The sequence below is a fragment of the Manacus candei genome, unplaced genomic scaffold, assembly GCF_025592945.1.
Source record: "Manacus candei isolate 608988 ecotype Guabito, Panama unplaced genomic scaffold, ASM2559294v1 h1tg000031l, whole genome shotgun sequence".
Classification (NCBI taxonomy): Eukaryota; Metazoa; Chordata; class Aves; order Passeriformes; family Pipridae; genus Manacus; species Manacus candei.
Window position 1 is genome coordinate 1,507,513 of NW_026138079.1, and position 121,896 is coordinate 1,629,408.

Consider the following 121,896-nt stretch of genomic DNA (forward strand, 5'->3'; position numbering starts at 1 on the left):
CTTGGTGGAATTGCTCTTCCCAGGGTGGAAGTTCCCTTCCCCACCACAGGGCAATAATTAATTGGGATTGAAACCCTGGAAATGTCACACCCTTGGGCTGCTCAACCTCTGGGCACGGATATTGCCCCCAGGATCAACTCCCATCCATGAGGAGAACCAAAAATAACCAGCAAGCCCAGCCTGGGGAACCTGGGCCACATCTACAACAGTGACTTTAAAATTCCCTCCACGGAAATAGTTGCCAGAAACAAAAAAATGCATTTTTTCCTGAAATTTTATCCCAGAGAAGTGGATGATTCCGAAAGAAAAAGGCAATCCACAGCATTGTGCAGGTCATGGAATTATTCTGGATAAAAAGTACCAATGGAATATTTCAGCTGCTTTTCCTTGGAAGAAATTGGTCTCACTTGGAAATGGTTGTCTAAGACATACTTGGAACCTAAAAAACTCCTAAACTAATTAAAACCCTAAGCCATGCTTGGGTCCAATTTGGTTCTAATTAAGTTCTAATTTCCCACTGGCAACACCAGCTTTTGCCTTTTTATGGAATCATAAAACCACGGGACGTGTTTGGGTGGGGAGGGATTTGAAGGATCATCTCCTTCCACCCCCTGCCACGGGCAGGGACACCTTCCACTATCCCAGGTGGCTCCAACCCGGCCTTGGATGCTTCCAGGGATGGAATTTCTTCCTAATATCCCACCTAACCCTGCCCTCCTTCAGCTCAGGGCTGTTTTCCAGTAGGTGAAGCTGCTGAGTCCGTGATATTCCCTCCGTGTGTCCCCTCCTTGACCTCACAGCGATTCCAAGGAGCTTCTGCCTCCCCAGGCACCACAGACCTGTCAGCTTCACCAGCATTCCTGATTATTCAGAGAATCACAGAATCCCAGAATCAGCTGGGTTGGAAGTGACCTCTGAGATCATCCAGTCCAACCCTTGATCCAACCCCGCTGTGGTTCCCAGCCCATGGCACTGATGCCACATCCAGTCTGTCCTTAAACACCTCCAGGGATGGAGAATCCACCCCTTCCCTGGGCAGCCCATTCCAATGGCTGAGCACCCTCTCTGCAAAGAAATTCTTTCTAATATCCAGCCTAAACCTCCCCTGGCACAGCTGCAGGCCCAGCCCTCTTGTCTTGCTGATGGTTGCCTGGGAAAAGAGACCAACCCCCCCCGGCTCCCCCCTCCTGTCAGGGAGTTGCAGAGAGTGAGGAGGTCTCCCCTGAGCCTCCTCTTCTCCAGGCTGAGCCCCCCCAGCTCCCTCAGCCTCTCCTCACAGCACTTGTGCTCCAGTCCCTTCCCCAGCCTCGTTGCTCTCCTCTGGCCCTGCTCCAGCCCCTCCATGTCCTTCCTGAGCTGAGGGCCCAGAACTGGACACAGCACTCCAGGGGTGGCCTCACCAGTGCTGAGTCCAGGCCAGGAATCACTTCCTTGGACCTGTTGGCCACCCTGTTCCTGAGCCAGGCCAGGATCCATTGGCCCTCTTGTCCCCCTGGGCACACTCTGGCTCCTGTTCAGCTCCCTGTCCATCCCCACTCCCAGCTCCCTTCCTGCCTGGCTGCTCTCCAGCCCCTCTGGCCCAGCCTGGAGCTGCCGGGGGTTGTTGTGGCCAAAGGGCAGGACCCGGCCCTTGGCCTGGTTGAACCTCATCCCATTGGAATCAGCCCAACCCTCCAACCTATCCAGGTCCCTCTGCAGAGCCCTCCTGCCTTCCAGCTGATCAACACTCCCCCCAGCTTGGTGTCATCTGCAAATTTGCTGATGATGGACTCAATCCCCTCCTCTAAATCATCAATAAAGATATTAAACAGAATCATCAATAAAGATATTAAACACAATCATCAATAAAGATATTAAACAGAATATGAGGACAGGAGCACCCTCCTGTCTCACAGGCCTCTTAACACCCAGTTTACAGCCTGAGGGGTCAGGGGTGCTCTGGGCAGAGGGTGTAAATGGTCCATTGACAACAGTTTCTGGGCAATGGCATGGAAGGCTCTGGAACACACAGTTTTGGGTTACACCCATCCAGTGGTGAACTGGTCCCAGCTGTTCTAACCAGGACAGCCTCCCCAGTCCCCGCTCCCGTCGTCCCTTCGGATCCTCAGGAACGCTTCTCCTCGGGGATCTGCGCCGCCGGCCGCTCCGGGGCCAGCCGGTTCTCCAGGACGCAGCACAGCTTGTAGCTCTCCAGCACCTTGGCCTGGAGGAGCTCCCTGTCCTTCCTGCTCCACAGGTCCGAGGCGATGTAGGTGTCGAAGGGGTCGGGGGTGCCGGCGGGGCCGCGCGAGCGCAGGTTGGTCACCAGCACCCCCACGGTGAAGAAGCCGAAGAGCCCCAGCATGAGCAGCACGTAGAGGATCTCCAGGCTGCTGCCTACAGCCCTCACCGGGGCGGGGGCAGAGCTGTTGCCCCGCTCCAGGTAGTCCTGGAGCAGCTTGGAGAGGAGCAGCTCCAGGGCCGTGGCGTTGGACGGCACCAGCATCGCGTCCTCCTGCCGCCCTGCCCTCTTCTTCGTCAGCGGGGGTTTGTCTGGAAAAGGGTGAAAATCAGGGAGATCACAGGGAGAAACCCACCCAGGGGGAGAGATGAGCAAGTCAGGAACAGAGTGCACGGGGAGATCCCAAAAGAGCAGAGCCCGAGCTGAGAAACCAACATTTCCCCCAAGCTGGGCTTTGCTTTACATTCCAGAGGGTGTTATTACATTACATACATCATGTATTACATATAATACATTATATATAATGTATTATATGTAATTATATATAATACATTATATATAATGTATTATATACATCACAGAGGGTGTTATTACATTACATACATTATATACATTATGTATTACATATAATACATTATACATAGTATATTATATACATCACAGAGGGTGTTATCACATTACATACGTTATATACATCATGTATTACATATAATACATTATATATAATGTATTATGTGTAATTATATATAATACATTATATATAATGTATTATATACACCACAGAGGGTGTTATTACATTACATACATTATATACATCATGTATTACATATAATACAGTATACATAGTATATTATATACATCCCAGAGGGTGTTATTACATTACATATGTTATATACATTATATATTACATATAATACATTATACAGAGTGTATTATATACATCCCAGAGGGTGTTATTACATTACATACGTTATATACATCATGTATTACATGTAATACATTATACATAGTGTATTATATACATCCCAGAGGGTGTTATTATATTACATATGTTATATACATTATGTATTACATGTAATACATTCTATGTAACTCAGTTAGTCAGAGGAATCCTGTCAGCATTGCATTCCCAGATCCTCAGCAGCCAGGGCACAGAAAATCATGGAATCATGGACTGGTTTGGGTTGGAAGAGACCTCAAAGATCATCCCATTCCCACCCCCTGCCATGGGCAGGGACACCTTCCACCAGCCCAGGGTGCTCCAAGCCCTGTTCAACCTGGCCTTGGACACTTCCAGGGATCCAGGGGCAGCCACAGCTTCTCTGGGAATTCTATCCCAGCCCCTCACCACCCTCACAGGGAAGAATTCCTTCCTAGTATCCCATCTATCCCTGCCCTCTGGCACTGGGAACCCATTCCCTGTTTCCTGTCCCTCCATCCCTTGTCCCCAGTCCCTCTCCAGCTCTCCTGGAGCCCCTTTAGGCCCTGGAAGAGCTCTCAGATCTCCCTGGAGCCTTCTCCTCTCCAGGTGAGCACCCCCAGCTCTCCCAGCCTGGCTCCAGAGCAGAGGAATTCCATGGATAAAGCCCCATTCTCCTCCCCACAGAGCCCTGGGGGACACCAGTGGCACCAGCCCAGGTGACATCAACCTGCTCCCCTTGGCCCCTGGGTGACTGAAGAGTTAAAATCCATCCCCATTTCCCAGCTGTTTGCAGATCCCTTGGAAGGGAAATGAAGGGAAGGAGGAGTTTCAACCTTTCTCTGAGGTTCCTCCTCCCGAGATGCTGCAAAATATAGACCTGCTGACAAATCACTGCAAGAACTTCAAAACGAGGGAGAATTTCCCTGGATTCTCAATATTTTCTCATCCTAAAGACAGGCAATGTTTTCTCATAGCAATTGTCAACAGCAGGGGATAATTACCAAATAATTATACAATTATTTGATATCAATTATTAATAATTATACAATTATTTTATATCAATTATCAATAATTATCAGAGGCACTTGAGGTGCTGATGAATTGGTATTTTGAGGCTGGATGTCCTCACCCAGCTTACTGTATAACCTGGGAGGTTTCTGGGTTGTGAGGTATTCCCTAACCCAGGGTTCTCCTGGGAGCTGGTGGGAGCTGAGGGGTCTCCACCTCCATTTCCACATCAGGTGGCAAAAACAGGAGAGGGATGCCCAGGAAACCTCCTCCCAAAACCTCAAGGAGCCCAAAGCCTTCAGCTGTGCAGCTCCAGTGTGGAATCCACACTGGGACTGGTTTGGAGTGGGACTGCCCAGGGCTGGGAAGAGCCAGAGGTGTCAGGGAGCTGCTCCATGATGAGTTCCCATCTCACTGTCCCAAAAGCTCAGGTTTGGGGCCAGAACCAGAGGGGCTTTGTGCTCCTCACTCCTCTCCCCAGACAGCTGCTGAGGGGCTGTAAATTGGGATTGTGCCCAGCCTAAAATCAGCATCCTGGTTTAGCCAGGTTGCATCCTGCTGAGCCAGGTCCTCACCTGGGGTGGTGGCTCCCATCCCATTTCATCCCACCCCATCCCATTTCATCCCACCTCATCCCACCCCATCCCACCTGATCCCACTTAATCCCACTTGATCCCACCCCATCCCACCCCATCCCACCTGATCCCACCCCATCCCACAGGAGGTTTTTGGGGGGTCACCCCTCCTCCCTCTCTTGGGAGGGACGATCCCTGAGCAGTGACTGCCCCTGTCCAGAATGACCCGGGGCAAAACTGAACAGTCCAGCAGCTCTTCCCGAGGGATTCAGTGGGAATTCCCTGCAGTTGGCAGCAACCAGGGCCACATGAATTGCTGTTTATCCACCTGTTACAGTCAAGGCAGGTGCCAGATCTATACCATAAATCCTGGAATCGCAGGAGGTTTGGGTTGGAAAGGATTTGAAGGATCGTCCCATCCCACCCCCTGCCATGGGCAGGGACACCTTCCACCAGCCCAGGTTGCTCCAAGTTCCATCCAACCTGGCCTTGGGATCCAACTTCTAGGGATCCAGGGGCAGCCACAGCTTCTCTGGGAATTCTATCCCATCCCCTCCCCACCCTCCCAGGGAAGGATTTTTCCCCAATATCCCATCTAACCCTGCCCTCCTTCAGCTCAAGGCCCTTTTTCAGTCAGTGAAGGTGAATCCACGATATCCCTTCATGGCCAGGTTGGACGGGGCTTGGAGCAACCTGGGACAGTGGAAGGTGTCCCTGCCCATGGCAGGGGGTTGGAATGGGGTGATCTTTAAGGTCCCTTCTCCCAGACCAGTCTGGGATTCTCTAATTCCATGGGCTGCTCCAAATCTCTTCCACACCCAGATCCTCACAGCTCCGGAGTGTTGGAGCTGTCAAAAGCAAGTCCAGGAGACACTTCCCGTGTGCTGCAGGATCTGAGCCCAGCTGGGGCAAAAAAGAGGCCAGTCTGGACCTCTGGAAAGCCCCTGGTGCCTGTCCAGGTGCTGAGGCCGTGGGGAATATCTCAAGAGAGCCGTAAATTGCCAATTTGAGTCCAAATGCAGCTGCAGAGCTTTGGCACCAAATGTAACCTCTGTGTGCAGTTCACATGTCAGAAATGCCTCAGTCCTGGCTGCTTCCCAACCCAGGCAGAGCAGGATGGGCCTGGCTGCCCAAAAAGCTGCTCCCTGAGCCTGGAGGCTGCTCCCACTGGAGCTGGAACGGGACAGGGCTTGGAGCAACCTGGGCTAGTGGAAGGTGTCCCTGCCCGTGGCAGGGGGTGGAGCTGGATGGGCTTTAAAGTCCTTCCAAGCCAACCCTTCCAGCTATAATTCCATGATCCTGATTCTTTGGCTGTATTTCTCTTCCCTTTGGAGGTGGAACTGTGCTATTTCTCCTGTAACAGGGGTGGGTGTTAAATGACAGATCCTCGTCCTCTGGACACAATTCCCTCAGCTCTCCCAAATCAAAGGACAATTATTCTAATTGCTGCTGAGCAGACATCTCCAACACTTTCTCTCTCCCTCCCATTGCTGCCAAAAACATCAGGAACCCAGCACCAGAAAGTGAGGGGGACAAGAGGAACACTCACCTTTGGAAAACACAGCTCCCTAGAAACTTCTCATGCTCCGATGACCCACAAAAAGCCTGAGCCACGCTCGGAGCAAAAGCCAGCCCAGCACATCCCCTATTCCCGAAATTTTCTGCCAGCAACAAGCTTCTCCACCACCATAAAGGATCCACTGACCTCCCTGGCTGGTTTCCCTGCCCGTTCCTGCAGGGATGAGTAGGTCAGACAACGTTCTGGAGGATTGCACAAGACAGACCCATTTCCTCTGGGAAATTTTGCAACAGTGCAGCATCCAGGACGCTGCTCCTGTCTGGGATGGGCCAGCAGCACATCCCAGGAGGAAGCAGTGCCATATGGACACAGAGCTGGAGTTCTACACCGAGTGGAAGCACCTCCTGCAGCCCCACCTGTCTCTGGAAAATCCGTAATCTCTCCCTGCCTGTCCCAGGGTCATCCATGGCCTGGGCAACACTTCAGATCCTTGTGTGGCCTTAAAAAGAAGCATTTAAGCAGGGGGGGGGGCACTTAATTCTCCTCCAAAACGTCAGCTTTGTCTGATCACAAAACATGAAAGCAGTTCTCTGACACGCTGGGCAGGGATCACATTATTTTGAAGAAGAATCCCAGAATCCCAGAATGTGCTGAGCTGGGAAGGATCCCTGAGGATCATCAAGTCCAGCTCTTAACTCTGCACAGGACCATCCCCAAGAAAGCTCAGAAACTCTCCCAAAAAAACACCCACCCGAGTTTATCCCCGTGGATGCAGCTGCCTCGGGTTCACATCCAGCCCGAAGGAGCAGGAGAGCCCTGGCACTGCTGGAGCAGCAAACAAACCCTGGCAGGCAGAGCCCTGGCTCCCTCTTTTCCATCAGTTTTCCGGCAGCTCCCGGGCTCCTGGAGCTTCCCAGTTCTCCCCCACCCCCTGCTCCCGTTCCCGGGGTCGGCACAGACCTGGTGAGTGCGGGGCTCCGGCGATTCCCGGCGAGGAGGAGCAGGGAGATGCCAGCCTGGAAACCCTCCCGGGGCTGGCTCGTGGCTCCTGCAGGGCCAGTAGCCCGGCTGTCACTGTGCCCCGGCTGTCACTGTGCCCGGGGTGTCTCTGTGCCCAGGGTGTCACTGTGCCCCGGCTGTCACTGTGCCCGGGGTGTCTCTGTGCCCGGCTGTCTCTGTGCCCGGCTGTCTCTGTGCCCGGCTGTCACTGTGCCCGGGGTGTCTCTGTGCCCGGCTGTCTCTGTGCCCGGCTGTCACTGTGCCCGGCTGTCTCTGTGCCCGGGGTGTCTCTGTGCCCAGGGTGTCTCTGTGCCCGGGGTGTCACTGTGCCCGGGGTGTCTCTGTGCCCGGCTGTCTCTGTGCCCGGCTGTCTCTGTGCCCGGGGTGTCTCTGTGCCCGGGGTGTCTCTGTGCCCGGCTGTCACTGTGCCCGGCTGTCTCTGTGCCCGGCTGTCTCTGTGCCCGGCTGTCTCTGTGCCCAGGGTGTCTCTGTGCCCGGCTGTCACTGTGCCCGGCTGTCACTGTGCCCGGCTGTCACTGTGCCCCGGCTCCCGGCTCGGTGCGAAAGGTAAGAGGCAAACAGGGAAACACCTGGAAATCCCTGGGATGGGGCAGGGCAGGAGCGTCACCTCCCGTGTCCGGCTGCAGGGGGAGGTGCTGGGGGGGCACAGGGTGGCACAGGGGGGGCCACGGGCTCTGCCAGGCAGGGGAGTTACCACAGAATCACAGAATATCCTGAGCTGGAAGGACTCCTGAGGATCATCCAGTCCAAGCCCTGCCCTGCCCAGGACACCCCAACACTCCCCCCTGTCCCTCAGAGCGTTGTCCAAACCCTCCTGGAGCTCTGGCAGCCTTGGGGCCGTGCCCACTGCCCTGGGGAGCCTGGGCAGTGCCCACCACCCTGTGGGGGAAGAACCTTGTCCTGAGATCCACCCTGAGCCTGCCCTGTCCCAGCTCCAGCCCTTCCCTGGCTCCTGTCCCTGCTCCCAGAGGTCGGAGCTGCCCCTCGGGAGGAGCTGCAGCCCCCAGTGAACCTCCCCTCAGTCCCAGGGACATTTTGGGATGTTGGGATGTCTCCAGTGCTGCCGTCCTTGCTCCCTGACACATCTCCCCTCCCGTCCTTGCTCCCTGACACACACAAACCCCCCGTGCCCTGCCTGGCTTTGGGTCTGCACAGGGGATGAACCTGTGCAGGAGGCCTTTCTAGAAACAGAAATTGTGGGTTTTAGAATCAGAAATAGCATTTTTTTAGAAACAGAAATAGTGCCAGCGAAGTCCCCTGGGAACAGCAGGTCCATCTTCCCAGGATATTGCACATTTGGGCACAGCCCCAAGGCTGCCAGAGCTCCAGGAGGGTTTGGACAACGCTCTGAGGGACAGGGGGGAGTGTTGGGGTGTCCTGGGCAGGGCAGGGCTTGGACTGGGTGATCCCTGGGGGTCCCTCCCAGCTCAGGATATTCTGTGATTCCCTGATTTCGGGGTGCAAGGAGGAAGGAGGAGCCATTCCCGGGGCTGCCCTCAAACCCAACACAACCCCCTCACTGACTGCCCTTCCTTAGAGCAAATTCAGTTTTCTGGAAGCATCTGGGTGACTTCTGTTTGACTTTGGTGGGACCTGAGAGCTCCTGTGACAGGGACATTGTTGTTTTATATAATATTTATGTAACTATGACTCCAGGCACGAGTTTTCTTTGCCCTCATGGATCTGTCAGCAGCCAAAGATTTCCTTTCCTTCCATTCCAATACAACCTGGAGAGTGATGGGATCCCTCAGAAAGCCAAGGCAGCTTTTCTCAGGAAGGTGATAAAGGACATTTCCCAGCACAGGAGCTTGAAGATCTCTTGGAACCACATTCCTGGAAGCCTTTTGGTTTTAAATTGGGCCTTGCTGTTGTTTTGAGGAAAGAAACACTGAAATAAGGACGGGGGTTAGAAAACATACTTTGCTTTTTCAGTGAATTGTTGCTCTTCCTTGGAAAAGCTGCTGCTGTGGCCCTTGAAAGGAAACAGATGAAGTTTGGCAAGTCCAGATCTTTGTCTCTGGCACTTTTCCATGTTAATCCTTCCAAATTAGGGGGAAACATCAAAGCAAACCCTCCCTGGCTGAGTTTTTTGGGCTCCTGAGGGGGTTTTCCAAGTCATCCTACAAAGGATGGGCTCTCAGGAGAACCCCAGCACAGGACTGGGATTATCCAGGTGATTTTAAAAAGGATGGGCTTCCAGGAGAACCTCAATACAGGATTGGGATTATCCAAGTGATTTTACAAAGGATGGGCTTCCAGGAGAACCTCAATACAGGATTGGGATTATCCAAGTGATTTTACAAAGGATGGGCCCTCTGGAAAACCCCAGCACAGGATTGGGATTATCCAAGTCATCCTACAAAGGATGGGCTTCCAGGAGAACCCCAGCACAGGACTGGCATTATCCAAGAAATCCTATAAAGAATGGGCTCTCAGGAGAACCCCAGCACAGGATTGGGATTATCCAGGTGATTTTTACAGAGGATGGGCTCTCAGGAGAACCCCAGGTCAGCAAATCTGGCCAAAAGGGGACATTTATTCACTTCCTGATATCCCAGGTCCTGAAAACAAGGCTTTGGACAACCTGGTCCTCCCCATTTGTGCAATATTTGCTGTTATCCAACTGCAAAATAAAGGTGCCCTTGGCTGCAGCAGCAGCAGGAATTCCCCAGGGAAGGGAAGCAGTGAAGTCAGCTGTGGGGATTTACACTGAAATGCAACTTAGATTGAAAAAAATCCCCACAAAGTTAAATTAAAAATGTGCAGAGTTTGGGAGAGGTGGAGGATGGAGGTACTTCCTACCCACAGAACGAGGTTAAATTAAATTCCCTTCATGCAGAGGAGTTCAGGGATGACAGGACAGGGAAGGAGAGAAAGGAAGAAAGAAAGGAAGAAGGAAATAGAGAAAGAAGGAAAGAGGGGAGGAAGGAAGAAAGGAGGGAGAGAGGGAAGGGAGGAAGAAAGGAAGGAGAGAAAGAAAAAGAAAGAGAGAAAGTAAGAAAGAAAGGAAGAAAAAAGGAAGAAAGAAAGAAGGAAGGAAGGAAAAAGGAAGGAAGGAAGGAAAGAGAGAAAGAAAGAAAGAGAGAAAGAGAGAAAGAAAAAAGAAAGAAAGAAAAAGGAAGGAAGGAAGAAAGGAGGGAGGGAAGAAGGAAGGAAAGAGAGAATGAAAGGAAGAATGAGAGAAAGGAAGAAAGAAGGAAGAAAAGAATGAAAGAAGAAAAGAAGGAAAGAAGGAAGAAAAGAGAGAAGGAGAGAGAGAAAGAAAGAAAGGAAGAAAGAAAGAAAGGAAAAAAGAAAAAAGAAAGAAAGAAAGAAAAGAAAGAAAGAAAGAAAAGAAAGAAAGAAAGAAAAGAAAGAAAGAAAAGAAAGAAAGAAAGAAAAGAAAGAAAAAAAAAGAAAGAAAGAAAGAAAAGAAAGAAAGAAAGAAAAGAAAGAAAGAAAGAAAAGAAAGAAAGAAAAGAAAGAAAGAAAGAAAAGAAAGAAAAAAAAAGAAAGAATGAAAGAAAGAATGAAAATTGCTGGGTAAGGACAGGAGAGGAGGAACCTCCATTGACAAGCAGTGACCCCAAAATCACACCCAGCTGGGAGCAGAGCCAGAGCAGGGGGAAGGGAAAGTTTGTACCCTGAGAAGCAAAAATTACAACCACCTTTGTGTGATGGAACTGAGGCAGTGCCAGCTCTGTGCCCGTGCTCTGCCCACACAGCCACAGCTTCCTGGGCTGCCCAGCACGGAAGCACCAGCCCTGAGTGGGTTTTTTAATCTCTTTTCCTCTCCTTCAGAAGTTGCTGGTTTATGGGGTGAGCCCAGATAAGGTGGTGGTTTTTTTTTTTCCAGCAGCAGCCACGTGGATCTTCCTGCTGCTCTGGTTTTCCCCCTGGAGCAGAGACCAGAGGGGAGCAGCAGGAGGAGATTCCACCCTGCAGGAACCTCTGGGAGCTTCTGTGCCCGTGGTGCAGGGATCCCCTGTGGGGTGAGGGGGTCAGGAGTGCCCTGGATTTGCAGTTGTGCCCCTGCAGCCCTCGCAGGAGAACTTGGATTTGCTCCATCACAAGCATCTCATCCCTCCTTCCCTCAGTTTTCAGGGGTTTAACCATGTCAGTGGGAGTGAATTCATCCCAAGTTTGGTGTGAGCAAGGTCAGGCCTCAAGCATGGCCTCGAGGCAGGGCCAGAACTTTTGTGGGTGCTCCCAGAGCAGCAGCAGAGGAGCCAGGCCGTGGAATCACAGAATCAGGGAATGCTTTGGGTTGGAAGGGACCTCAAAGATCCTCCAGCCCCATCCCCTGCCGTGAAGGTCAGGTTGGACAGGGCTTGGAGCAACCTGGGATAATGGAAGGTGTCCCTGCCCACGGCAGGGGGTGGCACTGGATGGGCTTTGAGGTCCCTCCCAACCCATTCCATGACTCCACATTCATTCCTTGGCTGGCACACAGAGTTTCTGTTTCTTCTCTGGTCCCAGCCAAGCAGAAGGAACTGAAATCCTGCAGCTCAGGATCAGAAGACACGGAGAAGTCAGCCCAGGAGGGGTTTTCCTCCGCCTGGAGCCAGTGCTTTCTGTCACCTCCCTCTGCTTTAACACAGGAGAAAAAGCCAAAAGGATTTGAGATACTCAGGGTCTGAGATGCCTGGAGCACGTGGGATCCAGTGCTCCCACCATCCCATCCAACTGGGAACAAGCCAGACCGACCCAAGCAGGGAAAAATGTTCCTGAGCTGCCTCCCAGGATGAGAACCAGGAGGGAAAACACCTCGAGGGTGTGATGGAGCCTCTGGCACCCCTGCTGAGGGTGACAGAGCACTGGGATGGGCTGCCCAAAGGGGTTGTGGAGATCCCCAAAACCTGCCAGGACACAGTCCTGGGAACCTGCTTTAGGAGAAGCTTGGCCTGGGTGATCCCCAGATCCAACCCCGACCATCCTGATCCCGAAGAAAAGGCACCACCTGTGCTGTGTTTCCTCTGGGAAACCTCGACCAGCTCCTACAGCCAGTCACTGCTGGTTGAATCCAGCTCACCCAACATCCTGAGTGAGGGAAAACTGGTCACAAACCAGTGTCAAACTGGGCAGAAACCAGTGTCAAACTGGGCAGCCACGGCCACCACTGGCACTCCTGGCACAGCCCCACCCGTGCTGATGGTTCCTCAAGTCTTGCTGGAATTAGACCCCCAGGGAGCAGGAACACTCTGAAGCAATCCAGGCATTTTTCTGGGTGTTGTTTTTCACAAAGGAAGCCCAAAAGCAGAGGTGGAATAGAGGCAGAATAGTCTGGGTTAGAAATCTTTGCTCCTTTAGGATCGTGGGCTGAAGATGCCTTGGAAAGGAGAAAATTGGGGCCACAGATTTTCCTGGCCTGGAGCTGGGTTTGGATCCACCCTGGGCAGCACCTCTGCCCATCCCTGCCCCAGCTGAGCACTGTCCAACACCCCTGACACCCACTTTGTCCTCCAGGCTGGAGGAGAAACGCTGCAGATGTTCCACTGGTGGACCAGAAACCCCAGTTTCACCCAAAAAATCACCAGTTCTCCTCCATTTCCAATAAAATCAGCTCTGGTTTCAGACCTACCTGCAGTTGGTGTCCCAAGGTCCCTGCAGGGGGTTCAGAGCTGGCCTTGGTGGGACCAGCCTGGGAGTGCAGACCAGGCTTAACCAGCCTTGCCTTGGGCTGAGGTGGGGCAGGTTCAGTTAGTCAGAGCTTAAATCCTGCCCTCTGACAGCACCAGGGAGAGGAGGAGAGGAGAGAAACAAAGCTCAGTACAGGTCCAGGGCCGGGCTGGGGGGTTTGAGGAAGTCCTTCCCCTCCATATCTCCACCAGCATCGCGTGTTCAGCAGAACCTCACGGAGCCCCAGGACCACTGGGGTGGGAAAAGACCTCCAGGATCATCACCCAGCCCAACCTGTGAGGGAGAGTTGGCTTCCTTGTCTCCTGCTGACCCCAAAATCCTCTCACAGACCCAAAAATCCTCTCACGGAGCACGGGGTGACACAATCAGAGGTGACAGTGATAACAGTGGGTTGATTTTGAGGTTCTCATCTGCCTTCAGTGCCTGCTGGGTGGCAGATAAAGAGCCTCCCAGCAGGGCCAGGGGCTGGAGCTCCACCTAATGCTGCTGCTGGAAGGGAACCTCCAGGAGATGACTGGGGGGGACTCACAGCCCAAGGGTTGGTTTGGGATGGAGGTGGGAGGCCAAGGAATTCCTTGGGAAAGGGGTGAATTCGTCAGCTGGGGGGTCCCCTGGGGAGGAGGCAAAGCTGGGGATGGGCAGAAGGAGCCCCAGTGGAGCCCAAGGAGTTTGCACCAGTCCACTGAAAAGAAATGCCTGGATCATGGAATCATGGAATGGGTTGGGTTGGAAGGGATCTGAAAGATCATCCAGTGCCACCCCCTGGGACACCTCCCACCAGCCCAGGGTGCTCCAAGCCCCGTCCAGCCTGGCCTGGGACACTTGCAGGGATCCAGGGGCAGCCACAGCTTCTCTGGGAATTCTATCTCAGCCTCTCCCCACCCTCCCAGGGAAGAATTCCTTCCCAGTATCCCATCTAACCCCTCCCTTAAACAATTCCCTGTGTCCTGTCCCTCCATCCCTTGTCCCCAGTCCCTCTCCAGCTCTCCTGGAGCCCCTTCAGGCCCTGGAAGGGGCTCTGAGGTGTCCCCCAGAGCCTTGGTGATTCCCAGTATCCATAACACCAGTCTCAAAGCCCAGTCCCTCCCTCCCCTATTGTCATATTTTTGGGTGCAGGCAGGAAGGAAAGGAAGGGAGATGGATTTCCCAGGATTTCCAGGCTGTGCCAGCTCTGCAGGAAGCTCAGGAGAAGGAGAAGGAGCTCTCTGGGGTCCCCAAAGCCAGCTGAGAGCTGAGGTGGTGACAGGCCCACCTGCACCATCCCATGGCTTCCTGGGAGCCAGGAAACCTTTTCCTTCCACCCCATCGTCCAGGGAGGGAGAACCTTCCTGGGCAACCACCCCTGGGGAGGGAACTGCTGCCCAAGCAAAGCTCTGCCCTGCTCCCCCCACCTGGGACAGTTCCAGCTGGGAGACATCCTGGAAAATGGAATGGGGAGTGCACTGGAGAGGGATTTTGGAGGGATAGGAGGAGGGGGAATGGCCTGAAGGAGCTGAAGGAGGGCAGGGTGAGGTGGGATGTTGGGAAGGAATCCTGGGCTGTGAGGGGGTGGGGAGGGGCTGGCACGGGATGATTGATCCTTGTGGGTCCCTCCCAGCTCGGGATATTCCCTGATCCCGTGGTTCTGGCTGTGCCAGGGGGGTGTTTTCTCCCCACACCACATATTTGCATTTCTTCAGGCCTTTCTTTCCCTCCTCAGCAAACGAGTCCTCCCAGTTCTTTTGAATTCCCTCCCACTCCGAACAATGGGCTGGATGAGGAGTGAAACTCTCCCTTCCTTCAGTCAGGCTGCCTCACATTCCTCTTGCTTTCCATCAGGGATTCTGGCCAAACTCATCCTTCCCCTTCTCCCCCAGTCACCAGGAAAGGCTGGGAAAGGAAAGGCTGGTTCTCAGGCAGGGCTGGAAAAGCACCTGGATCAGGAGTTCTGCGACTCAGTCACAACACAACGTTTGTGAAAGGGTTGGGACTTCATTACTGAGGTGTTTCAATTTTCCTATTTTTCCCTACTTTTAAAAATTCCCAAAGTTCTGCTGAACAACAAACGGCCTCAGCAAACTGGGCTGCAGGGAAATGAAAGCTGAAAATGAGGTTTCAGATGCACACAAAGACACTCTGGGAGAGCCAGACTTCCTGTGGGAGAGCAGTTTTTCCAAGGAAATCCCAGATTGCTACAAAACCCGTGGGATTTCACAGAATCACGGAATCATGGAGGTTTTAATTTTAATTAATTTTAATTTTAAGCCTCCTTTGTTGAATGTGAATTCAACCCTTGCACCAGATATAGAATATTATTGCTCTTGTTTGGAAAGTTCAGTTTCCAAGCACCACCCATTAATCCAAGTGCATTAATGCCACGGGTTCACCCTCCAAAGAGTTTCCAGCAGATCTCACCAGGAGGATGTTTTTTTTACCCAACCAGTCACAAAGCCCTGCTTGGCATCACCCTTTAACCTAAATTTAAAATAAATAAGTGGGATTCTTGCCCATTTAGGGTTTGAACCACCTGAGACCCTCCCAGGAGTGCTGGTGCCTGTTTGGAATTCTCCTCCACTCAGCCCTGTCCCAGCCAAGCTGAGCTTTGCCATCTTTAGTTCTTTATCAACCTTCACAAAATGCAATAATGCTGCTGATGGCAAATTAATTAAACACGTTGACAGCCACGATTTAATTGCTGGGGATGAAGGAACCTCTTGGAAAGAGTCAAAGGGAGGAGTGGACCCTGAAGTGAAGCTTTCCAGGGCAAAGCAGCAGCGTGAAAACTGGTTTTGTTTGCTCTGTTTGCATCTTGTTGCTACATCTCAAGGTCAAGTTTAACCCCTGATGGTCCCACAGAGCAGAAAAATGGGATTTTTTTCCTTTGAAGCTCAGCCAAAATGTCATGAACATGATTTTATCAATAGAATCATGGAATGGTTTGGGTGGGAAGGGACCTTAAAGCCCATCCAGTGCCACCCCTTCCATGGGCAGGGACACCTTCCACCAGCCCAGGGTGCTCCAGGTTTATCCAACCTGGCCTTGCAGAGGTGTCCATGACTTGGGTGCTGCTCCTCACACCAGTGAGTAAACCAGGGCAGCAAAGTTGCTTAAAATTATCAAGAGACAAAACTGAAACAACCAGGAATTCCACCCTTGCCTTGTTTTAATTAAAGCTCCATCCAAACCCTCGGGGGGGATCGGGGTCTCCTTTGGCCTCGGGAATCAGGATCACAGAACGGGGTTTGGGGTTGGGTTTGGGGGTTTGTTTTCTCCTTAAACTGAGATCAGTGTTCAATCACCTGGCAAATGTGGATTTTACAGAATCCCAGAGTCATCAAGGCTGGGAGAGACCTTCTGGATCGTCCAGTCATAGAAGCACCACCAGGATCACCCCCAGTCCACGTCCCCAAGGGCCACATCCAGACACCTCTGGGACACTCCCAGACACAGGGACTCCACCACCTCCCTGGGACACTTATTCCAGGGCTCAGGAGGGCCCAGCAGCCCCCAGCACTGAGGAGGAACCAAAGCAAACTGCACTCAGGGCACAGGCAGGGCAAATAACGGGAGTGGTTTTTTTCCCCAGTCCAAAAGGAGGAAGAGGGACGAGGCTCCCTCCCCAACTCCACCCAGAGCAAACCCCACACAAAAGGCCTCTGTTGTGTCTTCACAGGCAAAAAAATCCCCTGGGTTCCACTTGGATTGATAACCTGCCAGAAAGTGGGGGTGAAAGAATGTAAATGAAAGGTTGGTTTGGAGAACGAGGGCTCCAAGAGTGTCTGTCACCGTTTGTGGGGCTGCACATTCCCAGGAACTCTGGGGAACAGCCCAGCAAGGACATGGAGCTGCTGGAGAGAGGCCAGAGCAGGAACCAAGAGGATCCCAGGGCTGGAGCAGCTCTGCTGGGAGGAAAGGCTGGGAGAGCTGGGATTGTTCAGCCTGGAGAGGAGAAGCTTTGGGGTGACCTGATTGTGGCCTTGCAGGGCCTGAAGGAGCTCCAGGAAAGATGGAGAGAGACTATTTCCAAGGGCTGGAGGGACAGGACAAGGGGGAATGGCTTCAAACTGCCAGAGGGCAGGAATGGCTTCAAACTGCCAGAGGGCAGGGATAGATGGGATATTGGGAAGGAATTCCTGGCTGGGAGGGTGGGGAGGCCCTGGCCCAGGTTGCCCAGAGAATCTGTGGCTGCCCCTGGATCCCTGGAAGTGTCCCAGGCCAGGTTGGATGGGGCTTGGAGCAACCTGGGCTGGTGGGAGGTGTCCCTGCCCATGGCAGGGGGTGGTACTGGGTGGGCTTTAAGCTCCCTTCCAACCCAAACATTCCATGATTCCATGAAATATCCAACCTTTCCTCCCCACAGACCAGGGCAAGGAATGAACTCATCCCTCCCTTCTCCCAGGTAACAAGTGACAGGATGAGAGGAAATGGCCTCAAGTTGCTCCAGGGGAGGTTTAGATTGGATATTAAAGGAAATTCTTCACAGAAAGGGTTGTAAAGGCTTGGAATGGGCTGTCCAGGGAAGTGGTGGAGTCCTCATCCCTGGAATTGTCCAAAAAACGTGGATATGGCAGTTATGGACACACTGACCATGGTGGTGCTGGGCTGACAGTTGGCCTTGATGACCTTCAAGGCCTTTTCCAACCTTAGTGATTCCGTGATTCCCATAACTTCCTTCCGTTCCCAGAGGTTCCCAAAATGCATCTGGCACTTGATCTCCCTGCCCTTGGCTCCCTCACAGACCTGACCCACTGTCAGAGCCATTTTGGGGCTCCTTCCATCCACAGCCCAGTTCCCATGTCCAAGGTGGTTGACAGGGAAACAAGGTCTGGGGGCTCCTGGGCAGATCCCAGGTGAGGGCTGGGGGGAGGGAAGGACTCATCAAACACTGGGATTAATCAAACACTGGGATTAATCAAACACTGGGATTAATCAAACACTGGGATTAACTGTCCTCCAAAGCCCACACTGGGGCTTGTCCTATGCAACCATCAGGCTCCAAGAAGCCTCTGCCTCCAGCCACAGGCTGAGCAGAGACACTCAGAGGTGGGAGAAGGCTCTGGAAAGGCCAGGAAGAAATCCCTGAGTGTGAGAAGGGCATCCTAAAACAGCCCCGAGCCAGGGCTGAGCTCCCGGCTCGGGAAGTCCAAGGGAGCTCTCAGAGCTCTTTCCCGGAACACTTCACGAATTAAATCCTCCTGGAAATCGATATTTTATACCCCAGGGCAGCCAGGGATCGATCTGGGTTCCGGGAATTGTCCTTCCTGCAGGCTGGACTCAGGGGGTGGTGAGCGGGAAGGGGGCTGGCGCGGGCGGCCGGCGCTGGCACCGCTCCTCTCCTTGGCACCAAAGGCCATCCTCTGTCCTGCTGAGTCACCCAGAGCTGCTCCAGCGCTGGAGATGCTCCTTTATCCAAGGATAACTCCCTGTACCCAAGAGCTGTCCCCTCCTGCCCAGGGGGAGGGGGAAGCAGAAGGGGCCGTTTCGCTCCCGTCACTCAACTCGCCACTGACACGAGTTTCAGCTGCTTCGGCTGATGCTGCAAAATCCCAGCTGGGATAGGGCAGGGATAGATGGGATATTGGGAAGGAATTCCTGGCTGGGAGGGTGGGGAGGCCCTGGCCCAGGTTGCCCAGAGAAGCTGTGGCTGCCCCTGGATCCCTGGGAGTGTCCAAGGCCAGGTTGGACGGGGCTTGGAGCAACCTGGGCTGGTGGAAGGTGTCCCTGCCCATGGCAGGGGGTGGGATGAGCTGATCCTTCAGGACCCTTTCAGCCCAAACCATTCTAGGATTCCATGATTCATTCTATCATTCTATGATCAAAATAGTTTCCAGTGTTCCCAAATTATTCCTAATTCCAAGTGAAGGTTGGATGATGGATCTGAGTGGGATGTTACACGGGGGTGGAATTTCTCAGGTGTCACAGAATCCCAGGATGGTTTGGGTTGGAAGGGACCTTAAATCCCATCCAGTGCCACCCCTGCCATGGGCAGGGACACCTTCCACTATTCCAGGTTGCTCCAAGTTTATCCAACCTGGCCTTGGACACTTCCAGGGATCCAGGGGCAACCTCTGCCAGGGTCTCACCACCCTCCCAGCCAGGAATTCCTTCCCAATATCCCATCTAACCCTGCCCTCTGGCAGTGGGAGCCATTCCCCCTTGTCCTGTCCCTCCATCCGTTGTTCAACATCCCTCTCCAGTGATGCTCAACTGAAATGAAAGGTATGGAAGTGTTCTGCTTTCCTGCTCTCTGATCCATCTATCCAACCCAAATTTCCCCTCTGTCAGTTTGAAGCCATTCCCCTTGTCCTGTCCCTCCAGCCCTTGGAAATAGTCTCTCTCCATCTTTCCTGGAGCTCCTTCAGGCCCTGCAAGGCCACAATCAGGTCACCCCAAAGCTTCTCCTCTCCAGGCTGAGCAATCCCAGCTCTCCCAGCCTGTCTCCACAGGGAAGCTGCTCCAGCCCCTGCTGATTTTCCCCTGCCCAGCCCCTCCCTGGAAGGCTCTGGAACCCCCTGGATGCTGCCAAGGATGGGAAGTTCCTGCTGCCGCCTCTCCCACGGCCCAGTTTGCCAGAGGGATTTCCAGAGCCAAGGGAAATTCCACCTGCTTTTTAATCCCACCCTTTCCAGCTGCCAAACCCCCCTCCTGGTTTAAACCATCCTCCTCAGCCAGGACCTGCAGGAACACCCAGGAATCCTGCCCTGCCTTCTTCAGGAGCTGCTTTACAGCTGGAATCAAAGCTGGAATCAAAGTTTCCATTCCCTAATGGAAAGGAGGCAGCTCCCAGAGCTGAAGGGACCTGGAAAAGTTCCTGGTTACTCAGCAAATTGCTTCGGGGCTTTTGTTGAGTGATTTAGGAATCTCATTTTCGTGGTTTAGCACTGTCAAAGTGAATAAACCCAAAGTGAATAATCCCAGGCTTTGCTGGGATTTGCTGGGATTTACAGTCTGAAAGATTCCCTCAGAGTGCTCAAAAATCCTAAAAGTGGAAAACAAGAGGAGGAAAAAGCTGCTTTTTGCCAAGCTGTGTATTTTCCCAACTCGAATAACATCGGTAAGTGGATCACTAATTTAATCACCACGAGGCTCAATCCTGCCCAGTTCAGCTCCAATCCTGGAAAAAGTCCCTCTCCTTCCTTTTTGCAACCCCTTTTAGGCTCTGGAAGGGGCTCTAAGGTCTCCCTGGAGCTTTCCCTTCTCCAGGGTGAACACTGTAGCCAGTTCTCTTCACAATAAATCAAATTAAGGCATCATTTGGGATGATTTTATCCATAAATTAATACACCCTGGGAATTAGCATCACTTTATCCAGAGGCTGCAGGGAGCTGAGCCCCTGAACTTCCCCTTTTCCAGCTGGAACCAGCCAGTTTTCCCTCGGTGTGGCCCAGGGGGCTCCTTTAAAATAAGAAGAATTAAGAAGAAAACAGAGTTTGCAAAGGCATGATCAGAAAACCACGGAATGGTTTGGGTTGGAAGGGACCTGAGGGATCTTTTCCACCCCTGGGTGGGAGCCTGAGCTGGAGGTTTGAGTTGTGAGGCTCCAGTTTGTTGGTAGTTGGATATTTAGCTCCACCTATGGGCACCTCTGGAAATCCTTGGAATTAAAGCATTTAGTAAAAGTTTGGAGGCTCTAATTCCAGAATGGAGGTTGGAGGAGACCTTCAGGATCAGCCATAGAAGCACCACCAGGATCACCCCCAATCCATGTCCCCAAGGGCCACATCCAGACACAACCCGGGGTGCTCGGGGAGTTTTGGGACTTCCAAAATATGGACAAAAAGATGATTCCAGGAAGTGTCTGCCCAGAGGGGTTGAGGACTCCCCATCCCTGGAAGTGCCCAAGGCCAGGTTGGAGCAACCTGGGCTGGTGGAAGGTGTCCCTGCCCATGGCAGGGGGTGGCACAGGATGAGCTTTGAGGTCCCTCCCAACCCAAACCACTCTGGGATTCTGAGTATGAGGAGATCACACAGAAAAAAACAAATTAGATGCAACCTCATCTTTCTGATCACTTCCTTCTCTCTGTTGGTTTGTGTCTTTCTGGAACAGGACTTGGACTGTCAGTTCTCTGAATCCCAGAATTACCAGGGTTTCTTTTTTAGCCAGTTCATGAATTAAAAATTAAAAAAAGTTTAAAAAAAGCTTTTAAAAGGTGTAATTTTTGGCAAAAAGCACGTTGGGCAAGGCAGGATAAAAGCAAAGAGGACGGGTTTGTCTCCCCCAAGATGTTATTTGGAGTTGGCAGAGCAGGGATTGTGCCCAGGGGAAAATCCAGGTTGGAAGTGTTCCAGTGGTTTGGCTGGAACTGTTCCAAAGGTTGGAGAAGGAGCTGCTGGAGTCTTTCCCCTCCCCACCCTGGACAAGCCTGGGATGCACAGGGAGAACAATTCCACGATTTCCAAAGGCAAAGAGACTCCACTTGTTGCTGCTCTGGAAAATAAAACTCGGGTTAGAACCCACAACTTCAGGCTCAGGACCTACAGGCAAAGCCAGTTAAACACGGATTTCCAGACTCCAGGAGCTCAGAAATCATGGAATCCCAGACTGGTTTGGGTTGGGAGGGACCTCAAAGCCCATCCAGAGACACCCTTTCCATGGGCAGGGACACCTTCCACCAGCCCAGGGTGCTCCAAGTGTCACTTGGACACTTCCAGGGATGGGGAATCCACCATTTTTTTGGGCAAATCCCCGGAATTATTAATTTTCTATCTATAAAATACACCTTATGGCTGCACAGGGATTATTATAAAGCACTATGAGGTCGATCCCTTTATTCAGAAGCAGCTCCAGGCACAGAAGGAGCAATTTTTAACCCGGAATATTCTGCATTTTATTCATCAGCAGATTCTCACCCTTCCACTGAGATCATGGGAAGCAAAAGGCTGGAAAGCTTTTCCAGGAATAGATTTATTTGGTTATTAAGGATGTTACCTGGCAATAGATCCTCCTCCCCCCCCTCCCCTTTGCAAATTAAGTTGCTTGGAAGCCTAAAAATCCCGATTTTTGGTGTGATTTTTGTGCAGAAACACCAGGACAACTTACAAGAAAGACAACAAAATATTTTAATTTAAATATGCCCCGTGCTATACAACTGTAGAAAATACCAACCAAGCATTCAGTTGAACATTAAAAAGAAAAAGGACCAGGAAAAGCCAAGGAGACACAACCAGGGACACGCTGTCACCATTCCAAGATTTCCAGGCTTTCCCAGTGGCCACTTTCTGGGCGTAGGAAATGGTTAAAAATCACGGATTTTGGTGGTTTTCAGTTGAAAAGCAGCACTGTTGGTTTTTTTAGGGAACAGAAGAGCAGCTCCCTGTGATGGAGAAGTCGTGTTTGGATTTGCCATGGGTGAGAAAGGACAGGAATTCTTCCATTTTCAACTGGATGAGACACTTGAGTTCAGCAGGAACTGGAGAAACGTGGGAAAAATAAATCTTGGAAAGGTTTAAAGGCAGTTGTGGCAAACCTGCTTGATTTCTTTCTTTTGGGGGCTGGCAGCCAGGACATGGCCCCAGCTGGGTCTTGTACCCCCAAAATAACCTGATTTTTCCTCTGTGTCCATCCAAGAGCTCCAGCAGGACATGGAATTAGCTCTTTTTAACACCAAGGATCGGGGTTTTTTCCAGTTTCCAGGGAACAGTGATCAAAACCAGAGCAGAAAATTCCACATATTCCTGTTCTCCAGTCACTGGTTTCCATTTCACTTGGCAACACCAGTCCTTGTTTCCCAGCTTGGGATGGCTCCACTCCACATCTTCGGTTTTAAAACAGGTATTATTGAAAAAAAACAAGGGTGTTTAAGTCAATATTTGCTTCAAACTCCTTCTCAGACCAACTGTGGCAAAAGCAGAGCAAGAGAGAACCACACCTGGATTCCTAAAAACTTTCCAACAGACTTCCTAAGACCCATAAATGACATTTTCCACAAAAATCAGTTCCTATCTCTTCCCAAAAAATACCTGTTTCAAGGTGAGGATCTCCAGTTTTAAAAAAACAAGTAATAAAATACATTTCTCTCTCACCTTTTTGGGGTTTTTTTTGCCTTGGAATTGGGATTAATTATCAGGACTGTCTGGAACATATAAAACCCCTAAAGCTTCTCCCACACGTTCCCATGATTTAAATGTGCATTACTTGGCATTAAAGCATTTCACACCAGCTCAGTCTGGAGGCAAAGCTAAGAAAGTTTGGGAGTTCTGGATGTACAAAGCCAGTAGAAAAAGATCCAAGTGTGCAGCCTGTAGTAGGAATGGACAAGGCAAAGGCACCATCTCTCCTCCCTGTAATTTTACAATCACCATTCAACCTTTTCTCACAAAAAAACGCAGATTCAAGTCCCTCCATCACTGAAAAAATTCTGAATATGCACCATTAGCCTTATTTATACCCTTAAAAGTCCTTTTTTCCCCCCCTCCCCAAGTCAAAGCTACCAAACAAATGTCATTGAAGATATAAATTACCAGAACTTAAATAATTTAAAATCCATTCATTTCAGCAAGTCTCCCGTTGCACCTTTTTTTTTCCCCATTGTTTTTTGCCAGATAAAACCCCACTGGAGGCATTTCAAAGGTGAACATTTTTAAAAGCACAGGTCCCCACAGCACCTAAATCAGGGGGGGCTGAAGGGATTTTGTGCCTGCTGGAAAAGCAATGCCAATAAAAACCAATATAAATATATGTATTTACACATCTAGAGGGAAATCTGGGATAATAAATACCTTAAACCTCCCCGATTTCCAGCTCGTGAGAAACTCTAGAAAATAACTCAAAAGTTACTTTAGAAGACCAAGAATACACATGCACAAAATGCAGGATGAGAAAAAGTACTTTTTTTTTTGAGTTTTAAGGACTTTAATCCTTAAAACCTCCTCTGTTATCCCGAGGTTTTTCCATCCAACCGGAGGATTTAAGAGTCAGGCAAGGAAAAGCTCCTTCACCCTCCCAAAATAAACCCTATTTTTGTCTTGGTTTGTCTCCAAATATCATCTTCTCCCAGCCATTTCGGGAATACACCCAGGGATCAACTTGCAGCCTCAAAAAAAATCGGGATGAAGCTTCCTTTATTTTTTCTCTTAGACGGGGAATTTCTCGAGCGCTGCCGCCAAACCCGACGGGGTTGTTTTTTTTTTCCCCCTGGGAAGTTTCCTACTGGGAAAAAAACCCAAAAACCAAACCCAGCAGCAGCAGCAGTAGCTCAGCTGAGATGGGCAGGGGTGTAATCGGGTCTCCTGGTCTGGATGATTTTGGGTTTGGGCTTTTTGGGCTCCTCGTCGCCGCCGTCGCTCTCCCGGTCGCTCTCGCACACGTGCACGACCACGCTGGGGGTGGTGGCGGTGGCCGCGTGCAGCTCGTACTTGTCACCTGCAGGACAACAACAAAAAAAACCACCCCATGAATGGGATTAAAAAGCCTCCATTCTGCATAAAAAAAATTTAATCTGGGAGGTTTTTTTAAGGTGTAAAGATAAAATTGCACGAGGTTGATGAACGAGGCCGATGAGACGTCGAGCGTCCCGAAGGGTTTTAGTGAGCGCTGAGTTCAACGCTGGGTTTGTCTTAATGTAAAGAATTGCTTTAAAGCAGATTTACATTAAATGGCCAAGTGTCAGGTCCACAAGGCCAAGTGCTGGGTCCTGCCCTTTGGCCACAACAACCTCATGCAGCTCCAGGCTGGGCCAGAGGGGCTGGAGAGCAGCCAGGCAGGAAGGGAGCTGGGAGTGGGGATGGACAGGGAGCTGAACAGGAGCCAGAGTGTGCCCAGGGGGACAAGAGGGCCAATGGATCCTGGCCTGGATCAGGAACAGGGTGGCCAACAGGGCCAGGGAAGTGATTCTGCCCCTGGACTCAGTACTGGTGAGGCCACCCCTGGAGTGCTGTGTCCAGTTCTGGGCCCTCAGCTCAGGAAGGACATGGAGGGGCTGGAGCAGGGCCAGAGGAGAGCAACGAGGCTGGGGAAGGGACTGGAGCACAAGTGCTGTGAGGAGAGGCTGAGGGAGCTGGGGGGGCTCAGCCTGGAGAAGAGGAGGCTCAGGGGAGACCTCCTCACTCTCTGCAACTCCCTGACAGGAGGGGGGAGCCAGGGGGGGGTTGGTCTCTTTTCCCAGGCAACCATCAGCAAGACAAGAGGGCTGGGTCTGCAGCTGTGCCAGGGGAGGGTTAGGTTGGAGATTAGAAGGAATTTCTTTGCAGAGAGGGTGCTCAGCCATTGGAATGGGCTGCCCAGGGAAGGGGTGGATTCTCCATCCCTGGAGGTGTTTAAGGACAGACTGGATGTGGCATCAGTGCCATGGGCTGGGAACCACAGCGGGGTTGGATCAAGGGTTGGACTGGATGATGAGGGAGGTCCCTTCCAACCCAGCTGATTCTGTGATAAAAATTTAGTTTGGGAGGTTTTTAAGGTGTAAAAATAAAAGTGCACGAGGCTGATGAGACGTCGACCGTCCCGAAGGGTTTTAGTGAGTGCAGGGTTCAAAGAGTGCATTATTATGTGAAAAAAGACATGTTTTTAATAATCTTAAACTGTTGCTGTTAATAGAATTTAGTTGATGAAGGAAAAATGCCAACTTTTACAGATTTCTTGGAGGAACACTGCCATGGCAATTGAAAAATACATGGAAAAATACATGTGCCTGCTGGAAAAGCAGTGCCAATAAAAACAAATATAAATATATGTATTTACACATCTAGAGGGAAATCTGGGATAAGAAATACTTTAAATTTCCCCAGTTTTCAGAAGCTCGTGAGAAACTCTAGAAAATAACTCCAAGTTACTTCAGAAGACCAAGGATACACAAGCACAAAATGCAGGAGGAGAAAAAGCACAATTTTTTTAAGGACTTTAATCCTTCAAACCTTCTCTGTTATCCCGAGGTTTTCCATCCAACAGGAGGATTTAAGAGGCAGGCAAGGAAATTTTATAATGAATTTTTCTCTCTGTTTAGGGCTAGGAAAGCTTACCAGAACACTGGTGTTATCAGAGAGACAAAAAGACTTTCCAAACTGGACAAAACTGAAAAGTGCTGGTAGAAAAATGCTTCAGGTTACATGAAGTAAAAGTGGTTTTGCTACTGGGAAGGAAAGGGAGTGAAAAAAGAAATAAACCCACAAAAAGGGCCAACTTTTAGTGCCTTAAATATTTATTTTAAGAGCTAGAGGTTTCTTTCTGGCATTCCTAAAAATTCCAAGGAAAGCTTGGAGTAAAGAAACAGCAGCTCTGAACTTTCATACCAACAGCAGCTGTTGGTATGAAATAATATTATTTATAATATTGGTATGAAATAATATTATTTATAATTATTTATGATTAAATAATAATATTTATAATATTATAAATAATATATAATGAATATATAGATATAATGAATATAATAATATTTATAATATTATTAAATATATAATGAATATATATATATATTTAATGAATATATATTATATATTCATTCAACATGTTCCATCCAAACCAGCTTTGCTTCCAAAACCAGCTTCATGAAAATGAAAATCTTTGATTAAAAATAAATATGCAACTTAATTTAAAACTATTTATTTCAGCAGCAGGATTTAAAGTCCTACAGGAGGGACCCAAAATTCTGCCCTGCCCTTTTCTCCCCTGAACACAACAATGAGTGTTCCCTAAACTGAGGAATAAAAATCCTCCAGGAAAATCAAATCAGGCTCAAGTTTTGTTCCCTTTAATCCTGTCACTAAACGTGGTCATTTTTCTCTCCCCTAAAATTAATAATAAATCAGAGTTAGATTGGGGGGAAATATTAATTTGCAGCAATTTTCAGTGAGAAGTCTGAGGGAGAAAATGAAATGGGGTCGTTAATCACTGAAAAAAAAAAGGAATGGCAGGAAATTTTTCCTCTTAATTTCAAAGGAATATTAGGTTTTCTCCCACACTTAGCAGTGGTTTCCTCCTCCTAGTATTCCACAGAGGAATTTAAGCCCAGCTCTGAGCTGGGTCAGTCTTAGTCCTGAGCCAGGACTTTCCCATCCCTCTAAAAGGTGTGGAAATGCCCAAATTTCCCCTTCATTTTTGGGAAGCTGCTGCTTTAAAAATATTAATTAACCAGGTGATAATTGAAGGAATGTTTGTGCTCTCAACAAATCCCATCGTGGAGCTCTGGGTCCTCCAAGGAATCCTGTGGAATTACTCCATGGGGAAGAAATCCTCATTTTCACTAAGAGTTCCTTCTGACAATACAAGTTTAATTGGGAGATAACAATTTCCTGGGAAAGTTTGGGAAGCTCAAGAAGCTCAAAGGGTGTTTTCCTCACTCCCAATCCCGTTTTTTCCCCCAATTCTCACCTGGTCCTAGCTTGGAAATTGCATATAAAAGGTCGTAGTTGATGACTGGAGTTGCATCTTCCACTTGTTTCCAATCCACGGGGGGAGAGGCAGGAGGGGAAATCAGGAACTGCTTGTCTGGATTTGGAGGGGCCAAGTGGGAGCTTCCAATGTGCAAAGTCTGGGAATAAAAAAAAAAAGGCAGGAAAGCCCAAAGCTGGGTCATTATTATCCAGGAATTTGTCACTCAGGAGGGATTTGAAGGCTGGGAGAGGTGGTGTTGTTCCCTGCCAGGGACTCGGGGTGGCAGCACGAGCCAGGATTCCACAGCCAAGCCCCCACATCCAATTCCCAGCAAACTTCCAAGGAAGTTCCCTTTAAATCCCCTGGTTTCCCTTGAAATTAATTTTTTTTGATTTGAATATATTTTATTTCTATATCTGCCCATAAAATCCCGGAGTGGGAGGAAGCTGGACCTGGCCTTTAATGACAAATGGGGTGGGAAGGCAACACCACAGGGGAGAGTGCTGGGAATTCCCAGAGGGATAGAAATGAACTGGGACATCCCAAATGGACACACAGGGATTCCTTTTCCCACACAGAAATTCATCTTCCCATACAAGGATTCCTTTTCCCACACAGCAATTCCTTTTTCCATACAGGGATTTGTTTTCCCACACAGGGATTCATCTTCCCACACAAGGATTCCTTTTCCTCATACAGGGACTCATTTTCCCATACAGGAATTCCTTTTCCCACACAAGGATTCATCTTCCCATACAAGGAATTCCTTTTTCCACATAGGGAGATTCCTTTTCCCATACAGGAATTCCTTTTCCCACACAGGGATTCATTTTTCCCACACAGGGATTCCTTTTCCCACACAGGGATTCCTTTTCCCACGCAGGGATTCATTTTCCCTCACAAGGATTCATTTTCCCACTCCAGGATTCCTCTTCCCACTCCAAGATTCCTTTTCCCACCCAGGGATTCATTTCCATGGGAGCTTTGGTGCTTCCATGAGTACCCAGGAGCAGCTTTACCTGAGCAAAGTAGAGTTTGAGCTCTTTTCCCAGGAACTGTGTCCTGTGCAGCTGGATCCTGGCGTCGGCCGCAGCCAGGGGGTTGCTGAAGATTCCTTTTCCCACACAGGAATTCCCTTTCCCACACAAGAATTCCTTTTCCCACACAGGGATTCCTTTTCCCACACAGGGATTCCTTTTCCCACACAGGGATTCCTCTTCCCATTCCAAGATTCCTTTTCCCACACAGGGATTCCTCTTCCCATTCCAAGATTCCTTTTCCCACACAGGGATTCCTTTTCCCACACAGGGATTCCTTTTCCCACACAGGAATTCCTTTTTCCATATGAGGACTCCTTTTCCCACCCAGGGATTCATTTCCAGGGAAGCTTTGGTGCTTCCATGGGTACCCAGGAGCAGCTTTACCTGAGCAAAGTAGAGTTTGAGCTCTTTTCCCAGGAACTGTGTCCTGTGCAGCTGGATCCTGGTGTCGGCCGCAGCCAGGGGTTTGCTGAAGATTCCTTTTCCCACACAGGGATTCCTTTTCCCACACAGGGATTCCTCTTCCCATTCCAAGATTCCTTTTCCCACACAGGGATTCCTTTTCCCACACAGGGATTCCTTTTCCCACACAGGGATTCCTTTTTCCATATGAGGACTCCTTTTCCCATGCAGGGATTCATTTTCCCTCACAAGCATTCATTTTTCCCACACAGGGATTCATTTTTCCCACACAGGGATTCCTTTTTCCACACAGGGATTCCTTTTCCCACACAGGGATTCCTTTTCCCACACAAGGGTTCCTTTTCCCATTCCAGGATTCCGTTTCCTACATAGGAATTCCTTTTCCCACACAAGGATTCCTTTTCCCATTCCAAGATTCCTTTTCCCACACAAGGATTCCTTTTCCCACACAAGGATTCCTTTTCCCACACAAGGATTCCTTTTCCCACACAAGGATTCCTTTTTCCATACCAGGATTTTTTTCCCACACAGGAATTCTTTTTCCCACACAGGAATTTCTTTTCCCACACAGGGATTCCTTTTCCCACACAGGAATTTCTTTTCCCACACAGGGATTCCTTTTCCCACTCCAAGACTCATTTTCCCACCCAGGGATTCATTTCCAGGGAAGCTTTGGTGCTTCCATGAGTACCAAAGAGCAGCTTTACCTGAGCAAAGTAGAGTTTGAGCTCTTTTCCCAGGAATTGTGTCCTGTGCAGCTGGATCCTGGCGTCGGCCGCAGCCAGGGGTTTGCTGAAGATTCCTTTTCCCACACAGGGATTCCTTTTCCCACACAGGGATTCCTTTTCCCACACAGGGATTCCTTTTTCCATATGAGGACTCCTTTTCCCATGCAGGGATTCATTTTCCCTCACAAGTATTCATTTTTCCCACACAGGGATTCATTTTTCCCACACAGGGATTCCTTTTCCCACACAGGGATTCCTTTTCCCACACAGGGATTCCTTTTCCCACACAAGGGTTCCTTTTCCCATTCCAGGATTCCGTTTCCTACATAGGAATTCCTTTTCCCACACAAGGATTCCTTTTCCCATTCCAAGATTCCTTTTCCCACACAAGGATTCCTTTTCCCACACAAGGATTCCTTTTCCCACACAAGGATTCCTTTTTCCATACCAGGATTTTTTTCCCACACAGGAATTCTTTTTCCCACACAGGAATTTCTTTTCCCACACAGGGATTCCTTTTCCCACTCCAAGACTCATTTTCCCACCCAGGGATTCATTTCCAGGGAAGCTTTGGTGCTTCCATGAGTACCAAAGAGCAGCTTTACCTGAGCAAAGTAGAGTTTGAGCTCTTTTCCCAGGAACTGTGTCCTGTGCAGCTGGATCCTGGCATTGGCCGCAGCCAGGGGTTTGCTGAAGATTCCTTTTCCCACACAGGAATTCCTTTTCCCCACACAAGGATTCATTTTTCCCACACAGGGATTCCTTTTCCCACGCAGGGATTCCTTTTCCCACGCAGGGATTCCTTTTCCCACGCAGGGATTCCTTTTCCCACGCAGGGATTCCTTTTCCCACTCCAAGACTCATTTTCCCACCCAGGGATTCATTTCCAGGGAAGCTTTGGTGCTTCCATGGGTACCCAGGAGCAGCTTTACCTGAGCAAAGTAGAGTTTGAGCTCTTTTCCCAGGAACTGTGTCCTGTGCAGCTGGATCCTGGCGTCGGCTGCAGCCAGGGGGCTGCTGAAGATTCCTTTTCCCACACAGGAATTCCTTTTCCCACACAAGAATTCCTTTTCCCACACAAGAATTCCTTTTCCCACACAGGAATTCCTTTTTCCATATGAGGACTCCTTTTCCCACGCAGGGATTCATTTTCCCTCACAAGGATTCATTTTCCCACTCCAGGATTCCTCTTCCCACTCCAAGATTCCTTTTCCCACCCAGGGATTCATTTCCATGGGAGCTTTGGTGCTTCCATGAGTACCCAGGAGCAGCTTTACCTGAGCAAAGTAGAGTTTGAGCTCTTTTCCCAGGAACTGTGTCCTGTGCAGCTGGATCCTGGCGTCGGCCGCAGCCAGGGGGCTGCTGAAGTTGATGCGGACCCTGCGGAAGCTCTTGAAGTACTGGAAGGAGAGTTCCCGGTCGAAGGGGCGGAACAGGGACTCGAACTTGGCCTGGGAGAGGGAGATAAGAGGGAAAAGGGGATTGGAAATGCTGGGTTGGCTCCCAGAAATGGGGTCAAAGGTACAGAGGAATAAAATAAAGAAATAATAATTAAAAAAAAAAAATAAAGTAAAGAATAAATTAAATAATAATACAATAAATGATAATAAAATAAATAACAATACAATAAATAACAATAAAAGAAATAACAATAAAAGAAATAACAATAAAAGAAATAACAATAAAAGAAATAACAATAAAATAAGTAACAATAAAATAAGTAACAATAAAATAAGTAACAATAAAATAAGTAACAATAAAATAAATAATATTGCAATAAAAGTAATAAAAGAAATAATAATAAAAGAAATAATAATAAAATAAAAATAATAAAAGAAATAATAATAAAAGAAATAACAATAAAATAAATAAAAATAAAAGAAATAATAATAAAAGAAATAATAATAAAATAAAAATAATAAAAGAAATAATAATAAAAGAAATAACAATAAAAGAAATAAAAATAAAAGAAATAATAATAAAACAAATAATAATAAAATATTGCTTAAATATATTCCATTATATACATTAAATATCCCGTATTATATCCCTTTAATAACTTACATTATATCCCTTAAACATCCTGTAGGATATTGCTTAAATATATTCCATTATATCCCTTAAATATCTTCTATTATATCCCGTAAATATCTTCTATTATATCTATTAAATACATTCTATTATATCCATCAAATACATTCTATTATATCCATCAAATACATTCTATTATATCCATTAAATATCTTATATCCCTTAAATATCCCATAGGACATTGCTTAAATATATTCCATTATATCCATTAAATATTCCATATTATATCCCTTTAATATCTTATATCTCTTAAATATCCCATATTATATCCCTTAAATATCCCATATTATATCCCTTCAATATCTTACATTATATCCCTTAAACATCCCATAGGATATTGTTTAAATATATTCCATTATATCCCTTAAATATCTTATATCTATTAAATACATTCTATTATATCCATCAAATACATTCTATCCATTAAATATCTTATCTAATATCCATTAAATATCTTGTATTATATCCCTCAAATATCTTATATTGTATCCATTAAATACATTCTATTATATCCATTAAATAAATTCTATTATAGCCATTAAATATATTATATCCCTTTAATATCTCATATTGCTTAAATATATTCCATTATATCCCTTAAATATCTTATATTATATCCCTTAAATATCCCATAGAATAGTGCTTAAATATATTCCATTATATCTATTAAATATCTTACATTATATCCATCAAACACATTCTATTATATCCCTTAAATATCTTACATTATATCCATCAAATACATTCTATCCATTAAATATCTTATATCCATTAAATATCTTGTATTATATCCCTCAAATATCTTATATTGTATCCATTAAATAAATTCTATTATATCCATTAAATATCCCATATTATATCTCTTTAATATCTCATATTATATTGCTTAAATATATTCCATTATATCCCTTAAATATCTTATATTATATCTATTAAATACATTCTATTATATCCATCAAATACATTCTATCCATTAAATATCTTATCTTATATCCATTAAATATTTTGTATTATATCCCTCAAATATCTTATATTGTATCCATTAAATACATTCTATTATAGCAATTAAATATATATATCTTTAATATCTCATATTGTATTGCTTAAATATATTCCATTATATCTATTAAATATCCCATATTATATCCCTTAAATATCTTACATCCCTTAAATATCCCATATTATATTGCTTAAATATATTCCATTATATCCATTAAATATTCCATATTATATCCCTTTAATATCTTATACCCCTTAAATATCTTACATTATATCCCTTAAATATCCCATAGGATATTTCTTAAATATATTCCATTATATCTATTAAATATCTTATATTATATCCCTCATCCCTTAAATCCACCCTGTTATATCCATTAAATCCATCACATTGTGCCAATTGGTTCAAGGGAAATCCAAGAGGATTTCTTATGGTTTTAACACAACAAAAAAATCCCAGGAAAAGCATAAAGGGAATTTTACTACGAAAATAACAATAATAGAAATATTCCCTAAAAACTCAAGAGTGCAAGTACAGGAAAATCAGGATAACAATACAAATATTCCCTAAAAAATCAGGATAATAATAGAAATATTCCCTAAAAACAAGTACAGCCAGTCAGGGAATTCTGGAGGGAAAATCGGGATAATAATAAAAATATTCCCTGAAAACTCAAGAGTGCAAGTACAGGAAAATCAGGATAACAATATAAATATTCCCTAAAAACTCAGGAGTGCAAGTCCAGCCAGCCAAGGAATTCCAGAGGGAAAATCAGGATAATAATATTCCCTAAAAACTCAATAGTGCAAGTACAGGAAAATCAGGATAATAATAGAAATGTTCCCTAAAAACAAGTACAGCCAGTCAAGGAATTCTGGAGGGAAAATCGGGATAATAATAAAAATATTCCCTGAAAACTCAAGAGTGCAAGTACAGGAAAATCAGGATAACAATATAAATATTCCCTAAAAACTCAGGAGTGCAAGTCCAGCCAGCCAAGGAATTCCAGAGGGAAAATCAGGATAATAATAGAAATATTCCCTAAAAACTCAAGAGTGCAAGTACAGGAAAATCAGGATAATAATAGAAATATTCCCTAAAAACAAGTACAGCCAGTCAGGGAATTCTGGAGGGAAAATCAGGATAATAATAGAAATATTCCCTAAAAACTCAAGAGTGCAAATATAAATATTTCCTAAAATCTCAAGCCAGCCAAGAAATTCCGGAGGGAAAATCAGGATTACTTCCCAAACCACGCAGCTTAAAGTCACCTCATTCCCAGCCCTGGAATCACTCCCGTTGGGTGCAGAGTGGGGAGATCCAAACCCTTTATTCCCAATAAATTTGGGGGGATTTTGGGGGATTTAGGGAGCAGGTCCTTGGGGGGGATTTCCCTGCGAGCGGTGGGTGCAGAAATCCCCCTCAGGACCCGCTCCCTAAATCCCAAAAAATCTCCCAAAAATCCCCAAAAAATCCCCAAAAATCCCCAAAAAATCCCTAAAAAATCCCCAAAAAATTCCTAAAAAATTCAAAAAAAAAAATCCCCAAAAAATCCCTAAAAAATCCCCCAAAATTCCAAAAAATCCCCAAAAAATCCGCAAAAAATCCCTAAAAAATCCCTAAAAAATCCGCAAAAAAATCCCCAAAAAATCCGCAAAAAATCCCCAAAAATCCCTAAAAAATCCCAAAAAATTCAAAAACATCAAAAAAAAATCCCTAAAAAATCCGCAAAAAATCCGCAAAAAATCCCCAAAAAATCAAAAAAATCCCTAAAAAATCCCTAAAACATTCGCAAAAAATCCCCCAAAAAAACCCCTAAAAAATCCCCCAAAAATCCCTAAAAAATCCCCAAAAATTCCAAAAAATCCCCCCAAAATCCCTAAAAATCCGCAAAAAATCCCCAATAAATCCCTAAAAATTCCCCAAAAAATCTCCAAAATTCCTAACGATCCTAAAAATCCCAAAAATCCCCAAAATCCCCCCGAATCCCTAAAATGCCCGTACCCGCAGGTCCTGGCGCTCGAAGAGCTCCCGGGCGGCGGCGCAGGCGACGAGCGAGCTGAGGCTGGACTGAAAATTCCCCAAATGCATCTTTTTTTTCCCCTCAGGGGCTCGCGATTCCCGCCGGGAATGGGGATGGCGCGCGTTTCGTCGGGAATTTATACGGGAAGCGAGGCTGGTCCCTCCCAACCCCTTTATTCCCAATAAATTTTGGGGGGATTTTTGGGGATTTAGGAAGCGGGTCCTGGAGGGGATTACCCTGCGAGCGGTGGGTGCAGAAATCCCCCTCAGGACCCGCTCCCTAAATCCCAAAAAATCCCTAAAAAATCCCAAAAAATCCCCAAAAAATCCCTAAAAATCAAAAAAAATCCCTAAAAAATCCCCCAAAACCCCCTAAAAAATCCCCAAAAATTCCAAAAAATCCGTAAAAAATTCCTAAAAAATCCCAAAAAAATCCCCAAAAAATCCCTAAAAAATCCCCCAAAAATCCCCAAAAATTCCTAAAAAATCCGCAAAAAATCCCCCCAAAATCCCAAAAAAATCCCTAAAAATCCGCAAAAAATCCCTAAAAAATCCCAAAAAAATCCCCCCAAAATCCCCAAAAAATCCCTAAAAAATCCCTAAAAAATCCCCAAAAAACCCCTAAAAAATCAAAAAAAAATCCCAAAAATCCCCCAAAATTCCAAAAATTCCTAAAGATCCTTAAAATCCCCCAAATCCCTAAAAATCCCCAAAAATCCCAAAAATCCCCCCCGAATCCCTAAAATGCCCGTACCCGCAGGTCCTGGCGCTCGAAGAGCTCCCGGGCGGCGGCGCAGGCGACGAGCGAGCTGAGGCTGGACTGAAAATTCCCCAAATGCATCTTTTTTTTCCCCTCAGGGGCTCGCGATTCCCGCCGGGAATGGGGATGGCGCGCGTTTCGTCGGGAATTTATACGGGAAGCGAGTCCGGCCCCTCCCGAAAAAAACCCTCCCGGAGCATCATCCCCTGTGGGGGTGTGAGGGAGAATTCCAGCCCCGAGTGGCGCGGGCGGGGAGGGAGCGGGAATAAAATGGAAGCGGCGCTTGGAAAAGGGTGACGTGAGGGCTCAGGCAGCTTCCCGAGGTTCATTCCCGGCTCGGGAACATGGAAAAAGCGGCGGAGCTGCGAGCGGCACCTGCTTCCTGAGGAATAGTTTCCGTGGGAGGGAATTCCAGCGGGCCCCGGCTCCGCCTGGAATGGGCCGGGCCCGGCGGGAAGGGGGAGAAGGGGAGCGGGGAGGGAGGGAGCGCCGGGAAAGGGGTTCTTGGGGAGACGGGAATTGCCGAGGAGTTGGGAATGGACGGGAAATCCAGCAGGGCGACGGGTTTTTGGGGAAAAAAATCCCTACTGGTTGGATTTAGGGATGAGGAGGGGGAATTGGTTTGCTTATGTTGCAGGGGGAATTCATTTTTATACATTATATCTATATTATATATATTGTATATACTGTATATATTATATAGTATATATTATATACATTATATAATATATATTTATATTTATTTTATATATATGTGTGTGTATATATGTGTGTATATATATACATATATATGTATATATACATACATATATATGTATATTTACATATATATATGTATATAGACATATATATACACATATATATGTATACATATACATATATATGTATACATATACATATATATATACACATATATATATACATACATACATATATATATATATATGTAAGGCTTTGGGAATGGAAAAAAAATCCCTCAGGGCAGCAGCTTTTTTTTTTGAAAAAAACCCCACAGTTTGGAATTTAGGGATGAGGAGAGAGGAATAATTTTCCTCACATTCCAGGGGAAATTCATATATATATATATATATATATATATATATATATATATATATATATATATATATAAAAGATATATGTATGTATAAGGCTTTGGGAATGGAAAATAAATACCCCACAGGGCAACAGCTTTTTGGGGAAAAAAATCCACAGGTTGGAATTTAGGGATGAGGAGGGGGAATGGTTTTGCTCGTGTTGCAGGGGGATTCATTTGGAAGCTTTTCCAAAGTAATAATTTTTTATATATTATATATATTTTATATATATATATTATATATTGTATATACTGTATATATTATATAGTATATATTATATATATTATATATTTATATTTATTTTATATATATGTGTGTGTATATATATGTGTATATATATGTATATATATATTTATGTATATATATGTATATATATATATATATATACATATATATATATATATGTATATATATATAAGGCTTTGGGAATGGAAAATAAATACCCCACAGGGCAACAGCTTTTTGGGGAAAAAAATCCACAGGTTGGAATTTAGGGATGAGGAGGGGGAATGGTTTTGCTCGTGTTGCAGGGGGATTCATTTGGAAGCTTTTTCAAAGTAATAATTTTTTATATATTATATATATTTTATATATATATATTATATATTGTATATACTGTATATATTATATACATTATATATTATATAGTATATATTATATACATTATATATTATATATTTATATTTATTTTATATATGTGTGTGTGTATATATACATGTATATATATATGTATATATATATGTGTATATATATATGTATGTATATATATATATATATATATATAAACTTTGGGAATGGAAAAGAAATACCCCACAGGGCAACAGCTTTTTTGGGAAAAAAATCCACAGGCTGGAATTTAGGGATGAGGAGGGGGAATGGTTTTGCTCGTGTTGCAGGGGGAATTCATTTGGAAGCTTTTCCAAAGTAATAATTTTTTATATATTATATATATATTATATATATATTATATATATATTATATATTGTATATACTGTATATATTATATAGTATATATTATATACATTATATATTATATATTGATATTTATTTTATATATATGTGTGTGTATATATATGTGTATATATATATATGTGTATATATATATGTATATATATATGTGTATATATATGTATGTATATATATATATATATGTATATAAACTTTGGGAATGGAAAAGAAATACCCCACAGGGCAACAGCTTTTTGGGGAAAAAAATCCACAGGTTGGAATTTAGGGATGAGGAGGGGGAATGGTTTTGCTCGTGTTGCAGGGGGATTCATTTGGAAGCTTTTTCAAAGTAATAATTTTTTATATATTATATATATTTTATATATATATATTATATATTGTATATACTGTATATATTATATACATTATATATTATATAGTATATATTATATACATTATATATTATATATTTATATTTATTTTATATATGTGTGTGTGTATATATATGTGTATATATATGTATATATATATTTATGTATATATATGTATATATATATATATATATATGTATATATATATAAGGCTTTGGGAATGGAAAATAAATACCCCACAGGGCAACAGCTTTTTTGGGAAAAAAATCCACAGGTTAGAATTTGGGGATGAGGAGGGGGAATGGTTTTGCTTGTGTTGCAGGGGGATTCATTTGGAAGCTTTTTCAAAGTAATAATTTTTTATATATTATATATATTGTATATATTGTATATACTGTATATATTATATAGTATATATTATATACATTATATAATATATATTTATATTTAATTTATATATATGTGTATATATATACACACACATATATATGTATATATACACATGTATATACATATATATATGTGTATATATATACACATATATATACATATATATACATATATACATATATATATATATATATATATAAGGCTTTGGGAATGGAAAAAAAATCCCTCAGGGCAGCAGCTTTTTTTTTGGAAAAAAAGCCCACAGTTTGGAATTTAGGGATGAGGAGAGAGGAATAATTTTCCTCACATTCCAGGGGGAATTCATATATATATATATATATATATATATATATATATATATATATATATATAAAAGATATATGTATGTATAAGGCTTTGGGAATGGAAAAGAAATCCCCCTCAGGGCAACAGCTTTTTTTGGAAGTCAAATCCACAGGTTGGAATTTAGGGATGAGGAGGGGGAATCATTTTCCTCACATTCCAGGGGGAATTAATTTAGAAGCTTTTCCAAAGTAACAATTATTATATATATGTGTATATATATACACATAAATATATATATATATATAATATATGTATGTATAAGGCTTTGGGAATGGAAAAAGAAATCCCTCAGGGCAACAGCTTCTTTGTGAAAAAAATCCCCAGGCTGGAATTTAGGGATGAAGAAGGGCAATAATTTTCCTCACATTCCAGGGGGAATTCATTTGGGAGCTTCTTCAAAGCCACACTATGGATTAATTCCCACTCTCACCTTATTAAAAACTCTTCCCAAGCCTCAGGGATTGGAGAAGGATTTTTTGGAGGAGTTTTTTGTGGATTTTTTTTTTATTTTGGGGGGTGGTTTTGTGGGTTTTGTTTTAAATCAAGAAAGATTTAAAGAATTCATCACCCTTTAAAGTAATTAATTAAATTTAAACTGACATTTTAGAAACTTTTTGGGACTTTCCTTTGCACCTTCAGCTCAAAATTTATACTGAACTCAACCCCTGTGTGCACTTTAGTTCTTTATAATATAACTCAGGGCTTGGAAAAGCAGCAGGTTTTATGGAATACCTGCAAAAATCAGCCAGTCCTTAAGTTTAAAACCTTATTTCCCAAATATTTAACCATGGACAGCTCTCCAGATGGAGGGTATTCCCTATTTTCAGGGGTTAAAATCCCCTTTAGGAGGCAAACTCTCTGTAAGGTTACTTTGGGGTAGGAGTGAAAGAACACTCAGACCAATTCCTTAGCACCTTTTCCTGGATGTCCTCGCTCCAGAATCCCAGAATCCCGGGATCACTGAGGCTGGAAAAGGTCACAGAGTCCAAGGTGTGCCCTATGCCACCTTGTCCCAGTGCCACAGCCAGGCCTTCCTTGGGCACCTCCAGGGCTTGGACACCTCCAAACCTCCCTGGGCAGCCCCTGCCAACGTTTCCAAGCCTTCCCATGGAGGAAGGGATGGATCCATCCCATCAGATTCGGACTGGGAACACACTGAGGGCCCCTGAGCTCCCACCCAAACCAGGGCCTGGATCCTGCCCTGGAATTTGGGGGTCGAGCCCTAAACCTTCGGATGTGGAAGCGCCAGCGGTGACTCCGGAGAGCAGAGGTGGGGATGGCACCTGGAAAATATGGGTGGGACTCACCCCAGCAGGGAAGGCAAACAGGCTTTGGCTTTGCAAGCCTGATCACAAAGCCAAGCAGGGTCCAGGTTTAAGCCAGGCCTGAGTCCCTGGCACAGTCTGGGGCTGTAGCTCCTCATCACAAAGCCAAGGAAGTTCCAGCTTTAAGCTGAGCCTGAGTCCCTGGCACAGCCCAGGAGCTGCAGCTCCTGATCACAAAGCCAAGGAGGTTCCAGCTTTAAGCCAGACCTGAGTCCTTGGCACAGTCTGGGGCTGCAGCTCCTCATCACAAAGCCAGGGAGGTTCCAGCTTTAAGCTGAGCCTGAGTCCTTGGCACAGCCTGGGGGGGGACACTTTAATGCCCAGACCTCACAGAGAGCAAGACATTTAAAATGCTGTCCCCAGGGCCACCTGCCCATCACTGAGAGCCAGGGAGAAGGACTTTCCAGGCCACCTTTCAGCTGTCACTTTGTCACCTGGTGCAGGGCAGGAGCCTGCTGTGTTTGCAAACAAACCCACTCTTCTGAGAACATTTCTCACCTCACAAACCCATTTTTTCCCCCTTTGTTCTCCAGATGTAAAATAAACATCGAGTCTTCCACTGCTACACACCTGCTTAAAACACCAAGAAATCAGTCCCAGTGTGCTCCATTCTATCACTGTCATCATCATTTTTGGGGAGGTTTGTCCCAAGTCACAGAATCCTGGGTTAGGTTGGAAGGGACCTTCAAGAACAGCTCATTCCAACCCCTGCCATGGGCAGGAACACCTTCCACCAGCCCAGGTTGCTCCAAACCCTGTCCAAGCTGGCCTTGGACACTTCCAGGGATCCAGGGGCAGCTTCTCTGGGAATCCTATCCCAGCCCCTCCCCACTCTCCCAGGGAAGAATTCCTTCCAGCATCCCACCTAACCCTGCCCTCCTTCAGCTCAAGGCCAGAGCGTATTAAATAAACCCCTCTGAATTATTACAAATCAAGCACAAACACTGATTATCTCCCAAAAAAACCCCCAATTCTCAGTGTCCCTGCCCAGCTCCTCTTTGAGGAGCAGGTGGAGAAACCAGGAGCCAGAGTTACCCAACCCCCTGCTGCCAAAGCCTGGCGGTGTTGAAACGTTCCCTCAGCCCCTGGAATGCTCAGGAAGGACCAGCAAGTGGAACAAGAACAGCAAGAACAGGACCAGACACTATCACAGGCTGTGGATCTGATGTTCTGATGTTATCAGAGGGCAGGGTTTGTTCTCCCTTTTATCTCCCTTCAGGCAGTTTGGTGCTTTTTGCCTTCTCTTTGAGCCTCCCCAGTGACCCAGGGAGAGAGGACAAGGGCAAGGACAGCACCTGCTCGAGGTGTGGGCTGTCATTAGGGACTAATTAGGGCCACAATTCATCAGGGCAGCGGCGGGTTCTGGTGCCCCCAACATAAGGAGGACGTGGAATTGTTGGAACAAGTGCAAAGGAGGCCACGAAGTTCCTGAGGGGACTGGAGCAGCTTCCCTATGGAGACAGGATGGGGGAGTTGGGGTGTCCAGCCTGGAGAGGAGAAGGGGGTGTGGAGACCTCAGAGCACCTTCCAGGGGCTGGAGGGGCTCCAGGGAAGCTGGAGAGGAACTGCCCTGACAGGGCAAAGGGAATGGGTACAAACTGAAAGAGGGGAAACTTAGGTGGGATATTGGGAAGGAATTCCTGGCTGGGAGGGTGGGGAGGCCCTGGCACAGGTTGGGCAGAGAAGCTGTGGCTGCCCCTGGATCCCTGGAAGTGTCCAAGGCCAGGCTGGACCTGGAACAACCTGAGATAGGGAAAGGTGTCCCTGCCCATGGCAGGGGGTGAAATAAGATGATCCCTAAGGGCCCTTCCAAGCCAAACCATTCCAGGATTCTCCGATGCTGCTGCACTTTGGGAAACAAGACCCAAGGAAAGGAGAGGGCTCACAACAGTGGGACACAACAGCACAACCAGCCCTGATTCCTCAGGTTTCCCTTTTCCCTTGGGAGGGGCAGATTCCAGGGCTCAAGTTCTGACAGCTGAGTTCTAAACACCACAGACAAGATGCTCAAGGAAGTGCTAAAGTCTTCCCAAACAGCCCCTCCACTGGAAGCACTGCCCGAGGAGAGAAGTTTACAGAGACCATTTTGGGATACTTTTGGGATGAAAGGAGAAACAAGGAGTCAAATAATGAGAACACAAAATGGTTCAATGCCATAAGTCCATAACTTAACCCCCACAAGCAGCAGGAGAGGGAAGGGAGAGGAGGAGATGAGGCCACAGAGTTCATAAAAAAGGCAAGTCACCAACATTGCCCAGAACTACATCAGCAAAGTGAACATTCCAAGAAGGAAAATGAATGTAAATGTGCTGGAAATTCCATAAAATGATCCCCCCCAAGCCATAAACCAGAACAATCCAGGCCATTCTTGTCTCTCCTCCCTGGCAGGTTTTACAGGTGCCCTTGGAGCTGCTCCTTCCCTCTCAACATCCAGCTCCTATTCCTGTCTCCATGTCCCTTGTCCTGCCTTAGCCCTTCCTTAGGCCAGGGATAAACCCCCTCAAGTTCTCTGGAGTGAAAATCACCCCGGGTTTGTTTTCCTGGGGGTTGGGAGAGCAGAGGGAGGGGCAGACAGGGAAGCACAACCAGCTTCCAGAGCTACCCATGCGTGGCTGGGGTCGGGAAGCTCCGTGGGCACTGGAGCACACCTGGGTTCAGGTGACCTTCAAACCAATCAGGGAAATATCCCCAAAATCCCCACAGCTCAGAGCCACTGGAAAAGTCAGGAAGTTTAACATGGGAAGGGTTAATGAGCACAGATCCCTGACAAATCCCTGATTTTTCTCTCCTGCTTTGAAAAACATCCTCCAGCACCTTCTTTTCCCTGCCCTTGGGATTCGAGAAGTGGGATTCCAGAAAGGGGATGTTTTCCAAGTGGGGGTTTGTGTTGGGGTGTGGTGAGCAAGAGGAGTCACAAGGAAGTCACATTTAGATGGGATACTGGGAGGGAATTCCTGGCTGTGAGGGTGGGGAGGCCCTGGGATAGAATTCCCAGAGAAGCTGTGGCTGCCCCTGAATCCCTGGAAGTGTCCAAGGCCAGGTTGGATAAACTTGGAGCAACCTGGGCTGGTGGAAGGTGTCCCTGCCCATGGCAGGGGTGGCACTGGGTGGGCTTTGAGGTCCCTTCCATCCCAAACCACTCTGGGATTTTATGATCCCATGGGCAGGGACACCTTCCACCAGCCCAGGTTGCTCCAAGTTTATCCAACCTGGCCTTGGACACTTCCAGGGATCCAGGGGCAGCCACAGCTTCTCTGGGAAAGACAACTGAGAGGAGACCTGGACACCATTTCTCTCTGCAAGTCTGACAGGGTTTGTTAGGAGGTAAAATCCCCTGGCAGATCAATCCTACTGGAATATACTTTTCTCCTCAAAATCCTTCCAAGAGCCTGAGCACTGGGAAACCAGCAGTGGCAGCCTCAGCTGATCCAGGAGACTGGAATAGCAACACACCTACTCAGGGCTCTAAATTATCCCCAGAAATTTGTGCCATGCCAAGCACAGCCAGAGCACACACACGGGCAGCAGGAGGGACTCGGAATCCTCATCACTGAGAGTGTTAAAGGACAATTGAAGCAGAAATTTTAGGAAGGAATTCTTCCCTTTGAGGGTTGGGAGAGAATTCCCAGAGAAGCTGTGGCTGCCTTATCCTGGGAAGTGTCCAAGGCCAGGCTGGAGCAACCTTGGGATAGTGGAAGGTGTCGCTGTGGGGTTGGAACTGGATGATCTTTAAGGTCCCTTCCATCCCAAACCATTCCATGATTCTTGAATTCTATAATTCCTTCTCTTTTGTGGTTATGGAGAAGTTTTAGGTGTTTCAGAGCTGCACATTCCACGTTTCATTCCAGAAAGATAAAAGTGGAACCAGTCAGTTAAGAAGGAAGGTCTAAGTCCAAACACCAGCAGAGAAACAACCTGCCCCCCAAACACCTCCTTCCCATGGAAAAACCCTTTGGCATCCCAGCCTGAACTGCACAAAGGGATTTATTTACAGCCAAGGAATCAGAGCCCAGCCATCCAAGCCCACAAACTGGTTTTTCCAAGTTGCTGAGGGTTGAGGTGACACCCACACGATGACAACATGGAAAAAGGGGTCGGGGCCGGAGCTGGGCCCGTCCCACAGGAGCACTCACTGTTCCACAGCCCTGCAAATATTCCAAATCCTGCCACTCCCAACCCTAAAAAACAGGGATGAAAAATGGGGGCAGTTTTAACAGAGCTGAAGCATCTGATTCCAGGGAATGAGGGGCTCCAAGCCTGGCTGTGCTCCCTCAAATCACGTCCAGTTCTGGACGTGAGCAGCTGAAAAAAACTCCAATATTTGGAGGTCTTTCCAGGAAAAAGGTTGGAATGCTGCCAGCAATATTTATCAGAGCACTGGCTCAGCACAATTAGCACTGGGAATGCTATGAAATATTTATTGCAGAGACTGGACCAGACTCAGCTGACAATAAAACCCCACCCCCACGTGTCTGGGGTGTGTTGTCACCTCTGGTTTAGACTTTTAGCTCTTCCCAAACTGCTTTTCCAAACAGAAAACAAGGGGAATGGCTGCTCATTTTTCAAGAGGCAAAACCACAGGAAAACAGGAAAAAAAAGCTGTGAAGGTTTCACACCTTTACATGTGCTTGAGACACAAAATATCTTTATACACCTCCTAAAATTACAAATAGATAAATGCCAATGCCAAGGAGTTCTTAAAAAACTCTATTTCTCCTGTCTTTCTTTCTGTTTAAACTCATTAACTGCTTCACCTTAATTCCATCATTCTCTACAGGTAACATATTTATAGGAGAGCACCTATTTCTGGAAATAATATTATCATGAAACCCCTTTTTGCAGGAATTGGGTTGGGAGACTGAAAAAAGGGAAGGAGAAAGTTCTTGCAAGGTCAGTCCTTCAAAAAAAAATAAAAATAATCCTCTCACCCCCCAGCACAGAGAGAATTTGGTTCCAGATGGTCAAAACATCCTTCAAGAAGATGCTTTTATTTTAAAATGCCACGAAAATACCTGAAAAATGGATGTTATGAATTAATTCAGGATGTGCTGGGGGGGTGGAGGGAAAATAAAACCCCCAAAATCAGGAGGATGATCCTGACCCAGGCCAGATGGAAACAGGATCACTCCCAGTCACAGTGTTGATTATTTAATTCTATTTATGGCAGAAAGGAGGAAAAAAAAAAAAAAAGAGTCCAGTCTCCAGTTCCTCATGGAATTTGTGGCCATGCCATGCTGGGAAAGGCTAACTATGGAATGGGAAGGGCAGGAAATCCTTCCCCAACCAGAACTCCAACTTGTTGGAGGCTTCTATAAATACAGAGCTCGATGTAAATTCTTCCCTCAGAGTGGAGATTAAAAAGGGGGAAAGGGAGGAAAATTCTCCACAGATCTTCTATATTTATGAAGAATTAAAAAAGAACAAGGGTTTTGAAAGCAAAATGGGTTCACAGGCCATTGTTCACACTGTACAAAAAGGTATTTACAGAAGTGGAGGAAGCTATTTGTTCAAAAATGCTCCTAAATAGGCAGGAATTTCTCCTGGGTAACTATAAAATAAAGGAAGCACCAGGTATTCCCACCACTGCAACCAGGAAAAAGCAGCTGCAATCCCACCTTTCCAAGGTTATTTATCTGAATAACAGCACAAGGTGGGAGGGGGAAATAAATCTAGGGGGGAATTAAGAGATGTGTGGAATTGGAAAATGGAATAATTTAAGAAAAAAAAATAATAAAAGGCCATTTTTATAACCACCAGCTCCTAAAGCAAAACTGGGCTTTGGGTAGTTATTTCTTGAGGGAGGGGGCACCTTGTGGCTGAAGACCATGTTGTTTTGGGACCAGGGAACAGCTGTCAAGTTATTTATAAGTGGGATGGAGAGGAGGGAGAGGTGCAGGGAATGGGGCACGTGCTTCCAGTGGGATTCAGGGATTCTTTGGGCATGGCCTGCATTCCCTGAGAGCGAGCACAGCTGGAGCCCTGCACATCCCTGGGGCAGGGGGAGCCAAGGGGGACAAGGGAATGGGCTGGGACAGTGGGGGGAGAGTGAACAGGGAGCAAATTCCAGAGAAATGGGCCCTCGGGGTTGATGTGAAGAGATTGAAGTGTGACAGGGACACAGGAGAAGGAGCAGCAGCTGAAGGGGATGGGGCTGGAAGGTCTCTGACAACCACAACCACAACCATGTTGGGACAGCTCCTGAGGAAGGATGGGGAGGGAAAGGCACAGAAACCAAGGGCACAGAATCCTGGAATCCCTGAGGTTGGAAAAGAGCTCCAAGGTCAAGAAGCCCACCCTGTGCCTGATGCCCACCTTGTCCCCCAGCCCAGAGCACTGAGTGCCACGGCCAGGCCTTCCTGGGACACCTCCAGGGCTGGGCACTCCAAACCTCCCTGGGCAGCCCCTGCCAAGGCCTCACCACCCTTTCCAGCAGGAAATTCCTCCTCCTGTCCCACCTGAGCCTCCCCTGGCACAGCTGGAGGCCGTTCCCTCTCCTCCTGTCCCTTGTTCCCTGGCAGCAGAGCCCGACCCCCCCCGGCTCCCCCCTCCTGTCAGGGGGTTGCAGAGCCAGAAGGTCCCCCCTGAGCCTCTTTAAATTAAACTTTTCCACACCTGGTCACCCTCCTGCTCCTCCTGGAATTCTGTGCCACAGCCTCAGGCCTCAGAGGGCTGGGAATCTTCCATGGTTTCCCACCTAAATCCACCTGTGGCCAATATAATTCCATTTTTCCCAATATCAACATCATCCTTTGATAAAGTCCTGTTCTTTTCCTGTGTGTTGTTCCCGCTCCAGGAGAGCTCTAATACCCCTTTTCACAGGCAAATCCTTTCAGGAGTGAAGATGAAGAAATTCCTCCTCATGTCCAACCTGACCCTCCCCTGGCACAGCTGGAGGCTGTTCCCTCTCCTCCTGTCCCTTGTTCCCTGGCAGCAGAGCCTGACTCCCCTGACTCCAACCTCCTTCCAGGGAATTTTAGGGATCCAGAAGGTCCCCCCTGAGCCTCCTTTTCTCCAGGCTGAGCCCCCCCAGCTCCCTCAGCCCCTCCTGCTGCTCCAGCTCCTTCCCCAGCTCCGTTCCAGCCCCTCTGACTGTTCCAGAACAGCTTTGGAAACAAAACCCTGGTTGCTCAAAGACTCCTTTAATTGGTTTCTGGGAACCTTTAATAAGCTCTGATTCACTCCTGATTTAGATGCTGAGTGAGGAATAAAGACAAGCTGACACAGATTCCTTCCTTCTGCGTTTTCTCCTCTGCACTGACCTTTTATCATTCCCTCCTTCTTTATCTGGAATGCACAAAGGAGGATAAAAATATCTGGGCTTTCTTTTTTTTTTTTTTTGTTGGTCTTTTGAGAAAAGTTTGGGTGCAGATGGAAAGAAACCAAACCAAAAATGCCACCTGCCTTTTAATCCTGCTGGGATGGTGAGCAGGGGGTGGGGCAGAAAACCAGAGCCAAAGAAATAGTTTTTTTTTCCTCCCCTCAAGGAATATTTAAAAGATTGGGATGCTAACACCAGGCCTGTGCTGTTAACATGGGATAAAACAGATATATCAGAAGATTAGGCTTTAATATTCCATGGAATCCCAGACTGGTTTGGGTGGGAAGGGACCTCAAAGCCCACCCATGGGCAGGGACACCTTCCACCAGCCCAGGTTGCTCCAACCTGGCCTTGGACACTTCCAGGGATCCAGGGGCAGCCACAGCTTCTCTGGGAATTCTCTCCCAGCCCCTCCCCACCCTCACAGGGAAGGATTTTTCCCTAATTCCTAACCTAACCCTACTCTGTGCCTGTTTGAAGCCATTCCCCCTCGTCCACTCACTCCAGGCTGTCCTAAAGAATTCTTGGAAGTTCCAACCTTATTTCTTCTTCCTTTAAATCCTCCCCTATCCCAGGGATGGGAATTGCAGCTCAGGCTTGCTCCAGTTTCATTCACTCATTTCCTGGATCTTAATTCAACAGCTTTTGACGTGACAGAAGGAAAAACCCCTCCCCAAGGTCACCTGCAGTTATTGGTGTTATTTCAAAAGGAGAATAAAGAAGAATCAGGGAATATCCTGAGTGGGAAAAGACCCCCAAGGATCATCCAAGTCCCTGCCCAGGACACCCCAACAATCCCCCTCTGTCCCTGAGAGCTTTGTCCACATTTTTTGAAGGTAAATTCCAAGAGCAGAGCAGAGGCAAGGAGCTGTTTTCCCTCAACAGCCTCTCCCAAGATATTTTCCTTTCAGAGCCTGAAATTTTGGAGCTGTCCCATGATTTATATGGACCCCACACAGATCCAAAATGAATATAACAGAGCTGTGCTCTGTCCCACAAAGTCCATTTACAGGTTCCCCCTGGGACAGTTTTCCAGCCCCACCACCTGAAAAATAAATCCCTATGATGTGTTTATTCCTCCCTTGGAAAAATCCATGACTTTACCCTTCCATTGCCAGGCCTTGAACACCAAATTCCTGTTCACTGACTGGGAAACTTTAAAGGGGCCACTTGGAAATTCCACTTCAGAACATCTGAGTAACCAACCAGACTCCTTAGAGAAAAGTTTGGAAGGAGCACATTCCAAAATGTAAAAGGGCTTTTTCCAACCTTGTTTCCACTCCTGCAGGGAATATAATCAAATGATCCAGAGTAAACTGATGACAGTTTTTCCCCTCATTTGATTATTCTGGGAGGGAATAAACATTTTTCAGACATAATTTAGTGGCAACTGTTTCTCTGGTCGTGTTAAGTTCCATTTTCCACCTGGAAAACGTTCCAACACTTTGGGATCTTAAATCAATCCCAAAGAAACCTGCTGAGGGAAGGATGAAGCCCTCCAGGGAAAAAATCTCCAGGAAATCTCTTGTCCCTTGTTCAAGAAGTGATATTTTTTGGAACAAAACCAAACCCAAACTGAGGAATTCTGATGTTCATTTATCCCTAATTCAGGTAATTCCACCTGGAATTCCTTCCTCAAAGCCATCCTGGTCTTGGGAGCTGAGCTGGAAAAACACAAGGAATATTTCTGAGTGAGGAGTGTTTAGGAATCCCACACAAGGTTTGTTCTCCTCTGGAAAGGGGAAAACATAGGGGAAAAAAAAATAGGAGTGTTCAAAGGTTGGGAATTTTTAAGGAGCGCTCTCTGTTCATTCCCAGTAATCCTGGGAGTCTCTAAACCCAGACCCAGACACCAGCCTGGGATTATCTCCTCGGGACATTCCTTAATCCTTGAAAGAAGGATCTGGAAAAGGTGGTTTCCTTTGACAGAGCTCCTTCCTGGAAGGAAAAATCCAGGGGAGAAAAGTGGCCCTTGGAGGGAGAGGGGGGAGTTTTCTCCAAGACATCACGGAGCAAAAAACATGGAATGTCTGGAGGCTCCTGGGGAGTTCCCATGGAATGTTACAGCAGGAAAAAGGGTTAAAGGAGAAGGGGGAAGGAAAAGGGTATTTGGCAGAGGATGATTTTAAGAATTAAAGGGCAGAAGTGACAGGGAGAATTCCCAGTGGCACTGGAATGGGGATAAAAGCTGGGGAGAACTAAAGAATGCCAGAGGATTCTTTGAACTTCCAGTGGGAAGTTCGAGCTCAGTTCCATATCCAGGGGAGGGGGTTCAGCTCAGTGGGATCTGGGATGGCTGAGAATTAACTTTGAAAAGCCCTTTCTGGTCATTAAATCTCTTCAGATTGAGCTGAAAACGAGGCCCCACCCACTTCCCAAAGAAATTCCAGTTGTTTCAAGTATTTTCCCTTTCCTGTGGCCTCTTCCAGAAGAGCCCAGGAATTGAGCAGGTGGGAAGAGAGGGGCAGGAAAAGTGAAGGCAAAGCTTTAATTCTTAATAACAAAATATTCCAAATATTCAACCTCCTCCACCTGACTGAACTGGGCTCATCCAGGATATTTCCAAAAGCAGGAGCTGCCCCACTGTGTCCCAAAAATTCTCCCAGGATTCACTCCCAGGAACATTCCAAGCTGCTCTCCCTCCTCCTCAGACACTTTTGTCCTGGAATTTCTGATTTCTTTTGGCCTTGGAAGCCCAGGAAGAGCTCACAGAATAGTTATTAGGATAACTAATTCCATTAGAATAATAATTCCAACAGAATTCTAATTCTAATCCCATGAAAATAATACATCTATTAGAATAATAATTCTAATTATTCATCTATCAGAATAATAATTCTAATTATTTCTCTATTAGAATTCTAATTCTTATCTATCAGAATAATAATTCTAATTATTCATCTATTAGAATTCTAATTATTTATATATCAGAATAATAATTCTAATTATTTCTCTATTAGAATTCTACTTATTATCTATCAGAATAATAATTCTAATAGAATAGAATAATTCTAATTCTCTTACAACAACTAAAAGAATTAGTTATTAGAATAACTAATAAGCTTCCAAAAACATGGAAGTTCCCACATTCCAAGGCATTTCCAGGGGCAAAACACCCAGAGGGGAGAACCTGTCTGAGAATTACACTGATAACGTGGAATAATGTATTTATTATAATTTAATCAAGAAATATTTGGCCAATTTACTGCATGTGAGGTCACCTTTTGCCATCAGTTCCCCCCCCAAAATTCCCTTAAATTCCACCAGCAGGAAAACACAGGTGGAAGAGGCAAGTTCAGGGATGAAAGACCTTCTGGCTGATAATAAATTTGATATTTATTTCATAATAAATATATTTATTAATTAATATAATATTTCTATTATAATTATAATTAAATAAGCATTTTTAGAAAGCCAAGGAGCAGCAACTCCATCACCTGCTGTTCTATCCTTGTTTTTTTTCATTTCTATCCCATGGTTTGTATAAAATCATGGAAAGCTGCCCCATTTCCTGAGAGCAGAAGGCACAGGGTGGGGAATTCCTTCCACTGGTTGGGCTCAACTTTCCTGGAAAACATTCCCCAAAGTCTGCCCAGCATGGAAAGCAATCTATTCTCCCTGGCCAGGGTGGAATTGGGAATTTGGAGAGACAAACAGTTTTTTAGGGCTTTCCTTCTCTCAACTCTGATCTTAACTTCTTTTTGCCCTAAAATATTAGAAAAACTAAAATTTCTGCCTAACTTTCATTCCATTTCCTAGATTTTATATTTACTCCAGCCTTAGGTGCCCTAAAAACGAAGCTCTTCATTGGTATTTGATGATTATTTAAAAAGGAAATGAGTATTTCCATCACCTGTCAAAAAAGTCTGTTCTTTTCTTGGAAGTCCCAACACTACAAAGAGGAATTTATTTTTCCACAGGGGGGGTTGGGAAATATGTACAAATTCCTTGAAACTTGTCTGGCTGGTTCCCAAAATGCCTCAAGGTCTCAGTTCAACCCAAATTAGTGAGACCAACTTAGTCCCTGCTCAAAGCTCTGCTCAGCCCTGGCTGATCCAGCTGAGCCAGGACTAAACTAAGCCTTCCAAGGAGTCCCAGGGTTTTCATCTCCTCCTATTCCATTCCAGAAGTTAAGGGAATTTCATTTGGTTTAATCTGCAGATGGGGAAGCTCCCTGGGATGTTTTCCATGTTATTTATCCTCTGTGGAATTCGACATGAGAAAGGTTGGGCTGTGGCTGCCCCTGGATCCCTGGAAGTGCCCAAGGCCAGGTTGGATAAACTTGGAGCAACCTGGAATAGTGGGAGGCGTCCCTGCCCATGGCAGGGGTGGCACTGGATGGGATTTAAGGTCCCTTCCACCCCAAACCATCCTGGGATTCTGTGACACCTGAGAAATTCCATCCACGTGTAACATCCTGCTCAGATCCATCACCCAACCTTCCCTTGGAATTAGGAATAATTTGGTAACACTGGAAACTATTTTGATTGCAGAATGATGGAATGAATCATGGAATCCTGGAATGGTTTGGGTTGGAAGGGATTTGAAGGATCATCTTGTTCCACCCCCTGCCATGGGCAGGGGCACCTTCCACCAGCCCAGGTTGCTCCAGGCCCCGTCCAACCTGGCCTGGGACACTTCAGGGATCCAGGGGCAGCCACAGCTTCTCTGGGAATTCTATCCCAGCCCCTCCCCACCCTCCCAGCCAGGAATTCTTTCCAATATCCCATCTAACCCTACTCTCTTGGCAGTTTGAAGCCATTCCCCCTTGTCCTGTCCCTCCAGCCCTTGGAAATAGTCTCTCTCCATCTTTCCTGGAGCCCCTTCAGGCCCTGCAAGGCCACAATCAGGTCCCCCCAAAGCTTCTCCTCTCCAGGTTGAACAATCCCAGCTCTCCCAGCCTTTCCTCCCAGCAGAGCTGCTCCAGCCCTGGGATCCTCTTGGTTCCTGCTCTGGCCTCTCTCCAGCAGCTCCATGTCCTTGCTGGGCTGTTCCCCAGAGTGTTTCCAACTCCTTCTTTCCCTGCTCTCCCAGTCCCTCAGCCCCTGGTTGGGACAATCCCCCCCTTTCCCTGTTTTCCATGGAAGGACCAAAGGCCCCCTGGTCCCCTGAGGGCCCTGCCTGCAGCTCCCCCTGCTCTCCTGGCTGGCAGTGCCACCCTCTGAGGGATTCCCGAGGAACTCCAGGGAGTTCCTAGAACAACAACAACAGCCCAGTCCATGGAATGACTCCTCTGGTGTTTGCTCAGCCTTTAAGCAAATACTGGGTTTTATAGATATACATATATAAAAAATAAATAGATATAAATCAATAAATATATATAAATATATATATATATAAATATATATATATATAAATAAATATATAAATAAAAAAGTGATAAGCCTTACCTGGTCACATGGGAACAGTCTTTATATTATATTTATTTATATATATATTTATATATATTTTATATGTATTTATATATATTTTATATATATTTATATATATATTTATATATCTAATATATATTTTTATATATTTATATACTTTATATATATTTTATATATATACATATATTTATATATTTTAATATACTTATACATATTTATATTTTTATAAATTTATATATTTTTATATATTTTATATTTATTTATATTCTTTATATATATTTATATATATTTTACATATTTACATATATTTATATATTTTTATATATTTATATAGTTTTATATATTTATATATTGTAGTATATTTATATACTCTCTCTATATTTTTATATTTTTATATATTTATATAGTTTTATATATTTATATATTCTAATATATTCTATATATATTTTTATATTTTTATTTATTTATATAGTTTTATATATTTATATATTCTAGTATATTTATATATTCTATATATATTTTTATATATTTATATAGTTTTATATATTTATATATTCTAATATATTTATATATTCTATATATATTTATATATTTATATATTTTTATATATTTATATATTCTAATATATTTATATATTCTATATAAATTTTTATATTTATATATTTTATATATATTTACCTATATTTATATATATAAATAAATACAATATAAAGACTGTTCCCATGTGACCAGTTAAGGCTTATCATTTTTTTTCCAGCTGAATTGGGTTTTGATGGAACTCCTCTTAAAACCTTGGAGATGGGAGGGTTTTATTTCACAAGGAGGAAAACCCAGGAATGTGCTCAGGTGTTCTTCAGAAAAACACCATTAACCTGCTGCTTTAGGACCCTTAAACACCACATTTTGGAGAAGGGACACTTCAAATAATTATTATTAAACAATAATTTGCAAATACATGAAACGAATTCAATCAGATCTCTCTGCTCATCAATCAACTTTGGTGTCCCACATCCAATCTATTTGAAAAAAATTCAGATTATTCACTTCCAAGACTGAAGTTGAGCGGGTTGGGTTCAAGACCTTTCAGCATTTCTTTGTTTAGGGCCGTTCCTCGGGGTTGGATTTGCTGATCCCAGGATTTTTTCCCAATATTTGGACTCCTGGTCTGTCTGGATTTTGTTCTCCTGTTATTTGGCTTTCACAGGATCCTCCCCCTTGGGCTTCAAGTTTATCCTGGGGCTGTTCTTGAGGATAAAAATGAGGATTGAACTATTGGTACCAAACACTGAGCTCAGGGAGTTTAAGCCAGGCTTAGTCTAGGAGAGGAAAGATTTCAGTAACATTATTTTATCCTGCCTAATTCACCTTGATTAGCAACCATTCTGTGTCTCTCTCAGGCTTCAAACACACCTTCAGCACCATCTATAAGGTCAGAGATTTATTATTATTATTATTATTATTATTATATTTTTATTTTGATCTTTAGCTGCCATTTCTGAGAAGCAAAAAAAGCAGGATTTGTCCCCAAAGCTGTTTTTTTGTACATTTAATAGTGTTTTTTTCCCCCTCTGGCAGGTACAAGAACTGTCACACAGCAAAGGTATGGCCATAACCCCGATGAAGCAGAATGAAAAATCCTTCTAAAATTAACAATTTACTACCTTGATTATGGCAAAACTGCTCCTTGAGGGAGTGCAAAGGTAAAGAGATGGAAAAATCCCATGTTTGGGGTTTTTCTAATGCCAACACTTATTTAGTTCAAATATTCCAGCTATTTGGAGCAGCAGTTACGTGCCCATCCTCTGACACACCCCCTGTGACTCAGGGAAAAATAAAACTCCAGGAAATTCAAAATGAGACTCCCAACACAGGAGTTCAGGAAACCACAGGAGCTGCTCGGAATCAGGCTGGGATTTGGGGAATTTTAAGGAATGAAATTTTCCCACTGAAGTCACGGAAGAGAAGTTGCAAAATATCTTCTAAGAATGTTCCAAGAGGGGAGCAAAAAAAAAAAAAGGCAATTTAATATAATATTAAGTTATTGGACCTCTAAGAACATATTAAAAGCACCCAGAAATTTCAGAAGTGTTTAAAAATATACTAATAAAAAGTATAAAATGTGTTGGAAGGGACCTTAAAGATCATCTCATTCCAACCCCCTGCCATGGGACTTTCCTCTAGAACAAGTTGCTCCAACCTGGCCTTGATAAGATAATAAAATGTAATAAAAGGAGCCACAGAAAAGTCTGGATTTTACCCTGAATCCCTTGAATTTTTTGTAAGGTTAATACCTGATATATTGGAATTTTCTCAGACATTTAGTGACACATCAGCATCACACTGAAAGCTTTTAAGGTGTTTAACAACAAAGCTTCGAGGCTGCATTTAATTTCTTTGATTTTATGGTTTTGATTGAAGGGAAAAAAACAAAACAAAAAAAAGACCAGCATTAGAAAATAACTCCTGAAAACATTTTAACTTCCTGAACATTCAAGGCAGTGATTTTTGGTTTAGGAACTTCCACTTGCTGAAGTGGAAGTTTTGCACCTCGTTTTAAGTTCTGCTACAGGAATTTTTGGGTTTCTCTTTTTTTTTTTTTTTTCCAGCAGGGGAGATGAAAACATTCACTGCAGCCCAGCAGATGAAAATGGAATTTTCCTTTGGAAGGAAGGAAAACACGACTGAACTGCATCCCAAGCAGTTAATTAAGGAACAATCTCTCCTGAACCATCTCCTGAAGAATTCCTGCACTTCCTCTGCTCTAGGTGAGGTTCCTAAAAGCGGGTTTCTATTGAGATATAGCAAAAAAAAAGCTTTTTAAATGTACTCAAAGTCAATATACACCTTATATATATTATATACCTTCTCCTCCCTTCCCTTCCCCATGGAAAAATCCCCAAATCCTGATGGGAAAAGCTTTATTCCTGCCTTATTGATGGGCTCTCCTTAGTGTGTTTGATGTGCTGTGATGAGGAGTGAACACACACTCATTGTTTTTAATAGAAGTCTGATGATTTAACCTGCTCTGATCCGATTATTCCTTGGCTTACACAACCCCAGGCTGGAGTTATTCAGACTTTCCACTGCCTGCACCAGCAGCTGTTTCCCTGGCACCTGGAGCTGAGGAAAATCCAAGCCCTTAATCAGAGTTTCCATGAGCCAAGAGATGCCTGCAATGGGCTGGACGGGATGTGGCCCAAGGGAAAAGTGGGCTGAGACAGGAACTCCATGAAAAATAAACCCCATCCTGCAAAGGGGTGTCCACACCCCTCAGGAGCTGGGAGAACATCCCGCCAGGAGGTAGGAGAACAACTCTCAGGAACTGGGAGAACACCCCTTAGGAACTGGGAGAACAACCCTCAGGAGGTGGGAGAAAACATCCCCTCAGGAGCTGGAAGAACAGCCCTCAGGAATTGGGAGAACAGCCCCCAGGAATTGGGAAAACAGCCCCCAGGAATTGGGAGAACAGCCCCCAGGAATTGGGAGAACACCCCTCAGGAATTGGGAGAACACCCCTCAGGAATTGGGAGAACACCCCTCAGGAATTGGGAGAACACCCCTCAGGAATTGGGAGAACACCCCTCGGGAATTGGGAGAACACCCCTCGGGAATTGGGAGAACACCCCTCGGGAGCTGGGAGAACACCCCTCAGGAGGTGGGAGAACAGCCCTCAGGGGGTGGGAGAACAGCCCTCAGGGGGTGGGAGAACAGCCCTCAGGGGGTGGGAGAACAGCCCTCAGGGGGTGGGAGAACAGCCCTCAGGGGGTGGGAGAACAGCCCTCAGGGGGTGGGAGAACAGCCCTCAGGGGGTGGGAGAACAGCCATCAGGAATTGGGAGAACGGCCCCCAGGAATTGGGAGAACGGCCCTCAGGAATTGGGAGAATGGCCCTCAGGAATTGGGAGAACGGCCCCCAGGAATTGGGAAAACGGCCCCCAGGAACTGGGAAAACGGCCCCCAGGAATTGGAATAATGTCCCCTCAGGAGGTGGGAGAACACCCCTCAGGAACTGGGAGAAAACATCCCCTCAGGAATTGGGAGAAAACATCTCCTCAGGAATTGGGAGAAAACATCCCCTCAGGAATTGGGAGAAAACATCCCCTCAGGAATTGGGAGAAAACATCCCCTCAGGAATTGGGAGAAAACATCCCCTCAGGAATTGGGAGAAAACATCCCCTCAGGAATTGGGAAAACACCCCCCAGGAGTTCCCACCGATTCCCTCGTTCTCACACTAATTCCCTCTCCAAGTTCTCGTGGGCCCAAGAAAATCTGTGCCTATTTAACATCCCAACCTGCCAGAAATGTGCATTTTAATTCCTGTCTTCTTTGGCCTGTTATTTCCTGTCATCCTCCTCCCTGAACTGGAATATTACAACAAATATTCCCAGGACTAAAAACTAACCTGAGCTTTCCATGGTAATGGAAATATTCCTGCTGCCACCAGCTCGGAGGAATTATCACAGTCCAGACAAAAGCAATAATAATAATTATCAAACTCTATAAAAAATATCAGAGATGGCCTTAATGTATTTAATAATATTATCTACATTTTTTGGGTTACCAGAAGGGAGGGGTTATTTTAACTACAAACCCACATAAGTGTTTTATTTAACTACAGGGATTCTTCACCTAAAAAAAAAATGGAAATAGGGAAAAAAAACTATTTATTTTAACAATCCAGTTTTTATCTCCTGGCACTTCACCAGCTCAGCTGCTCCAGCTTTCTATTTCTACAGAGAAAGGAAGCAGCAACTCTAGGAAAAAAAAATAAAATAAAAAGAAACAGTTCTTGCCTTTCAGCCAGTTTTTACTTGGAAAACATCCTGATTTTTAAGAGGTCTTTATACAGAGATTTATTTCGAAACCAGACCTTCACAGAAGTTTCCAGAATGGCCAATAAAATAAAATAAAGTCATTTTTTTTTGTTTTACCTGCCTGTATCTAAAAGTCAAAGCCTGATTATTTTTTTTAATTAAGCATCCTGAGGTGATTTTTTTCCAATATCAATCTATCAAAAACCTCAAAAAGCAAAACCACCTCAAATCCAACTCATGAACCACCTGAAAATCTGCAAAGGGAAGAAGAAGATGATTCATCCCTGATAAATTTTAATAAATCAAATTGGCTGAGTATTGACAGCTCTGCTTTATGAGTGGGGCCAGTAATAAATAATGACTCACTAATTAATTAAAAAAAAGTCATTCTGGCTTATCTTGGGCAGTAAAAAGTGCTGGGAGGAAGAAATAAAAGCCATAAATCAGGTACTAAACCAGGGAATTAAACCTCCCAGAAAAGCTCTGCCCTAAATCCCTGTGCTTTTAAAATGTATTCCAAGTTATTATATAATTTATATTTATTATATACCTTGTGCACATATATATTACACGTATTATATACCAGACACCACTCACAAATCAGTTCCACTTCCATTCTTAACATTAATATTCCCAACTTTTTAATATCTGAAAATATATTTTAATATATTAATATATTTATATATTATACTATATATAGATACATTATATTATTAAATATATTATATATAAATATATAATATATATTATATATTATATAAATATATAATGTATATAATATATTAAATAATATAATATATTTTTATATAATATATAATATACATAATTTATTTATATATAATATATAATATATATTATATATTTACATATAATATATAATACATATTATATATTTGTATATAATATATAAAAATATAATATATTATATATATGATATACTATACAAAATATATAATATATAATATATAATATATAAATATATTATATTATTAAATATATATTATATTATTAAATATATATTTATATACAAATAAATATATCTTATATTGATATATTAATATATTAATATATTTTAATATATGTGAGAATATTAATATGACTCAATATTAATATACTTCAATATTAATATAATACATTTAATATATATAATATGAAATATTATATCTATTAAAATATATATTGCTTTAATTTTTTAATGGTTTTACTGTTCAAAATAAAACCAGATTACTGGGATGTGACTGAACCAACAGTCTTAACCCTGGGCTTTTTTTTAGAAAGCAGCAGCGTTGAAACAACTCTCAACACTGTCAAAATATATTGATTTTTTTTGGCAGAGGAAGAATGAAACCCTTCAAAATATGTGGAGAAAGGCCCAGGGGCCAAGAAGTCAGTTTGACACCCCCTCAGGGAAGGTTTTGGCCCAGGCAGAGCTGTAAAAATATTCCTCTTATTCTGAAATCCCTTCCTTTGAATGGGATCTAAGAGGGTTTGAAGGAGCTCTGAGGAAAAGGATTAACGAGCCCACGTGACGGGGCCAGGAAGAGATTCCCAGAAATTGAGGGTGAGCTGAGAAAAGAAAAGTTTGGTACAAACTCCTGGGAAATCTCACCAACTTCCTGGCAAGTACAATTAAGTCCAGGAATTCCTGAAGTATTAAAAAAAAAAAAACCAAACCAAAATCCGTCTCGTGATTATTTCAGTGGGTTGTAAATCCATTACAAAGGTCTAAAAACGTGGCTCATTTAACAGCTTTAGTTTTAGGGGAGTTCCCAACAAGGTTTTGCTGCATAAAGCTGAAGGAAAAGCAGGATTTTGAAGGTGTAATTAGGATATTATAAATATATTTAATATAATTATAAATATAATTAAAAATATATAAATATATCTTATAATATAAAATATATAATATATATAAATAATATATTATTTCTATTATAAAATATATAATATATATATTCTATATAATATATTACAAAATATATATTATATAATAAAATATATTATATATAACATATATTATATATAAATTACAAATATATAATAGAATATAATATATAATATATTATAATAATATATAATATAACATATATAATATATATATTATAATATATATTATTATAATATATTATAAATATATATTATAAATATATAAAATATATTTCTCTTGAGATTATCATATTGATAAAAATATTCTATTACATTTATTACAGTTCTAAAATAAAGATTATAAAATACATTATATTTCCATTGAAATTATATTTATAAAAATATCAGGTGAAATTGTTATATTATAGTGATATAGTCCTCTATAGTTATATTATAAATTTATTAGATAATGAATTATATTTGCATTGAGATCATTATATTTATGAAAATATTATATTGCTACATTTTAGTTATAAAATTATATTATTAGAGAATGAATTATATTTACATTGAGATCATATTTATTAAGATATTATATTAAATTGTTACATTATAGTTGTAAAATTAATTATTAGATCATGAATTCTATTTATATTGAGACCATTATATTTATGAAAATATGATACTAAATTGTTACTTTATAGTTGTAAAATTATATTATTAGATAATGAATTATATTTACATTGAGATCATTACATTAAAATATTATGTGAAATGGTTATATTGTAGTTATACAATTATATTATTATATAGTAATATTAACAGTGAAATAATGATATTTATGAAAACGTTCCATTAAAATATCACATTAAATAGTTGTGTTATACTATAAAATTACATTATTGTATAATAAATTATCTTATCATCAGGATTCTACACACCTGAGCCCTGCTTTTCCTGGTTCTACAGCTCCAGGGATTTCTGACCTTATTTAGGCTTTAGTTTCAAGCACAAATAGAACATTTCTTTTATTTGTTTCACTAAATAATCCCAGTTTCTCTGTTCCCCTGGGGTTATGTGAGGACACCCTGCAGGAAACTGCCTCACTCCAACTTCCAACAGGCCACATTGATTTAATTATCCACCTTTCCAGCAAAGTTTTCCCAGAGAAAAAACCATTACTGTGACAGAAAAGCCCCTTTTCAAGTTACCCATAAATCTGAGTATTTGCTAATTATGGCAAACCTGCTGCTGCTTTCATTGATTTGCAGGAACTTGGGAAAAAAAGAGCAGAATTCAGGGAATTATTAAGGTTGGGAAAGAAATGTGGCACATCCCTTTGGAATTCCAGAATCCATGGAAGTTTATTTATTGCCCTTTGACAGCACAAGTTCTAGGAAAAAAAAAACCACCCTGAGTGTCTCCACTGAGAGAGAAAAGCTCTGGAAAAAATGGAATTACCAGCTGAGGAGGATGGGAAGATATAAAAAAGCAGAATTGCTGGCTTTAATAATTAGCTGATTATTATAATTTTTATTCTTTATTTTTTTTAAATAAATGAGCACACAGGACCAGTTCTAAGAGATAAAACTCACCTGGGGTTACAATCCCTCAAAGTGCAAAAATCAACAGCAAAACTACCAAAAAGCTGCAGGTCAGAAAACAGAAATTGGTTCAGCAAGTCAAAAATGGCATTTTTGCATTTTTCCAAGGTTGTTTGCCAACCTAGAGATAAAAAAAAAATCTTCATTTCTTGTGCTTAAGAATAAAACAAAAGACAGAGAATTGAAAAGTATTCCTAAATTGTGCTTTAGAAAAACTTGGGAGTATTTAAGGGCTCTCTGGAAGATTTAGGGGCTGATATTAAAAAAAATCAATTTGGAGGTATTTTTATTTCTTATGAGAATAAAGCAAATAACAAACTGTCATTTATTAGAATTTCCCTCGGTAAGAGGGTCTGTTTTTTAAGGGATTGGTCACAAACCAAAATAAAAATTCAGATTTCTCAACTGGGACCTCGACAGCCTGATAAAAAAACTTTAAAACAAAATCAAAAAAGGGGAGAAATAACAAATTCAAGCAGCATTTCAAGCACAGAGCAGTGTTTGGGGAGGGTTAAAATAGAAATAGCTGTCCTGTCTCACCTTTGATTGGATCAACCCTCCCCAAATAGGGCAATCCAGGATTATTAAGGGGCCTTCTGAAGGGAAAAAGGACCATTAATTACACAGAGAAGGTATTTTAGGAGGGTTACACACAGCTGGGAAAAGTAGGAAGCTCCCAGAAAAGCAGCAAACCACACCCAAACTCACAGGATATTTAGAAAACAGTGTCTGGTGTCTGTTTTACAACCCCTTTCCTCGTCCCTTCAACACCACAAAGCTCCACACAACTGTTTGCTGGGGTAAATTGAATTTTCTGTTCACACCCTACAGCAAACCAAGTGAGTTTTCTTTAAATTAAGCCCCTAACCACGTGTTAAATTTAAATTATTTAAAATTATTATCTTGGACTCATTTTAGTGTGGTCAGCATCACTTTACACACCCAAGTGACAAAATATCTTCATTTTCTGAGACACCAGAGCCAGGAAATGCTGTGGGGAAAACTGGATACACCATGGAAGAATATGGGGTTTTCCTCACTTTTAATATAGCCTTGTTATATTAAAATATGCAAATAAATAAAATATATATGTATATAAAAATGCAAGCACCACCCAAAATGCTGAAGGCACCTTTCCCACCCCCAAAATCTGAGACACAGCCTCGGTTCCACCTTCTCTCTCTCTTTGCAACTCCCTGACATTTGGCCAAAAGAACAAATTCCAACCAAATCCAGTCCATGAATGGGTTTCCCTACACAGCATTCACATATTTCCAGCTTTATTTCCCACCTCTGTACCTGCAGCTAAATTCTGTATTTCAGTGGTTAAAAGTTCAGTTCCCTGACACTTGAGCTCATTTTTCCACCTATTAAATGTCTGTGCACCACCAGCACGTTTTAAACCACCGGGTCCCAAGTCCCTCAACTCTTCTCTTCCTTTATTTTGCATTATTTATAAAACTCTGAGGCTTTTCTTCCCTCTTGGACACACCTATTTATTCAAGTTCAAGTGAATTCTTCCGTCCTTTGCCTCAGAAATGTGATTTATGCAGTAACTGTACAAGTTGTCATCCATGGGGAAGAGAACACAGTTTATGCTGAGATGATGAACATCTAATTAATGATGAACACCTAATTAATGTGTTATTATTTTAAGGAATCTGCACCCCTTCCTGCTGCAGCTCTTAGGAAGTGGGGGGGGGGGGGAAAAGACTTTTAAAACAATTTTTTATTGTAGTTTTAAGGATACCCAAGACTTTGTCCTGGTCTAAATTAAATTAGTGGAGACGGAGATTAATTGGAATAATAAAAAGAAAGACTGAAAAATGGTTTAAGTGTTCAGAGACCCATCCCTGGGAGTGTCCAAGGCCGGGCTGGATGGAACTCGGAGCAACCTGGGATCCTGGAAGGTGTCCCTGCCCATGGATCTTTAAGGTCCCTCCCACCCCAAACCAGTCTGGAATTCTATGATAACACCAAAAGATAAAATATATTGGGCATTAAAAATTCCATAACCTTAGAAACTGCAATATAATGTAGCCGTATCTCCTATTTTTAATACATTTTAACTGTCAGCGGGTTGAGTATTTCACGAAGACAGGGGCAATTATTTTAAGGGATTTCAAACCAGCACCATTATTGCCTGATTTTTCAAGTCCATTCCCTTGAACTCCCACCCGTTTAAAAAAAGCTTAAGCATCTCCCTCAGCATGAAAGACACCTGGAAAGAAGAGCCTGATAGGAAAACCAACCATAAAAACGTATTTAAAAAAAAAGCAAAAAATAAAGCGCTTTTGGGTGCCCCAACCAAAACCTCGACCACAACCAAAACCTCGCCCACAACGGCACAGGGTGGCCCAGGGCCAATTTTTTTTCCCATTCCGGTCTCTGCGGAGCTTCTCCCTGAGCTAAGGGTTGGGGAATTAAAGGAATTAACTGGGGACGGTCGTTGGTGTTGAATCGCCGAGGCTGGAGAGGAGCTCCGGGATGTGCCCATGTGCCCCAGCCCAGCCCGGGGCACCGAGCGCCGCGTCCCGGCGTTCCCCGGACACCCCCCGGGATGGGCACTGCAAACCTCCCCGGGCAGTTCTAATGTTTAACAACCTTTTCCATGAAGGAATTCCTCCTCCTGTCCCACCTGAGCCTCCCCTGGCACAGCTGGAGGCCGTTCCCTCTCCTCCTGTCCCTTGTTCCCTGGGAGCAGAGCCCGACCCCCCCCGGCTCCCCGCTCCTGTCAGGGAGTTGCGGAGCGGGATGGGCTCGTTCCCGACACCCGACGGCATTCCAGGCGCGGATCCCGGGCAGGGCAGGGCGCTGTCTCGCTGCCCTTTCCCCTCCGAGCCCCACCGAGGTCGGCGGCGGCCCCTCACCCGCTGCCCCCCGGCCCCGCTCACCCGGCACGGCCCGTCCTGGAACACGCGCGGGTCCAGGTTGCAGGCGATGGTGGCGGTGGGCAGGTCCCGCAACGCCACCGCCTCCATCTCGCCGTCAACGAAGCTCCACTCCGCGTCCGTCTCCTCCTCCTCCTCTTCCTCTCCCTCCTCCTCCTCCCCTTCCCCGGGCGGCGGCGGCGGCTCCCGGAGCGACGGCTCCTCCATGGCCGGGGCCGCGCGGAGGCGGCTGAGCGGACGTTGCCGAGGCGGCTTCACCCGCCCCTCCGGCCGCCATTTTGTTTCCTTCACCCCCGCGCCGTCTGAGCCAATAGGAAGCCGCCGCCATCGCCCTCCCGCCCCGTGTCAGCCAATAGGAAGCGGCGGCCGCCGTGGCAACAGGTGTTCGGGTGAGGCGCCTTCCGCCATCTTGAGTGAGGGCAACGGGTGTGAGGGAGAGCAACAGACCGTATATATAATATATTATATACCTGAAATATGCCATAAATACTATATATACTGTAGAGATAGCATATAAAGTTGTCGTGGCTTCGCCCCAACTGGTAACCGAGCAACATACTATATACAGATATATACATGTATATATCTGTATATATATATGTATGTATATATGTGTATATAGATGTATATATCTATATATATGTATATATGTATACATATCTATGTATCTATAGATGCATATATATATGTATATGTAGACTGTGTTATATATATGTATATATATACCATATATATATACACTATATACACTATATATACACTATATACACTATATATACACTATATACATATATAGTGTGTATATGGCATATACATAGTGTATATATACAGTATACATATACTATATATAAAATTATGGTATATATGATACACTGTCTGTGCAGTATATATAGTATAAATACTATATATTATAGTGTAAGCATACAGTGTGTATATATATACATTATATATAATATAATACATATTATATATATAATATAATACATATTAAATCTATATTAAAACATGCTATATATTAAAATATACTATATATAAATATATCGTAATTAAAAAACACTATATATTATTATAATATATTAGTATGTATTATATATTATTATTTTATCTTATATATTATTATGGTGTTCTACAAATGGATCATGGAACAGGCAAACAGAAGGAAACTTGGAATTTAAAAAAAGGCCATAATGTTGTTTGTACAGTTGTGTCTCCTCCTGCTGGTGATTATTTTATCCTTAGAGGAGATATTTTCTTACAATATTCCTTCTTAGGTTAATAAAGCCATAAAGGCCAATTGCAAATATATATATATATATGTGTATGTGTATACGTATATATATATATATATATATATGTATGTATATAAATATATATAAATATATAAATATAAATATAAATATAAATATATATATATATATATATATATATATATATATCTGCAGCACCTCCTTCCAGAGGAAGGCCCAAAAATGAGTTTCAGAGGTCACAGGGTTCTTTTAAAATAAATTTATTTACCCTAAACCTGCCCTCCTTCAGCTTAAAACCATTGCCCTTGTCCTGTCACTCTCTGCCTGTATAAATAATTAGCTTGATTTAATAGTTATTCTAGATCACAGCTTTTAACTGTAATTTTTTTGTGGAGAAAATGTGTCAGTGCACACTTGGAAAACATTATTGTGCCAAATCTGGGATTGGATCTCGTATCCAGGCTATAAAAATACTAGGATATGTCACTTCTGCTGGCACAGCAAATATTTTCAATTATATTCAAAGTAAAATACTCCTACAGATCTGGGGTTTATTTCCAAAACACAGCATTAAACCGGGGGGGAAAAAGCTAATTTTCACAGTTCTGGGCAAAGGTAACACCAGAAACTCCTGGGGATAAACTTCGAAATTATCACTTCTCACCTTTTTTTTCTGACAGATCAAAGGTTTTAAACTGATAAATTAAAATCTCAGCCAACACACAGAGGAGGAGAAAAAAAAATTGCCACTTCCTCCTCTTCATTTGCAGGTTTTTTTTGCTCTCTAATCTGTTTTAAGTCTTTTTTTTGGGGAGAGATAAGCTAAATACAGGATATTTTTGTGCTCACTTGTGACATAAATCCGTGGGTTTTCGATCCCATTTTCACAAAAGTTCGGACAAGTGGTACCTTTAAAAGAAAAATCGAAATATGTGAAAGTGTTTCATGCTAAATGCAGCCAAAATAATGCCATTTTTAACCCTGTTCTTTGATGTCAAAGGTGCTTCCCGGGGGGATTTTCCAGCCCCCTGTGGAAATTCCACCTGAGGAAATGGAAATCTAATGGGACACAGATTTAGAAAAAGTCAGGAAGCAAAACCTCCCACTGATAAATTCCTGGAACTGCAGCCTGGAATCTTCCTGTTGGGAAAACCGTGGCCAAATATTAATTTCCCCTCGGCTGGTTATTGCAATTCAGGTGTCACATTTGTGGGTGCAGTAAGTTATTAATTATATGTAATATAATAAAATAGTTTAATATTTAATTTACTATACTTCAAAATAATTTAATATTAAATATGTTTAATATTTAATTAAATATTTATATTTATATTTTGTATTATAATATATAACATTATTTATTCTATATTATATATAATATATTAAATATAAAATATATAATATATATAATATATAATATAATATATATTTTCTATATTATATATATACTATATTATATATAAAAAATTATATTATATATATAATATATAATATAACATTATATATATTCTATATTATATATAAAATATATAAATATTATATATATTCTATATTATATATAATATATATAAAATATATGATATATATAATATAATATTATCTATATTCTATATTCTATATAATATATAAAATATATATAATATATATAATATATTATATGTAATATTATATATATTCTATATTATATATTCTATATATATTCTGTATTTTAATATATTATATATAATATATATAATATATATAATATATATAATATATATAATATAGAATATATATAATATTATATTATATATTACAATATTAAATATAAATATTTAATTAAATATTAAACATATTTAATATTCGATTGTATTAAATATAATTAATAACTTACTGCACCCACAAATGTGACATCTGAATTGCAATAACCCTCTGAGGTTATTGCATATATTATATATATATTGCATGTATTATATATACTATTACATAATATATATTAATATATACTATAATATTACATAGAATATTATTATATTTATATTTAATTAAATATTAAATATATTTAACACAATTAATATAATTAATTAAGCCGAAAGCTGAGATCGTGATCACCGAGGAGCTGTTTGCCCTGAGAGCTTGAAAGTTCAAACCCCAAATTAATTCAAATTAAAAACCCCCAGTCGCAGGCACCAGAAAAAAAAATAAATAAAGTATAAATAAACCTGAATCTCCCTAAACTTAGGATTTAAAGATTCATCCTTTCTTGTTCAAAAATCGGATTTTCCCCCTCAATATTTGAGGCCGGAGCGTGTCTTTCGGTGTAAATGGGCAGCGATTAACTCTAATGATTTCTCTGCCCGCAGGAAAAGCTTCCCGGGGGGAAAATCGTTAAATATTCCCTGGAAGGGAGCCAGGGGAACGTTCCGAGCGCTGACACCACCATCTAGCGGCAAAATAAAACCTCGGAGGGGTCAAAAGCGCTGCTTTTGTTTACCTGCGACTGTAAAAATCCGAATTTCTCCGGTGAAAGGCAGCCGGTCGGAAAGGCAAAAAAAAAATTAAAAATAAAATAAAATCAGATTATACCGGACTCGATTATAAATAAATGGAAATAATGGAGGGAGAAAAAAAAAATCACAAAATCACCAAATAATGGAGATTGGGAGGGACCTTTGGGATTTTGGGGACTTTTTAACCTCGCTTTAAATGTCTGGCTTGGTTTGAAGAGGGCTTTGCTGAAGAGGATTTTTCGTGGAATGTCCCGGAAAACGATGGATGGAGGGAACAGGAGGCAGAGCCTGGGAAGGAGGAGCTGCCTGGAAAGGGCAACCTGTGGTTTGGGAGAGGGGGAGTTGTCCCAGGGCAGAGAAGAATCCCAGACTGGTCTGAGCTGGAAGGGACCTTAAGGATCATCCCATCCCTCCCCTGCCATGGACAGGGACACCTTCCACCAGCCCAGGGTGCTCCAAGCCCCGTCCAACCTGGCCTTGGACACTTCCAGGGATCCAGGGGCAGCCACAGCTTCTCTGGGAATTCTATCCCAGCCCCTCCCCACCCTCACAGCCGGGAATTCCTTCCCAATATCCCATCTATCCCTGCCCTCTGGCAGTTGGAAACCATTCCCCTTGTCCTGTCCCTCCATCCCTTGGAAATAGTTCTCCATCTTTCCTGGAGCTCCTTCAGGCCCTGGAAGGCCACAATCAGGTGGAATCATGGAATCCTGGAATGGTTTGAGTTGGAAGGGACCTTAAGGATCATCCCATTCCACCCCCTTCCACCAGCCCAGGTTGCTCCAAGTTTATCCAACCTGGCCTTGGACACTTCCAGGGATCCAGGGGCAGCCACAGCTTCTCTGGGCAACCTGGGCCAGGGGCTCCCCACCCTCCCAGCCAGGAATTCCTTCCCAATATCCCATCTCTCCCTGCCCTCTGCCAGTTTGAAGCCATTCCCCCTTGTCCTGTCCCTCCAGCCCTTGGAAATAGTCTCTCTCCATCTTTCCTGGAGCCCCTTCAGGCCCTGCAAGGCCACAATCAGGTCACCCCAAAGCTTCTCCTCTCCAGGCTGAACAATCCCAGCTCTCCCAGCCTTTCCTCCCAGCAGAGCTGCTCCAGCCCTGGCATCCTCTTGGTTCCTGCTCTGGCCTCTCTCCAGCAGCTCCATGTCCTTGCTGGGCTGTTCCCCAGGGCTGGAGCAGCTCTGCAGGGGGGTCTCACCCGAGGGGCAGAGGGGCACAATCCCCTCTCCTGGGGGATCAGCCCAGGATCTGTTGGATGTCAGAGCTGCCAACACACACTGCTGACTCATCTCCACCTTTTCACCCACGAGAATCCCCCAAATCCTTCTCCCCAGGGCTGCTCTCAGGGAATTCTTCTCCCAGTCCGTGCTCAGGGCTGGGATTGCCCCGACCCAGGGGCAGCCCCAGCTCTGGGACTGGTTGAACCTCCTGAGGTTCTCGTGGGCCCCTCCTCCTTAAAAATACAATAAAATGCCATTAAACCAAATCAATGCCGTGAAGTTCATGGGTTTTTTTTTTCTCCTTTGGCATCGGTGGGGTGGTGAAAAGCTCTGCGGGGCAGGAGCCGAGGTGGTTTAGGAACGTCTGGAGCTCGGGTGACGCACAAAGCTCCTGTTCACAAAGCTCCTGTTCCCGATGCACATCAGCTTCTTCGGTCGCTATGGGCACAATCTCTTCCCTTTTCCCGGGATCTCCCCCTCCTCCCGCCGCTCCCCCGGCCGTTCCCGGCGAGCCGGGAAGCTCTGGAATGTGCCTTTCCCTGGCTGGGGCCAGGTTGGGCTCCCAAGGTCGCCGCCACCCTCGGGTTCCACCCCAGCTCCTTTGAGCAGGAATGCAGCGGCTCGTCCTGAACCTCCTCCTGGTTTTCAAGCTCCGCTGGTTCGGCTCCTAAATTAGGGAGAAAAGGGAAACCCCCAGGAGGGAAAAGGATTTTATGGCAGGAATGATCCTGGTTACTGATTTACAGCAGGGCTCGGCTCCAAGGGCTGCAGGAGAGCCGCTGGGAAGGGACAAGGAGCGGAGCACAGCTTCCATAAAAACTGCTGGAAATGGCAAAAGGAAGAGGAAGGTTGGGTTCCTAATCCTGGGAAATGGAAAGGAAATAATTACAAAAAATAAAATAAAATAAAATAAAATAAAATAGAAAAGAAAAAAGAAAAGAAAAGAAAAGAAAAGAAAAGAAAAGAAAAGAAAAGAAAAGAAAAGAAAAGAAAAGAAAAGAAAAGAAAAGAAAAGAAAAGAAAAGAAAAGAAAAGAAAAGAAAAGAAAAAAAGAGGAAAATGGAAAAGGGAAGGGAAGGTTTGGGAAGGTTTGGGAAGGGAAGGTTTGGGAAGAAAAGAAAAAAGAAAAGAAAAGAAAAGAAAAGAAAAAAGAAAAAAGAAAAAAGAAAAAAGAAAAAAGAAAAAAGAAAAAAGAAAAAAGAAAAAAGAAAAAAGAAAAAAGAAAAAAGAAAAGAAAAGAAAAAGAGGAAAATGGAAAATGAAGAAAAGAAAAAGGAAAATGGAAAAGGGAAGGGAAGGTTTGGGAAGGTTTGGGAAGGTTTGGGAAGGGAAGAAAAAACAGAAAAAGGGAAGGGAAAGGAAGGTTTGGGAAGGGAAGGTTTGGGAAGAAAAGAAAAGAAAAGAAAAGAAAAGAAAAGAAAAGAAAAGAAAAGAAAAGAAAAGAAAAGAAAAGAAAAGAAAAGAAAAGAAAAGAAAAGAAAAGAAAAGAAAAGAAAAGAAAAGAAAAGAAAAGAAAAGAAAAGAAAAGAGAAAAAGGAAGGGAAACAGGAAAAAACAGAGAAAGAAAGAGAGAAAGAAAGAGAGAGAGAGAAAAGAAAGAAAAAAGAGAGAAAGAGAGAAAGGAAAAAGAGAGAAAGGAAAGAGGAAGAGGAAAAAAGGAAAAGGAAAAAGGAAAAAGGAAAAAGGAAAAAGGAAAAAGGAAAAAGGAAAAAGGAAAAAGGAAAAAGGAAAAAGGAAAAAGGAAAAGATTGTGGCATAACCTGTGTGCAAATAACATGAAATAAAATGAATACTAGTGAAAAATGAACATTAGTGAAAGATTAGTGGACCTTGAGTGCCCGGGGAACTTCCCTCTGGCAGCAGCTCAGAGCATCTCCGGGCTGGCCTGAAATATCCCAAGTTTTATTCCCAAAATCTATCATTGTCAGAGAATCCTCAGGGCTGGAAGAGACCTTCAGGACCATCCAGTCCCACCATCATCACCCCTAAACCCTGTCCCTGAGTAGTTCTTTTAAAAGCTAAATAAATTTAAAAGTTCTCCCAATTTCCAAAAAAAAAAAATTAATATTAATATTAAAATGCAAGTTCAAGTGGAATTGGTTGAGAATGTGACTCTGTTTTACGTGGGGGGAAAAAAAAGCTGTGAGAGGTGAAGTGAAATTTAAAACAAGGGTATAAAAAATTGAGATTTAAAACGAGATATAAATTTCAAACAAGAGTATTAAAAAAAAAATCAAACTGAAAGGAGCTGTGGCTGGGGATTGTATTTCAAGAGATTATTCCGAGAAGCAACAAGCACAATAAACCAGGAAACTGGTTTATTTAAAATTTATTTATTTAAAACAAATGACAGTGGTTTGAAATGGGAGTTAAAATAACAGAGTTCAAGACAATCCATTATTAAAAGTGAAGAAAATCTCTCAGAGCTTAAAAAAACTTGGAGTTATTTCCAGTTCCACACTAAAAAAGCTCTGTTGGATCTAACTGAGGCTTCATAGACTTTTTATAGACATATATATTTAAAATATTTTAATAGATTATATATTTGTATTTTATATTTAAATATATATTTATATTTTTATATTTGTATTTTATATTATATGATATATATTTATATATTTATAATTATATTTTCTAATATATATTTTATTATATATTATTATATATTATATATATGAATATGTATATTTATATTTTATGATATATAAATATAAATATATTTATATTTTATAATATATGAAATATATATTTTAATGATTTATATATTTTAAAATTATTAAAAATATATTTTAAAGCAAAAAGTGAGAAAAGTAGAGTTTATAAGACGGGGAAAAAAATCTCTCTTGGAGCTTAAAAAAAATTTTGAGTTATTTCCAGTTCCACACTAAAAAGCTCTGTTGGATCTAACTGAGGCTTCATAGACTTTTTATAGATATATATTTTTAAATATTTTAATATATTATATATTTATATTTTATATTTAAATATATATTTATATTTTATACTTATATTTTATATTATATAATATGTATTTATATATATGTATTTATATATTTATATTTATACTTTATAATATATAATATATAATATAGACTTTATATATATATTTTAAATATTTTACTATATTATATATTTATATTTTACATTTAAATATATATTTATATTTTATAATATATAAAATATCTATTTTGTATATTATAAATATCTATTATGAATAAATATAAATATACTATAAATATAAATATAATTTTTAAATATAAATGTAAATATATATTATTATATATTATAATTTTATATAAATATATAAATATATAAATAATAAAAATATAATTTATAAAATATATATTTTATGGTTTTATATAATATATTTTATAATATATAAAATATATATTTGAATGCGTTATATATTTACAAATTATTTAAAATATATTTTAAAGCAAAAAGTGAGAAAAGCAGAGTTTATAAGACAGGAAAAAAAAAAGAAATATGACCCACTGGGTTTCTCTATTTAATTTTGGTTGCAGAACGAGTCACGGCTTTGGAGTTGGAATTGGGAGGAATTTGGAAGTGGAGGAGGGAATTTGGAAGGATCCAAAGCCTGGAGTTGTCCAAAATAAAACCGAGCTCGTGGTGCTTGTTAAGCTGGACTTAATTCAGTGAGGAAACAAAACAACATTCCAGGACATTCTCCAGACCTTCCAGGACCTCGATGCTTCCAAGTTAATTCCAAACCACCGTTTTATTGGAAACTATTTATTTAGAAATGTTTTATTTCAAAATGATACCTGACAATAAAAAAAACCCAACAAAACCCCCCAAAAACCACAATAAAAATAAAACACGTGTTTGCTGCCTCACCCGAGGCACGTGGAGGGGGTTAATTCTTCATTGCAGCTGTGCTTTTAAAGCAAAATGTAAGGAAAAGGTGGGGAAAAATGGGAAAATCAAAGATTCTTTTGGAGGATGAGTGGGTTTTAAGTGCTCAAAAAATAGAGGGGAAAAAAAAATCGGGGTTTTGTTGGGTTTTGAAAGCTTTGTTGTCAATATACTCCTGTTTTTTAACCTGCTGGGGAAGGATTCAGGATTAAATCAGTCGGGATTTAAACCCAGGCTGCTCTGTGGGATGTTGGGAATTGAGGACCAGGAGGAGAAGGGGGCCTGGGATACCCGGAATGAAGGTGCATCTCCTTTTTCTCCTGGTTTTTCTGGAGGAAGGTTGGAATTCTGCGCTTCCCAGCCCGGCAAGGAGCTCTCCCCCTCCTCCCTCGCACATTCCCACCTTTCCCGAGGCAGCTGGGAAGGGAAGGGATTGCCCTTAATCAGCTTAGGGCTGGGAAGCTCAGAACTCTAAATACAGATGGCATCACCCCCCCAGCTGCTCTTCAGCTCCCTCTTATTGTGGGACACCCTCTCCGCCCCAAATTAATGGAATATCACCCCAAATTAATGGAATATCACCTCAAATTCTCCTTGGAAAACTAAGAAACCCAGGACAAACACAGCCTCTGGAAAGCAGGAAGAAATTCCAACCCTCCAATGGTGTTTTTCCACTCCCAACTTTGTCTTTTCTACTCCCAACTTTGTCTTTTCCACAGTCGAAATAACATTTTAAAAACATTACAGAAAATATTTATGAAGTTTCGGGGTCCTTATTTTTTTCCATCTCCAAGGGCTGAGCATTCGTATTCTTGTGTGAATATTCATAATATTATAGTCATAATATTATGGGAAAATCGAAGATTCTTTTGGAAGATGAGCAGGTTTTAAGTGCCTAAAAAATAGAGGGGAAAAAAATAGGGGTTTTGTTGGGTTTTGAAAGGTTTGTTGTCAATATACTCCTAATAGTCATAATATTATAGTCATATTATACTCCAATAGTCATAATATTATAGTCATAATATTATGACTATATTATATTATATATAATATTATAGATATATTATATATTATAATATTAGATATATTATATAGTATATATATTATATATATTATATATTATATATTATATATGTTATTAGTCGTATGTAATATTATAGTCATAAATCAGTCGGGATTTATATTCATATATATTCATATTCATATTCATCAGTCGGGATTTATATTAATATTCATAATATTCTATTAATATTCTCACATGGGATAATGTTTTATACCACAAGCAATTTGTGGAAGTTCCAGTTAAACCCTCGGACACGGGGTTTGTACCTGGCTGTGTTTAATCTGACAAATCCCTCCAGGGAACACAATTGAATGCCACCCAAATTCCAGAGGCTCTTCTTCCCTCTATTTCCCACAAAACACCCGAAGATAAAGGAATTTTTTCTTTACCTCCGGCTGCTAAAAAAACCTCAGCTTGGACCTGCAACAACCTGGACAGCCAGGGAAGGAGAAGAAGCTCCAATAATCCAAGCGAGCAGCGATTAATTAATTAATAACCCCCGGGGATAAAACTTGTTCCCTGCCAGACTGCGAAGGGATCTCGGTGTTGTCACTAATGTTTAACGTCTGGGGGGTTTAATTACCTGCGCTCATCTTTTAACTGGGGAAGGTGTGAATTAATCCTGCCCGGAGCCGGGGAAAATCATATTTATTAGCCGAGGAGCTGCCCCAGAGACAGATGGGGCGTAAAGAGCTTGGAGATGGAGCGGGAGAGATTAATTGTAATTAAGTGGCGGAGGCGGAGGGGGAGAGCCCTGAGCGCCCAGAGCAGCCCGAGCGCCGGGATTCCACCGGCAGGGAGACGATGGGAATGTTTCCAAAGCTGCCTTTGGGAAACCGGGATGCCGGAGGGTGACAAGGAGCAAGGAGGGGCTCCGATTTTATCTCTCTGGCTCGGGAACCTCGTGGAATGGGAACCTCCAAATTGGAGTTCTGGGCTCCAGTAGTTTTACGGTTTGAGAGTTCTAAAATTTGATTTTCTAGTTTAAACTTCCTCCCACATCTCAACGTAGTGTGAGATGGTTTTTCAGATACTACACAATGGGGGGAAAGGGAATATACTACAATGATTGTACAAATAAATATTACAATACATTATATACAATCTTAGTTATCTCTACTATGGTATAAAAGTATTGACAATGGATCAAATCTCTCTTGTAAATATTTTTCCCCTTCCCCCAATAACGAATGGTTGTGTTTTGTCTGAAAACTCTACGTGGGGTGAAAAAGGTATCAAGTCCATACCATCACTAAACCCTCTCACAGGGGCAAACTGTGGGAGGGGGGCTTGAACTTAAAAATTAGATTCTTGGGAGTTTCAAACCACCAGGAGCAGAAGGACAAAAAATCTCTGTTCGTGGACTCGAGTTAAAACGCAGCAGGTTCTGATCCAAACTCTTCCTTCAGCCCCCCATAAAAGCGGTGACCCGGAGTAAATTTGTCCCCTCCGAAGATAATCGACGACTGTTGTCCTTAAAGCTGTTAGTCCTTAAACTCTGGATATTTAAAGAGCTAAGCTTTTGTTAGGCTTAAACGAGCGCTGGTAACAATCGGGGACTGTTTATCACTGAAAGGGGGTTTTTTGTTGTTGTTGTTTTTGGCCTTGAAATCCTCCCCTCGTGGAAATGGAGAGCAGGGAAGAGGTAAAGGAAGGAAAAATGGGCTCGTGGTGTTGATGGCTAAGGGAAGGGGGCACAGCCAGACATCTCTCCTGTGCTCCCAGCAGATCAGATCCCGGGGCAAACTTGGGAGGGACTGGGCTGGCAGGGCCTGTCATAGAATTCCTGAGCTGGAAGGACCCCCAAGGATCATCCAGTCCCAGCCCTGGCCCTGCCCAGGACACCCCAACACTCCCTCCTGTCCCTCAGAGCGTTGTCCATAACCATCCCCAGCTGATTTCGGTGCTGTGTCCATAACCTGCCACCAGTTCTGCAAAATTCCCACCATTTCTATGCCAGGAATGTTGCTTGGTTGTTCCTTCCCACCCTAAAATCCTGAGCTGAGCCTTGTTTTTCCAGCCAGGGGCCTGTGACAGGTCGGGGACTTCATGGGATGGGCTCTGGGTCATGTCTGAAAGTTGTGGAAATGGGACTTGTGTGACACCTGGGGAACAGCCCAGCAAGGACAGGGAGCTGCTGGAGAGAGGCCAGAGCAGGAACCAAGAGGATCCCAGGGCTGGAGCAGCTCTGCTGGGAGGAAAGGCTGGGAGAGCTGGGATTGTTCAGCCTGGAGAGGAGAAGCTTTGGGGTGACCTGATTGTGGCCTTGCAGGGCCTGAAGGGGCTCCAGGAAAGATGGAGAGAGACTATTTCCAAGGGATGGAATGGCAGGACAAGGGGGAATGGCTTCAAACTGGCAGAGGGCAGGGAGAGATGGGATATTGGGAAGGAATTCCTGGCTGGGAGGGTGGGGAGGCCCTGGCCCAGGTTTCCCAGAGAAGCTGTGGCTGCCCCTGGATCCCTGGAAGTGTCCAAGGCCAGGTTGGACTTGGAGCAACCTGTGCTGGTGGAAGGTGTCCCTGCCCATGGCAGGGGGTGGAAGGGGATGATCCTTCAGGTCCCTTCCAGCCCAAACCATTCCATGCTGTGGCCAAGCTTCGGGCCAAGGGTTAAGAAGGATAAGGAAGAGTAAACCAATATTATCAACACAGCCATGACTGAGTTGTGTCATTCTACTGATACCAAACCCCACAAGAGACAAGGGGGAAAATCACCTTAGGATGGGTCCAGCTGCAAGACCCCCATTGTCAGGTGCTGAGCCCCTGTTCCTAAACCTTCATGAGCTCCTGTTCCTAAATCTTCATGAGCCCCTGTTCCTAAACCTTCCTGAACCATTCCTAAATCTTCCTGAACCCCTGTTCCTAAATTTCGTGAGCCCCTGTTCCTGAATCTTCAGGAGTTTCCGTTCCTGACTCTTCCTGAACCCCTGTTCTTAAATCTTCAGGAGCTTCTGTTCCTAAATTCCATGAGCTCCTGTTCCTAAATCTTCCTGAGCCCCAGTTCCTAAATCTTCATGAGTCCCTGTTCCTAAACCTTCATGAGCCTCTGTTCCTAAATCTTCCTGAACCCCTGTTCCTAAATCTTCAGGAGCTTCTGTCCCAAATCTTCCTGAGCCCCAGTTCCTAAATCTTCATGAGTCCCTGTTCCTAAACCTTCATGAGCCTCTGTTCCTAAATCTTCCTGAACCCCTGTTCCTAAATCTTCAGGAGCTTCTGTCCCAAATCTTCCCAAGCCCCTGTTCCTAAACCTTCATGAGCCCCTCTTCCTAAATTTCATGAGCTCCTATTTCTAAATCTTCCTGAACCCCTGTTCCTAAATCTTCCTGAGTCCCTGTTCCTAAATCTTCCTGAACCCCTGTTCCTAAATTTTCTGGAGCCTCTGTTCCTAAATTTTCCAGAAGCATCCCTTCTGACCACAGCAGCCTCCGTTCCGTTGTCTCCCTACCAAAGCACCCCGGGGCAAACACAAAAGAGCTGCAGGATCATTCCTTTACTTGCCCCTTTTTTTTTTTTGGCTGAGCAGGTTTTTGACCTGCTGGGATGATTTATTCCATAGGATTTCCCACCTCCCGTGGGCTGCACCTTCCCCCTTCCCACCCATTCCAAACCCTTGTTCCGTGTCCCCTCTTCCCCTTCTCAAATATATATATAAAAAGTGGATTTATAGACACTGATGTAGAACTGTTTAACTGCATTTTTTTAACTAGGGTAGCTCTGGCAGGTAACTCTGCCTCCACTCTTCTGCCTGCACCCAGAAAATGAGGATTCTTTTCCTTTACCCAACGGAAAAGTTGTTTCTTTCCCACCCCATTTAAATGCGGACTCACGGAGGATCGAGGCACGTGAATGAAAACCACTTATAAATATGCAAATCTCGGTGGTTTGTTTTTCTACACGGAGTGTTTCGATGTTCCCTTTGACGAGGGAACACGTTTCCCTCCTCGCCGATGTTTAGAGCGGCTCAAAGGCTGATTTCCCGGATTTTTTTTTTAACGGGTTGTCGAGGCCGTGGCGGTTCCAGACGGTCAGAGGGGTGGGTGAGGGTGTGAGAGGGGTGTCTTCATAAACCTGGATTTGGAAAACGGCACCTGCCTCCTCGTCCTGGCGGCCGGGAAAGCCTCGGGCAGCAGGTGAGAGGAGCAGGGACAGGGGGGTGCGGGGACACCGCGGCGAGGGTGCGACAGCCCCGAAGGGGGGAAGAAAAGGGGTTCGGGGGGGTTTGGGGTGCCAGGGGATGCCCGGGAGGGCAGCGGGTGCTTGGCAGGTGTTCCTTTTGCAGTGGGGTCGCTGGAGGGGGGGACAAACACACACACACACGCACACACAGAGAAGCTTTTTGGGCGGACCCCCCGCCACTGCCCATCCAAAAAATCGCTGGAGAAGGGACTGAGCGGGGCGAGGAGCGGCGGGAGCGGGGAGAGGCTGTGCCGTGTGCGGGGGAGGTGCGGGAGGAGGAGGAGCGGCAGAAAGAGGAGGTGCGGGAGGAGGAGGAGGAGGAGCGGGGCACCGTCGGCCGCCGCCCCGGGGGCACCGTGCGCAGGCTCCGCCTCCCCCCGTCCCGTCCCCCCCGTCGGTGGCCGGCGCTGATCCCGCCGGATCCTGCCCTGCTTCCCGCTCGTCCCAGCTCGTCCCCGTTCTCCGGGATGGCGGAGAGCCCAGGGCGGCCGCCGGAGGGGAGCGATGTCCCGCGGGGAGGAGGAAGAGGAGGAGATGAGGAAGCGCAGCCCGGGGTGACCCCCGAGGGGGCGGCGGAGCCCCCGGACCCTCCCGGTGAGGGGCCGAGAGGGGGTGCGGGGCTGGAGCCCCCCGGGGACGGCGCAGGGACGGGGAGCGGATCCCCCCAAGGACCGGGGGGATCGGGAGAGGAGCAGCGAGCCCCCGGTGGCGACAGCCCGGGGGGCTCGGAGATGCCACGGGGGGAGCCGGGAGGGGCGGACGAGCCCGAGGGCTCCGCGCCGGGCAGGGCAGAGCCCGAGGGAGAGGCGGTGGCAGCGGCGGGGACGGGGGATGGAGAGGCGGCAGCGGCGGGGACAGAGCCCCGGGACACGGCCGAGGGGCCGAACGGGACAGAGCCCGAGGACGCGGGGGTGGCCCCGGCGGGGACGGAGCACGAAGAAGGGGCCCCGGTAGGGAAAGAGCCCGAGGACGCGGCCGGGGCTCTGTCCCCGATGGGGACAGAGCCCGAGGACGTGGCGGTGGTCCCGGGGGGGGCAGAGCCCGAGGGGGCGGTGAGGGAGGAAACCCCGACAGAGAAAGAGCCCGAGGAGGCGGTGAGGGAGGAAGCCCCGACAGAGAAAGAGCCCGAGGAGGCGGCGACAGTCCCGGCAGAAGCAGAGGGGACAGCCCGGTCGGGGACAGAGCCCTCAGAGGCAGAGGGGACAGTCCTGTCGGGGACAGAGCCCGGGGAGGGGACAGTCCCGTCGGGGACAGAGCCCCCAGAGGCAGAGGGGATAGACCCGTCGGGGACAGACCTTGGGGAGGCAAAGGGGACAGTCCCGTCGGGGACAGAGCTTGGAGAGGCAGAGGGGACAGTCCTGTCGGGAACAGAGCCCCCAGAGGCAGAAAGGACAGTCCCGTCGGGAATAGAGCCCGGGCAGGCGCTAGGACTGGCGGTCCCAGAGGGGACAGAGCCCCGAGAGGCGGAGGGGACAGAGCCCGGGGAGGCAGAGGGGACAGTCCCGTCGGGGACAGAACCCGGAGAGGGAACAGTCTCGTCGGGGACAGAGCCCGGGGAGGCACTAGGACAGGCGGTCCCAGAGGGGACAGAACCCGGGGAAGCAGAGGGGACAGAGCTCGGGGAAGCAGAGGGGGCAGGCCCCCAGGATGAGGTGCAGGAGGCAGCCCCGACGGGCGCAGTCCCTGAGGAAGCGCTGGGAACAGTCCCCGGGGATGTGCGGGAGGCAGCCCCGAGGGAGCCGGTCCCGCAGGATGAGGGGCGGGAGGAAAGCCCGGCTGGGACAGTCCCTGAGGAAGGGGCGGCCCCGGCGGGGACAATCCCCGAGGATGCGGTGCGGGAGGAAAGCCCGGCTGGGACAGAGCCCGAGGATGCGCTGGGGACAGTCCCAGAGGCTGAGGGGCAGGAGGGAGTCCCTGCGGGGACAGTCCCTGAGGATGCGGGGCGGGAGGGAGCCCCGTCGGGGATAGACCCGGAGGATGCGGTGCGGGAAGAAGCCCCGGCTGGGACAGGGCCCGAGGAGGTGCGGGAGGAAACCCCGGCAGGGACAATCCCTGAGGATGCGGGACAGGAGGAAACCCCGGTGGGGACAATCCCTGAGAACGCAGTGCAGGATGCGGCCCCCTCGGGGACAATTCCTGGGGATGCGGGGCAGGAGGAAACCCCGGCAGGGACAATCCCCGAGGATGCGGGGCAGGATGCGGCCCCCTCGGGGACAATTCCTGGGGATGCGGGGCAGGAGGAAACCCCGGCGGGGACAATCCCTGCGGGTGCGGGGCAGGATGTAGCCCCACCGGGGCCAATCCCTGAGGATGTGGGACCGGAGGAAACCCCGGCTGGGACAGTCCCCGAGGATGCGGGGCAGGATGTGGCCCCGCCGGGGCCAATCCCTGAGGATGCGGGGCAGGAGGAAACCCCGGCGGGGACAATCCCTGCGGGTGCGGGGCAGGATGCAGCCCCGGCGGGGACAGTCCCCGAGGAGAGAGCTGCCCCGGCGGGGCCAATCCCTGAGGATGTGGGACAGGAGGAAACCCCGGCGGGGACAGTCCCCGGGGATGCGGTGCGGGAGGAAGCCCCGCCAGGGACAATCCCCGAGGAGGGAGCGGCCCCGGCGGGGCTGGAGGAGGCTCCCGGGAGCCGGGGGGAAGCGGAGCCGGCGCTGGAGCCCCAGGGCGCTCCCCGGTCTCCGGGCGGCCCCGACGGCGCGGACGGAGCGGAGCCCGAGCGGGGGACAGGAGCGGGGGACGCGACCCCCGAGGCAGCGGAAAGAGGGGCCCCGGACCCCCAGAGCGAGTGGGGTCGGAGCCTGAACGGAGTGAGGGGTCGGGCGGAGGACGAGGAGAACGAGACGGGCTCGCCGGCAACCCCCGAGGAGGAGGAGGAGGAGGAGGAGGAGGAGGAGGAGAAGCAGGAGCACGACATCTCCCTCTTCGTCAAGGTACGAGGGAATATCCGGGGGGGAAGGGGGGAATTCCCTCTTCCAGGAGCCCCTGGAAGCTCCTGGGATGAGGGGCATTTAAATCCGGCAGGCAAAATCCAGCCTGGCTAAGGTGATTTGGTTATTAATGCCCGATTTAAACTCCCCCGTGGCTCCTCATTCCTTCGGGAATCGCCGGCATAGAGGAGCTGCCAGAGGATTTTTACACCTCCCAAAACAGGGAGAAGGGTTCACATCCCAGGGGCTGAGAGAGGAGAGGCTGGGAAATGGAATTCCCAGCGGGATCCGGGGGTTTCCTGCCGTGAATTATGGGTGATATTCGGATAACTGCCCCGAACTTTGGCCGGGCTGAATTCAGAGTCGGGAAACAACACCCGGGTCGGGTGTGTTTGGGCAGGGAAGGTTTTCGGGGTCATGGACAAAAAGGGGACAAAAATGCAACTAATTTCTGGTATTTTATGGATCAGAGCTTTAGAACTTCTTTCTAACCTGTGCCTGCAATCCCACCAAAATCACTGGAAACGGCAGCCATCCACAAATGGGAATATTCTGTGTGTAGGAACCACCCTGAGGGGGTTTCTTCCCTCTTCTTTGGCCCTTCTGGACTAAAAGCATGGGGCAGGGGGGGATATTTTTTCTCAGAGTGACCCTAAAGCTCAGGAAATAAAAGCAGAGAAGCAGAAGACATTTGAGACCTTTTCTCATGCACATCCTGCAGCTCCTGAGCTGGCTGAGGCTGCTTCTGCCAGCCAGAATTGGCCTTAAAATTGAAATTAAACTCAGTGCCAGCACACAGGTCATGGCAGAAAAACGTGGCCAAAATTAGAGAGCAACCCAAACTAAGAATAAAAGCATCTGTTGTGTCCCTGTGCCCCCAAATATCAGGATTTGGGAAAATATTTGTGAATGAATAAAGACAGAAGGAGGAAGGAGGAGCATTTTTGACTTAAGGCTGCCTAGAAAATAACCCCATAATTTTAGTGGAGAAACACTGCAAAGCTGGAATATTTTCCCTCCCCTGGAGCTCGATTTTGGGAGTGGAGACTGAATTAGCTCTTGCTTTCCCTCTGTCCTGCTCTTGGTAGCAGGAAAAGGGGTGTAAAAAGAGGGAGTCTGGAAGTTCTGGGCAGTGGCTTAAAATGGGTTTTAAGAGCAGGTCCCCAAGGCTGGGCTTAAATAGCTTTTCATGTGTTTTGGTGGGGAAAAAAAGGGGAGAGTGGATTCCAGTATGGGTCAGGGTGGACTCTGGAATTTGGGGATTACTGTGTGTTTAATTCCACGTGCAGCCAGGGCTGATAATATAAATATATTATCCATGATCTCCCTGATCCTTCAAACCTCTGTTTGAAACTTCACCCTCCTCTAACACCACTAGAAACTGGGGAGTGACTACTGGGCTGGTTAAAATTAAAATGAAATTCAATTTAAATTAAAATTGCAATTGTGGCCTGGCCTGGCCCTAATTCCTTGCTTGTACCTGGTTCTCTTTGTTGGAGAGAAATGTAAAAATAAGGCCCATAACAGGAGAAAATGCCCAGGAAAACCATACAGGGATAGAGCTGGAATGATCCTGGCAGCTTCCCTACCTGGGAACACGATACAAGGCCAAAATTAAAATGCTTGGGGGTCTTTTCAGTCATAAAGTAAATAAAGTAATCAAGTTTTAAGGCTCAGGAAGAGAATTCCTGAGGCTCCTTGGCTGGAAGAGCAAAGCAAGGTCAGAATTCCTTTAAATCTTCCACGAGCTGCTCCCTCCGTTTCCATTTCCCAGGAAACAATATCTTATATTTTCTTTAGATAACCAAACTTGATATTCCTGGTGTCCTCAAAGGCAAATGTTCTCAAAGGTCACCCAGATGTCCTTTGCAGTTGGTCCTTTGGGAATTCACCTTGTGACGTCTCCAAAGGCTTTTTTTTCTCCCTTTATTTATCAGGAAACTTCTGTAGATGCCCTGATTTGACCCTTAAACAGAGTCAAACTCTGACTAAAATGACTCTGGTAATTTTAAGCAATGTCAGATTTACCTCTGACTTAGAAGTTTATTTCTAAATTAAAATGATTATCTGATTATTTATACGTAGAGGACTCAACTGCCAGAATCACAACAGCAGATTTCATAATTCCCAGGGTTTCTTGGGATTTATCTGTGCCAAACAACCCAGTTGGAGCACAGGGCCTTCCCTGGGATTGCTCATCTTCCAGAACATTCCTTCCTTGGTTTCAGGGTTAGATGGATCACAGCAAAAGCTGACCATGAGCACAAGGTAATGGATTTTATCCAGTGAAAAGCAACGGGATTTATTCAGTTTTGGGACTTTTTGGTCACCAAATCATTTCTTTTCGTTCAGGGAGTTATTTCATTCCTAATATTTCACTTGTCTGAAGCAGAATTTCCTTGCACCATCCCTGAGATATCCTGGGCTGACTTGACATGGAGCTGGGCAGAATTATGAAAAGTGCTGATAAATGAGGATTTAAAAGCTTTACTGGGAGAAAAAACCCATGGGAACAGCAAGTTCTGCCTCCCTGCCCCCAAAACCCACGGTCACTGTGTCCAACTTCAGTGGTAATGGGGGTTTCATATAAAAAAAAATCTCCTTTTCTGGGCTTTATATATAAGTTAGATTTAAAATACCAGCTGAACTTCTGTAGGTAAAGGAGTCTGTGGGCAGCAGGAGCTCAAACCCCTGGAAAACCTCCTTGCCTGGACTGAGGGATTTGTGCCACACCTGGTGCTCAATATAATCATTGACAGTTCCATCACTGAGAGGTGTTTGGGCTTCAAATGTGGATTTTTTTGCTCCTCAGGGTGTAAAACAGTGGCTTGTACAGAGAATAACCCAGGCCCTGCACCAAAATCCAGGTTTATTGTCCTTTTTTAGTGCAGATTCCCACCAGGAGCTCGGTGTTTCAGCCACCTCAGGAAGGGAAATCAAAGATTTCTGGGTGGTCAGAGCTTGGATTTGATGGTCTCAGAGGTCTTTTCCCACCTTCATCCCGTGGTTCTGTGAAAGTTATCCCAGAACAGGGAGGAATTAATGCAGGAGCAGCACAGGAGGCTGGATCTGCCCACCCCAGTCCCCGAGCAAAGCTGGGCAGGACTGGGCTGCCCAGTAAGACCAGTGCAGCCCCACTGGGCTCTGCTGGTTCCCTCCTGTGTGTGAGCAGTGATTTGTGTTCTTTGACAACACAGAGCTGGCCAAAAAAAACCCCTGACCTGTGTTTGTGGTTCTGTTCCCAAGGCTTGGGACAAAGCAGGAAGTTGGCTCCTCTCCCGGGGAGGGGATTTGCCCTCTCACAGCTCCCTTATTTTATTTTATTTTTGATTCCAGCTGGAATATGGCAATTCCAGGTTCCCTAATGCAGCTTAAGAGGGGTTGGCATTCCAGATTCCTTCCATAACTCCTCGGGTTCCTGTGTGTGGTGGGGGCACCGGGACAGGGGTTTTTTTTTGAGGGGTAGAACTGGATGGGAACTGGATGGGCTTTGAGGTCCCTTCCAACCCAACCCATTCTGGGATTTTATGGTTTTAAAAATGGCTGAGGGAGCTGGGGGGGTTTATCTGGAGAAGAGGAGGCTCAGGGGGGACCTCATTGCTCTCCCCAGCTCCCTGACAGGAGGGGGCAGGGAGGGGGGTCGGGCTGTGCTGCCATGTCCAAGGGAAAGGAGGAGAGGGAATGGCCTCAAACTGCACCAGGGCAGGCTCAGATTAGGGATTACAAGCAATTTTTCCCTGCAGGAGTGGTCAGGCCTTGGAATAAGTGTCCCAGGGAGGTGGTGGAGTCCCTGTGTCTGGGAGTGTCCCAGAGGTGTCTGGATGTGGCCCTTGGGGCCATGGATTGGGGGTGATCCTGGTGGTGCTGGGTGAGGGTGGCACTGGATGATCCTGGAGGGCTCTCCCAACCCTGGTAATTCTGGGATTCAGAGAACTGACAGTCCAAGTCCTGTTCCAGAAAGACACAAACCAACAGAGAGAAAGAAGTGATCAGAAACATGAAGTTGCATCTAATTTATTTTTTTCTGTACGATCTCCTCATACTCAGAATCCCAGACTGGTTTGAGTTGGGAGGGACCTCAAAGCTCACCCAGTGCCACCCCCTGCCATGGGCAGGGACACCTTCCACCAGCCCAGGGTGCTCCAACCTGGCCTTGGACACTTCCAGGGATGGGGAGTCCTCAACCCCTCTGGGCAGACACTTCCTGGAATCATCTTTTTGTCCATATTTTGGAAGTCCTAAAACTCCCCGAGCACCCCGGGTTGTCCAGGCCTGGGGCATCTCTTCATTCTCAGGGCAGATCCCTGAGGTCTGAGGGTTTGTTTTAGGCCAAAAACACCCTTTTGAAATGAAGGCAACGTCCTCCAAGGTTCCTGGAGCTTTTCCTGCTGTTCTTTCCTCTCCCTCAGTGCCCCAGTAAAGCCCCTCACCGTGGGTTTGGCTTTAGGCCCAAGCTTAAAGTCCCGTGCTGGGTAAGCCCTTCCTTGCACAGGGAACCCTTTCCTGAGCCAGGAAAGGCACAGCTTGGAATTCCTGCTGCCTGGAACCAGCAGAGGCTCCTGGGGAGATCAGCCTGGGCCCAAATTCCAGCCATGCCCTCTGCTCCTGGAGCTTGGGCTCCTTCCAAAGGCTGCTCTTCCCTGGGATGGGCCCGAGCAGGGGCAGGGATGGGAGCTTTCCTTGGCTGCTCCTGCCTTCAGTCCCTAAATCCTGTGGGAGAGATTCTGTTTCTGCAGCAACTTCCCTGGAAATGTCCCCCAGGTGTCTGGATGTGGCCCCTGGGGATGGATTGGATGCATTAGGGGTGATCCTGGTGGCGCTGGGGAATGGTGGGACTGGAGGATCCTGGAGGGCTCTTCCAACCTTGGGGATCCTGGGACTCTGGGATGAGGTGATTGTCCTGCAGCTGTGCCAGGGAATTTTCCTGCCCCCTGTTGAATTTGAGGTTTAACTGATGTTTTTCATGTAGGTGAACAACAAACCCATCTCCAGGACTCACCAATGTAAAATTAGAGTGTGGTTAAGGATTTTGTGGGGGAGGGAAAGAAAGGGATTGCACCAATTAGTTGGAAAACATAACTAAATATAACTAAAATCATTAATAAATTCAGGGGCAACTTTGCAAATGGCCTTCCTGAAATAAAAATGGAATGAGCAGGGGATGGAATGAGATGATTTTTAAGGTGCCTTCCAAGCCAAACCATTGCATAATTCCATGATTCCATGTCTTCTCCCATTCCCAATCCGTTCACTCCAGCACTTTGCTGCTCCCTTCACAGGAAGAGGATTAAACAACCTCGTGATTGTTCCCATTCCACAAACAATTCCTCCTTTTTTTGGGCTCCTCACCTTGACAGGTTCCTCCCGGGGACTCTCTTTGGCCTTTCTTCCAGATCCATAAAAAAAAAATCACATTTCTGCCTCTTTGTGAGTTGAAATCCTGCAAGGCTGCCGGGCTGGATCATCCCTGGGCATCCCTTCCCACTCAGGATATCCCATAAAAAGCACGATTCCTACAAAAAGCAGGGAATTTCCTCTCCCTCTGCCTGTGCCCAAGTCAATCAGTGCCCTGTGAAGGTGCCAGGATTATTTTCTTGCTCGGGACTGAAGTGTCACCCCGTGCTCAGGACCTCGTGTGTGTGTGTTTCCATTCCCCTCCTGATTATTCCCAGAGGAATTATTCCCTGAGAAATTATTTGCTGATAAAAACTCAACAAGAACTGAGTGACCCTTTCCCAGCTGCCCTCAATGACACCCACCTTGGGGGTTAATTCCTTCCTGAAATTATTGGCTTCTCCCAGCAGACAGAAATTCCAAGGGGGGAAATTTCCCTTTATTTTTTTTTTTTTTTTTATTTCTCTCCACCTGCTGAAATTTTGGGGTGTTTGTGAAGGTTCCAAACAGAGCAGGAATAAAAACTGTCCCAGAGCAAAGTCAGCCCGAGCAGGGTTGGAGTCTCCCTGCTCTGAGTTATTCAGCTGGGGCACTTAAAAAGTTAAATATTCACTGGGGTTTCAGAAAAGCCCTCATTTGTGTGCTGGCAAATGGGTGACTTTTAAACCAGGGGCTGTTTGGGGAACAGTTTTGTAAAAAAAAATAAAAATAAAAATAATCAAGTTTCTTTTCGTAACGTGGCAGAGGAAACTCAAACCAGGATCAAAATAGATCCTAAAAAAAATATTATGGAGCTTGTGCTGCCTGAGGAAATAAAAAAATGCCACTGAGCCCTCAGGAAAAGCCTCTTTTCCCAGGATGGGCATTCCCCGGGATCCAGGACCTCAGGAACAGTCCCTGTGTTGAGGAATCTCGGGGTTGGAGCCGCTGGGTTTGCAGGGATTCGTTAAAAACCCCACTTTAATTAGAAATATTCCTTTTCTCCTCGTTTAACAAGGAGGGCAGAGCAGGATGGGGAAGAGCCTTGGACTGGAATTCAGCCCAGGAAGGGAAGGGCCTTATATCCAGTTTTTCACTGCTCTTCCAGGACACTTTCCCACTGGAGCTGATATTCTTTTTTATTTGAATTATTTTCTGTGTGGATCAAAACATCCCAAATTATTGGAGGTGAAATTCCCCCCCCCCATGCTCTTTTAACTTTCACTTTTCCCCCCTGATTTAATTTGGGAATGTCACTGGCAACTTATTTTCTTTACCCCCTGAAGCTGCATAAAATAACTTCTTTATTATTTGAGTATTTCCTATCTGCTTGCAGCACAAATCCCAGGTATTTTATACACAGAGTTTTTATATCTATGTAACTATATATATATAGGGTTTTTATACAGATATAACTATTAAGTTTTTATATAGATATAATGGTACAGTTTTTATATAGATATAAGTATATATATTAAATAAATATAACAATATTTAAATATATTTTTATACAAATATATATTTTATATAAATATTTTATATCAATATTTATGTATAATAGATATAGGAAACTATATATAAATATATAGTTTTATATAAATATAACTATATTTAAATATAGTTCATATAAATATATATGTTTATATGAGTATTTGGTATCAATATTTTATACAAATATTTATATATAATAAATATATGAAACTATATATAAATATATCATTTTTATATAAATATAGCTATATTTAAATACAGATTTTATATAACTATATATGTTTATATAAATATTTTATACCAATATTTTATATCAATATTTATATATAATAAATACATAAAACAATATATAAATATATAGTTTTTATATAACTATATTTAAATATAGGTTTTATGTAAATATATATATTTATATAAATATTTTATATCAATATTTTTATATCAACATTTATATATATGTGATAAATACATAAAACTATATATAAATATATCTTTTTATAGAAATATATTTAAATATAGTTTTATATAAATATATATGTTTATGTAAATATTTTACATCAATATTTTTATATAAATATTGTAATATATGTAATAAATATATAAAACCATATTTAAATATATAGTTTTTATATAAATATAACTATATTTAAACACAGGTTTTATATAAATATATATGTTTATGTAAATATTTTATATCAATATTTTATATCAATATTTTATATCAGTATTTATATATATAATGCATAAAATATATATAAATATATAGTTTTTATATAAATACAACTATATTTAAATATAGTTCTACATAAATATATATGTTCATATAAATATTTTATATAATTATTTATATATAATAAATATATAAAGCTATATATAAATATATAGGTTTTATATAAATATATCTATATTTAAATATAGGTTTTATATAAATATATATGTTTATATCAATATTTTATATCAATGTTTTATATTAATATTTATACATGTAATAAATACATAAAATTATATATAAATATATAGGTTTTATATAAATATAACTATACTTAAATATAGTTTTACATAAATATATATGTTCATATAAATATTTTATATAATTATTTATATATAATAAATATATAAAGCTATATATCAATATATAGGTTTTATATAAATATATCTATATTTAAATATAGTTTTACATAAAGATATGTTTATATAAATATTTCATATAACTATATATAAATATATGTGTAATAAATACATAAAACTATATATAGATATATCGTTTTTATAGAAATATAACTATATTTAAATATAGGTTTTATGTAAATATATATATTTATATAAATATTTTATACCAATATTTTACATAAATATTTCACACAAATATTTATATATGTAATAAATATACAAACCCATATATAAATATACAATTTTTCTATAAATATAGAGAGGTTTTATCCATAGTTTTGACACATAAATTGCAGCAGCACATCCGTGCGTTGCAGGGGGAGCAGAACTGAAGTGTAAACCAGGAGGTAGCACCAAAACACCAGTTAATCTGTTTTTCCCAGGCCCATAAAATATTTGGGAATACAAGCCCCCTTTGTTCTATAATTCCCTGCAAGAATTCCAAAGGGCCGCCGGAATTCCGCTCTCCCTGCAGAAGGCTCAGCCCCCTCATTAAAGGGGGATTAGGAGGAGCAGGGGGGGATTTAACCCCAATTCTTGTGACAGGATAAACAGTTTAAGAGCATTTGGGGCCTGCTCGTGACCCGGGAATGTTCCCGTGGATGCAGGGACAGGGCAGGAACTCCGGGGAATTTGGGGTTGGAATCACTGCTCTGGAACTGGGTGGTGACTCCCAGCTCTGATTTCTCCTCTGTCCACCTCGAGGGCTCCTGGTTTCCTTCAACCCTCGGCAGGTTTTGGGTGGGAAAAGAATCCTGGAAATTCAAATTTCTGGAGGAGGAGCAGGGGGAGGGATCAGCACAGGGGGCTCCAACCTGGCCTTGGACAATTCCAGGGATGAGCCAGGGGCGGCTTCTCCGGGCAACCCCTGCCAGGGAACCCTCCCAACCCTCTGGAGAAAGGATTGCTCCCTAAAAAAAGGGGATAATTCGTTCCCTAAAAAAGGCAACAAATGTTGCTTGGAGTGAGACACAACCCAAGCCTGACTCGTGAAACATGGAATTACCTGGGCAGGAAAATGGTCCCAAACTGGGCAAGAGGAATTTAAACCCTGCTCAGGTGCAGCTGAAGTTTGTCAGTCTTTCAATCCACAAGTTAATGCCCCTCTTTGTTTTCACATTTGCCTCTTTATTTTTACATTTTCCCTCTTTATATTCACATTTTCCTCTTTATTTTACATTTCCCTCTTTATTTTTACATTTTCCCTCTTTATTTTTACATTTCTCTCTTTATTTTCACATTTCCCTCTTTTTTTTTACATTTCCCTCTTTAGTTTTACATTTCCCTCCTTATTTTTACATTTTCCCTTTTTATTTTCACATTTCCCTCTTTAGTTTTACATTTCCCTCTTTGTTTTACATTTCCCCTTTTTATTTTCACATTTCCCCTCTTTATTTTCATATTTCCTCTTTTTTTTTTTACATTTCCCTCTTTAGTTTCACATTCCCCTCTTTATTTTCACATTTCCCTCTTTATTTTCACATTTCCCTCTTTATTTTGACATTTCTCTCTTTATTTTTACATTTCCCTCTTTATTTTTCCATTTCCCTCTCTATTTTTACATTTAATTTTCCTTGCCCTGCCCCACATTCTGCTAAATCCCATGTCTCCTGGAGTGGCTTTATTCTCAGGGAGATCTATTTGAGAAAATAAACTCGTATTTTGCATTTTTTCCTTCCTAATTTCACTGGATTTTAGGGATTATTTTTTTTTATAAGAGCACCTGTGGCTGGAAATACCCACCACACCACGAGGGGCCTGGCCCAAGGCAACAGAAATGCTGTAAAATCCCCAAATTGGTTTATTTTTCTCTTCTTTTAAGAGCACCTTCGCACATAAATTTAATCTTTAATCTCTTTAATGTAAATAAGGTGAATATCAGTAAATCTACAGCCTCTCTAAATGTGTTGCAAGACATCTCACATTTGAATTTTCCCCTGCACTCTGTTTGCTTTGTTCTCTTCACAGAATTATAACTTAATAGTTTATTTATTTCTGATCTGTGTCAGGACTGGAAGGGCAGGTACTGTAGAAATGCTCAGTAGAAATGCTGGGCAGGCTGTGATCCCAAAATCCAATTTTAAGTGGATATTTCATGGAATTAACAGGGCTGAGTTTGGGCCTTTTGTTCCTCCTTATTTGTAAATTAACTGGACAAAGGGAAATAATTTATTGCCACCGAGTTGCTCCTGAATGAAGGAGAATTTCTCCCTGTGCATCACCAGCTTTTAGTGGCTCGCTGTGATGATCTTTGAGGTCCCTTCCCACCCCAACCATTCCATCATTCCAGGAATTTGCAGCTTCAGGTTTATTTTCCTCTCTTTTATCTGTGGAGGGTTGGAATTCCCGGCTGGATGTGACCCCTTGGAGCTGTGGGCACTGCTCAGCACACAAAAATATCCCCCCATTGTTAATTCCTGAACGCTCCCGAGGACCAGGAGCATCCACAGAACAATTTTCAACAGAGATTTTTATCCAACACGGGAATTAGGAAACCTGACAGAGCAAAATAATCCCAGTGAGGTGATTCCAGCAGCGTTTGGAACAAGAAAACTTGAATTTCACGAGCCTGGCAGGGTGGGAAAGGCCTTCATAATGAAATTATTGGCTAATTTATGGCCAGGCTGGGAGGCATCAACTTCCCAGGATGTTCAAATGTGAGGGAACGAGAGTTTCCCTGTTTCTGCTGGAGCTCAGCCTGAGCTCATGTTCAGCATGAGAAGAGCCCTAAATTGTCTCAATTAACGCCCTCTTTGTAGGTAAACTCGACCTTTAGCCTAATTCCCCTAATCCCTGATCCCACAACAACCGGCTTAGAGGTGGCCTGTGCTCAGGTGGAGCCTCACAGGTGAAAAGTTAATTCCTTTTCTCACCTTCTCCTCCTTGTTTCCTTGTTTCTCTTTCGGGCCCAGCTCTGGCCAAAAGCCTTAATCTTGGACAAAAAAAGCCCCCCAAATCCCACTGGCATTTCCACATCCCAGCTGATGTGTTTTCTGGTCAGATATTTGGTTTTTGAGTGGGGAGCAGCGTTTTAGTTCTGTGTTTTTTTTTGGTGCTTTGCTTACAGGGCCTGGAGATGCTGCTCTAAACTTCTGTTTCCCTGTCTCCAAATAAAACTTGGCTTTCCCTCTTCCCTGTGAGGGTGGGGAGGCCCTGGGATAGAATTCCCAGGGAAGCTGTGGCTGCTCCTGAATCCCTGGAAGTGTCCAAGGCCAGGTTGGATAAACTTGGAGCCACCTGGGCTGGTGGAAGGTGTCCCTGCCCATGGCAGGGGTGGCACTGGATGGGATTTAAGGTCCCTCCCAACCCAAACCATCCTGGGATTTTATGATCCCACGGGCAGCAACACCTTCCACTATCCCAGGTTGCTCCAAAGCTTGGCCTTGGACACTTCCAGGGATGCAGGGGCAGCAAAAATGGCAGTGGAGCACCAGGTTTTTGCAGGGAGCTCTTCAGGACCACATTCCCTGCCTTGTGCCATGGCTGGAATGCTGCCAGCATTCCATGGAAGTGCCAGCCTCGATGCAGCCAAAGGCAACATCCCCTTTTCCCAACATCCATCCCCTTTTCCCTACAGCTCCACACCGGGAAAAATCCACTCTGGTCTTTGGGGTTTTTTTTTTGTCCCCCAGCTGAAAACTCATCTCCAGGGGTGGGATCCAGCAAATTTAAGCTAAATTAGATGCCTGAATTTTGGAAGGCTCAGAGGAAGCAGCACTTCCAGACATCCAAATGGGTGGGTGGGCGAGACAGGCAGGATGATGAATCCTCAAGGAATGGGATTTTCTCTCCCTCTCCACCTCCTTCCCAGTTTTCTTTTTGTCTGCCTGACTCTGTTGTGATCCTTTTTATCACTTTTCCCTTATCCCAGCATTCCCAGTTATCAGTTTGTGGGATGTTCAGCCTGTTCCCACTAGCCCTGGTGGTGCTGCTGCTGTTCCTGCCTCCTGGGTAGGGCTGGTTGTTATCAGGAGATAAATCCCTGGCATTTTTCCCACTGGAATTGTCCTTTTGTTCTGCTGAAATGCCAGGCAGGACCTCAGAGGCTCCTTCCCGGGCCAGTGTGGGAGTTTATTTTTGGCAGGGGCTGGCAGAGAACGGGAAAAGCAGCACAGGCAGGGATTTGAACCATTCCAGCTGCCCTGGGGCTCTGGATGTGCTTTTGGGTTAATCACAGAATCCCAGGATGATTTGGGTTGGAAAGGACCTTTAAGATGGACACTGTTCCAGGGGTTCAGAGAACACCAGATGTAGTTAAAGGATCACAGTTTGAACAGGCAAGGTCAGGAACACACTTTTTTGTCCTAAACCCTCAGGAAGGTTTCAGGTTAAGGAGGGAACAGTGAATGTGACTCCCAGAATTCTGCTAAAAAGGGGTTCTTTCTTTGTTTTAAGAGGCTCAGACAAAAAAAAAACATGAAGGGGAAGGAGGGAGCAAAAATCCTGAAATATTTTTTCTAAGGAACGAAGTTTGGTTTGACTTTGACCATCAAAGAATCCCAGGATGGTTTGGGTTGGAAGGGGAATTAGGGATCATCCTGTTCCACCCCCTGCCATGGGCAGGGACACCTTCCACTATTCCACGTTGGTCCAAGCCCCGTCCAACCTGGCCTTGGACACTTCCAGGGATCCAGGGGCAACCTCTGCCAGGGTCTCCCCACCCTCCCAGCCAGGAATTCCTTCCCAATATCCCATCTAACCCTGCCCTCTGGCACTGGGAAGCCATTCCCCGTGTCCTGTCCCTCCATCCCTTGTCCCCAGTCCCTCTCCAGCTCTCCTGGAGCCCCTTTAGGCCCTGGAAGGGGCTCTCAGCTCTCCCTGGACCCTCCTTTCCTGCAGGATGAACAGCCCCAATCCCCCTCCAGTCCATGCAGGGGGACTGTGCATTCCTGCCCCTCCTGTGACCCTGGAAGGGCAGAACTCCGATGTTTGTGTAACAAACCCCCAGGACTGCAGCAGCTCAAGGTCAGGCCGAGGGCACAAACAGCCCCTGGGGGTTGGTTCTCCCGTTTTCCCGCCTGCTCCTGGCTCCAGGTTTTGTGCCCTTGGCTAATCTGGGCCCCTGCCCTTTGTTTAGCATTCCCTTCTCCCCAAAGCACCTCCACTGGTGGATTGTGGAGATGGAAATCAGCTGCTGCTCCGTGCTGTCGTTTCTCCTTCGGTCCTTAATGCCCAGGATTTCCAGGGCTGGAGCAGCTCTGCTGGGAGGAAAGGCTGGGAGAGCTGGGATTGTTCAGCCTGGAGAGGAGAAGCTTTGGGGTGACCTGATTGTGGCCTTGCAGGGCCTGAAGGGGCTCCAGGAAAGCTGGAGAGAGACTATTTCCAAGGGCTGGAGGGACAGGACAAGGGGGAATGGCTTCAAACTGCCAGAGGGCAGGGATAGATGGGATATTGGGAAGGAATTCCTGGCTGGGAGGGTGGGGAGGCCCTGGCCCAGGTTGCCCAGAGAAGCTGTGGCTGCCCCTGGATCCCTGGAAGTGTCCAAGGCCAGGTTGGACGGGGCTTGGAGCCACCTGGGCTGGTGGAAGGTGTCCCTGCCCATGGCAGGGGGTGGAAGGGGATGATCCTTCAAGTCCCTTCCAGCCCAAACCATTCCATGCTGTGGCCAAGCTTCAGGCCAAGGGTTAAGAAGGATAAGGAAGAGTAAACCAATATTATCAACACAGCCATGACTGAGTTGTGTCATTCGACTGATACCAAACCCCACAAGAGACAAGGGGGAAAAATCACCTTCTGATGGGTCCAGCTGTGAGACCCCCATTGTCAGGTGCTGAGCCCAGGATTTCCAGGGCTGGAGCAGCTCTGCTGGGAGGAAAGGCTGGGAGAGCTGGGATTGTTCAGCCTGGAGAGGAGAAGCTTTGGGGGGACCTGATTGTGGCCTTGCAGGGCCTGAAGGGGCTCCAGGAAAGATGGAGAGAGACTATTTCCAAGGGCTGGAGGGACAGGACAAGGGGAATGGCTTCAAACTGCCAGAGGGCAGGGAGAGATGGGATATTGGGAAGGAATGTGGTGGTGAGGGCTGGAATGGAATTCCCAGAGAAGCTGTGGCTGCCCCTGGATCCCTGGAAGTGTCCAAGGCCAGGCTGGACCTGGAACAACCTGGGCTGGTGGAAGGTGTCCCTGCCCATGGCAGGGGTTGGAAGAAGATGATCCTTAACTCCCCTTCCAACCCAAACCATTCTGGGATTCTTCGATGGTGAAATATTTCAGGATTTTTGCTCCCTCCTTCCCCTTCGTGTTTTTTCTTTTTGTCTGAGCCTTTTAAAAAAAAAAGAAAGAACCCCTTTTTAGCAGAATTCTGGGAGTCACATTCACTGTTCCCTCCTTAACCTGAAACCTTCCTGAGGGTTTAGGACAAAAAAAAGTGTGTTCCTGACCTTGCCTGTTCAAATTGTGATCCTTTAACTGTGTCTGGTGTTCTCTGAACCCCTGGAACAGTGTCCAAGGGTGTCAATACTTCAAAATATAAATCAAGATACGTTCCTTTATAAAGCAAAAATCCCTCTGCCTCGCTTTCAGCATCAAGGTGCTTATTTTGCTTTTAAAAAGAGGAAAAAACGATGGGAAAAATCAGATTTATTGTTTTTTTATACCCGAGGGAGAGTCCAGCTGCTCTTTTCACACCTTTCTCACTGAACTTCACTTCTGGGGATGTCCCAGCAAGTACCAAAAATACAATTTCCACGCAGGAAATCACCAGCCACATTTTAAATGTTTATTTTTTTTTCCTGCTATTTGGCTGAGAAAATGAAGAGCAGCTGGAAACATCTGCTGGGAGTGATCTGACCCCAATTTAATGCACTACACTTGGCTTCACTGAACAAAATTACTTGTAAATATATTTTTATTGCCTCCCCAAGAGCAGTGATGTTGCCAAAAAGAAGTCATTTTAGATTTTTAAAATAGTTTTTTATACAGCCAATATATAATATCAATATATTGAATATATAATACATAAAAGGTTATTTTATATATTAATATTAGATATTAATATCTTATATTTTATAAAAATATTTTATAAATCTAATATTTATATCTATATTTAAATTTATATTATATAAATTAAAAATTACTTTATAAATTTAATATATTATATATTAATATATATAAAATATTTATAATATATTTAGTGAATATAATTTTATAAATTTAACATCTTATATTTTATAGATTCATTTTAGATTTTTAAAATAGTTTTTATACAGCCAATATATAACATTACCATATTAATATATAATACATCAAAATATATTTTGTATCTTATATTAATATTAGATATTAATATCTTATGTTTTATAAAATATTTTATAAATTTAATATTTATATTTATATTTAAATTTATATTATATAAATTAAAAATTACTTTATAAATTTAATATAGTGTATATATTAATATATAAAACATATATAATATATTTAATGAATATAATTTTATAAATTTAATATATTATATTTTTTATATTAATATATAATTATATATTACTATATTAATATATAATACATAAAAAAGATATGTTATTTTTTCAATCAAATTTTCTAATGTGGCCAAAACAAGAATTTTTTGGGGGGGGTTTCAGTGTTTCAACAGCACAGAAATCTGCAGAAACACTGTAGAGGCATCGAGAAGGTAAAACACACTTTGTATCCTCAAGGATTTTGTGGGGTTTTTTGTTCATAGAATCCCAGGATGGTTGGGGTTGGAAGGGATTTTAAGGATCATCTCATCCCAGGGACACATTCCACCAGCCCAGGGTGCTCCAAGCCCTGTCCAACCTGGCCTTGGACACTTCCAGGGGCTTTGAGAAGCCTGTAGAATTAAAGAAAAAGTCAAATTAAACCTTAAATTTAATTTATTTTTTTAAATTAAAACAGTGTATCTGTCACAGCACACTGCCAGAACGTGGTTATGTCTAGAAAATAGATATTTTGGGGTCTGGAAAATATGAGGAGCAGCTGAGGGAGCTGGGGGGGAAATATATAAATATATATATAAATATATACAAATAAATAATAAATATAATAAAAATATAATTCATTATATAATAAATTACATAATATTAAATTATATAATATAAATTATAATATATATTATACATTATATAATATATATTTATATATAAATTATAATTTATTATTATAATATATAATATAATTATAATATTATAATAATATTATAATATATTATATAATAGATATAATTTAAATTATATAAAATATATTGTATATATTATTTATATATAATATATATTTATATATATATTATATATTTTAATAAATTATATATATTATATAATACATTATATAATATATTTATTATATAATACATATAATAAAAATTATATATAAATGAATATGGGAAAGGAGGTAGCTTAGGTCGCTTGTGTTGAAGGAAGATGAATTTGGAGTTCGCTTTTTGGAAAAAAAAAAGTTCTGCTCCTTGTTCTCCTTTCTGTTGTAGCTTCAGAGGGGTCACATAATTATATGAAAGCAAATAAAGTCTTCTCAGGTCCTCCTGAACTGTTCCTTCTGTGCTCAACCTTCAAAAGGGAACAGAAAGTCTGGGAAAAACAAATTTTCTCCATTCTCCACAGTTTTGAAGGCACAGAACATTTGGGGGCAGTAGAGGAACCTTCAGAAAGCTGGAGATGTTTGGACAGAACCTGTTACGAACCAAACCCTTCCAGCAGCTCCAGGGGCAGAGCAATCCCAGCTCAGGGAGAGCAATCCCAGCTCGGGGAGAGCAATCCCAGCTCGGGGAGAGCCCAGATTAGTTGGGCAGGAAGATTCTCCCAGGGCTGGATTCCCTCTGCTCTGGAGCCAGGCTGGGAGAGCTGAGAGCCCCTTCCAGGGCCTAAAGGGGCTCCAGGAGAGCTGGAGAGGGACTTGGGACAAGGGATGGAGGGACAGGACACAGGGAATGGCTTCCCACTGCCAGAGGGCAGGGTTAGATGGGATATTGGGAAGGAATTCCTGGCTGGGAGGGTGGGGAGGCCCTGAGATAGAATTCCCAGAGAAGCTGTGGCTGCCCCTGGATCCCTGGAAGTGTCCAAGGCCAGGTTGGACGGGGCTTGGAGCAACCTGGGCTGGTGGAAGGTGTCCCTGCCCATGGCAGGGGGTGGAATGGGATGATCCTTAAGGGTCTTTCCAGCCCAAACCCTGGTGTGGTTCTGTCCCAGCTTGGGAAGGGTCTGCAGGAGGCACCTCCCCTGAGCCCAGCCCAGCTCAGCCCCGGGCTGGAGAACAAGGAATGGGGACTGGAGAGCAAGGAAGGGTCTGGAGAGTAAGAGAGGGACAACCTGGGAGGTCGGAAGGTGTCTGCCCATGGCAGGGGTGGAACTGGATGATCTTTAAGGTCCCTCCCAACCCAAACCATTCTGGGATTCCATGATTCTAATAATCAGCAGCAGGAGACTGATTTCACTGGAGCTGGGATTTCACTGGAGCTGGGATTTCACTGGAGCTGGGATTTCACCCGGCACCACCTGGAAGCACAGCAGTGAGGGAAGTCTAATTAAATCCTACCCATGCACCAAGCCCAGCTCAGAGCTGCACATCCCTGGGCGGTGTTGGGGAGGAAAATGTGGGCAGGTTTGCTCCTGGGCTGCAATTCCCCTCCTTCCTCTTTCTTCCTGGGGGAATGAATATGGGACAGGCAGGTCTCTTCTGGTCCTCTCACTGCCGTGCCATGGCCCTGCAAGGTCAGGTGTCAACATGTGCTCTCACTTCTGTAACAAGGCCCCCCTTGCTTTCACAGAATCCCAGAGTCATCAAAGGTGGAAGAGACCTTCAGGATCATCAGTCCCACCCTCTCCCAGCACCACCAGGATCACCCCCAATCCATGTCCCCAAGGGCCACATCCAGACACCTCTGGGACACTCCCAGACACAGGGACCCCACCACCTCCCTGGGACACTTATTCCAAGGCCTGACCACTCTGGCAGGAAAACAAGTGTCCTTGCCCATGGCAGGGGGTTGGAACTGGGTGATCTTTAGGGTCCCTTCCAACCCAAACCCTTCTGGGATTCTATGATCCCATGATTTTATGAAACCCACATTCTGGGCTTTCAGTAGGATATGTGGGAAACTGGAGCATCCTTGAGCTGCCAGGTCCAGCTGTGCCAAGGTGGGAATCAGGTCTGGTGTTCCTGCAGGTTTAATCACTGAGCTGTTGTGTGGGGGCTGCAATTTCCCTCTAGGTCTGTGGGACCGAAGGAATCCTGGAGGAATCCTGGAGGAATCCTGGAGGAATCCTGGAGGAATCCACCACCATCCCTGGCGTGACAAGCGTAGATAAAGACTTATCCTCCCTCACCCAGAGCTCCTGGGAACTAAATGTCCTCCAGCTTCCTAAAAGCACAGAGGAAATGGTCCTAAATTGCCCCAGGGCAGGGTCAGATGAGAGATTAGAAACAATTTTTCCCTGCAGGAGTGGTCAGGGCTTGGAATAAGTGTCCCAGGGAGGTGGTGGAGTCCCTGTGTCTGGGAGTGTCCCAGAGGTGTCTGGATGTGGCCCTTGGGGACATGGATTGGGGGTGATCCTGGTGGTGGTGGGTGAGGGTGGCACTGGATACTGAAGGTCTCTTCCAGCCTTGGTGATCCCGGGATCAGTGTGAGCTCTCCTGGGCTGGGATCAGCAAAATGTCCCCTGACAGCGTTGACATCACTGGGGATGTAATTTGAGGGCAGGGTTAGGTGGGATATTGGGAAGGAATTCCTGGCTGCGAGGGTGGGGAGGCCCTGGGATAGAATTCCCAGAGAAGCTGTGGCTGCCCCTGGATCCCTGGAAGTGTCCAAGGCCAGGCTGGACGGGGCTTGGAGCAACCTGGGCTGGTGGAAGGTGTCCCTGCCCATGGCAGGAGTGGCACTGGATGATCTTTAAAGTCCCTTCCAACCCATCCCATCCTGGATTCTGTGTAAACACCCAGCAGTTCTGTGTCTCCTGGGGCTGTAGGAGCTGCCCAGCCCTGCAGGGAGGGCCCTGCTCTGAGTAGGAGTTAAAACACAAGGGCAGCTTTTCACCAGCTCTGACATTTGCCACCTACAAAACAAGAAACAAGACTTCTCTATTTCTAAAAGTTCTCACCCCCTGGCAATGCTTCAGTTCCAATCCTGGTTCTCCCTCCCAAGAAAACCAGTGGTTGTGGCAGTGCCAGAGGCAGAAGGCACAGGGAGTTGTCCGAGGAGACTCCTCCAGGTTTCTAGGGAGAACCAGAAGGTTTAGGAAGCCCCTTCCATGCATCCCTCGAGCTCTTTCCTGCTCCAGCACAGGCACTTGTTTCCAGCCATCGAGCTCTTCGTGAAGGTGAGCCCTGTACAGTTTAAAGTTTGTTCACTGAGGAGTTTTTGGGATATTTGAGAATTCTTTGATAGCACTGAGGGAGGTGAAATGACAGGCAGAGCTGGTTTCATTCATGTGCCTTCTTGGCTTATGAGGGCTGCAAACCCTAATGGATTAACCTCTTAACTGAATAAATGATACACTTGGGGGTTTTTATACTTCAACCCCTTACATTTAATCTAAATTTTAAAGCTGGGCTTTAGGGGAATCACAGGCTTAAAAATTAGACCCTGATCTCTTCCAACAAGTGAAGCCTCACTCAGGCAGCAGCAACCCTGTAAAACTTTGCCTCAATTTAACAAACCCTTTAAACAAACCCTTCAACTAAAATCCAACACAAAATACACGAGGGCAACACCCCTGTGGCCACACAGAGTTTCTCCTCTTCCTTCCCTCCTTCTCCAGGGCTCCCACGGTCCTTTAGTCCGAAGTTCTTAATGAATTTATTCTGTTTCAGTGCTTTGGACATTCCACCTCCATTTAGGCTGGTAAATCTTTGTTTCCCGTGACCACAAACTGATTTAATTCCTCGCAGTGACGTGAGTGGGTTTTATGTTCCCGCACACAAACCAGGTGGGGGCTGTTTCCTCCGGGAGGGCTGCTGTGATTTTTCCCTTTTGTTTCCCAACCTGTGGCACGTCCATCGTGCATTTGAATGGAAAACAAGATCTCCCAGAGGACAGGGCTCCTCATCATCTCTCTGTGCATGTCTGGAGAAGGACAGAAAGACGTTTTGCACGAAATTACCTTTTAGTAGAGACAAGTAACGTGCTGCGTACTCACAGATCCGGTTTTTCTGCTTCCCTGCCATCAAAATCTGTTATCATCACATACAGAACTCTTTATTTTTCCAACTGCAGGCTGGCAGTGATGGGGAAAGTATTGGAAACTGCCCCTTCTCTCAGCGCCTCTTCATGATCCTGTGGCTGAAAGGGGTCATATTCAACGTCACCACGGTGGATTTGAAGAGGTGAGGTCGTGGCTCTCGTATCGAACTTCTGGGATTTGAACTTTTCACCACAACTCTTCCGAAAAAACGGGGATTTTTAAAGGGCTGCTCTTTTCTGCTGGGCTGGGAGAGCTGGGGGTGTTCAGCTTGTGGAAGGGAAGGCTCTGGGGAGACCTCAGAGGTCTTTTCAGTCCCTTAAAGGGGGTTATAAAAAGAGGGACTTTTTATATGGGCAGAGACAAAGGGGAATGGTCTTGAGCTGAAGGAGGGCAGGGTTAGATGGGATATTGGGAAGCAATTCCTGGCTGGGAGGGTGGGGAGGCCCTGGCACAGGTTGCCCAGAGGAGCTGTGGCTGCCCCTGGATCCCTGGAAGTGTCCAAGGCCAGGTTGGATGGGTCCCTGCCCATGGTAGGGGGTGGAACTGGATGATCTTCCAGCTCCTTTCCAGCCCAAACCATCCTGTGATTCTTTGATTTTAAATGTTAGTTTGTGGCACTTCAGTGCAGAAATCACAGCTGTGGTTCCTGGTGGGATTAACCCCTTCTCTCCCCCCTCCCAGAAAACCTGCAGACCTGCAGAACCTGGCCCCAGGCACCAACCCCCCCTTCATGACCTTCGACGGCGAAGTGAAAACCGACGTCAACAAGATCGAGGAATTCTTGGAAGAGAAGCTGGTGCCACCCCGGTACCGTGTCCCCCGTCCCCTCAGAGCCCTGCACGGGGGTCTGTGACCAAACCCCCTCAGGTTTGGGGGGTCAGGCCCTCAGAGAGCTGCACATGTGTGTGTGGGAGGCTCGAAGGGGCTGGTTTGGGTGACAGGGAGAGGGGCAACTTTGGCTGGTGTGGAACAGAGCTGAATCCAAGGGTGTCCCTGGGGTGTCCCAAGGGACAGGACAAGAGGAAACAGCCTTAAATTGCCCCAGGGCAGGTTCAGATCAGAGATTAGAAACAATTTCTCCCTGCAGGAGTGGTCAGGGCTTGGAATAAGTGTCCCAGGGAGGTGGTGGAGTCCCTGTGTCTGGGAGTGTTCCAGAGGTGTCTGGATGTGGCCCTTGGGGACAGGGATTACGGGTGATTCTGGTGGTGCTGGGGTGGCACTGGATGATCCTGGAGGTCTCCCCCAGCCTTGATGGTTCTGGGATTCTCTGAAGCAAAGGGCAGCAAACACAGATTTCGAGTGTCCAGGTGGGCCCATCTTGCTGCACAGGAGAGTGAGGTTTTGATTTGTCCTTCTCCACCCCAGCAGCTCTTCCCAAACCCTGCTGCCCCTCCACCAGCAGCTCTGTGTCCCTGCCCACACACCTTTTCCCCCAGGGCTTAAAACAAGGGATTTTTAGCTTAGGGTGGTTCCCTTTGGGTGCTGTAGGGTCACCCCGGAGTGTAAATAAACAGGTGTTAATTAGTGGAGCTGAAAGCAAAGGCTAATTATCCAACTTTGTCTGTTTTAACCCCTCAGGTATCCCAAACTTGCCCCCAAGCACCCCGAGTCCAACTCTGCGGGAAATGACGTGTTTGCCAAGTTCTCTGCGTTTATAAAGAACCCGAGGAAAGATGCAAATGAAAGTAAGTGCTGTGGGGGGAGAGGGGAACCAGAGCTGTGCAATTCCAGGACTCTGTGCTGGAGGTGTCCCACTTCCAGCTCAGTGGTTTTCCAGAGGCTGTGGGAATCTGTGCCTTAACTGAGGATTCCCAAGGTTGGTTAAAGCAGATAGAGCTGTAACCATGGGAGCACCAATTCCAGCCTCTCCTCATTCCTTCAGCTCCCAGGTAGTGGTGGAGCTGCCCCACAGCTTTGCCAAAAGCACAGCCCCCTGGAACCATTTCCATGAAAAATGAGGATTCCAGCCCCAGGTCTCTAAAGCAGGACCCTGACGACCACCACACGTGGCCTTAAGCTGAAGGAGGGCAGGGTTACATTGGATATTAGGGAGAAATTCTTCCCTGGGAGGGGTGTGAGGCCCTGGCACAGGTTGGTTGTTGTCTCCCCATCCCTGGAAGTGTTCAAGGCCAGGTTTGGAGCAACCAGGTCTAGTAGAAGGCGTCCCTGCCCACGGCACGGGGTTGGAACGGGACGAACTTTTAAGGTCCTTTCCAACCCAAACCATTCTGGGATTCTCTCTCTCTGCGCTCCAGCTCTCAGGCCTGTTCCCTGGGCTGGTTTTGAACACCCCAAAGTGGCATCCTGGTGGCTTCTTGTCCTTCCCACAGGCCAGCACTGGCCCTGTGGCTCCCGAGGCAGGAGCCGGTGCGAAGGCAGAGCCAAATCCCGCTCCACGGCGGGGCTGGAGGAGCCATTCCTGGTTGTTCTCAGATCTCCCCCCTGAGCTCTTTAGAGCTCTTATCCCAGCATTAAGTGTTAAGCTCGGGATAAAGGAATTGCAGGCGTTGGCAGGGCCAGCTGCCCGCGAGCTGGGCGGGTGCCAGGAGACAGGATGCGGGAGGCGCCTTTCTGCTCCGTGTCAGCGAGACCTTGGTACGGGCTCGACTGATCTTTCGATTGTCTTTACCCAGATTTGGAAAAGTCTCTGCTGAAAGCCCTGAGGAAGCTGGACAACTATTTAAACAGCCCCCTGCCTGACGAAATCGACGCTTACAGCACGGAGGAGATCACCGCTTCCAGCCGGAAATTCCTGGATGGAGATGAGCTCACTTTAGCCGATTGCAACCTCCTACCAAAGCTCCACATAATCAAGGTTTGCATTTGCCTTTTTAGCTCCCTGCACAGCAGCTTCAGTCCTTTTCTGGAAGGCAGAGGGATCCCTTCTCTACTCCAAGGCCACCCAGGAGCTGTGCGGGGACACCGAAGCCGTTTCCTCGCAGGCAAATCCTCGCATTGATGACTCCGGCTCTGGAATCCCTGTTTTCCTGTCTGGGATGTGCCTGCAGTCACGGAGCTGCTCACAAGGGTGAAATGAGTGTGGGATTCAGGGCTGCAGAGAAAGGTTCTCGTTTTCATTTCATAGGCAAAGTGCACATGACCACGGCCAAGGAAGGTTATGTTGTATTGTCCATTCCAATTCCCGTCTCTCCCACGTTTAATCCCAAGCTCTGGCTTTGCTGAGCATCCCCACATGGACCAGTCAGCCTGACAGGGTGGCCACCACCCACTGCCTCCCAGCCAAGGCTCCCAACCTCTTCTTGTAGCACTGTGGAGCACCCACATGCCCCAAAGAGTCCCTGTGACCTGGGACTGGTGTTGGCAAAGCCCATTCCTGGGTTATTCCAAAAAGCTGGAGAGGGACTTTTCACAAGGGCAGGGAGTGACAGGACAAGAGGGAATGGCTTCAAACTGCCAGAGGCCAGGGATAGATGGGATATTGGGAAGAAATTCTTCCCTGTGAGGGTGATGAGGCCCTGGCCCAGGTTGCCCAGAGAAGCTGTGGCTGTCCCTGGATCCCTAGAAGTGTCCAAGGCCAGGTTGGACGGGGCTTGGAGCAACCTGGGCTAGTGGAAGGTGTCCCTGCCCATGGCAGGAACTGGATGGTCTTTAAGGTCCCTTCCAACCCAAACCTTCTGTGATTCCTCTCTGGGCTCTAGAAGAGAAATGACCACACAGGACTCTCCCTGGTTTTCAGACAAACAAGGTCACTTTGGGAAGCTTCCTTCCAGGCTCCTGTTCCGTCACAGGAAGAGCGGATCCAACCGCTTCCCGACACCTCCACAAGTGAAAACTTTGCCCAGACACCTCCTGGCTGATCCTATTGCAGGGAGCAGCCCTTTCCCACGCCCACACAGAGCTCAGGCCCAGCAAACCCTGGGGTCAGCACAGGGACAGTCACCTCGGCTCAGGGGCACGTCTGGAGGAGGACGGAGCAGGAATGTCACAGTCACACCGTAGGAAGGGATTAGGGATGGGCCAAGAGTTGTTTTCCCCAACTATCTGAAATCAAGGATTTCCATTGAAATTTTTCCTCCAGGCATAGGCCAGTTTATTCCTGTAAGATTATTCTCTTAATTCTGGTTTAAGTTTGCTGGTTTAACCTGTATCTCTCCCATGGTCCACATGGCTTTGCACAACTCTAAAAATATATATAAATATATATATATATACACACCAAATAAATCCTTTGCAAGGAGTTTGCTTGTTCACCAGCTTTCTTCATCCCACATCTTCCCTGTTTTTTATGTCTTTCCTTTTCCTTTCCCCTTTGTCATCAACAACAACAGACCCACACATTGTAAATTAAGAATCGGCATAACGAGTAGGTTTGGGGGGGGAGTGTTGTGGTTTGTTTTTTGTGGGTTTTTTTTTGTTTGGTTTTTTTTTTTAACAGATCATGTGTGTAATGACGTTTTCTTGTTTCCTTTTGTCTTTTTATTAAAAGGTCGTGGCGAAAAAATACCGAAATTTCGATTTCCCCCCTGAAATGACAGGGATTTCCAGATACTTGAACAATGCATACGCAAGAGATGAATTCACAAACACTTGCCCTGCTGATCAAGAGATTGAATATGCCTATTTGGATGTGGCCAAGAGAATGAAGTAACCAGAAGATGCCTCTGTTCCTTGCTCCTGAGACGGGAAAGCAAAAGCCAGCAGATGTTCTGCGGGGTGATTTTAAGTTCTGCTATCGGCCAATCCTTTTATGATGATTGTACTGCATTGTTTGCTCCTTCTTCAGTTCTCTGTGTGCATGGTGGTGTGTCTCGCACACACGAGTGTCTCTTGTCCCTTCCAAGGTAAAGGCATCCACCAATATTAAAGATCTGCTGAATTTTGGGAAGCAGTGTAGGTCAGTGATAGCAAACCCACAGGCTGAACGGCTGAATCTGGGGCAGGAACAGCCCTGTCTGTGCCCCACCTTTCACCTGGGGGTGTTGCTGCCCCTGCTCTCTGTCCCACAGTTGTTGCCACACTCCACAGTCAAGGAAAGGTTTCTCTTTGCTGACTAAGCCAGGAGAGAGGCCAACCTGCAGTGGGACCACACCTGGTGCCCCCAAAGTTTGTCCTCTGTGCCAGAGACCTGCAGGGCAGGTCGACCAGGGACAACTCCTTTTCACCTGGCACGGCTCCTTTCCTTTGGCATGGAAAATAAATAAAGAAGAATTCCTGCCTTCTCCTCACTCAGGGCTGCATAACCCATCAAACTTCCCCCCCTGGTGCTCCCAAAGACAGGAATTCTGGCCTGGGGACTATCTGCCCTTAGATATTTGATGAGGGAGGAGGAGGGAGAGACTTGGTTGTCACTACAGACAGAAGATGTGGGTGAACATCCATCCCCAGATACTGGTGTGGGGTTCCTTTGTCATCCTTCCATGGCTCTTATTTGGATTTGGAAAGCAAAGAGGGGCAGAGGGTCTAAGAAAGGAACAATCCTTTTGTATTCCCTGACAGGAGGGGGGAGCCGGGGGGGGGTCGGGCTCTGCTGCCAGGGAACAAGGGACAGGAGGAGAGGGAACGGCCTCCAGCTGTGCCAGGGGAGGCTCAGGTTGGACAGGAGGAGGAATTTCCTGCTGGAAAGGGTGGTGAGGCCTTGGCAGGGGCTGCCCAGGGGTGTGACAACACACGGACTTCATTTAGCAATACGGGTTTTATTCAACAACAAATGTGAGGCAGAGACACAGACAGAAAAGAGGTGTCAGAGAGAGAGAGAGCAGGAGATAGTCAGAGGGAACCAGGTGAGCTTTAAGGTCCCTCCCAACCCAAACCATTCTGATTCTAGAAGATTTATGGACTCCAAAAAGTGACATCCACAGCTGCTTCCTGCTGAGCAGGCCCTCGGCAAGGGCACAGGAGTAGAGGGTGCAACACTTTAGTCGTAGGGTCACCTAAAGGTTTCCTTCCAGTGGATTTTTGTGGACAAAATTTTTTGTGGACACATGAGAACGGCTAAAAAGGGCCTTTACAGCTCCTGCAGCCACAAAAAGACTCTGAAGGGCTAATCACTGCTGCTTGCCCACGTCAAACCTGCGCTTGCTTCCTAACCAAGCTTGACTTAAAGGCAACAGTCAGGGTCAGAGTGTGTCTGTGGAGGCTTTGCTGGGCACTCCTGGGGCAGATGTGTTTGGATCCCAATTATCTGTCAGTCAGGTTCAACGTGCAGGTTTAGTTTGCCTTTAGAGAGGACGGACACGCCTGCCCTGCCACCCTCAACTGGGAACTCTCCTGCTGGGGTTGGGAGCTGAGCAGACCCTCGTCACAGATCACTGACTGGTACCGGAGTTTTCAAATGCATAAGTATCTAGAGTAGATAAAAAATGAAATCTGTACACTCTTTTCTTATGCCTTACAAATTTAAGTAGAAAATATACAAATTCTTAAGTAATTTGAGCAGTGTTCTGTCTTTATTTTCTTTGTCACTTCCTGGGCAAACGCATTGCAACTGTGGTAATATTTTAAGGAATATAAGGCAAGATTAAATTATTATAAGTAATTATAATAGATGGTATCATTATATATACATAATATGCTGGAGTATATATTAATAATTACTGTGACGTCCAATCATTTAGTTTTTTTATTTTATTTTTAATTTATTGGTTTTTAATAACTTGTTAGAATGATTATTTATTTAAGCCAACTTTTATTTGCTGTGGAATAGCTGTGGACGTGGCAGTCCTGCAGGGAGGTCCTGGGAGCAGTATGTCCTGGGTTGGCTCATTCCTAACAGCAGGAGCAGTCAGGAATTGAGGAGGTGTTGGTGGTGGAGTCAGAAGGTGGTCGGTGGTGTCTCTGGAAGTGTTGGAGAAGCACCTGGATGTGGCCCTCGGGGACGTGGTTTGGGGGTGATTCTGGTGGTGCTGGGGGACGGTGGCACTGGATGATCCTGAAGGTCTCTGCCAGCCTTGAGGATTCCCTGTGGTTCCCCGCTGAGCCACCCTGGCACGAGCCGTCCCCCATCGGCGCTGGTTTGGCGCTGCCACGTCGGGAACTGTTTGGTCTCGGTGAGATCCACTTGGAGTGACCCCAAGCAGCCAGGGATTGGTCATCCTGCAGGAACACGTGCATGCAGTGCCCTCGGGGTGCGGGGCAGGCTCCGGGCCAGCTGCTCTGTCCAGGCCTGGCCCGGCGCTGGAGCGGGGCCTAATCCTGGGGCTGTCCCGGCCTGCAGGCGTGGAACAGCCTGAGCAGAGCCCAGAGCACCCGCCAGAAACGAGAGGGGTCCTGGGTCTGTGTCCCTGCCTCTGCCACCTGCCTGCCCAAGGCGGGAGGAGCTGCAGCCCCTCGGGGGGCCTGGGCCTCTGGCTGGGGAGTGGATGCACAGACTGGCCCCACTGAGCATGGGGTGGGCGCCTGGTGCTCAGCCCAGGCCTCGCGAGGGACGGGCACTGGGAGACCCTCTTCTGCAAGGATTCCCAGCCTGTGTTCCGTGCCTTCTCCTTGGGACAGCTCCAGGACACCCAACTCTTCCCACTCGTCCTCCTCCTGGGTGTTGTGGGCGGTCACATATTCGCAGCTCTCCAGTGAGAGCTCCCTGTCACTGTCATCTCCAAGCTGGGACTGCTCTGAGTGTCTCTTAACTTCCCTTTCAGACAACTCTTGGCCAATGCAGTCTTCCTCCTGGGAAAGCTCTTGGCCGATGCCAGCTTCCCACTGGTAGCTATCGACTTCTTTCTCACCCTGCCACTTGCAAAGCTCCAGCTCGTCGTAGAATTTCCAGTTGTTCTCATCCTCGGCAAACGCCCCCTCCTCGGTCTCCTGGACTGCCAGGACTGCCCCCCCTTCTCCCCCTGCCTGCTGCCCACTGAGGGCCTTGGCTTCCACATAGGTGAACACAGGGGAGGAGAGGCAGCAGGGGCTGTGTGGGAGAGAGTCCAGGCTCTCCGGCCTCTCTGCGGCCCCTGATGTTAACATTCCTGGAGCCCTGGTTTGTTCCATGTCTCCCTGTTCCTCCAGATGCTGGTCAAATCCCTGGATCTCAAGCTCAGCCTTCTTCAGGATCTCACTGGCAATGAGCTCGGCCATGTCCAGCAGGACCTGGCTGCCCTCTGAGGGGCTCTGGGGGGCAGGGACTGGGCTCTCTATCCATGATGCTCTTTCTTGCATTTCTGCAGCTGTGGTTTGTTCAAGGTCTTCCTGTTCCTCCAGCTGCTGGTCAGATCCCTGCATCACAAGTTCAGCCTCACTCAAGATCTTAGTGGTCATGAGCTCAGCCATGTCCAGCAGGGCCTGGCTGCCCTCTGAGGGGCTCTGTGGGGCAGGGATGGGGTTCTGTGTCTCTGCTGCTCTTTCTTGCATTTCTGCAGCTGTGCTTTGTCCCAGGTCTTCCTGTTTCTCCAGCTGTTGGTCAGATCCCTGGATCACAAGCTCAGCCTCACTCAGGATCTCAGTGGTGATGAGCTCAGCCATGTCCAGCAGGGCCTGGCTGCCCTCTGAGGGGCTCTGTGGGGCAGGGACTGGGCTCTCTATCCCTGCTGCTTTTTCTTGCATTTCTGCAGCTGTGCTTTGTTCCAAGTATCCCTGTTCCTCCAGCTGCTGCTCAGATCCCTGCATCACAAGCTCAGCCTTTCTCAGGATCTCAGGGGTGATTTGCTGGCCAGTGCCCAGCAGGGCCTGGCTGCCCTCTGAGGGGCTCTGTGGGGCAGGGACCGGGCTCTCTGTCCCTGCTGATGGCACCAGCTCCCCAAAGCTTGGAGAACCTTCTGCCTTTGTCTCCTCAGGAGCCACAGGCTCCTGGGGCTCCTCCTGCTCAGCAGCTCCATCTGGGGCAGGAGCTGCTGGCTCAGCCTCCGTGGGACTCAGCAGGGCAGGAGCTGGACTGGGCAGGTCCTGGGCTGCCTCTGCTGCCACCGCTGTGCCCACACTGCTGGGAGAGCTGGGCCTCTCCTGGGGAACAGCCAGGGTGTCCCCAGCGCTCACGGGGCACAAGGGTTTGTCCCAACTGCTGTAACCAACATCAGCTCCCCCCTGAGTCAGCCTTTTGTCACTCACGCCTTCCCTTTGGGGCAGCTCTTGGACTGTCACACGTTCTTCCCACTGGGTCACCTCGTGGTATCTCACACCATCTTCTTCCCATTCGTACCGTTCCTGGCCTGTCACAGTCTCTTCCCGGTGGTACAGCTCCGGGTGTCTCCCACGACGCCACTGGGAAAGTTCTCGGACTCTCACGTCTTCTTCAAATCTGTAGAGCTCTCGGCGTCTCCGGCCTCTCCGCTGGGAAGGTTCTCGGACTCTCACTTCTTCTTCCCATTCATAGAGTTCTTGAAGTGTCAAATCTTCTTCCCATTGGGACACCCCACTCCTGGGTGTGTCGTCTGCCAGCCAGCTGGGCAAGGGGCTGGAGCACTGGGACTTGGGCTTCCTCTTCTTCTTATCCATCTTTGTTGTCCTCTGCTGGAGAGGGATCCATGGAGTTGATTCCTCCTTGGAGAGGAGCTCTTGTGGTTGTGGGCACCCCAGGGCTCTGTGCCCATCACAGGGCTCTGTGCTGGGGGTGGCCCTTTGTGACTCGGGCACCTTCCAGGGCCCTTTGTGAGGTGGGACATGGGGGTGCCCGGAGACCCTTGTGACATCACAGAGCCCTGCCCTGCCCGCGGGGGTTTGATGGGCACAGAGCCCGGGGGTGCCCACAACCACGAGAGGGCACGAGAGGGCTCCCTCTCCAAGGAGGGAGCAATTCCCTGCAGAGGAAAACAGAGATGGATGAGAACAGGAGGAACTCCAACTCCCAGCCCTCCAGCCCCTTGCCCAGCTGGCTGGAAGACGAGTCACTCAGAGAGCACTGGCTGGGGACAGTGGGTGAGTCAGACCTGCCACTGTCAGGGACTGAGGAGGGGTCCTTCGGCCACGGGGATGACAACTGGAATTACGACACCGATCAAGACCTTTCCCAATTGGGAGATGTTACCGAATGGGAAGAAGATGAGACAGAAGATGAGACAGAAGATGAGACAGAAGATGAGACAGGAGATGAGACAGGAGATGAGACAGGAGATGAGACACTCCAAGAACTCTATGAATGGCAAGAAGTGAGAGTCCAAGAATGCTCCCACCAGAGAGCCAGGAGGCCTCAAGAGCTCTACAGATTTGAAGAAGACGTGAGAGTCCGAGAACTTTCCCAGTGGTGTTGTAGGAGACACCCGGAGCTGTACCACTGGGAAGAGACTGTGAGACGACAGGAGCTGCACCAATGGGAAGAAGGTGGCATGAGATACCATGAGCTGACCCAATGGGAAGAACGTTTGACAATCCGAGAGCTGCCCCAAAGGGAAGAACGTGTGAGAACCCGAGAGCTGCCCCAAAGGGAAGAAGAAGAGACCTATTCAGAGCTGTCCCAATGGGGAGGTTTGAGAGGCCAAGAACTTCCTCAGTGGGAAGATGTGGGAGTCCAAGAGCTGACCCAGCAGGAAGGTCAGAGATACCATGACCTGCCTCAGCAGGAAGATGTGGGAGCCTGTGGACTGTACCAATGGGAAGACAAGAAAGATTCAGAGCTCTTCCAAGTCGTAGACAAGACAGACAAGGATCAACCCCAGAAAGAAGAGTACGGTGCCCAAGAGCTGTCCCAAAGGGAAGGCATGAGTGACAAAAGGCTGTCTCAGGGGGGAGCTGATGTTGGTTACAGCAGTTGGGACAAACCCGTGAGCGCTGGGGACACCCTGGCTGTTCCCCAGGAGAGGCCCAGCTCTCCCAGCAGTGTGGGCACAGCGGTGGCAGCAGAGGCAGCCCAGGACCTGCCCAGTCCAGCTCCTGCCCCGCTGAGTCCCACGGAGGCCGAGCCAGCAGCTCCTGCCCCAGATGGAGCTGCTGAGCAGGAGGAGCCCCAGGAGCCTGTGGCTTCTGAGGAGACAAAGGCAGAAGGTTCTCCAAGCTTTGGGGAGCTGGTGCCATCAGCAGGGACAGAGAGCCCGGTCCCTGCCCCACAGAGCCCCTCAGAGGGCAGCCAGGCCCTGCTGGGCACTGACCAGGAAATCACCCCTGAGATCGTAAGCGAGGCTGAGCTCGTGATGCAGGGACCTGAGCAGCAGCTGGAGGAACAGGGAGCCATGGAACAAACCACAGCTGCAGAAATGCAAGAAACAGCAGCAGAGACACAGAACCCTGCCCCACAGAGCCCCTCAGAGGGCAGCCAGGCCCTGCTGGGCACTGAACAGCAAATCACCCCTGAGACCCTGACAAAGGCTGAGCTTGAGATCCAGGGATCTGAGCAGCAGCTGGAGGAACAGGGAGACCTGGAACAAAGCACAGGGGCAGACATGCAAGAAATAGCTGCAGGGACACAAAGCCCAGTCCCTGCCCCACAGAGCCCCTCAGAGGGCAGCCAGGCCCTGCTGGGCAGTGACCAGCAAACCACCCCTGAGATCCTGAGCGAGGCTGAGCTTGTGATCCAGGGATCTGAGCAGCAGCTGGAGAAACAGGGAGACCTGGAACAAAGCACAGCTGCAGAAACACAAGAAACAGCTGCAGGGATAGAGAGCCCAGTCCCTATCCCACAGAGCCCCTCAGAGGGCAGCCAGGCCCCACAAGGCACTGACCAGCAAATCACCCCTGAGATCCTGACAAAGGCTGAGCTTGTGATGCAGGGATCTGAGCAGCAGCTGGAGGAACAGGGAGACCTGGAACAAAGCACAGCTGCAGAAATGCAAGAAAGAGCAGCAGAGACACAGAGCCCCGTCCCTGCCCCACATAGCCCCTCAGAGGGCAGCCAGGCCCCGCTGGGCCAGCAAACCACCCCTGAGATCCTGAGCGAGGCTGAGCTTGAGATCCAGGGATCTGAACAGCAGCTGGAGGAACAGGGAGCCATGGAACAAAGCACGGGAGCAGAAACACAAGAATGAGCAGCAGGGACACATGGTTTTCAACCGTAAGAAATTAAAGGGCAAAAATTGGTGGCTTTTATCAGCCTTTCTTTCTCCAGCCCCCACTGGGAGTCACCTTTACAGTTCCCTTTTCCTTCTGAGTGCACTGAGACCAAATTCTACACTTCAAGACTTAAATCCACATTTAAAGTCGTTACTTAACGCAAAGACAGGCAAAACCATCCAGGTTGGCAGGGATGCCAGAGGGGAAGGACGTGGTAGTGACAGCAGGAGTTTCACCACCAGCTCCTTTGTTTCAGCAATGAGGCAGCAAACCTGGTAAATCCAGAGCCCATGAACCCATGGAATTGTGTCAGTCAGATGGCTGAGGCACTTTATGGAGCCTTGTTCCCTTTGATACCTTCCCTGTGCTGTGCACTTTCGCTTCCCCTCTTTTCATCTCAGCCCAGCCCAGCTCTGTCTCTCCAGCATTATCCGTGACTGTGACCCCTCTGCAAGTCAGGAATTGGGAAGGAATTGCATTTTTCCTTCCTCAAAGCTTGTCCCTTCCCACTTGCTCTGATTTGGAAGCAAAACTCTTTTTTCCTGCTCAGCTGTGCTGTTCATTTTCACCGTGGATGGCTCAAACAGTGGACACTGGCACTTCAAACCAGTGCAAGGAATTGGAAAATTGGAGTGAAAATAAATCATCCAGAGCCACAATTAATCTGTCTTCTGCCACTCACTGGACTTGGAGCAGGTTCCTGGTAAATGATGCACGGGAAGCGTATGAAAACAGGAGGAAATTTGATTTTACTGCTTGTGTGATGTGATGCAGCCCTGAAAAGAAGTGATGCTTTTCCACCCATGTGTGCACACACGCCTAAAGCACGTGAACCCTTAGTCCCACACTGATTCTTTGCACCCAGCTGTTGCCTTTTTCCCTGCTGTTGCTCATTTGAGCTTAAATGTTTGCAAAATAAACCAGATCACAGGAAACAAGAAAACAAGTTTAAAAAAAAAATCAAAAACCCACTGACAAAACTGCAAAAGAAAGTTTTTTTTCTCACAGCATAGTTTTTCTTTTACTAAATCTTTCGCCAGTAGATACGTTGATCCTGAGTACCTCTTTATGCCTTTTGAATCACATGTATTTATTAATTATTTATAATTTGAACCCCAGGTACAACAGACTAGTGCAATCAGAACTAGTTTCTATTGCAAATAAACTTAAGAATTAGGGGGTTTTACCCCAAAGAGACTAAACACCATGTGTTTAGTGGCACCTCTCACCCAGCTGGTCCCGGTATCCCCACAGGTGATTTTTGCCCTGTGGCAAATTTCATTCACTCGACCTGTGGCAGGTTTTGAAATGGATTCCAAGCTCCATTTACGTTATTCAGCAGTAGTTTTTTTTTATGCTTTGTTTTTATTATGCCTTTTGAACCCTATGTACTACAGAGTGATGTGAGCAAAACTAGATGTCTATCTCAAAGAGACTAAAAGCCTAGTTTATCCCAGGAGAAAAAACCCTGGGGTTTTAGTGTATTTGGGATAAAAGACTAAACCCTGTGTGTTTAGTCTCACATATCACACAGCTGGGACCAGGTCGCGGCGTCTCCACAGGTGGTTTTTGTGCTGGTGCAGCCGTGTGGTGACTTTGATTCCTGGAGGACTGACCCCATGGAAGGGACCCCCACTGGATTGATTCCTGAAGGACTGACCCCATGGAAGGGACCCCCACTGGATCGATTCCTTAAGGACTGATCCTGTGGAAGGGACCCACATTAGAGCAGTTCCTGAAGGACTGACCCCATGGAAGGGACCTCCACTGGATTGATTCCTGAAGGACTGACCCCATGGAAGGGACCCCACTGGATCGATTCCTTAAGGACTGATCCTGTGGAAAGACTCAAGCAGGAGAAGTTCATGAAGAACTGTCTCCCATGGGAGGAACCCCACGCTGGACAGGGAAAGGACTCTTCGCCCTGAGCAAATGTTTGATGAAGTGACCATGAAACCCATTCCCCTTTCCCAAAGCGATTTAGCCGGAATTTATTTATTATTTATTTACTGTGCATCTTGAACTCCATGTACAACCGGCCAGTGCAATAATACAAATTAGTTTTCTATCCCAAACAGACCAAAAAACTAGGGATAAAACACCTAGCTTTTTAGTCGGTTTGGGATAGAAGACTAAACCCTGTGTGTTTGGTCTCACCTCTCACTCCACCGGTCCCGGTATCTCCACAGGTGCTTTTCGCGCTGGTGCAGCCGTGTGGTGACTTTGACTCACCCGCCCACAGCACTCGGGGCTGGTTTCCGACCGGAGCTGCACTGCTGTTCCTGAGCAGCAGTTTATTGACCCTTTATCAGTCCGTGCCCGGCCGAAGGGCGCTGGCGGGAGCCGCTCTGCCCCGCGAGCCCTGAGGGCGCAGCGATGGCGGCGCCGCTCCCTCAGCGCCGCCCCGGGGCGGAGCGGGCGGCCTTTGGCGCCGGGCCGGGCCCGCGGGTGCTGCGGGCTGCGCTCGGCCATGGCCGCCCCCGCGGGTCCCCCCTCATGCCGGGAATGACCCCGTGGAGTGGGATCACACACGTGTGCCCTGTGTTTTCCAGTGTTCAAATACCCTCTGCGTGCAGGGTCGCAGCCCGGGGACTGTCACCTCCACCCCACTGGGAAATAGGGCGGCAGAGGAGCGGGGAACAGCCCCAAGTGGGTGCAGGGAGCCCGGGTTCTCCTGGAGCCCCTGGGAAACACCAAAGCACCACATAATAGTTTGGAGAATCTTGCAAGGCTCAGCCGAGTGCTGCGCTCGCCCCGTGCCCTGCACAGGCAGGGCCCCTTTGCGGGTGCCACCCGCGGGGATGGGGTGCTGGGCTGGCAGCACCAGCTGCGGGCAGTGCCTTTCCTCAGACTTGTTCACCAGCTCATTATCTCCTTGGAACACTTTCCTAGAAAGAAGCAGGGCCTGGAGGGGAGAGCCTGTTTTGCCCTGTGCTTTCTCCTGGCACTTTGCACTGGAAGGACATTCCCCATTGGAGCCAGTCCCTGCCAGGGCTCCGGGCACAGCGGGGGCTGCAAGGCCACAAGTGCCGGGGCTGCCCCGGGCCGGGTCCGGGCGGTGCCGCTGTCCGGGGGTGGCCCTTTGTGACTCGGGCACCTTCCAGGGCCCTTTGTGACACGGGACATGGGGGTGCCCGGAGACCCTTGTGACATCACAGAGCCCTGCCCTGCCCGCGGGGGTTTGAGGGGCACAGAGCCCGGGGGTGCCCACAACCACGAGAGCCCCTCGCCAAGGAGGAGCAACTCCTTGCAGAGGACAACAGAGATGGATGAGGACAACAGGAAGCCCAAGTCCCAGCCCTCCAGCCCCTTGCCCAGCTGGCTGGAAGACGAGTCACTCAGAGAGCACTGGCTGGGGACAGTGGGTGAGTCAGACCTGCCACTGTCAGGGACTGAGGAGGGGTCCTTCGGCCACGGGGATGACGACTGGAATTACGACACCGATCAAGACCTTTCCCAATTGGGAGATGTTACCGAATGGGAAGATGAGACAGAAGATGAGACAGAAGATGAGACACTCCAAGAGCTCTGTGAATGGCTAGAAGAAGTGGGAGTCCAAGAATGCTCCCACCAGAGAGCCAGGAGACCTCAAGAGCTCTACAGATTTGAAGAAGACGTGAGAGTCCGAGAACTTTCCCAGTGGCGTCGTGGGAGACACCCGGAGCTGTACCACCGGGAAGAGACTGTGAGACGACAGGAGAGGCACGAATGGGAAGAAAGGGGTGTGAGATACCACGAGGTGACCCAGTGGGAAGAACGTTTGACAATCCGAGAGCTGCCCCAAAGGGAAGAACGTGTGAGAACCCGAGAGCTGCCCCAAAGGGAAGAACGTGTGAGAACTCGAGAGCTGCCCCAAAGGGAAGAACGTGTGAGAACCCGAGAGCTGCCCCAAAGGGAAGAACGTGTGAGAACCCGAGAGCTGCCCCAAAGGGAAGAAGAAGAGACCTATTCAAAGCTGTCCCAATGGGGAGGTTTGAGAGGCCAAGAACTTCCTCAATGGAAAGATGTGGGAGTCCAAGAGCTGACCCAGCAGGAAAGTCAGAGATACCATGACCTGCCTCAGCAGGAAGATGTGGGAGCCCGTGGACTGTACCAATGGGAAGACAAGAAAGATTCAGAGCTCTTCCAAGTCATAGACAAGACAGACAAGGATCAACCCCAGAAAGAAGCGTATGGTGCCCAAGAGCTGCCCCAAAGGGAAGGCGTGAGTGACAAAAGGCTGTCTCAGGGGGGAGCTGATGTTGGTTACAGCAGTTGGGACAAACCCATGAGTGCTGGGGACACCCTGGCTGTTCCCCAGGAGAGGCCCAGCTCTCCCAGCAGTGTGGGCACAGCGGTGGCAGCAGAGGCAGCCCAGGACCTGCCCAGTCCAGCTCCTGCCCCACTGAGTCCCACGGAGGCTGAGCCAGCAGCTCCTGCCCCAGATGGAGCTGCTGAGGAGGAGGAGCCCCAGGAGCCTCTTGTTCCTGAGGAGACAAAGGCAGAAGGTTCTCCAAGCTTTGGGGAGCTGGTGCCATCAGCAGGGACAGAGAGCCCGGTCCCTGCCCCACAGAGCCCCTCAGAGGGCAGCCAGGCCCTGCTGGGCCAGCAAATTACCATTGAGATCGTGAGCGAGGCTGAGCTTGAGATCGAGGGATCTGAGCAGCAGCTGGAGGAACAGGGAGCCATGGAACAAACCACAGCTGCAGAAATGCAAGAAACAGCAGCAGGGATAGAGAGCCTGGTCCCTCCTTCACGGAGCCCCTCAGAGGGCAGCCAGGCCCTGCTGGACATGGCTGAGCTCATGACCACTGAGATCCTGACAAAGGCTGAGCTTGAGATCCAGGGATCCAGCCAGGAGCTGGAGAAACAGGAAGACCTGGAACAAAGCACAGCTGCAGAAATGCAAGAAACAGCTGCAGGGATAGAGAGCCCGGTCCCTGCCCCACAGAGCCCCTCAGAGGGCAGCCAGGTCCTGCTGGGCACTGACCAGGAAGTCACCCCTGAGATCCTGAGTGAGGCTGAGCTTGAGATCCAGGGATCTGAGCAGCAGCTGGAGAAACAGGGAGACCTGGAAGAAACCACAGCTGCGGAAATGCAGGAAAGAGCATCATGGATAGAGAGCCCAGTCCCTGCCCCACAGAGTCCCTCAGAGGGCAGCCAGGTCCTGCTGGACATAGCCGACGGCATCAGTACTGAGATCCTGAAGAAGGCTGAGCTTGAGATCCAGGGATCCAGCCAGGAGCAGGAGGAACAGGGAGACCTGGATCAAAGCACAGCTACAGAATTGCTAACAATTCCAGCAGAGAGTACAGAGAGCCCGGTCTCTGCCCCACTGAGCCCCTGCTCCCCTCCCAGCCCCGTGGCTTCCAGCCTGGAAGTCCTGGTTGCCAGTGAGCACCAGGACACAGAGGAGAGGTCAGTCCTGTCAGTGCAAGAGACTGAGGAGGGAACCTTGGCTGGGGAGGAGAAAGAGTGGAAATCATCCACTGACCAGGACACGTCCCAAGGGGAAGAGGTCAGAGACCCACAGCTGTCCCAGTGGGAAGAGGACATCACCTCTAATATCTCTGACAAGGCCTTGGGCCCAGGGAACCAGGAGGATGCCCAGCCTGTTACCCAGGAGAGGCCCAGCTCTCCCAGCAGTGTGGGCACAGCGGTGGCAGCAGAGGCAGCCCAGGACCTGCCCAGTCCAGCTCCTGCCCCACTGAGTCCCACGGAGGCTGAGCCAGCAGCTCCTGCCCCAGATGGAGCTGCTGAGCAGGAGGAGCCCCAGGAGCCTGTGGCTCCTGAGGAGACAAAGGCAGAAGGTTCTCCAAGCTTTGGGGAGCTGGTGCCATCAGCAGGGACAGAGAGCCCAGTCCCTGCCCCACAGAGCCCCTCAGAGGGCAGCCAGGCCCTGCTGGGCACTGACCAGGAAATCACCCCTGAGATCCTGAGTGAGCCTGAGCTTGTGGTCCAGGGATCCGGCCAGGAAGTGGAAGAACAGGGAGACCTGGAACAAAGCACAGCTGCAGAAATGCAAGAAACAGCTGCAGGGATAGAGAGCCCAGTCCCTGCCCCACAGAGCCCCTCAGAGGGCAGCCAGGCCCTGCTGGGCAGTGACCATCAAATCACCCCTGAGATCCTGAGTGAGGCTGAGCTTGTGATGCAGGGATCTGAGCAGCAGCTGGAGGAACAGGGAGATCTGGAACAAGCCACAGATACGGAAACAGTAACAACATTTACAGCAGAAAGGGAAGGGAGCCTGGTCCCTGCCCTACAGAGCCCCTCAGAGGGCAGCCAGGCTCTGCTGGATACAGACCAGTCCAGCACCAGTGAAGTCCTGATCAAGGCTAAGCTTAAGGGATCGGGCCAGGAGCGGGAGGAACAGGAAGACCTGGAACAGACCTGGGACACTGAAACAATATCAACATTTACAGCAGAAAGGGAAGGGAGCCTGGTCCTGGCCCCACGGAGCCCCTGCAGCCCCTTCAGCCTCTCAGCTCCCAGCCTGGAAGCCCAGGCCCTCCGTGAGCAGCAGGAGGAGGCAGAGAGAGGGTCATTCCTATCAGTGCAAGACACCGAGGAGGGGGCCGTGGCTGGGGAGGGCCAAGACTGGAAATATTATGTTGACCAAGAGATTTTCCAATGGGAAGATGAGGAAGAGCAAGATCTGTCCCAAGAAGAAACCAAAACCTACCAGCAAGTGTCCCAAGGGGGAGAGCGCAGGGAGCAGGAGCCGTCCCCTGGACCAGTCAAGAGCCACCAGGAACTGTCCGACTGGGACGAATACAGCGAGGAAGAGGAGCCCCAGGGGGAAGTAAAGAGCTACCGAGAAGAGTCCGACTGGGAAGAAAACATCAAGCAAGAGCAGTCCCAGGGAAAAAAGAGAAGCTTCCAAGAGGTGTCTGACTGGGAAGAATGCAGCGAGGAAGAGCTGTCCCACAGAGGAGCAAAGAGCTACCAAGAGGTGTCTGACTGGGAAGAAAACATGGAGAAAGAGCAGTCCCAGGCAGAATCCAAGAGACGCCAGGAAGTGTCCGGCTGGGAAGAAAACATGGAGAAAGAGCAGTCCCAGGGAGAATCCAAGAGACACCAAGAAATATCCGACTGGGAAGACTACAGTGAGGAAGAGCTGTCCCACGGAGATGTGAAGAGCTACCAGGAAGTGTCAGACTGGGAAGAAAACATCAAGCAAGAGGGAGTCCAGAGAGAATCCAGAAGATGCCAGGAAGTGTCCGACTGGGAAGAATACATCGAGGAAGAGCAGTCCCGAGCAGAAGTGAAGAGCTACCAGGAAGTGTCGGACTGGGAAGAAAACCTCGAGCAAGGGCAGTCCCAAGAAGTGAAGAAGTACAAAAAAGTGGCTGACTGGGAAGAGCTGTCTGACAGCAAGAGAGAGCTGTTCCATGGAGAAGTGAAGATCCGCCAAGAACCATCGGACTGGGAAGAATCCAGCGAGGAAGAGCAGTTCCAGAGAAAAGTCAGCACCTTCCAAAAACTGCTCAAGTGGGAAGAATCCAGCGAGGAAGAGCAATCCCATGGAAATGGCAGCAGCTACCCAGAACTGACCGAGTCGGAAGAAACCAGCATGGAAGGGCAGTTCCAAGGAAAATTCAGTGGCTTCCAAGAACTACTGTCCGACTGGGAAGACTCCATTGCCGAAGAGCTTTCCGAAGACGAAGACTCCTTTGGCCAAGAGTTTTCTGACTGGGAAGTCTACAGACCCTCAATACTGTCCCGGTGGGAAGACGACAGTGACAGGGAGCTCACACTGCTGGACTGGGAACGCATGACCATCCACAGCTTCGGGGTCAAGCCCTTGCGCCCCGAGGAGGATGAGTGGGAAGAACTGAGCTTCCTGGAGCTGTCCCAAGGACAAGGCACGGAACACAGGCTGGGAATCCTTGCGGAAGAGGGGCTCCCGATGCCCGTCCCTCGCGAGGCCTGGGCTGAGCGCCGGGTCTGTGCCTCCCCTCCCCGGCTGGCAGCCCAGATCCCCCGAGGGGCTGCAGCTCCTCCCGCCTTGGACAAGTGGGTGGCAAAGGCAGAGGCAGGGACACGGAGCCAGGGCCCTGCCCCAGAGAGGCCCTGCCGCCCCCCCAGCCCCTGCCCTCCCCAGCTGGAGGTCCAGGCCCCCCGAGGGGCTGCAGCTCCTCTGACCTTGCGCAAGCAGGTGGCAGAGGCAGCGACACAGACTTGGCTCCCCAGGAAACGTCCCTCTCGTTTCAGGCAGATGCTCAGGGCTCTGGGCAGGCTGTTTGGTGCCTGCGTGCCGGGACAGCTCGAGGATTAGGCCCCGCTCCTGCGCCGGGCCAGGCCCAGGCCCCTCTGCAATTCTTCCACAGAAAATGACTCTACCACTGACTTTTGACACTTCCTCCAATTCTTGACGAGTCCTGCAGGGATGAGCAAAGACAGGAGCTGTTGCTCCCACAACCTCCCTGCAGGACTGCTATATCCACGAGTATTCCTAAACGAACCGAAGATGGCTTTAGTATGTTCACTAATTTAATTCATTAAGCTGGTTAAGTAACTATAGTTGTCATTAAGTATCCAGTATCTCTATCTCTTTAGTTCACATTTATAGTTAAATAAAGTCTATGTTAAATAAAATCGAAGTGTTGTCAGCAAATTGTTTCATTTACACCTTAATTTGGGCAGAGGCATCTCTCCCTAATGGGATTGGAACACGTGGGCAGGGACACTTTCCACTAGCCCAGGTTGCTCCAACCCCATCCAACCTGGCCTTGGACACTTCCAGGGATCCAAGGGCAGCCACAGCTTCTCTGGGCAACCTTTGCCAGGGCCTCCCCACCCTCACAGAGAACAAATTCTTCCTAAAAATCTCCCAGAGGTCACTCCCTGGGGCCAGGCTGGAGTGTGTTCCTCAGCAGCACTGCCTGCCTGCAGCCTTGTGCCGGGCAGGAGAGATTCCCCTGCTCCATCCCCCCCAAGGCAGCAGAGGGTCTGTGTTGTTCCTCACAGGTACCTGTTGGATCAGCTCAAAGCTCTCAGCAAGGATGTCCTAAAGGAGGCTGCCCTGGGAAAGCCAACGTGCTGCAGCTCAACCAGGAGAAAGAATCCCAGAATCAGGAACGTTGGAAAAGAGCTCCAAGATCATCAAGTCCAACCTGTGACCTCTCTGAGGCAGTTCCCTGAATCCCTGTACCAAGAAATTGTCATCCAGGTGTTTTAGGAAGCTCCTGGACCAGTTTGACCAGCTGTGTGCTGTTCCCAGCTAACACTGCCCAGCTGACTTCCCCCCCAAGGACAAGGGAGGTG

At 46.3% G+C, this 121,896-nt stretch overlaps 6 protein-coding genes across 21 annotated transcripts; 2 read left to right on the plus strand and 4 right to left on the minus strand.

Moving 5' to 3' along the window:
- Nucleotides 1-1,127: 1,127 nt before the first annotated feature.
- On the minus strand, nt 1,128-7,519 carry KCNE1 (potassium voltage-gated channel subfamily E regulatory subunit 1). Its single transcript, XM_051791282.1, has 2 exons — nt 7,206-7,519; nt 1,128-2,532 (listed from the first exon to the last, which is right to left on the minus strand). The coding sequence occupies exon 2, from the start codon at nt 2,483-2,485 to the stop codon at nt 2,105-2,107; it is 381 nt and encodes a 126-aa protein (XP_051647242.1). The 5' UTR covers nt 2,486-2,532; nt 7,206-7,519; the 3' UTR covers nt 1,128-2,104.
- A 14,380-nt stretch (nt 7,520-21,899) lies between these two features.
- RCAN1 (regulator of calcineurin 1) lies at nt 21,900-35,702 on the minus strand. Of its 5 annotated transcripts, none has more exons than XM_051791269.1 (4): nt 35,233-35,702; nt 30,643-30,816; nt 27,172-27,331; nt 21,900-24,225 (listed from the first exon to the last, which is right to left on the minus strand). In XM_051791269.1, exons 1-4 carry the CDS (start codon nt 35,317-35,319, stop codon nt 24,059-24,061), a joined length of 588 nt encoding a protein of 195 aa, XP_051647229.1. In that variant the 5' UTR covers nt 35,320-35,702; the 3' UTR covers nt 21,900-24,058. The 5 variants fall into 5 exon arrangements, with proteins under 5 accessions (XP_051647229.1, XP_051647228.1, XP_051647231.1 ...); XM_051791268.1 differs by lacking the exon at nt 35,233-35,702 and adding an exon at nt 34,461-34,623; XM_051791271.1 differs by lacking the exons at nt 30,643-30,816; nt 35,233-35,702 and adding an exon at nt 29,345-29,777.
- A 24,244-nt stretch (nt 35,703-59,946) lies between these two features.
- On the minus strand, nt 59,947-63,860 carry LOC127472694 (calcipressin-1-like). Its single transcript, XM_051791285.1, has 2 exons — nt 63,580-63,860; nt 59,947-60,806 (listed from the first exon to the last, which is right to left on the minus strand). The coding sequence occupies exons 1-2, from the start codon at nt 63,781-63,783 to the stop codon at nt 60,756-60,758; spliced, it is 255 nt and encodes an 84-aa protein (XP_051647245.1). The 5' UTR covers nt 63,784-63,860; the 3' UTR covers nt 59,947-60,755.
- Nucleotides 63,861-78,514: 14,654 nt separating this feature from the next.
- CLIC6 (chloride intracellular channel 6) lies at nt 78,515-107,142 on the plus strand. The gene is made up of 7 exons (XM_051791203.1): nt 78,515-79,183; nt 79,283-80,587; nt 100,818-100,927; nt 101,467-101,592; nt 102,364-102,470; nt 103,419-103,600; nt 105,233-107,142. Exons 1-7 carry the CDS (start codon nt 78,644-78,646, stop codon nt 105,392-105,394), a joined length of 2,532 nt encoding a protein of 843 aa, XP_051647163.1. The 5' UTR covers nt 78,515-78,643; the 3' UTR covers nt 105,395-107,142.
- A 424-nt stretch (nt 107,143-107,566) lies between these two features.
- On the minus strand, nt 107,567-116,151 carry LOC127472656 (uncharacterized). Its single transcript, XM_051791215.1, has 2 exons — nt 116,027-116,151; nt 107,567-110,597 (listed from the first exon to the last, which is right to left on the minus strand). The coding sequence occupies exon 2, from the start codon at nt 110,164-110,166 to the stop codon at nt 107,932-107,934; it is 2,235 nt and encodes a 744-aa protein (XP_051647175.1). The 5' UTR covers nt 110,167-110,597; nt 116,027-116,151; the 3' UTR covers nt 107,567-107,931.
- On the plus strand, nt 110,950-121,187 carry LOC127472646 (trichohyalin-like). 12 transcript variants are annotated; one of them, XM_051791189.1, is made up of 4 exons: nt 110,950-111,063; nt 111,100-111,744; nt 112,315-112,452; nt 117,750-121,187. In XM_051791189.1, the coding sequence occupies exons 1-4, from the start codon at nt 110,994-110,996 to the stop codon at nt 120,905-120,907; spliced, it is 4,011 nt and encodes a 1,336-aa protein (XP_051647149.1). In that variant the 5' UTR covers nt 110,950-110,993; the 3' UTR covers nt 120,908-121,187. The 12 variants fall into 12 exon arrangements, with proteins under 12 accessions (XP_051647149.1, XP_051647146.1, XP_051647145.1 ...); XM_051791186.1 differs by lacking the exon at nt 112,315-112,452 and adding an exon at nt 117,138-117,457 and having other exon boundaries at nt 111,100-111,648; nt 117,650-121,187; XM_051791185.1 differs by lacking the exon at nt 112,315-112,452 and adding an exon at nt 116,717-117,457 and having other exon boundaries at nt 111,100-111,230; nt 117,650-121,187.
- Nucleotides 121,188-121,896: the final 709 nt, after the last annotated feature.

Bases quoted from the DNA above. Each gene is read 5' to 3' on its own strand.
- CLIC6 (XM_051791203.1), top strand. From the start codon at position 78,644: ATGGGGACAGAGCCCGAGGACGTGGCGGTGGTCCCGGGGGGGGCAGAG. The intron at 100,928-101,466 runs GTGAGGTCGTGG...CCCCCCTCCCAG, and splicing joins ACCACGGTGGATTTGAAGAG to AAAACCTGCAGACCTGCAGA. The intron at 101,593-102,363 runs GTACCGTGTCCC...TTAACCCCTCAG, and splicing joins GAGAAGCTGGTGCCACCCCG to GTATCCCAAACTTGCCCCCA.
- LOC127472694 (XM_051791285.1), bottom strand. From the start codon at position 63,783: ATGGAGGAGCCGTCGCTCCGGGAGCCGCCGCCGCCGCCCGGGGAAGGG. The intron at 60,807-63,579 runs GTGAGCGGGGCC...TTTTATCTCTAG, and splicing joins TCCAGGACGGGCCGTGCCGG to GTTGGCAAACAACCTTGGAA.
- LOC127472656 (XM_051791215.1), bottom strand. From the start codon at position 110,166: ATGGATAAGAAGAAGAGGAAGCCCAAGTCCCAGTGCTCCAGCCCCTTG.
- RCAN1 (XM_051791266.1), bottom strand. From the start codon at position 28,550: ATGAATCCCTGGGTGGGAAAAGGAGTCCTCATATGGAAAAAGGAATTC. The intron at 27,332-28,193 runs GTAAAGCTGCTC...TTTTATTCCCAG, and splicing joins TCAAACTCTACTTTGCTCAG to ACTTTGCACATTGGAAGCTC. The intron at 24,226-27,171 runs GTGAGAATTGGG...GTTGTCCTGCAG, and splicing joins AATTTCCAAGCTAGGACCAG to GTGACAAGTACGAGCTGCAC.
- LOC127472646 (XM_051791178.1), top strand. From the start codon at position 115,775: ATGGGGGTGCCCGGAGACCCTTGTGACATCACAGAGCCCTGCCCTGCC. The intron at 117,458-117,649 runs GCTGAGCTTGAG...ATCCTGAGTGAG, and splicing joins CCACTGAGATCCTGACAAAG to GCTGAGCTTGAGATCCAGGG.
- KCNE1 (XM_051791282.1), bottom strand. From the start codon at position 2,485: ATGCTGGTGCCGTCCAACGCCACGGCCCTGGAGCTGCTCCTCTCCAAG.